At 43.9% G+C, this 121,896-nt stretch overlaps 2 protein-coding genes across 2 annotated transcripts; both read left to right on the forward strand.

Moving 5' to 3' along the window:
* Positions 1 to 53,464: 53,464 nt before the first annotated feature.
* On the forward strand, positions 53,465 to 121,255 carry GLDN (gliomedin). The gene is made up of 10 exons (XM_057722526.1): positions 53,465 to 53,827; positions 85,659 to 85,710; positions 98,580 to 98,597; positions 98,968 to 99,075; positions 110,715 to 110,852; positions 114,113 to 114,250; positions 116,841 to 116,924; positions 117,022 to 117,147; positions 118,160 to 118,310; positions 120,778 to 121,255. The coding sequence occupies exons 1-10, from the start codon at positions 53,465 to 53,467 to the stop codon at positions 121,253 to 121,255; spliced, it is 1,656 nt and encodes a 551-aa protein (XP_057578509.1).
* Positions 112,575 to 113,565, forward strand: LOC130845393 (U2 small nuclear ribonucleoprotein A'-like). Its single transcript, XM_057722527.1, has one exon. It carries the CDS (start codon positions 112,579 to 112,581, stop codon positions 113,344 to 113,346), a length of 768 nt encoding a protein of 255 aa, XP_057578510.1. The 5' UTR covers positions 112,575 to 112,578; the 3' UTR covers positions 113,347 to 113,565.
* Positions 121,256 to 121,896: the final 641 nt, after the last annotated feature.

The following is a 121,896-nucleotide window of genomic DNA, read 5'->3' on the forward strand; positions in this document are numbered from 1 at the left end:
GGGCTGGGAAGGGGAGTGGACACCAGAGTTTAATTTTAGCAGCAACCCTCTGGGCAGCAGTTATGGCAGACGAGGCCTTGAGAGAAAGAATCTGAGGAGCAGAGGAAAAGTACATTCTTCCTCTGAAATGGCTATAGATTTGATTTGCTTCTGTGAATCTCCCTCTCCTAGATCAAGATAGCATACGGGATGATGGGATGAAGTCCATCAGTCACTTCTTTGTAGTGTGGGCTGGTTGCTAAAAAGAACAAACAAGCAGTGGTGTGGATCCAGTGACCATCAAAGGATACTGTCACCTCTGAACTGGCGATCGATGGACCAGTGTCCTTCCATGGTAAACTTCTTTCTGAAAAATGGACAGTGAGGTCCTTTTTTTTCCATAGAGCTAAATTCAATGTAAAGGACTGTCCTTTATGCTGAGATTACATCCTTTTCACTTTTTTTGATATTAAAATATTCTTTGCTGAACATGAAACTATGGTAGTAGATTACAGTTTGGGTTTTTCCCTTAATATCTTTACTTAGCAAAAGAAAAAAACAATGCTGTTCCTTGTGCATCACCCCTCTGCTACCACCACCATTTATTTTTTTCATGTTCCTGTTTGTAAAATAAATTCTTGGGAACCATTGTTCTCAAACTAATGTTTATATACCTCTAAAATACAGTACAATGATTTTATATAAAGCATTTCAGAGCACCCAAGGAAAGACATTTTGGGTTTGGTCTCCCAGGTCAGGATTTACCACCTCATGCCTGTGCACCAGTTGAGCTGCAAATTGTTTCCTGTTTCACCCTGAAGATGAGTGGGAAGTCAAGTCTTTCTGACTCAGCTATTTCCAAAAGGAGCACGTGATGACTCTTGTGTACACCTCCCACCAGAGACACCAATGAACAGATATGTGGGCGAAAGAAGCTCATGCAGTCCTGGGATCCCAGCCCTTTAGACCTGGAAGGAACTTTAGAGTTTGTCTTGTCACCTAATCTGGATTATTCTATCTCAGGCCCTTTTTAAGGGAGCAGATTTGCCCAAGGCTGCACAACCAACTAGTAGCAGAGCCAATATGAGAGGCCATCTCCAAAGCCCCCACCAGCCCTCACCCATCTCCACCTGTTCCTAGCTCAGAATTATGACAACACCTTCTTATTCCCAACAGGCAAGCCTCAAGGCAAACAACGGCAGCCTTGGCCCAGCATGCTAGGCTTGCCAGGTGGTACATGGAGTAGAGTACCATTTTCCCCTTTGTAATAAGGGCTATTTGCCTCAGATGTTCAATGCCTTCCTGATTGTATGACTCAGAGCTGCTGTTGTAGCCTCAGTCCCCTCCCAGGGGGGCTTTTCTTCCAAAGACCAGGGGTCAGATCCACCTCAGCCTCCACGATTTCCACAGGGCTTTCCTGCAAACGCCTCCACTGCTCTGCTCCTTCCCCTGCCTCCCTTTTCAGCGCCCACCCCCAAGAGTGGAGTCTTGTCTCTCATGAACCAGACCTCATGGGGGTTCCAGTTCTACTGATAGGCACAGAAATTCTCATACTAGCCTGTGAGGCTGAAAGGTCAGGAATTACAAACAAGAACACCTCTAGGGCTGGTGGAGACCTAGCAGAGCCACCTCATGCTGTGGCTGTAAAGGACATGGTGGACAGGGGCACCGTGGGGCCATTAGAATAGGGGAGGATTTGGGCCACTCTGAGGAATGGGGGGGAGGACCCAGGAAAGCTTCACAGAGAAGACATTTGAGCTGGACCTGGAAGAATGAGTTAGAGGCAAGAGAGAGAACTTTCCAAATCCTGCTCCCTGGCTCTTGTCATAGAACCAACCTGCCCCGGAGAGCAAAGCAGCAGCTACAGAGGAGACTCTCGTTAAGAGCCAGGGAGGGCCTGCCAGCCGGGGTGAAGCTACCGTCTGGGGTAGTGTAGAACCAAACGGCCCTTCCTTGCTGGTTATGGTTATGCCCCACCTGATAAAATAAAATTATTGTCCACTGACGATAAACCGAGATTTAATGCCCAAATGCCATTTAACTTACTCCGTATCTTTGACTTGTTTATCTTTTTTAGAGTTTGTAGAATAATTTGAAGTTTTGTTGAGCCCATGCCATGAAAAATAGTGTAATAAATTAATGTTTTAACTATTACACTGGCAAGTTTGACACGTTATAGTGACATCTCACTACCATTCATGCCTTTGGGCAATGATGTCACCACTTCATGATGCATGTTATGATAGGTGTTCACTTGGAGGCGTGTCATGAGCAAGTGTTTCATGTGCATCATGGAAATTCACAAAGGAATCCAGAAACAGATTCTATCTTTGTGGAAAGAGTATGCACGTGGGAATCACGAAGACTTGGCTTCTTTCCCAAGCTCAGCTCCTGGCACTAAGTGTCTCATCTCTAACTACCATCCACTTCACTTTCTCATCTGTAGAAGGGAAGCAGTTGCCTAGGAAGGGGAAAAATGGAATAGATGGTTTCTAAGGACTCCTCCAGCTCTGTCATTTCTATGATGAAATTCAAGGGATTCCTGTATTGAACAGTGGTCCAGAACATTCCCTCCATGCCTATCAACCTTGTGTAGTATTTGCTTCTGAAACCCTGAATCCTTGCTTTCTCGGGAACTCTTAGCATTAAGTTTGCCTACTCAAAAATTCCTCAGCTGGTAATGCTCACAGTCCCACTTAAGCTGTTGCTGAGAAAGAGCCAGCAGGGCTGGGGGAAGTGAGAAAAAAGAGCTGGATCTGGGGCAAAGAATCACCCCTGCGATAATGGATCCCTGCTTTTCTTCAAATTAGAAAATGAGGCCTGAGCTGACTGCAAATATGAGCTTGCTCATGTGGCTAGCAGGAAGCTAAGAAGTGAGGTACCTGGAGCTAGGCCCCCATCTGCCAGCTCCAGGCAGGTTTTTGGGAACCAACAAGGGCATTTTCTGGCTCCTTCAATCCTGTGCCTCAGAAGGCACCATACACAAGCTAGGGGCCTTCTGCCAAAACAGAGAACCCTCCTCCTGAGCCCCCCCTGTTCGCCCTCCCTTTGCATTGTGGGTGGCATCTTCTGTCTGGTGGCTCCTGGCCTTCTTGCCATCACCAGGGCTTCCTTTTGATTCCTGGTTTACATGGCTTTCTGTGGAGCAAATAAATACACATTCATCCCTGCCACCAAGGAGACAAAGGCAATTCATTCACAGGAGCTGCTGCCCAGCTGACAGATGTTCTGGCCTCCTTGCCCTGCAGCAGGCAAGCTGCTGACCCCAAAGGTGAAAGGCTCTGTCACCCATTCGCAGCTCCCGGGTGGCCAGTTGCTACCCAGTATCATACAAGAATTTTGATATTTGTCTTTCCTCCCCTACTCCTGCCTCCACAGCTCTTAGTGGCTCTTAGGACAGAGCTGTTTCCAAAGCGGGCTTTGATCAGGTCAGCTGGAGCCTGGAAAAGATGGGCCACATGGTCAGGGTAGCCTTGCCACAGCTGCTCAAATCCTACATCTGCAGACCTGACTGTGCCTTTGGAAAGACAAGGCCATGAGGAGCCCTTCCAGGGTACTTCCCCACATGGAGAGGGAGAGAGAACAAGAAGCCCCTCTGTAGGAATGTAATGGCAAAGGAAACAAGCTCCACCCTTCTGGCGTATCCTGACTTTGGGGCTCAACAATCTTCCTTTCACTTTTACTTTATGGCCTATTAGGGAAGACGAGACCTTCACAAACATGCTCTCCAGCTTTTAGGGTTTAGGGGAGCGCCCCACCAAATGGTCGCTGAGCCTAGAGAAGGGAACATGGACTTCCAACAGGGCACTTATGGAAGCTTCTATGGAGGTGGTGACATTTGAGCTGGGCCAAGAGGAGAGGTAGGATCTCACTGGGCAGAAATGGAGATGGGAGGGCTCTCATTTATGCAGCTGCCTCTGTGTAAAGGCAGAATGCAGAGCCAATCTGAGCAGCAGGGAGAGTGGAGAGGCAGCCAATGAGGCAGGACAGACCATGCCACCACAAATACACTCCTCTAGTCAGCCCACCTGGGGGTCCTGAGCCCAGTCTGAGTAATACTTGTTAGACCCTTTACTTCACAGAAATTCACAAAGAGGATTTTGGGGGAGAAGTGACCCCTGAGTCCTTAAAGGGCAGCTCCATGATCTCAGCTCAACTTACTCCTTCTCTAGGCCTCTTTGGAATCATTCTAACAAATGTTTGAAATCTTCCAACATTTTTCTACGTAAGTTACTGGGTACTCTATGTTTTACCCCAAGCCACAACTGACAAGAAGGGCTACAAACAACCCAGTAACTTGTCGTTTGGAGCTAAGAGTCTCTAGAAATCACTTTGGTGCTTTTCAAAGTTATCTCCGGGGTGAAATAGAAAGAGGTCTGCGTCACTTGTGACAGCATTAAGTGAAACAGACCGCCTGCTGCCCTGCCAATAGTCAATGCAGAAAGTTTCAGGCATAAGACCCTAACGGGGCTGCTCCCACCATACCTGCTGGGCCTGCAGCTCTAGCACCTCCCGTGCCAGAGGCCTGCAGAGTCTGAGTGGGAACGTCACCAGCTCCTCCTCTAGCCCTAGCGCTACACTGGGAACCAGCTCCTGCTGCTTTTCCCTCCTACGAAGAACAGCCTTTCCCCCAAATGACATCCATCTTCTGTGCCTTTTTATAGTATTATCAAATGATCAGGGATTCCTGTTAGCACAACCATGTTTTTTGTTTAAAAAATACAATAAGGCATTCCCTTTAAGAAAATCACCACCCCTAGAAACAGAAAACAAAGGGAGGATACAAACTGAATTGAATCGCAATATGATTGAAGGCCAGCAACGTGTGATCAGAGGAATAGCAGGAAGGAGAAAGAGGCGAAGAGAAGTGAACAGAAAGCTAAGAATGGAAACCACCTCCCCAGGGAAGGTCATGCAGTCAGACCAGGGGCAGGTGGGGGTGGCTGTCAGAAATCAGATCCAAAGACACCTGCCACGTTAAGGGCTGAAGAGGCACTTGGCTTGGGCTTGGAACGGGCATAGGAAAGCTGGACTTTGGAGGCAAACTGCAAGGAAGACAGAGGCTGGAAAGACTGAGGGCTGACTTTGGAGGCTGAAAGAATACTAGTGTGGGGAAATTCCCAAAGGCAGTTTCTCACACTGGACTTGGCCGTGTCGTCCCTTGTCGTTTGCCTCCCCCTGAGGTTATCTGCACTATTCTATGGTTGCCAGCCCACAAGGACAGCCACTGAGCATGCACCTGAGAGGGCACGACGATTCCTTTCCAAATTAGGTCCGTTTAGCCTTGCTGGTCCTGAGTTGACCAGAGGCAGAATTCACCTAATTCTGGAGGCAGGGGCTACACCTCCAAGGCCAAGGCTCCTCCCGCGGAGCTACGTGTGTAAAAGGTCAAGCAGAGAATGAATGTTCCCTTCCCACTCCTGAGGGTTCTCAGGATCAGGGCCACAGGCCTGCATGCTGACCCGGCCCTGGCTAACCGACCATGCCTTCCTTCTTTTCCTCATCTGGCCACCCAAGACATGATTCTGATCTCTCAGGCCTGAGTCTTCTGCTCTTCATCCTTCAACTAGACCTAATTTGTCTTCCAGTTTCTTTTCCATAAAGTATCCTTGGGTTGTTTTGTCTTTCCAAGGCTAGGGTTACTGCTGGCTACATTCAACCAATTGGGAATGACTAGAATCCTGGGGAAATACTGGTTCTGTTTGGGCTTAAAAACAAAAGTCCAAAGGGTGTGATGCCACCAAAGATTAAGCAAAAGTGGTTCTTGAAAGTTGTATAAACTTTAAAAGAGTAAAATTTGGGTAACATTTCCCTGCGCAAGGAAAATTTTTACAAGTTCTCTTCCGTGATCTCCACAAAATGGTAGAGCTACAATTCTTTTTTTTTTTTAATTTTATTTATTTATTATTTTTTTGGGTGGTATACCAAGTTCAATCAACTGTTTTTATACACATATCCCCGTATTCCCGTATTCCTACAATTCTGAAACAGCAACAAAGAGGAAAAGGAGAATTGGATTAAATGCTTAAAGTGTAGACTTCTTAAATACATTTCCCCTTTGGTCTTTTATCATCCTGTTGCCTCTTCATGACTTTTTTTTTTTTGCATCAAGAAACTCATTGCCATCTCCTCCCCACCTTGAGTCAGCTCCAGTCCTCTCCTTTCTCACTTCTGTCTGCCTACAGACTCTTCAAAACATGTGCCCATACTGTTTCTGCTGGCAGACATGAACTAAACATGGACCTGACACTCTTTGCAAATTCAAATGAACAGTCCTGCGCATCTTCACTCTTTGGGTTCCCATCTCTCATTCTGCCGTGAAGCATCATTGCTCACTTAAGGGCATTCACTGATGGAGAGAGCTTGCTTAGGCCCAATGTCATTGGCTCCCCTTCCCAATCACAGACTCACAGGATAATAGGGCTGAGGGTCAGCGTAGCCACCCTCAGAGAGCACTTGTCACTCCAGCCCTGAGTACTCAATCTTTAACCATCGCTCCCTGTAAACAACATCCTATTTTCCTCTGGGCGATACTGGACAAAATGTTAAAGCAGGCAAAGTGTCATCTTTGGTGTCCTCTTTCTAGAGAATATGCCCAGTCTCCTTGGCTTCTTTCTCACCTTTCTCCAGGTATCCCCCCTACAGATCACAGTCTTGGACTGAAGGTGTCTGTCACCATAACTAGCACCACCTCCAATCTCTGCCTATGGAAAGTTCCCTCTCAGCCTCCTAGGTCCAGCTCAAATGCGACCTCCTCTGGCAAGCCTTCCTTGATGTCCAGCCTGCATCTTTCTCTCTTCTGAAGCCCCATGACCCTTGGAATGACCTTTGCTACGACACTTGGCATTTTCTACCACTAGACAGTAAGCTCCTCGAGGGCAGGATCCATGTCTGATTCATCTCTGGGTCCCCTGCAGGGCTGAGCCCAGTGATGCCTTTCTGAGGCGTGCAGAAATGGCTAAGGAAGGAGTGAGGCTCTAACCACGGTACAGGGTGCTCTGCCAGTAGGCTGGAAGGAACTCGGGCTTGGAGTCTACCTCTTCCTAAGGCTGGTCCTTCCCCTACCCTCCCCTTCTCACTCCCAACCATTCCTGAAGGACCTCTCTCTTTCACTGTCTTCAGTCAACTGTCACTGTGGGACAGAATCCTCTGGGAAGGCTTCAGCTGTTAACAGCTTAGAATGTTGCTGTACCCAGAAGTCTCTGCACTGAAGGCGGGGCTGGGAGAGGGGAAATGGGGGGAGGGTTGAAGGAGGTAAGGGTGTGAACCTTCACTCCACAATGACAGGTACTCCTGTTAGAATTTGGGCATAACAGGCTGGGCAAGGGAAGAATTTAGGGGGTTGCGAGAGCTGTTTATTGACACCCCTTCAGTCATAGCCCCTTAGTATTCTGAGCGGCTTTCCTTTTCTTTATGCCTATGCCTTTTGAAAAGATATATGTCCTGGCACTTAGCAGCCCTTAAATTAAGAGTAGTCATCCTTAGTATTGTCATTACCAATAGGTCAACAATATCAACAACACAGACATGTGAAAACACACATAGCCCACCCTAAACACATGAGCACGTGGAGGTGCCAAGTGGGAGTGTAGATGGATTTTGTTAGGCAGAGTTTCTGAAAAGTTTCTAAAAAGAAGGGGTTTTGAAGTGTCTGCTTCCCTGATGGTGGAAACAGTCTGAGCAAAGACAAGCAGGTGGAAACAGCAGGTTGTGTGTGCACAGGGAATGGGGCCAGTGACTGAAGAGAGGGCCCTTCTAAGAGACTGACAAGTGGAGTTGGTTAGATGTCAGGAGGCAGTGGGAGGGGAGAGAGGGGCCAAGTTGAAAGGAGACATCATGACAAATTCAACTTGGAGTTACAGTTGCATGTGCTGGTGGGTCAGTAAGAAGAAATGTCCCCTAGGAGCCTGAAGTTCCCAGGCTGAGAGTAGAGAGGCGCAGCCTAGGGCCACAGGTGTGAAGGGATCTTGCAAAGCAGCAAGTGTGAGGGAAAGGGCAGGGTACAGGATGCAGCATGGTGTCCAAATGGAAAGTATTGGAGGGTGACGGTATAGTAATAGGAGCAGAGCCTCCAGCCCTAAGTTCACCAATTAGAGCAGAAAAGTTTGGAAATATAAGGCCAGGGAGGAAAATACAGGATGGAGAAGGAGAAGGTCATTAGAAACCTGAAGTGTGCACTACAGACAAGTTTGTTTAAAACAATTGTTGATGTTGTCTTTATTTAGTTAGTGATTAACATCTTTATTGTTTTTCTAGGTTGGGAGATATATTGAGGGCTCCATAAATGTTGAGTTGAAGTTCCACTTGGCCCTCTCCCTGGTGTCAATTTTGCGTAAGTGTATCCCTTGTTTTGGGGGTGTTGTGGAAACCGTTGCTTTCTCCCTGTTCTCCCTTTAGCTGCCAGCCAGGCAGTAATTCTTGCCAAATGCAGTCATCTTTACATGACTTCTGCTTCTCCTCCCCCACTATCAGTAAGCTAACGATTGCTGCAAAGTCTTTTTTTTTTTCTCATTTTATTTATTTATTTATTTATTTATTTTTGAGGTACACCAAGTTCAATCATCTGTATGCATACACGTATCCCTGTATTCCCTCCCTCCCTCGACACTCTCCCACCCTCCCCGTCCCAGTCCTCTAAGGCATTATCTATCCTCGAGTTGAACTCCCTTTGTTATACAGCAACTTCCCACTGGCTATCTATTTTACAGTTGGTAGTATATATATGTCTGTGCTACTCTCTCGCTTCATCTCAGCTTCCCCTTCACCCCCCGCCCCCCAAACCTCAAGTTCTCCAGTCCATTCTCTGCATCTGTATTCTTGACTTGTCACTGAGTTCATCAGTACCATTTTTAGATTCCGTATATATGAGTTAGCATACAATATTTGTCTTTCTCTTTCTGACTTACTTCACTCTGTATGACAGACTCTAGGTCTATCCACCTCATTACATATAGCTCCACCTCATTCCTTTTTATAGCTGAGTAATATTCCATCAGAATGGCCATCATCACAAAATCTGGAAACAACAAATGTTGGAGAGGATGTGGAGAAAAGGGAACTCTCCTGCACTGTTGGTGGGAATGTAAGTTGGTACAGCCACTATGGAAAACAGTTTGGAGGTTTCTTCAAATACTAAAAATAGAACTACCATATGATCCAGTAATCCCACTACTGAGCATATACCCAAAGAAAACCATAATCCCAAAAGAAACATGTACCATAATGTTCATTGCAGCACTATTTACAATAGCCAGGACATGGAAGCAACCTAAATGCCCATCAACAAATGAATGGATAAAGAAGATGTGGCATATACATACAATGGAATATTACTCAGCTGCAAAGTCTTGAAGGGAGACAGCAGTCCTTTGCAGGAGTACAACTTTCTACTTTTTCCCAGCCCAAGTCATGTTAACAATGGTTTTAGGTGGATAGTAAGATTATGAAGAATGTTTATTTTCTTTACATTTTATGCATTTTCCAAATATTACTTTAATAGTTAATTTTTGTTGTTGTTTTGAAGTAAGAAAAGTAGGTTGGACATGATTGGAGTTATCACTGTTAGAAAGTCTTCCAGTGACATGATGTTTCCTTCAAGAGAAAATTCTTAGCATAATATTCAAGGTTTTAAATTTATTTTTGAAAAGATTCGTGAACATAAACTCTACTTTAGGGGTGCACTTCAAAATCGATAGTTTACTACCCCCCACATGGCTGCTTCTCTTCCTTTCAGTGTAGGACATCACCCATGAGGATCAACTCTTCAATGCATTATAGGAAAATGTGATTTTGGAATGTTCCTAAGAGTAGAACTGTGGGGCCTGACCTATGTCGTATGGCTATCAGGGAAACGCAGCTAGCAGGGAAAACAGTCAAGTGATTAGGACTGTCTCAAAACCAAACTCAGCCAATACAAACGTCACACGTGAACACAAGGTGCTGCTCGCTGGCCTCCGCTGCTACCTTCATGCCCCCGTGCTCTGGGCCACCTGAGGACTCCCTTTGTGTCCTCACATACTCTCTGCTGGCCTGCTGCTGGGCCTTCCCTTCATTGATCCAACCTTTACTGAGCATGTGGTATGTGCTTTGGCCTTGAAATGACAGAAATGGATATGACAGGTCCCTGCCATGAAGAGACATACGAGCCAAGAGGAGAGGCAGTTGTGCCAAGGTCACAGTGTAACAGATGACTGCTGTCACAGAGGTCTGTCCAGGACATCAGGGAGCACAGCTCCCAATTCTGCTTGGCTGAAGGGGACAGGGAGGAAAAAAAGGAAGGCAGTCACAAAGGAGGAGACGCTTGCATTGATTCACCAGGCACACTGTGGAGGGGGCAATGAGAGAGGAGCTAGGAGGTGATGAACCAGAGAGGAAAGCCAGGGAGCCGCACCAAAAGAAAGGCTCGGGAATGACTCATCTGGAGCCAATGCTGCCAAAATGTTAAATGGAAGACTGAGCCACATTCACCTAGGACATGAGGGAAAGAGATGTGGTAGGTAGAGTTCTAAGACTGGCCCACAGGATTCCAGCCCCTGGGTGCACATGTCTGTGTCATCGCCCATCCCTTGAGAATGAACGGGACTTACGAACATAATGTAATTTCACTCTCGTGATTGTTACCTTATATCACTAAAGGGATTGTGTAATGAAATCAATGACCCTAATCAGGTGACTTTGAGTTAATTTAATGGGAGATTACTCTAGGTGGGCCTGAACTAACCAGGTGAACCCTTAAAAAGAGTCCAGGTCTTCCGAGAAGCCGGAAATATTTCAAGCAGCAGAGATGTTCTTCTGTTGGCCTTGAAGAAGCAATCTGCCACGCTGTGGAGAGGGCCACGTAACAGGGAATGGTAGGTGGCCTCTAGGAACTGGAACTGAATTCTGCCAACAAGCAGTGAGCTTGGTAGAGAACCCTAAGCCTTGGATGAGATGGCAGCCCTGGCCAACACCTTGATTTCAGTCTGAGCAGAGGACCCAGCTAACCCATAACTGGACTCCAGACCCACATGAAATAAATGTATGTTGTTTTAAGCCACTAGTTTGTGGTAATTTGTTACATAGCAATAGAAAACTAGTACAGTCAGTAAAGGAGCAGGTAAACGTTGAGCACAGAAGAGGATGTAAGATCTGGAGTCCTTTGAGAAACTCGGAAGCATGAGAGCATCCTGCCCAGCTGGAGTCATTCAGTGAGAGGTGATGAAATATAAAATCAAGCAAAGAAACCTTGCCCTCCTAAGGATCCCCATGGTAGGGATTAAATCCATATCTTTCCTTCTCAAGAGGAATGTTCAGGTGAGTGGTGCTGGCTCCAGGTCTGTAAGTTCTCCCACTCAACAGGAGATTGGTGTAGAGAAGAGAATCTGGAGGTCAAATTTACACCTGGGGAGATGTCAACAGTGGGTTTTGGTCAAAGGTAAATCCTTCACTTTTGTCCCTTGAAAGTTGGTAAGTTTCTTCCCTGAAATTTAGTCATTTCCTAGAACTTCCTTTCATGTTGTTACTTGCTACCAAAGGCACAAAAACAAGGTCCACCATTTTGTGGTGCATTTTCAATTCTTTTAGAATATTGAAAAAAATAAAAGCACAACCAGTTTATTTTTCCCCCAGAAGAGCTAATATTTGGATTTTCTTGCTTCTTCTTTTTAAAAAAATTTGGAAGGGTCACATCAGTTTCTTTTGAACTGGCGAATCATTTCAGTGTTTGAATCATTTTAAAGGGTTCAGAGGGACTATTTAATATTGCAGATAATTAGAGGTTATATGATATGCACAGGAAGGACAAACAGCTTTAAAAAGAAAACCCTCTATCTCTTTTTCTTCTACCATCTCGAGGGCCCTAAGTCTCCACTAAAAACAATAAAACATTTAAAATGACGCAGTTATCTTTAAATGAAATTTCAAAGCTCTAGTAGATAGTGCAATAGACTATTAAGTGCCGATTTTGTGAGAAAAGTATGGCACAGTGCTGCTGTCACATCCCCATGTGGAAACAAGTTACAGACATAACGATACAGGATAATTACATGTGGCACAGGGAGTCCAGACAAAGTCATAATTGCAGAGGAGGGGGAAATTGCCTAGAGACCAGGTGACCAGTCTTGAGCCATCTTTGAAGGAAGAGTAATCTCCCATCAGTGATGAGGACTGAGAAGGCATGGGGAGGGGGTGACGGTGCTGGCATGGGGCAGGAAAAAGTTGGGAAGATTGGAGGCGTCTAGCATATCTGTTTAGCAATAAGAGAACCAGTTGTGTTGAAGGTAGAATTCACAGCAGGAAGGAGAGATGTTTGGAAAAGTAAGCAGCTGTGGAAGGTTTTGATTACTGAGTCTAGATCATGCCTGTATGCAGTGGAAAGCCATTAGAGTCGTCTGGATCCGTCAAAAGCAAATGTTTTATGAAAATCTGTGGTTGGTTGTGTTTGTCTAGATTGGTGGCAGGGAGCTTGTTGGGGGTTTACGGTGAAAGTGATAAGGACACAGCCATGGCAGTGGCAAGGAGAGAAGATAGCATTCAAAATATAATACACAAAAAAAGTCAAAAGGACATGATGCCTCTCTAGGGAATCTATTGACATTACAAGCCTTCAAATGTTTTGGCTGGGACCCTATTTGCTTGGTGCGGCCCAGTGGTCTCAGGCAAGCTTCCTTTCTCTTTGCGAGAAATATAATCATATGTGGTCTTTCTTACTCTGACATTTTTACAGAATTAGCTCATGACTAATTGAGAACTTCAGAGATTAAAAATTTAATCTGTTCCAGAACCTGGAACAGAGCATTGTAATGGTGTGAAAGGCTGCTTGCTCTGGGGCAAGTGTGAGGCAACTTTTAAAGCTGGTCTTTGGGTGCAAATTGATGCCGAGAGATGCCACTTGGGCCCTAAGTTTCCATAGGCTTCCACATATCTTCTTACTTGGCTCCCTGCTAAGCTGTCAGTTGCTGGGTTGCCTCAGTTGCTTCCTCAGAAATGTGTGTGATTAGCCCTAATGCTGTCTCATTTTCACCCCTGCCATTTTGACATTGTTCTTGCCTCCACTCTTCAGAAGTTGTGAGACTAAGCAGTCGCCCACTGCCTCGTACCTGGATGCTAGTGAAATGAAGGAGATGGAAACACTAAGGGTAAGAGCTAATTATCTATTGAGCACCTACAGTGTACCAGGTCCTCTGCTAGAAACTAACAAATATAAAGTGCTTAGCATGATGCCTGGTACAGTTGGGGCTCAATCAATGTTCATTTCTTTTCTCCTTGCTATTAAATTATAAAGAGGGCATGAGATGGCGAGAGAAAAGGAGCCAGAAGAGAGATGGGCAAGGAGAAGCCCTGTCTGGTCTGGAATGCAAAATGCAGTAGCCCCAACCCTCCTGGAGCAGAAGAAGCTGCTCCTCACTGACCAGTTAGGAAGGAGAGAAGACTTCCACCTCAAAGCTCCCAGCTCCCCTCTAAGTCAGGGCCAGCATTAAGATCTGGGGGAGAACCAGGAAGGATAACCCTGTTACTATGCTGCTTCTGAGTAATTGATGACAGTCCTCTAACCCCAGATCACCCTCCTGATCAGAGGAAAGAGTCTTGGGAAATGATCCCTCCCTTACCTTAGCTTTTCTTCTTTTCTATCATGGTTAGTTTCTGACTTTTGAAATTTTTTTAGAGGGGGATTAACACTTACTTGAATTTTGCTCCAAGGAGATCTAGGTCTGGAGAACCTGGGACCTGGCTTCTTAATGGAATTCTTCCTCTCTTGTGAGCCTCCAGATCCCATTGTCAGGGGCAGGGTCTCTTTTCCCCAAAGCCCTCCTCAAAATGATACACTTGTCACACAGAAGACTGCTATGGCTCTAGTGGTGTGAGAAGAGAACATATTCAGACCCCGAAATCTTAGATGCTGATGCACTGGAGGAAAAAGAACCCATACTCAGGAGACCTGGGCTCTAGTCTTTGTTATGCTGTTTAGACCTTGAGAAAATCATGTCGCCCTTTGAGTCTTAGGCCCCTTGTGTACCACCTAGGAACCACAAAGCTCACAAAAGCTTGCTGGATTGTGGTGATGATGGCAAGACAATGCATGCACAGAGCACCCGTGCTGACAGATGGCACCTACTCGTGCTGGTTAAATGGCTGACCCCTATTCTTCCTCCCACTTTTATCTCCTTCCCCAGATTCAACACTCCGGCCTTACTCTGATGTAGAAAGAGAAGGTAAGTGCTTTCAAAGAGAAAAGGCAGCAGATGTGGGCTGAGGGAGATAGTTCATCTTCCTGATGAAGGATTATCTCCTTGGCAGGTGGCCTCAGCGTCTCCCATTCTTATTTTTTTTAATATCAGATTCCATTATTTTTCCATTTCCAGTGCTGCTCTGGACACCCTCCAATGTCTTCACTTCCCTTTTGAGTTCTGGAACCTCAAACCAGATTGTGTTCTCTAAGTCTATATATAGTAGGCAAGAAGACTGCTACACAGAGTAATCTTGGCATTTTGAACAGTTCACAAAACTAAAAGTAGTACTTTATATACTGTTTGGTAGAAGTGCTTTGTGGTTAGTTCCTCTCAGAGGAGAGAGGCAATTATAGATGTTTTCTAGAAAGGCAAACCCCAGAACTGGGCTGGAAAATGCTCTCTGACAAAGTGTTATGGTTTGGGGGCTCACAAGAGACCTTGAGCAAGATTTCAAGCTTGGGTGCTAAATTTCCAGTCCAAATTCCTGTTATTCCACTGGACTGTGAGCTCCTTGAGGGCAGGAATCATGTTTTAGCCATTTTTATATCCCCAGGATATAGCACATAGGGGCATACAATGCATCTTTGCTGAGTGAACATCTATATCAAGTATCTACCCAAATAAGGCAGAAAACTTACAGCCATAGACTCCTGGGAGCCAGCACGACCAGACTGGGATATATAGGATCCCCAAATACAGGTTCTATCAGTGGGCTGCTGCCAGTAACACTTAGAGGAGCACCAACCCAAAAGAGAAGGATTCCAAGTGTGCTGCTAGACTTCTGGTTCCAACCAAATGGAGGAGGCACACTGCACTCTGTCTCTCCCACTGATTACAACTAAACACTGAACAAAATACAAAAAAAAAAAAAAAGGCAATTAACTGAGGACTCTGAAAAGTAAATAAAAGCAGAGGGATTGAGGAAAAAATCAAAATATGATGAATGACCAATATGGCAGCAGCAAGCTTTCTGGAATTTTTCTCCTGGATTTGATCTGTCCCTGACTGCTATACAGAGTTATGAAACTGCATAGCAGTCATGGACAGCAACAACTGCAAAAACAGCCCATTTTTCTGGCCAAATGACCTGAAAAATAGAACCCTACAAGCCAGAGAGTGTGCAGAAAACCCTGTTCTTTTTCTCATATTTTTTTATCTTTTAACTCAGCCTTAAGGCCAAATGCAGCCCCCAAACCAGACTGCCACCACCATGGTAGCAGCTCAGGTACCTAAAGTCCATGAGAGAAAACCTATACCTCTAGATAGAGGAACTCAGAAAAATTCACATAACTCTGTTATATAAAGAGTGTGAGGGTAGTCCTCGTTTTTTTCTCTTGTCACTTTGTCCTGATTTTGAGAGGACCCAGAGTCTCATTGCATACCATACAAAATGTCCAGGTTACAATCTAAAATTACCCAACATGATAGGAAGCAGAAAAATCTGACCATTTATCAAGGAAAAGACAAGATAATGTTGGAAAATACTAGAAAAAAAATTTAAAGCAGCTATTATAACCATCCTTCATGATGTAAAGGTAAACACTCTTGAAATGAATGGAAAGATAGAACTTCTCAGTAAAGAAACAAAAGCTATTAAAAAAAAAAAAAAGCAAAGAGCCAAATGAAAATTTTAGAACTGAGAAATATCCGAAATAAAAATTCACTCAGTGGGATTAATAGAAGAAAGCAAATGACAGAAGAAAGTATCAGTAGGCTGAAAGATAGATCAATAGAAATTATTCAATCTGAAGAACAGAGAGAAAATGTTTGAAAAATAACGAGTAGAGCCTCAGGGATCTGTGGGAAGATATCAGATGATCTAACATCCATGTCATTAGAGTTCTTAAAAGAGAGGAGAGAAAGATTGGTAGAGAAAAAATATTTGAAAAAAATAATAGCTGAAAATGCCCCAAATTTGGTGAAAGTATAAATTTACAGATTCTCTGCAAACAGGATAAACTTAAAGAAAACTTAAAGAAAACTGAACAGAACATTGTACCCATTCCTACCATCTTACCCACCAATGTCCTCCTTCTCACCTGCCTGGACCCTAAAGACAACTGAGTTTTTGACCTAGGGGTCAGGGAAGGAGCATGTGAATACAAGACACCTGGGGATTAATTCTGGCTCACGGACTCAAGTATCAGACCCAGGGAGACCCAGTTCCCCTGTGTAGGCCTCAGTTCCTTGTTTGGAAAATCTCAGGGTTGAGCTACATGGTCTTCTAATTTCCCTTCCAGCTCTAAGATATCCATTATCAGTTCCTATGCAGACTTTTTCTATTCAAAAATGATACCATTATTTATGAAAACCTAATGCTATGAAACAAGAAACTGTTTTCCTGCCAAGAGTTTTGCACCCTTTGTAATGGTGCAAATGACTGAAATGAAGATGCTCACAGAACAGAACCAAAAATAGAGTTTCAAAGCCACCAAAATGGAGGTCAGCTTTCCCCAGCAGTTTTCTACAGAATCTTTCAAGCACCATGGGAAGCGTGGAATTCATTGCAAAGGAAAGGAAGCTCTGTAGAAAACTTTCACTCCCAGTAAACTGATTTCAAACGTCATCATATTTTTCAGATGCTAATGGAATGCCCTCATTGCCTCGGATTCCTAGTATAATGTCATGCCTGTCAGAATACATTAATTCCTTCTGTCTGTAAACACAATGATAACTACCACTTGTGTACCATCTTACAGTTGACAGAGTAGTTCTCACTTCACGCATTTTTTCATTTCATCCTCCCAACCACCATCTTCTCAGTAGGTGAGAGCAATCACCTCCTAATTTCTCAGAGAAAACGATTTGAGAGAGGTTGAGAATTTTACCCCAGACCATCCAGCACTAAGCTGGAGAAAGCACCAACTGTTCTGGCATGCAATTCTGTCATCTTTTCCCACCACCAAGAACCAGAGGCCCTGGGCAATGCCAGAGCCATGCTGTGAACTACAGCTACTAGGCACAGGGCCAGTTACCCCACTTTAGAAGGGCAGCATGTAGTAAATTAGATCCTCTCAGCTCATTTCTCCTGAGAGGAACACTGTGTTGAGAACCAGCTCCAAGACGCACTGTCCCTTTTGCCTCTAGCCCTCATGTGCCTCTAGCCAGGCTGCTTGGCTGGAGAGGCTCTCTGGTATTAGACACAGAAAATTCTCCATCCCCACCCCCTGAATAAGAAGGCTCTTTTGAAAAGGTCTTTTCTTCCCTCCTTCCAGTGCCTGTGAATGTGCTTGACTTTAAATCAAGTAGGCTTGGGGATTGGTGATGACTTCTTCAGGTTTTACCATTGAAGGGCTTTGCTGTGTGGCCCCTACAACTGCTTCCACTCGGCTCTCTTCTCCGCCAAGGAATTCTGTCCCCTCACATTCCTGCACATTCATTCAGCCTCCGTGCTGCATTGATGTGCCCAGAGGTCATTTTTCCCTCCCTGCATGAGCTGTTTTCAGCCCATTTATTCACACATTGCCTTCGTTTTCAAGAAAAATACAAAGTACTCTCTTTGAGTGTGATAACTCTGAGTCACTGCATACTGTCATTTCAGAACAAAAAGAAGTCAAAAGGTGGGTGGGTTCATTTCATCTGGCAAGGGAATAGGCCTCCTCTTCTTTGTTTTACCCTTAATGATTCATTCAACCTGAATCAAAGCTGAGTAGTCTTGGCCTTGGAACAGGAGGCCTGGGGTAGGAGGAGCAGAGTGTAGGCATCACATAATCTGGGGTCATGGGACCAAACCCCAGGAACAATGTCCGTGAGACATAAAGAGGGCAGGAGGCACTGAGAAAATACAGTGATGTCATGCAAAGCCCTCTCTCATCTCCAATCCTGGTTCTTCCCTCTATGAAAATTTCAAAAGGCTCACATGAGTGGGTTGAGAAAGGACAGGGCACATGACTCCACTGTTACTATTTTCCTGAATCACTGAGCTGTCCTACCTGGGCATTGGAGTCTTGATTCAGGAAAAGAGGTTTGCCCCTCACCTGCTGAGGTACCTGGAGAGGTGAAGAGAGGAGGTTTTGGTGACAGACGTAGGTCTGGATCCCACCTCTGCTACTTCCTGGCTATGTGACCTTGGAATAAGTACTTAAGTTTTCTGAGTCTCAGTTTTCTCATTTGTAAAGAGGGAATAGTAGGACTTATCCTGATAAGTCCTTCTAAGGATAAAATGTAACATTTGCAAAGTGCCTAGCACAATGCTGCTGAAATTATCTCCTGGTCTTCCCTCACTCACATACAGGATGTGTAGGAGAGTGGACAGGTCCACTTGGTGGCCTCAGACAGCCATTTAATCTCCCTCCATTTCTTCTTCGGTAAAATGGGGTAACATTTTCACAAGAGGATAGTCAGCGTTAGAAATGATGGCATGAAGAGTCCAGCACAGCTCTGGGCACTGTGGCTCCTAAAGAGGTGCTGCTGGTCAGTTCGAGGTTATAATTATTATTTACCTTAGAGGTCACTGTCAGGGGCCAGTGCCCCTAGAAAGGGGTCCCTGGGATGATTGCAGCAGTCCTTAGATCAAAGCCGATGTCAGCGGACCAAGACAGGAGACACCAGCGGGTTCTGAGCCAGAGAAGGTGGCATCAGGGGGCCATCAGCTGGAGTCAGTACCCAGAGGTGTGGGGCAGGGTGCTCAGACAGGGCATGGCTCCTGGTAGGACGCTCGCCCCTAGGGCCAGAGAGGCTTGTCCGCACACCTGGTTACACAGCTGTGTCTTCCATGGTCTTGGGCTCAAGAAGTCTTTCTGCTGAGTCCGCAGGTCTCACTCACAATGCAGGCTGCCAGACAGGGTTCTGCAGGGGTCTAGAAATCATAAAGCAACACCCTGGTATAGCAGCTCTAAACATGGGGACCTGGGGCACTACAAAACACCCACAAGCATAAAAGCATTCCTTTGGGGGAAGGAGGACCTTTTGTCTTTTCCCTGGTGGAAGCTGGGATCTGTGGGCTTTTGGTCATGCTGGGCTGTCTAGTGGTCCACAGACCCCTGAGGTTCCAACATATGTGGCCTTGGGATACTTGAAGAACTCTGTAGCAGTCTGAAAGAGCAGTGAGATTCATCTCCCCAGTCCCTACCTTCAGCAAAAGTTTTAGTTGCACCCCCTGGAGAACTAGCTCTTTGTGGCTATCCCAAGAAAACCATAAGCGAACCAACTGCAAAAAAAAATCACACACCATTCTGCCTCAGTACTCCAACTTAACGTCATTGTTCAGCCTGTAATGTTCTCTCCATTCGCCAAAATCCTACCCATACACAAGGCCCAGCTCCAATCTCAAATCTTCCAGGAAGCCCTCTAATATCTTTCCAGCCCACAGCAATGATCCCTTCCTTAAAACACATGGGTCATGCCATTTTCTTTCTGGAGAGCTCTTATTCCATGGCTTTGTTAACACCTGTCTTTGTTATTTTAACTTTTTTCTCTATGAATGTTGGTTTCCTCTGTCTTTCTAGTTTCTTACGTCCAAGTAGTCACCAAAGACTGTTGGTTGTACCTTTCAGCAATATCTCAAACCCATCAACTTCTGTCTACCTCTCAGGGCCATTTTCTGGTTCAGTTCACCATCACTGCAACAGCCTCCTAAGTGGTCTTCCCGCATCTAGACCTGCCCCTCCAATACATTCTCTACCCTGAGGCTAGAAGACTCTTTCTAAAATACAAATATGCCTCAAGCACTTTATCCCACTAGCCTCAAGATAAAATATAACCTTTCCAACAGGCCTTTCAAAGTCCTGCCCACGTTTCCAGTCACATTTCTCAACGTTCCCCACCCCTTTCTTCCACCACAGTAACCTGTTCCACTCTGGTTGTCATGAAGCCCTCTCAGCTCCTCACGCACACACTCCTTTGGACATTCTATCCGGAATACTCTTCCTTTCCAGCCTCCGTGCCCCTCACACAGCACTCCCGTGGCCTACACATACCTCAGTCTTCAGGTCTCTACTTCAGTGTTATCTCATCCACTAAGCCTTGATCATCCCCCTAACACCCCGGTCCAGGTGACATAACTGGAGTAACTTGTCCCTCCCCATCAGAGCACTTTTTTTAAAAAAGATTTTTTTGAGGTGGACCATTTTTAAAGCTTTTACTGAATTTGTTACCATATTGGTTCTATTTTATGTTTTGGTTTTTTGGCAGAGAGGCATGTTGGATCTTAGCTCCCTGACTAGGGATCGAACCCGCACACCCTGCATTGGAAGGTGAAGTCTTAACCACTGGACCTCCAGGAAAGTCCCCATCAGGGCACTTTTAATTTCATTTTATAGTTGCCTGTTTACTGGTCTCTGTCCTCCACTGAACTATAAGCAATTTCAGAGCAGGAAGCACATCTGCACAGTTTACTATTGTATCCCCAGTACTGGGCCCACTGTCTACTTTTAATGAATGAAAAGAAGAATGAATCTATACATCCCCATCTTCAAGGGCAGCAACCATTTCTTATGCTTCTCTTCAGGACCTCATTCAGGATCCTGTGCATTCTAGGTACAAAGGAAAGGAGGTAATTATTTGCTGTGAGCAAAAAAGCCTCATTATTTAAATAGCATGCTCCTCTATTTCTTGATGTTTCCCTCTCTCCAGATAGAAGACTTTTTGAACTGCATGCCAGCAAGGATGCAGCTGACAACACGGTGACCTAGCTCTTCCTACAGGGGAGCTGGACAAGCAGTGTCCCCACCCAAGACTGGGAGACCCACAGAATTCAAGGCCTCCAGCACATGAATGGGCCACTCATCACAAAGGAGCAGAAAAACCCTTGATAGGGTCCAGAAACTCAAGTTCTAGTCCTGGTTCCTTCATTAGTCAGTCACGGGATGACGGACAAATTATTTAGCCTCCCTGGAGTTCAATTTCCTCATTCGTAAGATGTGGTAAGGGGGAAAGGCCAACAATGTACCTTCACTTAGAGCTCTGAATTATCATTCTATGAGAAAACATGTCACCACATTCCCATCAGAGGTGAAGAAGAATCAGGCTGTTTCCAACCTAAAGATCAGGACACCGGTACCATTTTAAACAAGGCAAGTGTTTTGTAATCATAATCTCATCCATTGTATGAGGCTTTAAACTTGGTAGTGAGTTTTCATAATTTTTATTCTTTTAATAACTGCAGGGTATGTCAGTATCTCTTCTCTCCCTCTTCCTTATCAATTTTATTAGAAATAGCAATATGCTCACTTAAAAAGTATATTCCCCAGCTTCCCTTACAGCTAGAATGACCATGTGACTAAGTTCTAACCAATAAGATGATATAAGCAGAAGTCACATGTAGCATACAGGAAGTTTCCCTAAAGGGAGCGAAGACACTTTTGTGCTCTTTTCTTCTCTCCTTTATGCTGGCTGAATGAGAATAAGATGTCTGGAATTTGGCAGCCATAGTGTATCATGAGGTGGTGTGCTAAGAATGGTGGAGGAAGACAGAGGGAGCGTTGGTCCCTGATACCTGGAGCCACCATCCCAGCCCTGGGCTACTTATGTTGGACCTCTTTTCCTTGAGAGAGAAATAATTTCTATCTTGTTTAAGCTACTATTATTTTCATTTTCCTGTCACATATAAACAAACCTAATCCTAATTGATAAAATAATCATCTATTTTATGACAGACCCTGTGCTAAATGCTGTGGGGAATGCAAAGGTATATAAGATTTAGACACACAAGACTTGGGCAAGAAGATTCTGTCCGGGTGTGAAGGAAAGTCTAAGAAATGTCTGGCTTCTCAGGTCCTTGTGGGCATGAAGAGGATTTACAGGGAGTATGATGAAAGGAGTTCGAATGCCAGACTAAAGAGGTTGGATTTGATCCTATGACAGACAAACAGAGCAGATGACCTTGCCCCCAATCTGCAAATGAAGAAATCCATGCCTAGGTTATAGGACTTGTCCAAGGTCACCCAGCCAGGCAGTGACAGAGTCAATCTCAGTTCTCTTGACACTTAGTCCAGTATCATCCACAGTTCTGTTCTGCCTTTGAAAGAATCTGGGGCAGAAACAGTGGGAATGGAGGTTTTACACTTTGGCATAGTCAGGTAACTGGACAGTGCACCCCTCCAATCACCCCCAAACCTCCAAGAGGAAGCTTTGGGAATTGCCAGAAGTGTAGAGTCCAGACCTACCTTTAAGTCAGAGGACACTTTTTGGGCCCACTGCTTAGCCACCCCCATGGGGCTGCTGTGGCCAAGGTGCTCCTTTACTGTGTAGTAAGTCCCGAAGTGTCAGGCACAGTGCTGCATGCTCTACATACATTATCTAATTTACTGCCCTCAGCAGCCTGACAAGAAAGTTGTAATGCCCATCTCTGTTTTACAGATGAAGATGAAGAAACAGAGGCTCAACGAAATGATGCCACCTATCCAGTGTTGCTCAGTTGATGGCAAAGTCGAGGTAAAAAGCCATGTTTGTTCAACTCCATAGACGTGTTTTGAACCGCACACTCTAACATCTTCCCAATCCCTGCCAAAGCATGGAATAGTCTCCTATTCCTGCTCAGACTCCAAGGACTTACCTCCTTCGAAGGGTTGACCAGTGCCAAGGATTTCCTGCCAGATTCCAGTTGTGCTCATTCCACCTGCAGTCAGGCGCCAGCATCCCATCCAGAGTCATACCACCCATGCTCTGCACGTGATCCCATGTGGGTGAGGGATCTCCTGGGGAGAGAGTGGGCCCATAGATACCCAGACCCTGTGACCTCTCACCTCCCAGGGCTCTTAATCTTGGCTGGTCATGGGGCAGGGATGTCAGAGTCCTCCTATTTTAGATTCTAGAGTTCACAGATTCCAGTGAGCTGTTTCATGGGATCAAGGAGACACTGTTCTTTGTGTCCTTCCTGTGGCTGTCATGGTTAGAATGCATTTGTTCTGATTTGCACTGACATTCATTCAATAAACAACTGGTCATTGGAACTGAATCTCCTATCATTGCCAGCATTTGGATAGCTGAGTTTCATTGTGATGGTCATCCAGTGTGTATCTTTCCAATAATGCGGTATGTCCAGTATTCCAACATGAACCACATATTCTCCTAAGATGACCACCCAGGCTTTCTGCTGGAAATTCCACAGGAAACATGCTGAGATGTAGCCTGCAAAGCTGAAGGCAGTGGATGGATCTTGATTCCCCCATATTCATTGCCCAAGAACGAGGTGCCAAGCACTTTCTAGGCTTTGCCCTCGGCCATCACCAGTCCACCCCATTCTTATCTTGCACAGCCTCCCTTCCCTTTTGACAAATAGTCGCTGTTTCTTTCAAAGTTCAGCCTAAGATTCTCACGCCTACACCCTCTCCCCTAATCAGGCTGAAGATGGAATGTGTTCACCTTATTTTGTTATAACTAGATATATCGGGCTTAGCCTAAGTCTAGCAGATTTTAATAGTTATTAATAGAGTATTCCTCCATTTAGTTATTAATAGAATATTCCTCCATTTCCTTATAAATACTATAAACAACATTCCTGTTCTCTGATGTATCATTTAAAGTATCTGAACTCAGACATGAAAGAGTAATTTAAATTTGTTCATAACAAAGTTTTCTTTTCAAATTTTTATTTTTTCAAATTTTTATTTTATATTGGAGTATAGTTGATTAACAATATTGTCTTAGTTTCAGGAGCACAGCAAAGCGATTCAGTTATACATATATATGTATCCATTCTTTTTCAAATTCTTTTCCTATTTAGGTTATTATAGAGTATTGAGCAGAGTTCCTTGTGCTATACAGTAGGTCCTTGTTAGTTAGTTATTTTATATAGCAATATGTAAAAGTCAATCCCAAACTCCCAATCTATCCCTCCCTCCCACTCCTCCCCACAGGTAACCATGGGTTCATTTTCTCAGTCTGTGAATCTGTTTCTGTTTGTAAATAAACTCATTTGTATCATGTTTTTTAGATTCCACATAAAAGTGATATCATATTTGTCTTACTCTGACTTACTTCACTTAGTATGATAATCTCTAGGTCCATCCATGTTGCTGCAAATGGCGTTATTTCATTCTATTTAATGACTGAGTAATAGTCCATCATATATATGTACCACATCTTCTTTATCCATTCATCTGTGGATGGACATTTAGGTTGCTTCCATGTCCTGGCTGTTGTAAACAGTGCTGCAGTGAACACATTGGGTGCATGTATCCTTTCAAACCATGTTTTTCTCCAGATACATGCCCAGGAGTGAGATTGCTAGCTCATATGGTTGCTCTATTTTTAGTTTCCTAAGGAACTGCCATACTGTTCTCCATAGTGGCTGCACCAATTTACGTTTTCACCAACAGTGTAGGACTATTGGCCATTCTGACTGGTATGAGGTGATATCTCATTGTAGTTTTTAGTTGCATTTCTCTAACAATTAGCGATATTCAGCATCTTTTCATGTGCTCTTGGCCATCTGTATGTCTTCTTTGGAGAAATGTCTGTTTAGGTCTTCTGCCCATTTTTTGGTTTGGGTTGTTTGCTTTTTTGATATTGAGTTGCATGAGCTGTTTGTAAATTTTGGAGGCTAATCTCTTGTCAGTCACATCATTTGCAAACATTTTCTTCCATTCTGTGGGGTTGTTTTTCATTTTGCTTATGGTTTCCTTTGCTGTGCAAAAGTTTTTGAGTTTAACTAGGTCCCATTTGTTTGTTTTTATTTCCATTACTCTAGGAGACAGATCAAAAAAGATCTTGCTGCGATTTATGTCAGAGTGTTCTGCCTATGTTTTCCAATAAGAGTTTTATAGTATCTGGTCTTACAGTTAGGTCTTTAATCCATTTTGAGTTTATTTGTGTGTGTGTGTGTGTGTGTGTGTGTGTGTTAAAGAATGTTCTAATTTCGTTCTTTCACATGTAGGTTTTCAGTTTTCCCAGCACCATTTATTGAAGAGACTGTCTTTTCTCCATTGTATAGTCTTGCCTTCTTTGTTGTAGATTAATTGACCATAGGTGCATGGCTTTATTTCTGGGCTTTCTATCCTGTTCCACTGATCTATATTTCTGTCTTGAATTTGTTTATAACAACGTTTTCTGAAGATATAAGCAGATTCTATCAGATGTGAAAGTATATACAGTTCTCACAAACACTTTCACGTGCTGTAGCGTGGTCAAAATATATCACCAGAGATAGTCATTAAACCTTGTAGACATTCTTATAAACAGTTTTTACACAATCCTCATATCCTGTCATTGTCACCAATAAGTGACAGCCAGTTAAGCAGTTGGATCCACATGATTAGCAAAGGCTCATTGCTTCATTGGCTGCGGCAATTTTATTAAAATCATGCCCTAAGTGTGTCATATACAGCAATATGTTGCATTTATACATCCCTCTAGGAAAAATAAGCAGCTGGTGGTCACAAAAAGACTTTGAAACCCTGTACCACGCTGCACATGTACTAACTGCCCTTTTAGAAAGGCAGCAACAGAAGTTGGCCAAAGCCAGGCTGGGCTCTAGGCCCAGTTTACCTCGAAATAGTGTGTGATCTCTAGTAGGTCAATACTCTCTGAACCTCAGGTTTTTCATCTGTCAAAAGTAAATGATAATAATTCCTGCCCTACTATGAGGTTGAAACGAGATCAGGGATGAGAAATCCCTCACAGGCCATGAAGCAACGATCAGACCTTAGTCATTTTTTCACACATGTTTACTTTTAATCTTCACAAGGCTAGGAGCTAGACATCATTGTCCCATTTTACAGACATGAAGACTTGAGGTAACAAGCACCGGAGGGCCTGTGGCCCAGACCCAGATCCCCCTGTCGAATGCTCGTTCCCCTCTGTGTGATGGCACCGCCCACGGCCCCATCCTTGTTCACCACTGTATCACGAGCCATTGGCCCTCGTCTGGGAGCAGGTCAGTCGTCAAGCGCTACCCTGTGGGGAGAAGGGGGCCACCGGAAGCTAGTCAGGCCTCTGAAGCCTCCACTGGCCGTGAGCCCCACCCGAGGCCCCAGCTGCCTGACGCCCCCCAGAGCAAGTGTGTTTGCCAAACACCTGTGGAGTGAGCACCTGCCTGCACCCCAGCCCTGGGCTGAGTAAGTGCTGGGGAGAGCACATGAGATTCCACAGCACCGCCCAGAAGAGGCTTGTCACCTGGCTGAGGCAAGAACCCAGAGACCCAGGTAAGCAACAGTCCAGTACAACACAGCACACAGTCAGGTGCCCAGTGAGTGGGAAGGATAGAAGGACCTTCCCAGAGGCTCTGTTTACAGACACGGACGATTCTTGAAGCTCTCCGTGGCCCCAACAAACTAAGAGATACCTCAGCTTCAGGAGACACGGAATCTGTGTCATCCCCCTCTTCCCTAACCCCACTCCTGAAGTCCCTCTCAGCCCTGTCCCTTCATGACACCATAGCTGTCTCCCTCACTGGCCTGTAGGCTCCAGGAGGTCAGACAGCAGACAGTTCCATTGCCTCACATGCCAGGCCTGACTCCAAGTCTGTCCTCAGCCCATGTCTACTGAATTGAACAGATGGGAACAGAGCAGATGGACAGCACTAGGGACTTGTCTTCTGGCCCTGGAGGCCCATGGGAGAGCAGGCAGGCAGGTGGGACCCTGTCCTGGGAAGGGGGAGGCCTAGGCCCTTGTGGAGAGGAGCTCCCCAGAAGCAGAGAAAGGGAAATCCATCAATATCCTGTGAACTACATGGAGAGAAATGCTGTTTAGAAAAGAAGCCTGATAACTGAAAGTCCTGACAGCAGCAGGGAAGCCAGGGAGCAGGCTCCTCCCCTGTGCCAGAGGTGAGAAGGTAGCGCCGCAGCTCCATTCCTACGCCCCTGTCTGCGTCGCCTTCCCATCCCTGGCTGCCAGGACTGCTTCCTAGCCTTGAGGTGGGCTGAGTGCACAGGCACAAGCACCTTCCTGCATCCTTGCTGGGCGCAGGTAGCTCATGTATGAGTTTTAAGGGCCCTGGCCTCTTCAGAGGAAGGCGGCCTGATTGCCAGGCGGTGTTCTCCCCCGATCTTCTGCTGGGCAGAGATGGAGGCTTTCTCTGAACTGTGCGGCCTCTTACCTGATTTGGAAGTGCAAAGGAAGATTAATATAGAGAGCTACTGTATGCAAATGCCTCTCTCTTTTTGCACACTGTATTTACAGAAAGGACCTACTTTGGCATTTAGAGAGAAGTATGATGTAAGAGTTTGTTGCTGCCGCTGCCGTTCACCACCCAAGCAGTAAAAACAAACTGGAAATACTCAAATGTCAATAACACTAACAGATCACTTAAAAAAATATCCTAGGCCCCCTTCAGGTGTCATGCTTTTTAAATTCCTGGAAGAATAGATAACTCTCTGAGGAGAACTTGTCATACTCTAATGCTTGACAACATGTTTTCCATCTTCCCTCCCCAAACTCCCTCATCAAGGCTTTGCAAGTACATTTGATTGCAACAGTTTGGGGTGAAACTGTTCGTTTCCAAATGTGTTAGTGTGGCCTTGGACAAGTCCCTGATGGCAGGACCTCTACGTTTCTCTTCCACTCTGGAGCCCCTTTCAGTTCCATGAGCCCTTAACCAATGATCTCGTTAGGAAACAATGCAGTTCCTAGAATTATAGGTCTGCAGGGAACACAGCCCACTTCTGGCTGAACTGTTCCTAAACTGCTGCTTACACAGAGGTTCCAAACTTTTAAGCCTCAATAATGGTTCCAAATAATTCAGTGTTTTCTGTACCAAATGACTGCTGGAACCACAGGGGCCCTGGACAGGCCTTAGCTGGCCCCGTGCAAAGAAGGAAATTGACCTTCTGCCCTCCTCCCAAGCTTACTCTTCCAGTGGCCTCCTGGGCTGCCGTTCTCTGCACCCCTCCGCGCAGCCCCACCACCCCAAGAGTCCAGGCCCTTGATTGGCCTACTGTTGCCCGCCATGCCTGGTCCCTCCAGCCCTCTCCTCCCCTGCCTGCTGGGAAACTCCTTCTATAGGGTCTGCACTCAGGTGAGGAGGAGCCAACTGACTAATGCATGCTCAGGCTTCATGTTTCTTCAAAAATTGAAGTATGGATGTCTCAAAGGAGGAGAAAAGCTATGACGTTCCCACAGGAATTAATTTTAAAGAGTTGAACTTGAGGCATCAAAGATGAACCAAGAGAAGGAGATGTTTTGCGGTGTGGGAGGCTTCCAATGCCAAATTTCTGGATTTGGGTTTGGCTCTACCCTTTCTTTAAAACTATGTGCTCTTGGGAAATTTGACGACTCTGAAATCCGATTTTTATGGCTATTAAGATGGCTCTGGAGCCTCTGACCTACTCCCATGACATCATGTGAGAGTGCTTGCAAACTGTAAAGTTCAGCACAGACCTGCATGTCCTCACCCAGCACCACCACCTCTTCCAGTGTGTCTGGAAGCAGCCCACTCCCTAAGTCAGCTCTGTCTCAGCTCCGCCACTCAGAAGCCCTGCAGAGAAGGTGCCAGAGGGAAAGAAAGATGCTGGTGCTTCCCGTTCCAGCCTGCCCCATGCTTCATCCCCTCTCCACCTCCTAATCACTGCAGGAATTCCTCCTCCCACAAGAAAACACTCCAAATTGCTGAAGCTCACAGGCTGAATTTCACCATAGGCAGGGTTTCTGAGACCAACTGTAACAGGACAGCAGGACACTGGTATGAAGGACAGAAGGGAAGGAGGTCTGTGTCATGGATAACACCAGGAGACATGGAGGACTCACTTTTTTTTTAAAAAAACAAAACCTACACAAAAATATGGCCCTTCTGGTGCTGTTCACAGCATGTCTCAGCCCCTTTGAAGACTGAAGACTGAGCTGCACAATGACAAGCTTGGTGCTATTTTAAAATCAGGCCGCCCATGGAATTGGGCTATTCCCACATTCTTCTCTCAGTCAAAGGACGGCCCTCCAATCCCTAATACAATGGACACTCTCTTTATGTAAATGTAAACATTTGTTATCATTTCCCAAGATCAATATTTTAAAATCATAAATATTGTGCTGGCAATTATTCTAGCTATTCCCAATTACCATTAGGCTCACATGATGACAATGTGCTCCCATATAAATTTGAATATTGTTCTAAAAATGCTAACAGAAACAAGGGTGAATAAAACAAAGCCCATTCATGGGACACTCAAACATTGTAAAGAGAAGGACCATCATGTTTACTAAGCCCTAGTCTGATGAAATTAAGTAATGTGTGCTGGGTGACAAGGTCACACACTGATCAGAGCTGGGTTAGAACCCAGTTTCTTCTAATCCAGCTCATGCCTGGTTCAGAAAGGAACAGAAATAAAATAATATATCTTAAAAGGTAATTGTGAGCCAAAAATATAAAAGGCAAATTCAAAGCTGTTTTAAAATTAAACATGGATTTAAATTCAACTAATAAACAAACATGGAAATTAAATTTAAATGAGAAAAAGCATAAATTGATAATGCTAGTTTCAGACAGGCAGAGTAAATGTTAACTGGAAGCCCATTTCAGCTGTCCACTGATCTGGAGTTTTTACTGTCGGCCATGCGGATCCTAGTGGGTCGTAATTCTGAGGAGGAAGTGATTATACTGAGAAAACAAAGGTCACAGGCAAAACAATAACAAAATGCTGTGGCTTGTCTTCAACACAAATTGAAGTCAGAAGTGGAGATGTAACCTCATTTTTGGTGAAAATGACCGGGAAGAGTAAACAAAGAAAACAGCTCTTTCTCTCCTACCCACAAAAGGGAATAAAATACTAGCAAACAAGAAAAACAAAGTAGGTAAGAGAATTCTGGCCTCGCAGCCCAGATAAACTGTCCCAGTTTGATCGGGGTAGATATGCAAACCAGGCTGCAAGGCCCTTTTAGTTGTTCTGAAAAGCAAGCTAAGGACAGATAGATGCCCTTTGGGTGCTTGTAAGAACTTTCAGCCTAAAGATAGTCACCTCCTTCACCATCTGTTTTCTCTGCTCTGTCTTCTTGGGTAACAGTATGACACTAAACCATAGAGCTTGTCTCTCATACTTATCCAGCAAGTAATTAAGAGATTCCTGCATCCCCCCAAATTCTCCCAGTTTGATTAAGGTAGGTGTGCAAGTCAGGTTGCTATGGAACAAGGACCTGTTTCACTGAACACTGTCAGCTCAATGCATAATTTACCTAACACCTCCCAGTCATGGCTTCCAAGAGGCCAGAGGTGAAGCTCTTCTAGGAAAATGAAGGAAAAAAGGTACATCTGTACTATTTAAGTCAGATGTCCAGAACTTTTGGATAAAGAGGCATAAGACTATAGCAAAACTAATAGAAACATGACATGGACCTTACAAGTAAAAAAAATCTTGCTGGGACAATTCTCAACTACAATAAAATGTACAACATGGCTCAAGTTTAATATTATACTAGTAAATCCCAGGGATCTAGACTTTTACTCACATTTTCTTTATCAAATTGTCTAAAGTTACGTGACGTGCCTAAAGAAAGGAACAATGTGCATATAATAGCATTCAAACTCAAAGGCGCAGAGCCTTGGGAAGGGCCAATGTAATGAGGGGCCTTAAAGCTTACGCATCTTTAGCTTCATCACATATCTACCTCTGCGAATGCATCACTGTGTAATTCCTTTAAATAGTTGTTTACTGCATTTCATTGACTCATAGACTTTTTTTAATTAATTAATTAATTTATTTATTGGCTGCACTGAGTCTTCATTGCTACACGCGGGCTTTCTCTAGTTGCAGCGAGCAGGGGCTACTCTTTGTTGTGGTGCGTGGGCTCCTCATTGCCATGGCTTCTCTTGTTGTAGAGCACGGGCTCTAGGTGCATGAGCTTCAGTAGTTGTGGCACATGGGCTCAATAGTTGTGGCGCATGGGCTTAGTTGCTCCGCGGCATGTGGGATCTTCCTGGAGCAGGAATCAAACCCGTGTCCCCTGCATTGGCAGGGGGATTCCCGACCACTGTGCCACCTAGGAAGCCCCAACTCATAGACTTTTAACCTGGAGACATGAACTGGCTTGTGTATGGCCATACAGCTCCTTGGTGGAAACATCAGGGATCAAGCCAATCCTTTGAATCCAAATCCAGAACTGTGTTCCCTACACCCACTACACCTCCAACTACTAGGAGGATGATACACTCCTAATCATACAAAAGTGGCTCAGGTTTTTTGGTTTCAGGCAGTCAATAAAAGGTCTTCATGATCTAGTAACTCAAAAGAATAAACACTTCTAACATTTAGAAGTAAAGTAACCTAAATAGAAGCTGGCAGGTGATACATGGCGCCATATGTCACACTGGTGACAGCCCAGCTCTGTCCTGCTTGAGCTCATTGCTGTTCTCCATTTCTTCCAGAATCAGGTGCCAGGGCTAATTAAATTCCTGGTTAAAGCCCAAGGCACCACCAGGGGTTTATCTGGTGAGCTGGCTGGTTAGAAAGCACAAAACAGTCCCTTCTACTTGATTTCCACAGACACTGGGATTAAATTAGTAGAGCTAGTCAATATTCTCTCCACATGATGCATCCATTCATGTATTCATTCATTTACTCATTCATTCATTCAACATTCTTAATGAGGACCTTAGGACACAGGACATATCAATCTCTCTGCTCAAGGAATTTACAATCCATTTGAGGAGATAGGAAATGAATTCATGAAAAGAAGTTAAGATGGAGCAAGCATAGGCAGATCAAGAGAGGGGAGAGAGAGGTTCCTTGAGGTGGAACTAATCCAGGCATCCTGCATGGAAGAGGCAGAGCCTATAAGCTCCTGGGAGGAACTAAGCAGGAAGCCTCTTGATCCTTCTATCCCTTGGTTAAACAAAGTAATATCTCAGTGACACTGAAGAGTAGGACACATTAGCCACTTGCTGAGGGGTTTGTTAATTTCTGAAGTTAGCCCAAAGTGGAAGATAAAGTTATTGGGGACCTGGTCTCCTCACTGTACACAGGCCCCTTGGGGCCAGACTTGGGACTGACAGACACATGAGCACTTCTTCAGAACACTGGCCCACATGGAATAGCGGCTCTCAGTCACATGAAACCCAATTCTCCTTTTATAACAAATCATTTGTAACTCTCCCTTTGTTATGCTCAAATGAAAACCATAGATAAAACAATCTGCCTATGCATAAAATTTCCCCTCTAAAATCCGTAATTTCAAAAAAATTAAAATAATACACTCATTATTTTCAAGGAAGAAAGAAAAGCAATTTTATAGTAAAAATAATAAGTATGTCAATACCTGAAAAAAAAAAGTGTACACAGCTACAACTGGAAGACCTAAAGAGTAGTTGAATGTCTGCACCTACATGCAGAATGACCATGGATGCAATAGGTATAAATGCACACAGATTCACATGAGTTTTAAGGGCCACTCAACTTCTATGATTCGCATTGCCATTCATAATATGATTTTCCAGAATGGTGAACAACCCTCAGCAAAATTCTGAACAAAGTTTACCACCTTCATTCAATCTTGCACTCCTTAGAAATTCAATGTATGTTAAAACTGCAAAAACAAAAAATCTTTTGTTTATATATAAAATGAAATTGGATGCTAGACCCAGATAATTATGAACAAGATTTTCACAGACATGAACATCCAGTGGGATGTTTGAAAGTCAAGCAAGATAGTCACTTGTGGTGTGGACTGTCCTGACCACTGTAGAACATCTGACATTTCTGCCCATGTCCACTGAGTGTGAGTGGTACCACCAGCCCTGACATTGTGGCAAATGCCTCCATATATTTCCAAAAATGCCTCTAAAGAGGTGGAACCACCCTCCCTGGGAAGTCTAAATTAGAGGGCAGAGGTGTGTGTGCCGGGGGGCAGGGGGGGCGTGTAGATCTTCCAAAAGCTAGAGTTAGGGGTTTTCTACTCACCCTATTGCCCTCCGCAGTGGTTACTTTTATGTTTCAACTTGACTGGGCCATGGGGTGCCCAAACATTCTGGGTGTTTCTATGAGTATATTTTGGGATGAGATTAACATTGAAATCAGCTGAGTAAAGCAGACTGCTCTCCCTAATGCAGGTAGGCCTCATCCAATCTGTTGAAGGCCTGAATAGAGCAAAAAGGCTGACCCTCCCTGGGGTAAGGGAGAATCCTCCTGCCTGACTGTCTTCAAACTGAAATATTGACTTTTTCCTGCCTCAGGACTTGAACTGAAACATGGACTCTTCCTGAGTCTTGACCCTGCCAGCATTCAGACTGGAACCACACCATCAGACTCCTGGGTCTTCAGCTTACCAACACCCTGCACATCTTGTCAGCCTCCATAATAACGTGAGCCAATTCCTTTTAATAAATCTGTGTGTGTATACAGGCTATCTATATATTATCTGTACTTTTCTATACACACATCCTATTGGTTCTGTTTCTCTGAAGAGCCCCAACTAATACACTCCTGCACAAGTCTGAGCCATGTCCTTGCCCTGGCCTGCCTCCTGCCTTCTGGTCCCCCATTCCAGGGTGCTGGGCTCTCACCATCATAGCCCTTAGTCTACCCTAAGATACCCTGAAGCACTGTATCAGGAGGCTCTAGCTTCAGTACACAGGACCCCACCTCAAACTCAGCATGAACCAGGCAATGGAAAACAGAAAGAGGAGGAAAAGCCAACAAGGCAGCCTTTAGAACTGACTGGCCCCTGGAGCTTTGACCCCTTTTTCAGTATCTGCTTGGACATTCAGGCTTAGAGTCTCTTTTGAAGAAGGGAGGACCTTTTGGGGAAAGACTTGGGTATTAGTAGTGCTTCCCCAGGAAGGTCAAGAAGACCAGGGCCAAAGGCAGGGAAATTTTACAAGATAGGCAGATGTAGAGAACCCCCTTCAAATACCACCTGGGATGGAGAAAGTTTCTCAAAGAAGCACCTTCTCTAACTGGGCAGAGGAGATGGCCGTGTGAAACTTTGATTACTTCCTCATCTATGAGTGAATCCTGTGGTCAGGAAAGGAGACGGCAGAAAGAAACTATAGAAAAGCTATTTCATTTTTTCAGGTACTTGCTCACTCATTCAAAAATGCATTGCATGTCTACTAGACGCCAGGCACGCAGTAAGTTCTGAGAATACAATGATGAGCAAGAGGTAGGCCTGCACTTAAGGAGCTCATGGCCTGGCAGGAGGAAAGACAGGTAAAAAAGAGCAATTATGAAATGATGGGATGTACACCAGGTTAGGTAAACACAGTTGCCATGGGAGTACACAGTTGGGGCAGCTAACCCTCCCAAGGAGGGACGTTCAGGGATGAGGAAGACTCCCCAGAGGGAACAGCAGAGGTGACATGTTTTATTTATTGGAGTATAGTTGACATACAACATTATGTTAGTTTCAGGTATAAAACATAGTGATTCAGTGTTTTAATACATTATGAAATGTTCACCGCTATCAGTCTAGTTACCATCTATTACCATACAAGTTATTACAATAGTATTGGGTATGTTCCCTATGCTGTACATTACATCCCCATGACTTATAACTGTAAGTTTGTACTTCTTAGTCCTCTTTACCTATTTTGCCCATCCTCCCTCTCCCCTCCCCACCCCCACCCTCGCACCCATTAGTTTGTTCTCTGTACCTATGAGTCTGTTTCTGTTTTGTTGTTTGTTCTTTTGTTTTCTTTTTTTAGATTCCACATATAAGTGATAGCATATGGTATTTGTCTTTCTCTGTCTGACTTATTTCACTTAGCATAATTTTGTAGAATAATAGAGAAGCGAAGAAGAACAAAACAGGCTAGAGATGAGCACTGCAATGGCAGGGGGCATGGGAGGAGCAGGTATCTCCTAGGAGCTGGAAGAAGGAATATAAGGCACAGTGTGGAACGGTGAGAGACAGGCGAGAGTGAGTAGGCAGTGGTCAGATCATGAAGGGCCCTGTGTGAACCATGCCAACAAGTTTGGTTTTCACTTTGAAGGCAATAGGAAGCAACTGAAATATTTTAAGCAAGGGAGTGATATGATCAGATTTGTGTAATAAACATACCCCGGGACTGAAGAGTCAAAGTTCGGTGAATAAACTAGCAGACTGGGAACAGGAGGAACATTAGGGAAAGTGCTGCAGTAGTCTGGGAGGCATGATGGGGACCCAAATTAAGGCACAGGCAAGGAGGAAGGAAGGGGTGTAAGGAATATAAAGTGGGGAAAGGATTCATGTACATACACACACACACATGATTAATAAAATATGAACGAAATCTTGCTGTCACTAATAAAGCAATGAAAAGAAAATGGTATGGTATTTCCTTCCATCAACTTGATGAGGGGGTTTGGTTTGGTTTGGTTTGGTTTGGTTTGGTTTGGTTTGAGGAAATAAAGGAGCAGGAGACTTGGGCAAAGTGTGGATGTGTTGAATTTGTGGTCCCTGTGGGTCTCCAGGTGGAGCCCATTGGTAGTTGGCCCTGTGGGCCTAGAGCTCAAAAGAGAAGCCTAGGCTAAGACAGAGTTTGGGAGTCCTCCATGGTAGGTTCTGGTCAGAAGCTTTGGAAGTAGATAAAGTCACCAAGAGAGAATCTATAGAGAGGCTATAAAGCCCAGGAGAATACTAGCCATTGAGGTGAACAGAGGTTGAAGAGCAGTTGAAGGAGGCTGAGAAGGAATGGTCAGAGAAGTTGGAGGAAAACTAGAAGAAAGTAATGTCATGGAAGCCAAGGGAGGAAGGAGTGACAAGAAGGAGGGAGTGATGAAGAGTGCCAAAGGTTGCAAAGAGGTCAAACAAGACTGACCTTTAGGCTGAAAAACATGTGTTGTATTTAGCAAAGTCATCAGTGACTTGTTTTTCTTCATTTCGCTTAATGTTCATTACTTATTTCATCCCATCCCCTCTCCCCACTTCCTTTGTATTAATTAGCTCAAGTGGCTATTCAGTTCTTTTATTTTCCTTGTTTATTTGGGAGCTCTACTCTTCCATTCTACCAGCTGCCTCCTCCTTTCTGTCACTCACAGTCAGACCCATCATATGAAGATATGTCCAACTATTTCCTCCAGATTCTCTATTCTCCTGCTGTTCTTCCTCCTCTGCAGGATGAAATCTTTAGAATGCTTTCACTTCCCACTCCCACACAGCAACATGAGACCTGTGGAAAACTTTTACTTCCCCTCTTTCTCCTTCAGTTCTTTTAGTTCCAGACTATTATTAACATTTCCCTTGAAATATGTCTCTTCTATTTTGAGCACTTCTATTACACATTCCTAAATGGTCTATTATGATCCATCCAAATGTAACTAATTATATACTGTACAGACCCTTGCTCAACATTATTTTTTTTCCTTTCCATCCTACCTGTATCCTGAAGCCTTTAAGCGGATTCATTCATTGTTTGGTTAGATCCTTTCTTAACATCTTTTTCTCTGATGAAAGATGTGGGTGACATGCCCTTTGAATCCTTGCATATCCTCAAATATATTTCTATTACTCTGGACAGGGGAGTAAGACCTTGCTACAGTATTCTCAGTATGCAGTATTTTTTTTTTTTTTCTGGTAATCTTCACATGATTTACTCCAGTCTTCTCTGCTTCAAGTGTTTTGGACAAAAATGTTGATGCTCCTATGATACTTCTTCCTCTGTAAGTAACTTGTACCTTCTTTCTGGAAGAGTATAAGGTTTTCTTTTTATTCTCAGGCTTCAGGAATTTACCCAGCTATGACTCATTTGTCTTGCCCGCAACTGACTGAAACCTTCCAATCAGCAGACTCAGCCTTTAATTTAGCTTGGAAATTTTACTTCCTATTACTTAAATACTACCTCTTTTCTATCTGCTTAATTTGTCTGCAGATCTTACTGTCTGGTTTCAGAAAGTCTTCTCGTGCTCTACTGAAATCTTTACATCCTAATCTTATTTTTAAAGTTATCATTGTTCTCTATTGGCTTGGTTTCATGCAAGCCTCTTATAAGAGTATTGCTGGGCCCCTTAGGTATTATGGTAGTCTTTTCTTTTGTCTGCTTCCTGGGCTCAGTGCCAGCCACTAGGGTACCTTAAGAGGGAGCAGACCCACAAGTGGTGGGTATTAGTCCCCTTATCAAGGCCACAGGAGGAAGACTGTCATTTTCCAGATTTCTCACATCTCCTACTGTCAGAAACAAAGATGAACTCAGTGTACCTGTATGAGTCCTCTCCCTCTCATCCAGCCAGCTCCCTTTGCCAGGATACCTACTGGTGCCAGATACTGGTGCCTTCTTATGAACACAGAAGAAAGGGCAGTTTAGAGATCAAGTGCTTACATGCCCAGCTTTAAGAAAGCAGCATGAGTCTATTCAAGAAGTCATCTCAGAGTAATACCTGAGATGGATACCAGAGTAGGAAGACCTGGGCCCTCCTTCCCCCTACAAACACACCAATTCAGCAACAATTCATGGACAAATTCTCTCAGTGAGAAATCCAGAAACCAACTGAAAATCTCATGCACCCCAGGCAAACATTAAGCCAGATTTGCTAAAGCTAGTAAGGAAGGTCAGGACACCCTTTCACCAGAATTGCTACCCCCAGCATAGCTCCATGTGATTAAGAAGAGAAACCCTAGCTCCCAGTTTCTCCTAGGAAGGAAAAGAGTTGCTTCACATGTCCAGTACTCCAACTTTTCCAAGAGGGCTACCCAGAGAACTGGCTTCTGTCTTGCCAGTTTTGGAGCTTTAACATATCCAGCACAGTCTAACCACACAGGTAAGAACAGAGATAGTCATGTGTCTTGGTAGACACTGTGGCTTCTCCCCTCTACTCAGCACAGAGTGAGCAGACAAAAACCATAGCTGCCTGCTTCTCCTTAGTAAGGGAAAGAGTTGGCCCAGGCTTCTAATACCACAATCTTTCTGGGGGCTTCCTACAGGACTGGCTTCTGACTTGCTTGTCTTGGATTGTTGATGGGACCTGGCAAAATTTAGCCACCTGGGGGCTAGTGAGAATAGAGTTTTGAGCTGGCAGTCACCATAGTAACCTGTCATGCTTCAGCACAGAGGAAGCAGATTTTTTTTAAAACCCCAGATTCTCCCTTGGGAGGGAAAAATTTGGACAGAGTGTCCAATGACCATAGACACCTGGGGACTGCAAAGAACAAAAGAAATGAACTAGGTTAGCATGAAGGACTGAGAGGCCCTCAGAATTGCTTGCCAGGCTGATTGGTGGGAGTCTCCTCCTGTACAAAGCCAGTCTGCTTTGTCTAGTGCATAGACACTAACACAGAAGGTCGAGGAAAATAAAAAAGATCAGGCAAAGATGTGCCAAAGGAAAAACATGAATCTCCAGAAAACTACTCTAATGAAATGGAATTATATGATCTGACAGAAAATTCAAAATAACTGTGATAAAGATGCTCACTGGGGTCAAGAGAACAATGCATGAACAAAATGATGATTTTAACAAAAAGATAGGAAATATTAAAAAGGACCAAACAGAAATCATGGAGCTGAAGAATACAATAACTGAACTGAAAAAATTTACTAAAGGAGTTCAGCCACTGCCTAGATTAAACAGAAGAAAGGATAAGTGAACTCAAAGACAAGTCATTAAAAATAATTCAGTCAGAGGAGCAAAAAGAAAAAAAGAATGAAAAAGAGCGTAGAAAGCTTTAGGGACTTATGGGACATCATAAAATAGACCAAGAGATGCATTGTGAGAATCCCAGAAGGAGATAAGAGAGAATGGGCTGGAAAGCTTATTCAAAGAAATAATGGCTGAACACTTCCAAAATATGGGGGAAGAAAATGGACATCCAGACCCAAGAAGCCCAAGGAACATCAAATAAGATGAAGGAAAAAAACCCACATTGAGATACATTATATTCAAATTGTCAAAAGTCAAAGACAAAGAGAGAATTTTAAAAGCAGCAAGAGAAAAGCAATTTGTCGCATACAAAGGAGACACCATAAAACACTGATTTCTCAGCAGAAACCTTACAGGCCAGAAGGGAATGGTATGATATATTCAAAGGAAAAAAACTGCTAACCTTGAATACTATACCTGGAAAAACTGTCCTTCAAGGAAGGAAAGATAGGGGCTTCCCTGGTGGTCCAGTGGTGAAGAATCTGTCCTGCAATGCAGGGGATGCAGGTTTGATCCCTGGTCAGGGAACTAAGATCCCATATGCTGTGGGGCAACTACGCCTGCGCACCACAACTATTGAGGCTGTGTGCCTCAACTAGAAAGCTTGTGTGTCACAAACTACAGAGCCCATGCACAATGGAGCCCATGCACCACAACTACAGAGCTCACACGTCACAGCTAGAGAAGAGAAAACCCACATGCCACAACCAGAAAGAAGCCCATGCACCACAGAGAAGAGCCTGCTCACCACGATGAAAGATCCCACATGCCACAACAAAGATCCCACATGCCACAGTGAAGACCTGACACAGCCTAAATAAATAAATAAATAAAGTAAGTAAGTAAATAAATAAATAAATAAGAAGGAAAGATAAATTTCAGACAAACAAAAGCTGAGGGAGTTCATCACCATGAGACCTCCTTACAAGACATACTAAAGGGAGTTCTTCCAATTGAAATAAAAGGGTACTAAATAACAGCCCAATAGTATAAGAAAGTATGAAAATTCTGGTAAAGGTAAATATATACACAAATGCAGAATTCTGTATTACTGTAATGGTGATAGGTAAATCATTTTTAATTCTAGTATATAAGTTAAAAAGCAAGAGTATTAAAATAACTATAACTAAAAAATATGTTAAAAGATACACAACATGAATAGATGTAAATTGTGAAAATAGTAACATAAGGGGGGTCAGGAGAAGTTAAAGGGTGGATTTTTTGTATGTGATTGAATTTAAGTTAGCTTAAAATAGACATTATAACTATGGGATATTTTATGATAGCCTCAAAGTAACCATAGATACAAAAATACCTAAAGTTACACAAAAGAAAAAGAAATCAAGTCATATCAATACAAAAAAAAATCAACAAAATACAAAGTAAGACAGCAAGAGAGGAAAAGACAGGCAAAAGAATTACAGGACTAACAGAAAACAATTAACAAAATGGCTATAGGATATCCTTCCCTATAAATAATTACTTTAAATGTAAATGGATTAAACTCCTCAGTCAAAAGACACAGAGTGACTAGATGGATAAGAAAAAAAGACCCAACTGCATGCTGTCTACAAGAAACTCAGTTTAGATTTAAGGACACACGTAAGCTGAAAAAGAAGATATTGTAAAAAGATACTGCATACAAATGGTAACCAAAAGAGAGCAGAAGTGGCTAAGCTTATATCAGACAAAATAAACTTTAAGGCAAAAACTGTTACAAGAGACAAAGAAGTATATGAAAGTGTCACTCTCCCAGGAAGATATAACAATATATATACATATATATGCACCCAACATCAGAGCACTTCAATATATAAGTAAACATCAACAGGACTGAAGAGGAAAGCAGACAGCAATAGAAAAATAGTAGAATATTTCAATACCCCACTTTCAATAATGGATAGAACATTCAGACAGAAGATTAAGAAAACATGGGACTTGAACAACACTATAGACCAAATGAATCTAACAGATATACACAGAACATTCTGCCCAACAGCAGAACACACATTCATCTCAAGTGCTCATTGAACTTTCTCCAGGATTGATCACATATTAGGTAACAAAACAAGTCTTAACAAAAGTAAGAAGATTATTATCTTTTCTGACCACAATGGAATGAAACTAGATATCAATACCAGAAGGAATACTGGAAAATTCACAAAGGCATGGAAATTAAACAACATACTCTTAAATGACAATTAGCTCAAAGAAGAGATCAAAAAGAAAATTAGAAAAATACCTGAAGACAAACAAGAACAAAATACAAAATACCAAAACATATGGGATGTAGCAAAAGCAATACTAAGAGGGAATTTTATTGAGATAAATGCCTACACTAAAAATGAAGAAAGATATCAAATAAACAAACTAACTTTACACCTCAAGAAAAAGAAAGAACAAAGTTCACAGTTAGCAAAAGAATGGAAATAACAAAGATTAGAGCAGAAATAAATAAAATATAGAAAATCAGTAGGAAAAAACAACAAAACTAAGAATTGGTTCTTTGAAAAGATAAACAAAATTGATAAACCCTTAGCTAGACTAAGAAAAAAGAGAGAAGACTCAAATAAAATCAGTAATAAAAGAGGAGACATTACCACTCCATGCCACAGAAATAAAAGGATCAAAAGAGACTACTATGAATAATCATACACCAACAAATTGGATGGCCTGGAAGAAATTTGATAAGTTTCTAGAAACATACAATCTACCAAGACTGAATCATGAAGATATAGAAAACATGAATAGACCTATAACTCATACAGAGATTGAACCAGTAATCAAAAACCTCCCAAAGAAGAAAAGCCAAGGACCAGATGCCTTCACTTGTGAATTCTACCAAACATTTAAAGTAGTATTAATGGCAATCCTTCTCAAAGTTTTCCAAAAGACTTGAAAAGAGGGAGCATTCCCACACTCATTTTATGAGGCCATCATTACCCTGATACCAAAGGCAAAGACACAATAGAAAAACAAAAACAAACAAACAAACAAAAAAACTGCAGGCCAACATCCCTGATAAATATAGATGCAAAAATCCTCAACAAAATACTAGCAAACTGAATCCAACACCACATTAAAAGAATCATACACCATAATCAAATGGAATTTATCGCTAGGTTGTAAAGAGGTAAGAAAAAGAAACAGAAGGCATCCAAACTGGAAGGAAAGAAGTAAGGTTGCCCTTATTTGCAGACAACATGATTTTATAAATAGACAACCCTAAAGACTCCATTAAAAAGCTGTTAGAATAGGGACTTCCCTGGTGGTCTGGTAAGTAAGACTCTGAGCTCCAAATGCAGGGGGCCTGAGTTAAATCCCTGGTTGGGGAATTAGATCCCACATGCATGCTGCAACTAAGAAGTCTGCATGCTGCAACTAAATATCTGACATGCTGCAACTAAGACCAAGCACAGCCAAAATAAAAAAGTAAATAAATAGTTTTTTTTAAAAAACTGTTAGAATAAATAAATTCAGTAAAGTCGCAAGATACAAAAATCAGATGTGTTTCTATATACTACCAACAAACTATCTGAAGAAGAAATTAGGAAATTAATCCCTTTATAATAACAACCAAAAGAATAAAAGACATAAATAAATTTAACTAAGAAAGTAAAAGACTTACATAATGAAAACTGCAAAACTGACACAAGAAATCAAAGAAAATTTACACAAATAGAAAGACAGTTTGTGGTCATGGATTAGAAGACTTAATATGTTAAAATGTCCATACTACGCATACTTATCTACAGATTCGATGCAATCCCTATCAAAATCCCAATGGCAGTTTTTTACAGAAATAGGATAAACAATTCTAAAATTCATATGGACCAACAAAAGACCATGAATAGCCAAATCAATCTTGAGAAAGAAGAACAAAGCTGGAGGCATCATACTTCCTGATTTCATATATTATAAAACTACAGTAATCAAAACAGTATGGTACTGGCATAAAGACAGAAATATAGACAATGGACCAGAATAGAAAACCCAGAAATAAATTCATGCATGTACATTCAATTGATCTTTGACAAGGGTGCTAAGTGTTGAGAAAATTGGATATAAATATAAAAAAGAATGAAATCAGACCCTTATCTTATATCATACACAAAAATCAAATCAAAATGGATTAAAAACTTAAATGTAAGACCTGAAACTCTATAACTTCTACAAGAAAATATAGTGGAAAATTTTCATGACATTGATCTTGGTAATGATTTCATGGATCTAACACAAAAAGCATAGGCAACAGAAGCAAAAATAGAACAAGTGAGACTACATCCAACTAAAAAGCTTCTGCGCAACAAAATAAACAGTCAACAGAGTAAAAAGGCAACATATGGAATGGGAAAAAATTTTTTGCAAACCATATATTCTGATAAGGTGTTAAGCTCCAAAATATATAAGGAACTCCTACAGCTCAATAGCACAAAAACTAATAACCCAATTAAAGAAATGGGCTAACCAATTGAATAGACATTTCTCCAAAGAATACACACAAATGCCCGACATTTGTTGTATATGGCCAACAGGTATATGAAAAACTGCTCCATATCACTAATCATCATGAAAATACAAATCTAAACCATAATGAGGTATCATTTCACACTGGCTATCATCAAAAAACCAAAAGTCAACAGTGTTGGTGAGGATGTATAGAAATTGAAACCTTCGTACACTGTTGGTAGGACTGTAAAATGGTGCAGGTACTATGGGAAACAGTATGAAGTATCCTCAAAAAATTAAAAATAGAACTATCACATGATCCAGCAACCCCACTTTTGGGTATTCATCCAAAATAATTGAAATCAGGATTTCAAGGATATTTCCAAATTTTCATGTTCATTGTAGCACTATACACAAAAGCCAAGGTGTGCAAACAACCTAAATGTCCATCAAGAGATGAATGGCTAAAGAAAATGTGGTATATACATACAGTGAAACATTATACAGCCTTAAAAGAAGAAAGAAATTCTGCAATATGAAACAACATGGATGAGCCTTGAGGACATTATACCAAAAAAGGCATGAAGAAAGGCATCAAGGAAGGTAAATACTGCATGATTTCATTTATGTAAGGTATCTAAGATAGTCAAGTTCATAGAATCAAGGAGTGGAATGGTGGTTGCCAGAGACAGTGGGGAGGGCGGGTGGGGAGGGGATGTGGTAGGAGGAAATAGAGAGCTACTAATCAAAGGACATAATATTTTAGTTAAGCAAGATGAATACATCCTAGAGATCTGCTGTACAACATTGTACCTATAGTCAACAATACTATACCATAGACTTAAAACTTTGTAAAGCAGGTAGAGCTCATGTTTAGTGTTTTTACCACAATAAAATGTTTCAAAAAGAAAGAAGGTAAAATGACACACAAGAATAATTCATTCCTAATTGTTTTGTAAGATTGTGAAAAAAAAGAATGACAGAGAGAGAAAGAGAAGGATAGGAAAGATATAGCCCACTATCATAGCTGTGCACATCTCTTCAAAAAAAAAAAGAAAAAGAAAAGTAAAGAAAGAAATGATCGCAGTCAGGGTCTGTAGTCTGACCTGCACTCCCCCTGGCTGAGGGCAGTCCTCCAATGCCTGGCTTCAGTCCCCTGGCTCTGCAGATGGAGTGCCATTTTCGCCAGTCTTGATATTGGCAGGAATCCCTTTTGGTCCCTCCCACTTAGCTTCTGGAGAGATGAGGCATATTTAATCTTGCTTTTCACTCTGGCTTCTGACCCCAGGAAGAAAAGGTCCTAGGCTCTCAGTCTCCTAGTTCACCTTTCTTTCAGGTTCGCTATTCATCTCTGAGATGCAGAGATGGTGGTTCCGCTACCTAGTCTCCAGGAAATCATATTCTGACATCATTGCTCTCCGTGAACCCTCCATAAAATGCTAGACTGGGGACTGGCTTCCTCTCCCTTGTGAAGCTCACACATTCTAGCATTCAGTGCTTACCCCGCCTTTGTTTTTAAGCCTTGGAGCCAAGTGCCGCTCTAAGCCCTTTTCCATTTCATCAAATTGAATCCTTTCCCTGCCCTATTTTCCTCTATTTCCTGTCCATCATCTTGAGCATTCCTGACTGGCAAGATATGGGCCAAGAAGGTTCCCACTTTCAATGAAGAGGGCATGGATAAATGCTGGTGAAGTTACAACAGGATGATCTTGGACAAGTCACTTACACCACCTGAGCCTTGCTTTTCCATCTGTGAAATGGTTGTAAGACTTACCCTGTTCACTTCACAGGCTTATTATGGGGCTCAAGTGACATGAGGAAGTACTTTGAAAACTGAATCGCTCTACACATATAAAGCTTTGTTTTGTCCTTTAAAAAACAGCAGTTCAAGTTTCTTAAGTGGGGCTTTTGCGGTATTAACTTACTTCCATGGATTTAGTCATTTCAAAACCACTCATAGAGCTCCTCTTCGTATTTTTCCTTCAGCTTCTGAAAACAATCATTTTTCTATTTACTGAAAGGCTGTAACTCCAGATGCAAAAGAGGACTTCTCTCTACAGTCTGACAAGGTTACAACTGAGGCTACTAATGTTGGAATTTGGGGACCTGTCTGTCTCTAATCAGGTGGAGATGTGGACATGGAGATGGGCCCATGTCCCCCTTCAAGGAAGGACTTACTGCAGGAAGTGAGGTCAAGGTGTGCCTCAGCTTGAAGAGCCACCTGGCCCAAGGTCACACCCTCCCCCGGGCAGTCCACATCTGCCCTGAGAGCCAGAGAGGTGAGGGAGAAAGCCCAGTCATTCTGGCCTGACACAGGACACTGATGCACAATACTCAGTCCAGAGCTTCTCAGTGGGCTGCCTGAGGCTTGGCAGGACTGCACTGAGTTGGACTTCTTCTGCTTCCTCTCTCTTTCCTTCATAGGTGCTGATCCCAAATAAATATCTTGTACCCCAAATTCCATCTCAGCATCTGCTCCAGGGAACCCAGTCTGTGATAGTTGGTTATCATGTGCTGAAAGGGCAGGATGGGATGGGGGGTGGGGTATGTTTACTGCAAACAAAGTAAACAAAGAAAGCACAGAAAGGGTAGAGGAGAAATTTGAAATAGCACTGCTGTACAACCTCAGACAGCTCCGTGTCTAACAATGATTGGGTTACTCAAAGGTCTAAGAAACTATAACTATGGTAGATGGAAATCTGTTACCTGATCAACTTAGACCAGAATCTCATACAGGAAGCAACATCATCTAGCCTTATTCCCAACCCTAGGCATAACTTGATTTGGTGGTCTCAGCCTGAAGCACCAAAGGCTGACTTCTCAGAAAATGCAAATATCTGCTGGGTATTATACAAAAACCCCAGCTAGTGTCAAGATTAGCCAAATTAGAAAGACACTGGAGCTCACCAAAAAAGACACCCCACATCCAGAGACAAAGGAGAAGCCACAATGAGACGGTAGGAGGGGCACAATCGCATTAAATTCAAATCCCATAAATCCTGGGTGAGTGACTCAGAAGCTGGAGAACAGTTATACTGCAAAAGCCCACCCACTAAAGTGAGGGTTCTGAGCCCCACGTTAGGCTTCCCAACCTGGGAGTCCAGCAACGGGAGGAGGAATCCCCAGAGAATCAGACTTTGAAAGCCACCGGGATTTGATTGCAGGACCTCCACAGGACTGGGGGAAACAGAAACTCCACTCTTGGAGGGCACACAAAAAAGTGTGCTCACCAGGACCCAGGGGGGAAGGAGCAGTGATCCCATAGGAGACTGAACCAGACCTACCTGCTGGGGTTGGAGGGTTGCCTGCAGAGGTGGGGGCAGCTGTGGCTCAACAAGGAGACGGGAACTCTGGTGGCAGGGGTTCTGGGAAGTGCTCATGGGTGTGAGCCCTCCCAGAGTCTGCCATTAGCCCCACCAAAGAGCCTGTAAGCTCCAGTGCTAAGTAGCCTCAGGCCAAACAACCTACAAGGTGTGAACACAGCCCCACCCATTAACAGACAAGCAGATTAAAGTTTTACTGAGCTCTGCCCACCAAATCGGATTAAAGTCTTACTGAGTTCTGCCCACCCAGCCCTACCCACCATCAGTCCCTCCCATCAGGAAGCACACACCAGCCTCCTAGATAGCTTCCTCCACAAGAGGGCAGACAGCAGTATCAAGCAGTATCAGCATTTCGTCTTATGGAACTGAAAACCACAGCCACAGAAAGGTAGAGAAAATGAAAAAGCAGAGGACTTTGTACCAGATGAAGGGACAGGATAAAACCCCAGAAAAACAACTAAATGAAGAGGAGATAGGCACCCTTCCAGAAAAAGAATTCAGAATAATGACAGTGAAGATGATCCAGGACTTTGAAAAAAGACAGGATGCAAAGATCAAAAAGTTTGCCAAAGACCTAGAAGAATTAAAGAGCAAGCAAACAGAGATATGCAACACAATAACTGAAATGAACACTACATTAGAAGGAACCAACAGCAGATTAACTGAGGCAGAAGGGCGAATAAGTGACCTGGAAGACAGAATGGTGAAAATCACTGATGCGGAAAAGAATAAAGAAAAAAGAATGAAAAGAACTGAAGACAGCCTAAGATACCTCTGGGACAATGTTAAACGCACCAACATTCGCATCATAGGGGTCCCAAAAGGAGAAGAGAGAGAGAAAGGACCCAAGAAAATATTGGAAGAGATTCTAGTTGAAAACTTCCCTAACATGGGAAAGAAAATAGCTACCCAAGTCCAGGAAGCACAGAGAGTCCCAGGCAGGATAAACCTGAGGAGAAACACACCAAGACATATAGTAGTCAAATTGACAAAAATTAAAGACAGAGAAAAGTTATTAAAAGCAACAAGGGAAAAACGACAAATAACATACAAGGGAACTCCCATAAGGTTAACAGCTGATTTCTCAGCAGAAACTCTGCAAGCCAGAAGGGAGTGGCATGATATATTTCAAGTGATGAAAGGGAAGAACGTACAATCAAGAATACTCTACCCAGCAAGGATCTCATTCAGATTCGACAGAGAAATCAAAAGCTTTACAGACCAGCAACAGCTAAGAGAATTCAGCACCACAAAACCAGCCCTACAACAAATGCTAAAGGAACTTCTCTAAGTGGGAAACATAAGAGAAGAAAAGGACCTACACAAACAAAAACAAAACAATTAAGAAAATGGTAATAGGAACATACATATCGATAATTACCTTGAATGTAAATGGACTAAATGCACCAACCAAAAGACACAGACTGGCTGAATGGATACAAAAACAAGACCCATATATATGCTGTCTACAAGAGACCCACTTCAGACCTAGGGACACATACAGACGGAAAGAGAGGGGATGGAAAAAGATATTCTATGCAAATGGAAATCAAAAGAAAGCTGGAGTAGCGTTACTCATATCAGAGAAAATAGACTTTAAAATAAAAAATGTTACAAGAGACAAGAAAGGACATTACATAAAGATCAAGGGATCCATCCAAGAAGAGGAGATAACAATTATAAATATATATGCACCCAATATAGGAGCACCTCAATACATAAGGCAAATGCTAACAACTATGAAAGAGGAAATGCAAGGCAGAAATAGAAAAAGACGGATGTAGAGAGCAAACACATGGACACCAAGTGGGGAAAGCAGGAAGGGTTGGGGGGCAATGAATTGGGAGATTGGGATACCAAATTGTACACTCTAAATATATGCTGTTTATTGTCTGTTAACTGTATCTCAATAAAAGTTCTTAAAAAAAAAAAAAAAGATTAGCCAAATTACCTAAATGTTAGTCATGGTTCTATTTTTCAACTACCTTTAAATGTGCAGTGAAAGAGAAAGTGGCATTTTCTAGAGCTCAGTGTTTTCTTATTTCATTTGGAAAAGTAGGTTTAAAGGCTGAGATTTAGCCTGGTGGAGGTCAGAGATCACACATAGTTTCTGTAGTGACAGGAGCCACTGCGAATCCTGCTATAAAAGGTAATCTTTGAAAATGAAAATCTGTCATTTGTCATCCACCAAACCAACCCCACTCCCCACCCCCACACACACTTAAAACCCCTCACCAGCTTCCCACTCCTCTTACAATAAAGACCCCGGCCCTATGAAGTCCCACCAATAGAGATTGGCTCCTAACTCTGCCTCCAGCCTCATTTCACTCCCTCCCCTCCTTGCTTCCAATGCTCTCCATGCTGCAGCCACATTGGCCTTCTTGTGGTTCCTCAAATAAGCCACGATACCTCCTGCTCCAGGGCCTCACACATGCTGTCCCCTCTGCCTGCACCTCTCCCACCCAAACTGTCACCTAGTTTATGACAACTCGCCTTTAGTTTCCAACTCAAGCATCACCAGTTCCTCTGGGAAGCCTTCCCTGGCCCCACAATCCACGTCTAGGACAAGTTCCTCAGTAATATAGTCTCACAGAATCACACTCCTTTTTTTCAGGGCATCTATCTCATCATCTCATTTAGAATTATACCCTCACTTCTGTAAGTACTTGGTTAATCTGTCTCCCCACTTAGAGTGTAGGCTTCAGGAAGGCAGGAACGGTGTCAGGGTCTGTTCTCGATCTTATTCCTAGCTCCTGGCACAGTTCCTGGCAGATAGTAAGCACTCAAGTTGTTGAATAAGTGGATAAATGAATAGTTGAGTGAATGAGTAAACAAACAAGGAAAATGAGAGAATTTCTAACTTTGGTTGGGTGGCTTGAAGCTTCTTGGGGTTAAAATGTAGAAATGGGGGCTTCCCTGGTGACATAGTGGTTAAGAATCTTCCTGCCAATGCAGGGCACATGGGTTCGATCCTTGGTCCAGGAGGATCCCACTTGTTGCGGAGCAACTAAGCCTGTGTGCCACAACTACTGAGCCTGTGCTCTAGAGCCTGCAAGCCACAACTATTGAGCCCACATGCCACAACTACTGAAGCCTGTGTGCCTAGAGCCTGTGCTCCGCAACAAGAGAAACCACCACAGTGAGAAGCCAGCACACTGCAATGAAGAGTAGCCCCCGCTCTCCACAACTAGAGAAAGCCTGTATGCAGCAATGAAGACCCAACATCGCCAATAAATAAGTAAATAAATTTATTTTTTTTTAAAATGTAGAAATGGGAAGTTAAAGCCAGAGGTGGTTGGGTGGAAGGTAGATGTGCATGCTGGCAATTATTAGAGAGACTTTTTCCCTAACCAGTGACAAAGAGGAAGGGTAGGGCTGTGGTGGCAGCAAAGCACCATCAGAAGTCACAACATAGCTGCCAACATTTGGATCAAAATACCCAAGTGCCAGGCCTTAAAGTAAATGAAAATTATTCACTTCACAATCAGGAGAAAATGCCATGGAATTAAAGTTGGAGTATATTCTTGAATTGGATTTTATTCTCCAGGGCCCTAAAATTAACGAGCTGGAATCATTTTTTAAGGACCATTCTATTTAACCTTTGGAAATGAAGCATCTGCCTTTTAATGGAAAAACTACTTCTCATTGTAAAGATAGCACATGATGTTCTTGGCTTCTTTGGTCTCCACAAAAGGAAACTTAGATATCTCCCCATGTCCTCATTGTATCTTGAACCCCCTATGTTAAGAAAACAGGCCAGATTAATAGCTATCTTTATTTTTTAATAATAAGTAGAATGTAGCAGCTCATCCAGAGAATACTAGACAGGGGCAGCCTATATAGACAAATCTCCCTCTCAAAAATTCTCAGGAGGCTTAGGAAGCCAAAGGTTGAAGGGCGCCATATAACCAACCTCAAAGTCACTGTATTCAGACAAGAGGCCAAGTTTACCACCCAAAGTTCTGTTCCTGAAAAAGCATTGACAATGAATTAATTAAACATTCCTACTTGGCACAAGTCTCTGCTGTGATGGATACAGTGAAAAGAGGTCCCTTCCTTAAGCATATTATAACCCAACTAAAGAACTAACATCTGGAAGAACTAAGAAGTTGGTCAACAGTACAAGGCACAGTACATGGGTGTCAGCAAGTTCAGACAGCCCATAGCCAACCACACTAAAGTCCATTGAATATTAACTATATGCCGAGTGCTTTACATGTATTTTCTCACTAAATCTTCACAACCTCATGAGATACCTACAATTACAGTCTCCTGAGAGAAGTTGAGTAACATACCCAAAGTCACATAGTCACATAAAAAGCAGTTTCAGGCTCAGGTCCATCTGATTCCAAAGCTCTTGCTCATAACCTCTGAGTACTTGGGGCTCACAGAGTTCAGGGAGAGGGAAAGCTTGAGGTTGGCTTGGAAGGCAAAGCTTGATGAAGGAGGCTCTGAGCTAGATCTTAAACAGGGGCAACTCTGAGATAGACCAGAGAAGGAGAAATGTGGATATGTGGTAGACAGGGCATAGGGAGAAGACAGAGGAGAAAGGGGAAAGAGAAGAGACCAAAGCCAGCTGCTTGGACACAGCTGTTTTGGGGTGAGGGAAGCATAAAGATATCTGCGTTGTAGGCCACAGCAACATGCCCCAGCCTTCTCCTTTCCTGTAATATACTGTATTCCTACACAGAAAGACTTGTAGAGGGAACGGGAAGAAGAATTGGGTGGAAGGGAATCTGGCTTTTCCTTTGTCCTCTCCCTGTCCATCTCTTGGCCACAGTGCAATATCTCAGGCACTACAACCATCCAGCCCACTGTCTATGCCACAGCCTTTGGAGTCCTATATCCCAAAAGGGGCAACATCTTGGTCTGAGGTTGTCAGATAAAGCCTGGCTGGTTCCAAGAGGAACTCCTTCTACTGGCTGTGGACTTTGCACAAGAAGGGGTGGGCTGTGTGTGTCAGGCTACATTCACTTTCCTGACCATTAGATAGGAAGCCTTCCAAGGAAGGTGGGGCCCATTCTGCAGCATAAGCAGGCTCTCATTCTTAAGCCCTACCACCGCTACACACACACCATTCAACATAGCCATGCCCTCACCATACAGCCTTTCGTTCATTCATTTGTGCATTTGCTCATTCAACAGGTCGTTAATGAATGGCCACTTTAAGCCAGGGACTGTGCTAGGTGTTGGGGGAAGACAGGGTTAAACATGATGTCGCCCCTAACCTCAGGGGCTGTATACTCTATTGTTAATGGTGGCAAGAGATTGGTGACAGATGGTCAGGCAACAGTAACTGTATGAATGTTAGGATAAAGAGGAGCTCGGGAGGCTCCATGGGACTCCTGCTGCTTACACTGCTTGTCTTGTTCATTTCTGTACCTCCAACACCCATTACTGTGCCTGACACACAGTAGGCATTCAGTAAGTTTTTAGTGAATTAAATGAAGATCTTACTGGGGCTGACCTCCAAATATGTCTCTTTGTGGCTTCTCCCCATTGGTCTTAAGACTGACAATTGGCACCCTAAGCCTAGATGAAAAAAGATGAGGGTCCATGGCAATTCTTCTAACAGGTCATAGTATGTTGGAGATGGGAGGAACTGGACAATGTTGTCTGTATCACCTCCATCCCCTCTCAGACATCATGCCCCCATAGTTGAGGTCCTTCATGAACCACTTGGGCTTTCATGCTTTCCTGATTCCTCATCCTGGATGTTCTTTTAAGAATACGCAAGTTGGTCAATGTCCAGATTAAAACTCAGGAATCCAGACCTTGACACAGAACCTTGACAGCTCCAGCTGGCTCAATGGCAGGGAGCCACCTCCTTCTCTGAGATAATGGGCTGTGGAAACAGCAATCTCAGCTTCTAGTTGAGGCGTCCCACACTACCATGGCCTCTAGCAGGCCCTGGGGCCCAGGGAGGCAAAGTCATTCTAGAGAAAGCTGAGAAAAATAGGGAGTGAAGAGGTCCTCAGAGGAGACTGAGAAGTGATTCTGCCGGGGACCGGCGGCGGGGGGGGGGGGGGGGGGGGGGTCCTTTAGACTCAACAGGATATGAGCTAACAGGAAATGGAGGGGGCTGTGAAGGGGTAGCCAGGAGGTTATGAGGCAACTGCCCCCTCAAGCAAGACAGGCTAAGTAAGGTGAGGTCCAGCAGGCACCTGGCCAGAGGCCTGACCCTTCAGCCAGAATGCAGCTCAGCATCAGTCCAGAGTGGTCTTGAAACATGCTCAAAGTGCCTCCCCACCCCACCCCCACCGCCCCCTGAGCTGGGCCACGGCAGGAAAGGGTTAGAACCAGGTCTCCTGATTTCCACTCTGGAGTTTTCTTCTCATCACTCTGCTACCCCCCAGATATGGCTCTGATGGGAGAGTGCTTGGCCTGTCACAGTCTGAAAAACCTCCCTTCATAGATGGCTCCTGCTTGTCATGCAAGGCTGGGCTTTTCTGGTTCTGATGGGTGGCCTTTTAACCCTCCAGTGCCAGCTGTTTCCCTGTCTCTATCCATTCCCTTCCTGGGAAAGATCCAGTGGGGTCTTCAGAGGCCACATGAGGCCTTGTGACCCTGAGGAGGAATGATAGGCAGCCTGGGGCCCAGCCCAGCAGCAGACCTCCCGGGAACAGTGGGCACAGGCCTTGGCATCTGGGCACGCTGATCCTTTTCTCCAGAGAGGGCAGTGTGGGGGGAGGAGGGGGTGGAATCCAGCGAGTTCTCAGGCCATAAGAATTCCTGCTCTCCCCCTCAGTCTGACCCTCGTTCTGCCTGTCTGGGCCACAGCGATGGCCACGGGCAGGGCAACGGGGAAATAGGAAGGAGAGACGGGTTCGCTGGTTTGCTTGGCCCGGCACCAGGAGCGCGAGCCCTGCCCTCCTCCGCAGACTGTCTCCACTCGCTCCTCTCCCCCTCTCCGCCTGCCTGCCCCTCCGGACAGCTCGGGCGCCACCACTACTGTCCCCAACCCGCCCCGCCAGCCAGGACAAAGGGCGGCGTGATTCGGCGCTGCCGCCAGCCCACGGCTTGCCCGCGGCGTATAAAGGCTGCCGGGGTGAGAGGCGGCAGAGCCTTGCCCGACCCGGCCCGAGGCGCGCAGGGCATGGCCGCAGGCGCGGAGCGAGGCCGCGGGGGCGCGGGCTGGGGGCTGCGCGGCGCCCTGGCCGCAGTGGCGCTGCTCTCGGCGCTCAATGCTGCGGGCACGGTGTTCGCGCTGTGCCAGTGGCGCGGGTTGAGCGCGGCGCTGCGGGCGCTGGAGGCGCAGCGGGGCCGGGAGCAGCGCGAGGACAGCGCCCTGCGCGCCTTCCTGGCGGAGCTGAGTCGTGCGCCTCGCAGGGCTCCCGCACCACCCCCAGACCCCGCGAGCGCCGCGCGCAACAAGCGCAGCCACAGCGGGGAGCCCGCGCAGCACATCCGCGCCGAGAGCCACGACATGCTGATGATGATGACCTACTCCATGGTGCCGGTAGGCGGGGGCTCAGCTCCCCTTGGCGCCCCCGCCGGGGCGGGAGGCGGACAGTGTGGGGAGAGAGCCCCAGATGCCCTCTCCTCCCCAGGCCAGGTGGCAAGGTGCCGTGGGGAGAGGTCCCGAGTGTGAGCCGGCTGGGGGAGTCACGGAGCAAGCACTTAGCCCTCTTGGGTCAGTTTCTTCAGCTGTTAAACGGGGGAGGGGGTGAAAGTGTACACCTTCCACCTCTGACGTTGTTCAGTCTGCAGATAAATGCGGGGAGTTGGCAGTCTTTAAGAGCCTACTTCCTAATTTCTGGTGTGGCTAGAGCCACAGAGGTCCCGGGCTCTGCCTGTGCAATTGGTAGGGGCCTCCCCGAGAGCACATAGGTAGTATTTCTGAAAGAGCGCAGGCTTCTTCAATAAAGGGATTCTTTCCCTGGCATCATCTAGTGGCTTTTCACCTGGCCTCAGCTCATCCCCACAAGACTGCCGACCTAATAGTCTCGGTTTAAGTGAAAACAATCAGCCCTAATTTTACCAACTCCTGGGACATTTGGCGGAGAAACTTACTCTTAGGTCTGAAGTGGTTACAAATGGAGGCAATGAACATAGAGCAATTTTCTTAAAATGCAGTGTCAAAACTGAGGTTCATCATATGGGCTCCAAAGATGTCTGTGGAACTTCAGAAACTGTCAGCGTGTGTTCTTGCAGGTGCATGCATCTAGGGAGAGTCCATAGCTTTTCATTAGATTTTCAAAGGGACTCCATTGCACTCCCAAAAAGGTTTAAGAAACACTGCTCTTAAAAAAGTTTTTAAACCAAAGCCTCAAAAATCTTTTTTCCAGTTTTAACTTTCTTTGCTTTTGCTGATTTTAGCTAGGTAATTATCTAACAATTTCATTTAGATTACATTGCAGTCCCCCATTCCATATCATTACAACCACTATGGTCTTATTTCACTTTAAAATTACAAAGATTTCAGTTCTGTCACCTCAAGTCAAGTATGAGCCATATTTTGAAATCCTAGGTATTTGAAGATAAATCCACTTAAACCTGTTATCATAGAAGCTTTTAAATATCTTACATGAGCTGAAGTGCTTTTAAAACTACATGGAAGTATTATACACTTCAAACACATCTTTTGAGAAAGATCACATTTTCCATTCCTGGATTCATTTTTTACCCACGTTATCATTTAAAAATCTGGGCCCAAGCAAAAATTTCAAAAAAAAGACCTCTGTAAAATGAAGAAATCTCCTTAGTGGAATTCACTCTTTCCCTGGGCTCTCCACCATGCATTTTGAGGGGTTTTTGAAACCATCCGAGAAGGATACATATGAACCCCAACATTTTATATTTTTAATCCTGCTTTTAAGGTAGATGCTTATGTATCCAAATTGCATCTTATTCAGTCACTAACCCAAGAAAACCCAGAGACTCATTTCTATGTCAATATGAAAGCTGATTTAACTACCACCACCTGCTCTGTTGCAAGTCAGCAGAAACATTACATTTGTCAAGCTGAGAAGCACTTGTAGATTATCCCCAACTCATCCCCACTTGCAGTGGGTTTGCTTTGACCTTTTGCAGTCACTGAGGGACTTTCCATGCAGGCCAGGAAAAAGTCACCATCATATTCTTCTTGGGATTAGTTCTCAAACCTGGGAACACATTAAAAATGCAGATTTCAGGTCCCCACCCTCAGACCTGTAGAATTTTAATCTCCAGAATCGGCTTCCTAAAGAAGTCTCCTGACCCCCATCCCCCCACCCTCCCAACCCCTCGGTGTGTTTGATACACGTGGTCTAGCTACCACACTTTGAGAAAAGCTCCTCTAGACCACAGCTTCTCTAACTTTAATGTGCATGTGAATATCTTGGGGATTTTGTTAAAATGCAGATTCTGATTCAGAAGGTCTAAATTGGGGCCTGAGATTCTGAATTTGTAGCAAGCTCCCACTGACATCAGTGCTGCTGGTCTGAGAACCACACCTTGAATAACACTGTTCTAGAGCAGTGGTTGCACATTGAAATCATATGGGGAGTTTAAACATGACCGATGCCTAGGGCCCACCTCCCAGAGATTCTGAATTAATTGTTAGGGGTGCAGCCTGGGAGTGGGTGCCCACTCCCCAACACAAAGGACTTTGGCATGCCTTCCTGATGATGGTCAGCTGTGTTAAACGTCTCACACTCACCAGGTCTCCCTTGAGGCCTCTGCTTGGGGCAGAGGAATTAACTTAATTGGTGAAAAGTCTTTTACGTACTTTATTTTAGCAACATTCTCACCGTTCACCTTTGCAGATTTTTCTCATCTTTACTCTGCTTTTCTCAGAACAGAGAATTATTTACATGAAGAAACAATTTTTAAAGAGAACTTTCTCAGGGCACCTATAGTAGGAAAGTTGCTAAGAGAACTATTTGCAGCATGACGGCACACTTCTTCTGGTTGAAGTCGACACTTTCCCTCGCCCTCTTGTATAGCACCAGTAGGTCTTGAATGAGGGTGAAATCAGAGCTCCCCCAACTGAAGTCCCATGGCCTTAGAGATCTAGGAACAAAGAAGTAAGCTGTATGCAGACCAATTTCAGCATTGCAAAAAGTCTTCCAAAATGGCTCATTTATCCAAGATGAGCCTTCTCAAGCCAACTGATACTTGTAAGTTCTGTGCTTTTGGCTGAAAGTACATCAACTCAGCATGGTAATTCTGGTTAGCACAGTCTGACCAAAAACTGATTGGCAGCTGTAAATGACTTTGTTAAAAGGGCAACATAGCTAATTATTATTTACGTTTAGTTTGGTACAGCCAAACACATTAAATCTTTAAAAGTAAGTGGGTTTGGAGAAAAGTAATAAAAGGGGTTCTGGGTACCACTGAGCTAGACCAGTAATGGGAACCCATCTGCCAGGAACTCCTGCAGGAGATACTGCTTCTGTTTAGTCTCCACTCCCTCCCCACCCCTCTTCCCACTCCTCCTCCCATCAGCTGCTCTCTCTCATCCCATTCTTCCAGTCTCACCCTTATTGATGTTCCGGTAGCTTTATCATCCTCCCTGAAATCTTGGGTCGGACACCCAGTAGGAAGAAAATTTTACTTCTCACAATGTGCACCTTAACAAGTTCTGAATGGATCAAAGACTTACATTTAAAAAATGAAACTCCAAAATTGCTAGAAGAAAGTATGAGTAAATTCATTTTTAATCTTGCAATGGGGGATACCTTTCTTTCAAACTATAACTCAAAAGCCAGAAGCAAACAATAAATAAATAAGTAAATTTAACCACATTTAAAAAGCACACACAACAACCAAACTACATGAGAAACAACAAGAACAAACACACACACCATAAATAAAGGCAAAAGATAAATGACAAACTGGAAAGAAATATTTGCAGCTCGTATCATAGGTACAGGGCTAACCTGAATATGTATAGCAGTTCTAGATGTTGATTTAAAAAGATAAGAATTTAATAGGGAAATCTGCAACAGAAATAGGAATCCAGTAGGAGTATGGAATAGATAGTTCCCAGGAAAAGAAATACTAATTTCTCTTAAAAACACAGGAAAAGAACTCTTGGTTTAAAAGTGTAAATTACAACTGCTCTGAAATATAATTTTTACCTGTCAGAATGACAACACCAAAAGTTTGACAACGTATTCTGTTGGGGAAACTGAAGGGAAACATGTGCTCTTGCATTGCTGTTTGGAGTGCAAGATGCTACAACCTATACGGAAGGCAATTTGGCAATACCTTCGGATTACAAATACATTTACCCTCCGACCCAGCAATCTTGCTTGTGGGAATTTATCCTGCAAAACAGACTTTATCACCTATGAAATAACACATGCACATAGTTATTCATTGCAGAATATTTGTAAAAGCAAAGGACTATTAACAACCTGTGTCCACTACAGGACTAGTTAAATAAACTGACCTATACATCCACTGGGATACTAAGTATCTGTAAAACAAGAATGAGTAAATTCTCTATGTTCTGCTATTGGAATAATCCCCAGGATATGTTTTAAGTGACAAAGTGTAAGGAAGAAGGGGGAAAAAATGAAATTAACGAAAGTGCTTACTTAGGGAGGGTGGGGATAAGGTGGAAATGAGCCTTTCAGTGCATAGCTTTGTACATTATTTTGACTTTTGAACCATGTGATTGCTTACTCTTTTTTTTAAATATTTATTTATATGGTTGTGTCAGGTCTTGCAGCACACAGGATCTTTCATTCCGGCATACAGGCTTCTCTCTAGTTGTGGCATGCGGGCTCCAGAGTGTGCGTGGGCTCAGTAGTTGTGGCATGTGGGCTTTCTAGTTGTGGCATGCAGCTCCAGAGCACATGGGCTCCCTAGTTGAGGTGCATGGGCTTAGTTGCCCCGTGGCATGTGGGATCTTAGTTCCCCAATCAGGGATCGAACCCCTGTCCCCTGCATTGGAAGGCAGATTCTTAACCACTGGACGACCAGGGAAGTCCCTGTGTTACTCTTATTGTGAGTGAAAAGACCGTAAGCCCAAGGTTACATGGCAGCTGCCACTGGGCTGGGGGCCCTAGGGCACAGTAGGAACTGTATCAGCCCAAGGTTCATCTGCTCTGTCTAAATGGGAGGCTTTTGCTGATGGTTGCTGTACAAGAACAAGAGCCCAGTGTGCCTGATGTTTTGATTTTGTCAAGAAAAGTAAAAAGTCTGACTTTTTATGTGAAATCTCTTGGCTTTTAAGTATTGACAAAAATCCCCTCAAAATGTTTTTTAATTGACTGACAGTGTGTTGGCCAGACAACACTCACATTGTTAGGGGCCATGTTAGGACTTCCAGGTTTAGTTTGCAGCAGGCTCATCTCATAATCATGAGTGGTTTTGAACAGAAATGGCTTTATTTAGTTCCAGCACAACCCCCACTCCCACCACTGATTTCCCAGCCTGATTCTGACAGTCGAGTGGTGTCTGTGCCATTGTTGTCATTATTGGTAAAGTGGAGATGGCTTTTTTGCGTTTGTTTTGTTTTTGCCTGTTTCTAAACATCACCTCCACCTTCGGTGGATGGAGATTTTCTGTCATTGTGACTTTTCAAAAACATGTGCTCTGAAGGTCGTTCTCAAGGAGGAGATTCCAGCTATGTTAAGCAGTAACGCAGAGCAAACAGAGCTTTTCCTCCTGACGGCTGTGAGGTACGCTTATACGGATCTATACATTACCTTGTTTACAGGGGGCAAAAATCACATTACCTGTAGTCACAGCTTCTGCTTGCATGGATGCCATATTTCCTGGAAGGCCTTAACTGGGCTGTGGCAGGGGTTACCTGCCTTTCCCACACCTTGGACTTGGTCACTTCCACGGTAAAAAAGCTGAGGATTTAGACCAAGGGTATGGCTTAAGGTCAAATCAAGCCTGCCACTTGTTTTTGTGCAGCCCGTGACTTTAAGGATAATTTTTACATTTATAAATGGATAGGGAAAAAATCCAAAGAGGAATAATATTTTGTGACACATGAACATACGAAATTCAAGTATCAGTAACCATAAATAAAGTTTTATTGGAATACATCCATACCCACTTGTTTATATGTTGTCTGTGGCTACTGTCACATGACAACCATAGAACTGAGTAGTTGCACCAGAGATCCCATGGCCCACAAAACCTAAAATATTTTCTGTCTTGTCCTTACAGAGAAGTTTGTCGACCTCTCCTTTAAACAGTGGTCCATGGGAACAGAAGGGCACTAGGGATTGGAGAGCTAAGCTACTAAATCAGGGTTGTGCTGGCATAGGGTTTACCCTGGGATTTAAGACCTCCCACAAGGAAACAGAGTCCAGGACAGAGCTGCCCTGAGAGTGTGGTTTCACTCGAGAGGGTGGCTGTGAGACTGAGCCGGCCTTCAAGTCTTGCTCTTTCTAGGCTGACTTCCCAAGTCAAAAGTGGTCAATGTTAGGACAGCTTTTAGCCACCCATTTAACCCCATATCTAGGCCTTGTTTCACACCCCATCTATTCTCTTCAGTTGAAGGGGAGAAACTTATACCCCATTAAGTCCGGTCATATGAAGTAGGCCCTGATGAGAGCTCAGAGGCCTGATAGAGCAGAACAAAAAAAGGCAGGGCAGCCAAAGTAATAACCCACAAGCAGAGCCTGGGAGGTGAGTTTCCACGGCCTTCCTCATAGCAACATGTGCACATGGGCACTTGGGATGTCACACCTGACACTGTGGGGTTACTTTGCACATCAGAAGCCATTTCCAGGTACCAATTAAGAGTAAGAGAGAACTTAAAGCTACATCTCTGCTAAGACTGTGTCTGGTGTTGGTATTGTGAACATACCCATAAACTTTGCTCACGTATCACGTTGTGATGGTCTGTGAGGAAGACAGGGAGAGTTGGCCCCTTAGCTACATCCTTCAGACACTTTCTTCATTGACACGTATTTTGCACACATGCAAATAAAGCATTCAGTGTAGATGTTCAGTTGTCATGATTCTCTAAGGACTTATGTAAGAAACAAGTGTGTCAAGACTAAGCATCTGGATCTGTGGGGACAGAGAAGTTGTGTGTTGACCACATGAAAGACATTAAACCGTTTGGACCTGCTCTCAGGTCCTGTGGCTATTCAAAAGCTCCTAGTTTCTTTCTAGCCAAGGCAGCAGGGGTGAGGGCAGCAGGAACAAGCTTGCTGAGCCTTTACAGCCTGGGCAGGATGGATCTTCCAGGGCCTGGTGAATTGTCCACTCTCATCTTTTTCTGCCGTTTCCCTGTCTTTCCTTCAACCTTCACTGCCACTGTGCCAAGGATACACTGAACTCAAAGTCATGTCCCCTGCCCCACAGAAAAGTGCCACTCCACTCTGGGGAGACAGCAGAATCCCTCAGACCTGCCTTCATTTTGCACCACTGCCCACTAGATGACAGGCTGAGAGATCCTTGGGCAGAGGGCCCTTTCTGGATGAGTTCCAGGACAACTGCTCAGATCATGGGTCATCCAATTCTAAGGGGCTTTTCATCCTCTCCAAAGCCCTTGTCTCAGGCTTCCTCTTTGGCTGGTGCAGCCTCACCTCCATGTGGTGCTGCTGCCACCTTCAGCCATTGTGTGCCTGCCCTTAACTTGAGAGATCTGGGATTCCTTCTTCACGGTCAGGTTCCCAGCCAAATTCTCTCTCGCTGATGCTTCCCTGAAGTATGTTGTGGCAGTGAGCGGTGCGGACCCGCGAGTCAGATGGATTCACATCCCAGGCCCACAGCTTGGTAGCTGGGCGACCTTGGGCAAGTCTTTTAACATTCCCAAGCCTGATACAGTCAGATTTCTAGTAAGAGTTCATTGTTGCTGTTACTGAGATTAATCACTATTACCTTATCATGTAGCCCTCCTTGCCCCATGCCCTCAGTATCTTGTTTCTGGGTTTACTCTTTATCTCCAATTTCTTTAGAATGCCAAATTGTCTGACCATATGTGCTTTTATCAGCTTCTGCTTTGGGATATTTGGCCTCTTGAAGCCTAGAGTGGCATCACACCAACCTAAATCATTATGTCATTGAAAGAAAACAAAACAGAATTAGCCTTGATATGGCAACAGGGCTTCTTCAACATTTCAGGCTTTCCTGGGGCCTCACCCCTTCTTCATGGCCACTGATGACGAGGTTTGACACCCACTAGTAGAGAGTCATCTTCACCTCCTTTCTGACTGGCATAAGTGTTGTTGACTTCTGCTGATTCCTGTTGGTGGCAGTCCTTAAAAAGTTTTGGATGCTTTCATTTGGAAAATTGACAAAATGTAAGTGAAAGGTAAAGCAAAAAACTTCTAAGAAAGGAGAAGAGTTTACTTTTGGGGGGGAGGGTCTCATGTTCTCCAGTATATGGGCACCTATGTGGGAACTATCAAAATAGTCTTTAGATCTGATAAAACATACTTATCTGGGAAGGGAAACATTTTTAAAGTCTACATTCTTCAAACGCTCCTTCCCTCCCCCCCCCCCCCCCCCCCAGAAAAAATCCTTGGCCAAATCTAGTTGACATTCAAGCTTAATTTACATGCATTTTATCTACAGACTAAAGGTCGTGTTGTGTAAAACAAGCTGAAGCTTTTAGGTTGTGATTCTGCTGCAAAGGGAGCATTTGTCAGCTCATCAGTTGCTTTTTTTATGTAGATCTTTAGGTTTTAGCAGCTCTTTATTTTAAGTAGATATAATTTACTTCTAGTTTAAAGTTCAGACACAATTTTCTTTATTGAAAGGTAGAGTTAAAACAACAAGGTCAACTAAAGATCACTTCAAATGCAATTTTTGAATTTGTTCTGAATGCGGTAGGTAGAGTAACCCCTTCATCCTGCTACTCAGAAAGTTTCTTATACTCATCAAAGTGCTGGGAACTTTGGAAACCCTGTGTAGGCTGAATGTAAAAACTGTGAAGGGCTTGGAAATATATTGTGGATAACTGTACCCAAGCTAAAATGATGAGATAGCAACTGCAGAATAATTCCCCAGGTTTTCAGTAACTTAGTATTATTGGGGTCTGGAATCCTTCCACTCAAATGTGGAAAATGCCTTCTCCCTAGAGGCAACACTTGAGGACCTTGGAATCAATCCCTCTGAACAGGAAGACCTCTAGAGAAAAATCCTTTACAGTGAGCATCAGGGCAGTGACAGAGAGAAAATCAATCCACACTAAAGTGATGAGGAATGTTTCATGGAGGAGACAGAACTTGAAATGGGCAATGAAAGGTCGGTGAGATTTGAGCAGGCATGGAGGGAAAAGTGCAGGTAATAACTTGAGCCAAGATCTAGGGACAGGAATGAACATGGTACAAAGCTGGAAGAGCAAGAAGCTTTCCTACGCTGGGGAGTTTGGGCTGTGTGAGAGGAATTAAGGTGGCTACGTGAGACAGAGCCTTGAATTTCTACTTTTGAGAAGTTAAGAATAAATCTGATGGGCAATTGGGAGAATTTTCCAGGGGGCAGTCTTGAAGAAAGCAGTTTTATAGGACTGGTCTGGCTGTACAATGCAGGAAAGACTGAACAGGGGAGAGACAAGAGGCAGGAAGAAAGTTAGGAAGTTATTGCATTAGTCCAGGCATGAAATGATTCTGTCTGGCTAAGGTGGTCGCCTCAGGAATGGAGAAGATATATATCCTAGAAATACCAAGAAATACAAATGAATTGAATTTGGGAACTAATTGGATATAAGAAAGAGAAAGGAGCCACCTGGTCCAAATCCATCCAAAGATGTGGCATGTGGCATCATGGACAGAACTGAGGAAACTGAAGTGGGTTAGTTTAGAAGTGAGGATCCTAAATTTGTTTTATTGAATATGAGATGAAAAGACAGGGAAAAAGAGGGAAGGAAAACTGAAAAATGAAAGAATATTCAAGGAAAGAAGAATACCCTTCTTCCAAGAAGAGCTCTGTCTTCTCAATGAGAGAGGTCTTTACAAGTCTAAAAAGTAGAAGGCAGACCCAAAAGCCTTTATAATGAGTGCCAGAATCGTAGTATGTGTTTACTGTTAGCTCCCCTCTTAGCTGTGTGACCTTTAACAGACACTCAACCTCTCTGAATCTCAGTTTCCTCATCCTTAAAGAGGGCAAAGACAGCAGTATCTAAGTGTTATCGTAAGGATTCAATTCAAAATCCATGTGAAGTCCTTAGCATGGTGCCTAGAGTTCTATATAGCTTGTTGTTACTGATATTTAGTATTTCTCAAATCCTTCCTTTTTGTGTTTCAGGGAATTTTGAAGCCTTGTAATGAAAACAGTGGAGATTGAATCAATAGAACTTGCCAGAGAAAGGACAGGTTCTAGAGTAACTCCAAAGTTTGGCATCTCAGAGGATAAGGGAAACACACAGACCTCTAGAAAGAATGTTATTTCCCAGATAGTCATTTTTCTGGTTCATGGTGTATATATATACCCGTATACATATGCTGGGTATTGGATTCATGGAAGTTAATTATACTAAGTATAATATGCAAGTAGTTTTATTCATGTTCAAGGTGAACTCATGAATTCATTGTTTCATTGACCAAATCTCTTTGAACCCCATAGGAACAGCATGTTTGTCAAAACAACAGTTCCATCCAGCCAATGTTCTGATGCTGACAGCATCAACAGTTATTTTGTGGGTGAGCATCTCAACCCAAGGACCTCCTCTAAATATTTTCTGAACTAACTACTTGTAGCTATTCCCTGAGCAGAGGGAGGAGGGGGCTGAGCAGGGAGTAGGTTGAGAAAACATCTTCACAAATGTTTTTGTATGTACAAAGAATGCCAGAGGGCAGAGTTTGGGATAATGGATTAATTCTTTCTCCATTCCCCCAACACTGGACAAGTTACTTAACTTGGTTTATGTATATTTTTCTGACTATAAGGTGAAGATAAGAATGCTTAGATAAAAATCAAAATTATCTGAAGATGCTTGTTGAAGGGAACAATGTGAACACAAAATATTGTTATTAACAGTTAGTGAGAGATTATTCCAGCAGTACTCCTGCTGAAGAAAACTCCATTAGAGGCCTGGGGGAGACAAGTGATTCTTAGCTCACTTCAAAACACTCATCTCTTCCACCCCTAACCTCTTCAGTACATATTGTCTGTATCACACAACTAAAACTTTGTTTGTGTACAGTTTTGGTCTCTAGTTTGTCATTTTTAGTCACCCTGTCTCTTTAAATATATCTCACCACTCTTTGCTACACCTCTAGTGAGATATTTGATGAATACCTCGTCACTGATGAATGCATCCACAGCTAACTAAGGGCAATTATAGACTAAGGTATCTGCCAGTTTCTGAGTCTAGTTTCTTTACATACTAAGAGTTTTAGAGGTGAGTCCTGGAGTATTTTTAAAGTCCTTCCAAGGAATTCATGCTACCCAACAAAATAGGATTTTGTGTCAGGTATTGGTAAGACTGATTCAATAGGCCTGCTCTACCTGTCGGAGATTCATTCATTCATTTGACGTGTAGTTACTGAGCATCTCCTATGTCACAGGCACTACTGTGGGTGCACAAGAAACAGTATGGACAAACCATATAAATCCCTGTCCTGTTAGGGCTTATGTTCTGGGAGAGGGTAGGGCAGATAAGAACCAAAGTAAATAGGTAAATTATCTACAATATTAAAAAGTGATAAATGCTATGAAGAACAATAAAGCAGCGTTGAAGATTAGGGAGCAGGAAGGGGAAGATGCAGTTAGGAGTCTTCTTGGGTGGAGGGACTTCCCTGGTGGCACAGTGGTTAAGAGTCCGCCTGCCAATGCAGGGGACACAGCCTCAAGCCCTGGCCTAGAAAGATCCCACAGGCCTCAGAGAAACTAAGCCTGTGTGCCACAACTACTGAGCTTGTGCTCTAGAGCCCGAGAGCCAACTATTGAGCCCGTGTGCCACAACTACTGAAGCCTGCATGCCTAGAGCCCGTGCTCTGCAACAAAAGAAGCCACTGCACTGAGAAGCCCACGCACTGCAGTGAAGAGTAGCCCCCACTCGCCACAATTAGAGAAATCCCACACACAGCAACAAAGACCCAATGCAGCCAAAAATTTAAAAAAAAGAAGAAGAAGAAGAAGAAGCCTTCTGGGTGGGGAAGGCCTCACTAAGAAGGTGACATTTGAGCAAAAACCTGAAGGAGGTAAGGGAGTGAGCCTTGTGGACATCTAGAGGAGGGCTGTTCAGGCAGAGGGAACAGGAAGCACAAAGGCCCTGAGATGGGAGCATGTCCAGAGAGCACAAGGAACAGCAAGGAGACTGGAGCAGAAGGAGTGTGAGGGAGTAGTAGGAAATGACGTCCGAGGATAACTGAGGGATAGAGGAATGAGAGGACCAGATCACGTAAGGCCTTGCAGGCTGCTGTAAAGGCATTGGCCTTTATGGGGAGTCTTTGGAGGATTTTAGGCAGAGGAGTGATATGATCTGACCTGCCTTTTCAAAGGATCACTGTGATGGGACTAGACTCTTTGTGTGGCGAGAGTGGGCAGTGGTAGCAGGGAGGCCATTTATTTAGCAATTGCTGTGAAAAAAGATAGTGGCTGAGGCCAGGGTGGTAGCAGTAGAATGATAAGTGGACCGTGTCTAGATATGTCTGATATCCAGCTGATGGAATTTGCTGACAGCTTGAATATGAGATGTGAGCAAGGGAAAAAGGAGTTCAATGACTTCAAGGTTAGTGGCCAAGAAGTGGAAAGATAGAATTGCCACTAATGAGATAGACGAACTGCTGATGGAACAGTTTTGAGGGGAATATCAGGAGTTCGGTTTAGGTTATGTTAGCATTGAGATTTCTGTTAGATGTTCAGTTGAAGACATTGAAGAGCCAGCTGAATACCAGAGTCTGGGAGGGAGAGACTCCCTATTGGAGGTGTACCCAGGAAATAGTGGAGATGCTGAGCATGCCAATATTCATTACCTGGACACAGGGAGGCTCTAACCAAGAGTCTATCTACCCCTTATTAAACCCAGATTATTTTACTTAAAACTCTTGTGTAAACAACCAAATTAAATTAATTAACTATATTGCAAGCTTTTTGTACCCAGAAATTGTCTTACCTTTATAAACACAGGGCCCAGCTTATCAAGTATTTGTTAATGAATAAATAGGTACTTCTAAGTCAGTCAGAAATATCTTGGAAAGAAGTTTAAAAGAAATTTTTCCGGAACTAGGTAATATGTAAGTCAATATAACAAATGCTAAGTGCCTGTTCTGGACAGTATGGGCGCAGACTATGGGTGATAGGAAAACAAGAACGGAGCCCTCAAGGAATGTATTGGCTAGTGGGAGGGAAGAAATCCTCAAGCACTTATGACACCAAGGAAAGGATAACAGCACCCTAAGAGAAGTAAGAATAAAAGCGGTGGGCAATCAGGAAAGGTTTCAAGATGAAGGTGGCCTTTAAGCTAAACCTTGGGAGATGGGCAGGCTTCAGAAAGGGAAAAAGGCTCTTAAACAGCAGGTGGTTCATTTTAGCTGGAGCATGATGGAGATGTAATAATGTCTGAAGTCTTTGCCTTCACTCTTGAAAATTCTCTTAACTATAGAATTGAAATTGTTTCCCTTTCAGTACTTGAAAGATGTCACCACACTATCTTCTTACTTGCTCTTTTGCAGTGAGAAGCCTGCTCTTCTTGCCTTTGTTCCTCTCTATAGATGATGTCTTTTCTTCCTCTGGCTGCCCCTAAGACTTCGCCTTTACTGAATGTTTTAAGAAGTTTTATTATTACATGCCTTAGTGTCATTTTCTTTATGTTTCTTTTTGCTTGTGTTTTGCTGAGCTTGTTGGAAATGTGAGTTTATAGTTCTCATTACAATTGAGAACCATTATTTCTTCAAATATTTTTCTGCCCACACTGCCAGCCAGGGACTCTAATTACATATGTATTGGACTATGTTAAGTTTTTCTACAGCTCACTGATGATCTGTTCACTTTTTAAATCTTATTTCTCCATATGTTCCCTTTTGTCTAATTTCTATTGGTATGTCTTCATTAATCTTTCTTCTGCGTCTAGTCTCATTCAGTGTACTTTTTATCTCAGACATTATAAATTTCACTTCTAGAAGTGTGCATTGAATGTTTTTTATATTTTTTTAGTTTCTATTTAGCACATTCAGTCTTGCCTCTAGCTTCTTGCATGTTCTTATTCCTGCTGAGGGATAAAGAATTCACTCATTCACAGCTTACTGTATGGAAGCTACGGGCTATGTGTTGAGGTTATAAAAGTAAACAAATATATACTTCTCCTCCCCCAATGTTTACAATGAGTGAGGAGAAAACAAGTAACCAGGCAATGATATTAGTGCTCTGATAGGAGACGTGAGGGATGCTGTGGGGCCACATAAGAAATCTCCAACCTGAGATGGGGAGGAAAGACTTTCGGGAAAATGACACCAGAACTACAACTAGGATGATATATGAAGTGTAAGAATGACTAGGAGTTTTGCAAATTTTTTCTGATTGTTAATGTTTCCACTATAGTAACTTGGAAAATACATAAAGATATAAAGACTCTAATTTTAAAATTACTTTCTTTTGCACGTTAATAAGTTAACAAAGCATGGTAACTTATGGAGAAGTTACCCTCTGATCCTTTCTGGTTTTGTTTTTTTTAATTGCTGAAGAATCATCAGGAAAAGAACAAAAAGATCCCCACATCGTTAGCCAGGGCTCTGTTCTCAAGGTCTGAGCTCATAAGGAGTTTTCTGGGAGAGGGAAAAAGAGAGAGAGAGAGAGAAATTGCAGAAACTGAAAGATGTTGGAACAGGCCCTTGTTTTTGAACTTCTTAAAGTGTGAGTGGGGGTCATCTGCAATCAAAAAAAGACCTGGGAGCATCTGTTTAAAAATGCTTATGTCTGGCCTACACTCTGGATCTTCTGAGTCAGAATCAATGGAGGTTGAGACTGGAAATCTGTATGCGAATTACTCTCTAGGTGATTCTGATACACCCTAAATTGCAGAGTCATTGGCCTGGAATTAAGCCAGATCTGGTGGGAGAAGCTATTAGAGGCTTCGTAGTTTGAAGTTTAAAAGAGGAGGGCCCAGGAGAGGGTTCAAGATGGCAGTGTAGGAAGATCCTGAACTCACCTCCACCTACAGGCACAACAACTCTGCAACTATATATGGAATAATTCCCTCTGAAAGGGACATGAAAACTGGATGAACAGAGTCTCCACAATAAAAGGTAAAAGAACAACATCAAAGTGAATAAGAGAAACAGAAATACACTCATGCCAAGGAAAAAACCATACCCTAGCCATGGAGATCCACAATTGGGAAGGACCACAAAGTAGAGTTTTGGGGGTTTCTTTCTTTCTTTCTTTTTTTTCTGCAAAGCAAGGGATTTGAGCTCCACATCAGGCACTTCTGCCCTTAGATCATACACAGGAGAGTTGCGCACCCAAAACACCTGGCTTTGAAAACCAACAGGAAAATTACAGAACTACAGGGAACAGAAAACCACCTCTTAAAGAGCTCGTACAGAGACTCAACTAAACCTGAAAATCAGTGCAAAAACACTAGATTGAAAAGTACCTGGATCATAGGTGAGGGGGACCCACTTACTAATCTTGAAGCATCTGCCAAAGAGGCAGGACCAGTTGGGACACTCCCCTGGGACAAGACACTGATGAGAGCCATTTTAGTGATCTCAGGCTATCTTGCTAATACTGGCACTGGCAAGCACCATTTTGGAAATCTCTATTTAACCTGTTAGCATCAATGGACATGCCCCACCAAGAGCCCTGCCTACCCCTGTGCCTTGGCCAGGCCTCACAGCCAGCTGTGCAATAACCATCCACCAGTTCCTGGAAGCCACAATGGCCAGGCTATATAGCTGTTTTGAGGGCTGGCTCCACCATCCAGCACTCCACAGGAGCAGCTACAACCTGGACACAACAGGATGGCACATGCAGCCCACATAGGGGACACCCCTGATTACTGGCACTGGTGGTCAGATGGAATTGCACTTCTAGGCCTCACAGACATTTCCTACATAAGGCCACTTCTTCAAGAATGGGAAAGGTAGCTGATTTATCTAATACATAGAAACAAACACAGAAAATTAGACAAACTGAGGAGACAGAAGAATATGTTCCAATTAAAAGAACAAGACAAAACCTCAAAATAGGAAATAAATGCAATGGAGATAAGCAATATACCTGATAAAATGTTCATAATAATGGTCATAAAAATGCTCACTGAACTCAGGAGAAGAATGGATGAACACAGTGAGAACTTCACAAAAAGATAGAATATATAAGAAAATAGCAAAGAGAAGTTATAAATGAATTGAAAAAATCCACTAGAGGGGTTCAGCAGCAGATTGGATGAGGTAGAAGAAGAAATCAGCAAACTGGAAAACAAAGCAATGGAACTCACCCAAACAAAGCAGCAAAATGAAAAAAATAATTTTAAAAAGTGAAGAATACCCTAAGGGAACTTTGGGACAACATCAAGTGGAAAACATTTGCATTATAGGGGTTCCAGAAGGAGAACAGGGAGAGAAAAGGCCAGAATAATTATTTGAAGAAATTGTGCCTGAAAACTTTTCTAATCTGGGAAAGGAAACAGACCTTCAAGACCAGAGAGCCTAGAGAGTTCTAAATAAGATGAACCCAAAGAGACACACACTAAGATACATTATGATTAAAATGATAAAAGTTAAGGATAAAGAGAGAATCCTAAAATCAGCAAGAAAAAAATAACGTTACATACAAGAAAAACCTCACATGAGTATCAACAGGTTTTTCAGCAGAAACCTTATGGGCTAGAAAGAAGTGGCATAACATACTCAAAGTGTTGAAAAGAAGAAACTTCCAACCAAGAATTCTCTACCAAGCAAGGTGATCATTCAGAATTGAAGGAAAAATTAAGAGTTTCCCAGATAAGCAAAAGCTGAAGACATTCACCAGCACTAAACTGGCTCTATAAGAAATATTAAAGGGATTCTTTAAGCTGAAAAAATGACATTAATTAATTATATGAAAACATATGAAAATAAAAATCTTGCTGGAAAAAGTAAATATATATATATATATAAAGGTAGTGGATAATCACCAATACAGGAACCAGGAATGTTAAAAAAAAAAAAAGTAGTAAAATTAACTAAAAATAATTAGTTAATGGATACATAGAACAAAAAGATTTAAAATGTATCATCACAAATATAAAATGTGTAGTGGCATAAAAATATAAAGTTTTGGAATGTGTTCACATTTCGGTTGCTACCAACTTGAAACAGACTACTATTTACATAGGAAGTTATATGTGAACCTCACGGTAACCACAAGGAAAAAACTTAGTAGTAAATACACAAAAGAAAATGAGAAATGAATTGAAACATAACACTAAAGAAAACCAGCAAAACACAGGAAAGAGAGAAAGAGAAGAAGAAAGGAATAGATAGGAACCACAAAAACAGCCAGAAAACAGTCAACAAAATGGCAATAAGTACATACCTATCAATAATTACTTTAAATGTATATAGAATAAATTTTCCAATCAGAAGACAAAGTAGCTGAATAGATTGAGAAACAAACAAACAAGACTAATCTATACACTGCCTACAAGAGATGGACTTCAGAAGTAAGTACACACACAGACTAAAGGTAGAAGATGGAAAAAAATATTCTATGCAAATGGAAAAGAAAAGAAAGCTAGAGTAGATATATCAGACAAAATAGGTTTTAAACAAAGACTGTAATAAAGGACAAAGAAGAGCATAGATGATGATAAAGGGGTCAATCTAGCAAGAAGATATAACATTTATAAATGTATATGCACTCAACAGAGGAGTACCAAGATACATGAAGCAAATACTAATGAGTCAAAAATTATCCACACTGCGGTTATATTAAAACTTCTGTTGGCTGCACTGTCTTATCAGTGCTTTCCATTCAAGGCTACTGTCTCCCCAGTCACTGCTGTGCAGGTGTGAATGTGTTACATCAGTTCATTTGTAACTGCAGTGCAAGCAAAAATGGATGCCCAACTTGTGATTTGCATGAAGAAGAGCACCACACAGTGATTCATTATTCGTTGTCTGAGGGTGTACACGTCCGTACACTTCTGCCCACACTGTCGACGCTCTGCAAAAACTTCTTTTTCAGGTGTTAAAGCATCCTTCCTACAGTGCTGATCTTGCTCCATTGGACTTTCACCTGTTTGGTCCCCTGAAAGCAGCCCTTTAAGGACAAAGATTCATTTCTGATGAAGAAGTGAAGACAGTAGTGCATTCGTGGCTCACAGCTCAGCCTAAAATATTTTTTAATGAGGGAATATGAAAGCTTTTTGACAGATGGACAGTTATTGAAAAGCAAAGAGATTGTCAAAAATTGATGTATTTGTCTTTTCTAAAAGTTAATTAAAATAAATTCTACAGCCAGAGACTGCCATATATATACATTACTAATAAGAAAAAAATACCAAATTGTACACTCTAAATATATGCAGTTTATTGTATTTTAACTGTATCTCAATAAAAGTTCTTTAAAAATAAATAAATAAATTCTACAGCCAGAGTGTGGATAATTTTTGACTCACCCTAATACATAAAGGGAGAAATTGAAAGCAATATAATAGTAGGGAACTATAACACCCCACTTACATCAATGGATAAACCATACAGATGGAAAAACAATAAGGAAACAGCAAACTTAAATGACACATTAGACCAGATGTATTTTAATACAATAGATGCAGAAAAAGCATTTGGCAAAATTCAACATCCATTAATGATAAAGCGCTCAACAAAGTGGGTATAGAAGGAACATACCTGAACATAATAAAGGCCATATATGACAGACCCACAACTAACATCACACTGAGCGACAAAAAGCTGAAAGCTTTTCCTCTAAGATCAGAAACAAGACAAGGATGTCCACTCTAACCAGTGTTACTCAACATAGTATTGGAAGTTCTAGCCAGGCAATTTGGCAAGAAAAATTTTAAAAAGGTATCTAAATAGGAAAGGAAGAAGTAAAACTGTCAGTATTTTCATATGACATGAAAAGCCTAGACTCTATCAAAACATTGTTGAAACTAATAAATGAATTCAGTACTATAGTAGGATACAAAGTCAATATACAGAAATCTGTGGTGGGAATTCCAGTGGTTAGGACTCTGCACTTCCACTGCAGGGAGCCCAGGTTCAATCCCTGGTTAGGGAACTAAGATCTCTCAAGCTGTGCAGCATGGCGAAAAAAAAAAAATTGTGGCATATTCATATACTAAGAACAAACTATCAGAAAGAGAAATTTAAGAAAACAAACTCATTAGCAATGCATCAAAAAGAATAAAATACCTAGGAATAAATTTAACCAAGGAGGTAGAAGACCTATATATTGAAAACTACAAGGCATTAAAGAATAGGGAGGGTGGGAGGGAGTTGCAGGAGGGAGGGGATATGGGGATATAAATACAGCTGATTCACTTTGTTGTACAGCAAAAACTGGGACAACAGTGTAAAGCAATTATATTCCAATAAAGAGCTTTTTATTTAAAAAAAAGACATTAATGAAAGAAATTGAAAGAGACACAAATAAATGGAAAGATATTCCATGCTCATGGATTGGCATAATCAATATTGTCAAAGTGTCCATACCACCCAAAACAGTCTATAGATTCAATGCAATCACTATCAAAATGTCAACGGCATTTTTCACAGTACTTGAACAAATAATTCTAAAGTTTGTACGGAAGTACAAAAGACCCTGAATACCCAAAAAATCTTGAGAACAAAGCTGGAAGTATCACACTCCCTGATTTCAAACTATGCTATGCTATACTGATACTGGCACAAAAACAGACATATAGATCGATGGAACAGAATTAATAACCCAGAAATAAACCTACACATATGGACAATTAATATATGATAAAGGAGCAGAGAGCATACAATGTAGAAAGACAAGTCTCTTTAATAAATGTTATTGTGAAAACTGGACAGCCGTATACAAGGAAAAAGGAAGGAAAGAAGGAAGGGAGGGAGGGAGGGAGGAAGGAACTAGACCACTATCTTACACCATACACAAAAAATTAACTCAAAATAAAGACTTGAAAGGAAGACCTGAAACCATAAAAGTTACTAGAAGAAAACATAGGCAGTAACCTGAATGACATCAGTCTTTGCTATGTTTTTGTGGATCTTACTCCAAAGTCAAGGGAAACAAAAGCAAAAATAAACAAATGGAACCAAATTGAACTAAAAAGCTTCTGCGCAACAAAGGAAACCATCAACAACAAAGAACAATCTACTGAATGGTAGAAGTTATTTGCAAATCATATATCTGATAAGGGGTTATTATCCAAAATATATAAAGAACTCCTACAACTCAACAACAAAAAACAACCTGATTTAAGAAATGGACAGAGGCTCTGAATAGACATTTTTCCACAGAAGACATACAGATGGGCACATGAAACAGGCACATGAAAAAATGTTCAGCATCAGGGAAATGAAAATCAAAACCACAATGGGATGTCACCTCACACCTGTAAGAATGGCTATTATTGAAAATTCTGGGAATAACAAATGTTGGAGAGGATGTGGAGGAAGGGAAATACTCATGCACTATTGGTAGGACTGTAAATTGGTGCAGCCACTATGGAAATCAGTATGGCGATTCCTCAAAAAGTTAAAAATAGAACTACCATATGACCCAGCTATTCCATTTCTGGGTATTTATCCAAAGAACACAAAAACACTAATTTGAAAAAGATATATGAACCCCATGTTCATTGCAACATTATTTACAATAGCCAAGATACAGAAACAACCTAAGTGCCCATCAATGAATGAATGGATAAAGAAGATGTGTGTGTGTGTGTGTACATATATATATATATATATACACACACAATATATACACATACACAGTGGAATACTATTCAGCCATAAGAAATAGTGAAGTCATGCCATGTGCAACAATATAGGTGGACTTTGAGAGTATTATGCTAAGTGAAATTAGTCAGACTGAGAAAGACAAATATCCTATGATTTCACCCAAGTGTGGAATCTTTTTTTTTTTTAGAACTTTTATTGAGATACAGTTAACATACAATAAACTGCATATATTTAGAGTGTACTATTTGGTATCCCAATCTCCCAATTCATTCCCCCACAACCCTCCCTGCTTTCCCCACTTGGTGTCCATATGTTTGTTCTCTACATCTGTGTCTCTATTTCCGCCTTGCAAACCAGTTGATTTGTACCATTTTTCTATAGTCTGCATATATGTGTTAATATATGGTATTTGTTTTTCTCTTTCTGACTCACTTCACTCTGTATGACAGTCTCCAAGTCCATCCATGTCTCTGGAAATGTCCCAGTTTCCTTGCTTTTTACAGCTGAGTAATATTCCATTGTATATATGTACCACATCTTTTTTATCCATTCATCTGTTGATGGACATTTAGGTTGCTTCCATGTCCTGGCTATTGTAAATAGTGCTGCAATGAACATTGGAGTGCATGTGTCTTTTTGAATTATGGTGTTCTCTGGGTATATGCCCAGCAGTGGGATTGCTGGGTCATATGGTAACTCTATTTTTAGTTTTGCAAGGAACCTCCATACTGTTCATAGTGGCTGTATCAATGTACATTCCCACCAACAGTGCAAGAGTGTTCCCTTTTCTCCACACCCTCTCCAGCATTTGCTGTTTGTAGATTTTCTGATGATGCCTATTCTAACTGGTGTGAGGTGATACCTCATTGTCGTTTTGATTTGCATTTCTCTGATAATGAGTGATATTGAGCAGCTTTGCATGTGCCTCGTGCCCATCCCTATGTCATCTTTGGAGAAATGCCTATTTAGGTCTTCTGCCCATTTTTTGATTGGGTTGCTTGTTTTTTTGATATTGAGCTGGATGAACTGTTCATATATTTTGGAGATTAATCCTTTGTCTGTTGATTCGTTTGCAAATATTTTCTCCCATTCTGAGGGTTGTCTTTTTGTCTTGCTTATAGTTTCCTTTGCTGTGCAGAAGCTTTTCAGTTTCATTAGGTCCCACTTATTTATTTTTGTTTTTATTTCCATTACTCTAGGGGGTGGATCAAAAAAGATCTTGCTGTTATTTACGTCAAAGAGTGCTCTTCCTATGTTTTCCTCTAGCAGTTTTATAGTGTCTGGCCTTACATTTAGGTCTTTAATCCATTTGGAGTTTATTTTTGTGTATGGTGTTAGGGAGTGTTCTAATTTCATTCTTTTACATGTAGCTGTCCAGTTTTCCCAGCACCACTTATTGAAGAGGCTGCCTTTTCTCCATTGTATATCCTTGCCTCCTTTGTCATAGACTAGTTGACCATAATTTAATTCTGGGCTTTCTATTCTGTTCCATTGATCTATATTTCTGTTTTTGTGCCAGTACCATACTGTCTTGATCACTGTAGCCTTGTAGTATAGCCTGAAGTCAGGAAGCCTGATTCCACCCACTCCGTCTTTCCTTCTCAAGATTGCTTTGGCTATTCGGGGTCTTTTGTGTTTCCATACAAATCGTAAAATTTCTTGTTCTAGTTCTGTGAAAAATGCTGTTGGTAATTTGATCGGGATTGCATTGAATCTGTAAATTGCTTTGGGTAGTACAGTCATTTTCACAACGTTGATTCTTCCAATCCAAGAACATGGTATATCCCTCCATCTGTTTGTATCATCCTTGATTTCTTTCATTAGTGTCTTATAGTTTTCTGAGTACAGGTCTTTTACCTCCTCAGTTAGGTTTATTCCTAGGTATTTTATTCTTTTTGTTGCAATGGTGAATGGGATTGTTTCCTTAATTTCTCTTTCTGATCTTTCATTGTTAGTGTATAGAAATGCAAGAGATTTCTGTGTGTTAATTTTGTATCCTGACAAATACCCTATGATTTCACTCGTGTGAAATTTAAAAAAAAAAAAAAAAAAAAAACCCAAGAAACCAAATAAAAACAAACTTGTAGATACAGAGAAGAAATTAGTGATTACCAGAGGCGAAGGAGATTGGAAGGTTGGGGGAGTCAACTGTATGCTGATGGATAGTAACTAGACTTGTGGTGGTGATTACTCTCTACTGTATATAGATGCTGAACTGTAATACTGTACACCTGAAACAATTTTTTAAAAGGAAGAATTGAGTTGGATTGTAGGATACTAAATAAATAAATAAGCAGGACCCAACCCTGGGACATGCTGAACCCCTAACATCAGGGAGGGTGCTGCAGGTGTTTGATTACAATGAGGATGATTATTTTTTCATGTTTATTGGTGATTTGAAATGTTTTCATTGCGTGAGATTTCATGTTTCAACTCATTTTTTAATTTATTTTTTAAAATGTTTTCTTACTAATTTACAAATAAATTTTATATAGAAAAGCTATTTGCTTGTGTATTACACATGTTGCAATATTTTCCCCTTAATAATGATTATAACATTTATTGAGAACTTGCTAGGCACTATGCTAAAAGCTTTAGGTAAATGTGTCAAAAAAAGTCCTTATCCTCATAACAGCCTTATGAGGTAGTTGCTGTTATTATCATTATTCCCATTTTTTGGACAGGTCACTGAGGCTTAGAGGGATAAAACATCCTGTTCAAGGTCACAGAGCCAGCGAGTGAAGGAACTGGCACTCAGATCACACTTAGCTATGTCTGACTCTCAAAACTCATGTTCTTTACACCACACCTTTTAGCCCTGGTTATCTTTTAATTCAATTTACAGGGTGTTTTGTTTGTTTTTTGGTGGGGGGGAGGAGTGTTTAAAATTTTCCATTTTCATGTAGTCAAATCTATAAAGCCTTTCATTTATGGATTCTTCTTTTGCTTTTTTGCTTAAAATGTTCTTCCCTACCTCAAGATCTCAAGATAGAATAGTTATCTTTATTTTCTCATAGTTACGTATAATTTCTCTTGAAAGCTATTCCATTACATTTGCATGTGTTTAAAATACACAGAGATAGAAGGATTTTTCCCCCTTTAAGAAACAATTGTCCAGAGGGGATATGGGGATATATGTATAAATACAGCTGATTCACTTTGTTGTACAGCAGAAACTGGCACAATGGTGTAAAGCAATTATACTCCAATAAAGAGCTTAAAAAAAAAAAAAAGGCTACATCCTGATGACTCAAAGGCTCATACCTGTGAACATCGAAGACTCTGTATTGAAAAGTGATTCAGAAGAGTGACACTGAATTTGAAGAAATTTTAGAAATGTCTTAGTCAATTTATTCTGCTCATAATTTTTCCTTTCATATATAGTCAATTTTTATAGTTAAAATTTTCCTTCAAGAATAGTATATGATAAAATTTATGTCTAATCTGAAAGATCTCTAAAGTAAGATTAAAATATTTTAAGTGAAAAGGAAAAAAAAAAAAAGGAAACAATTGGCCAGAATAAATTGTAAAATTGCTGGGCTTGAAAATAGGCAATTCACCACAAAACAACTTCTTAAAGTTACCTTTGAGCTTAGTAACTTGATGTTTAGTTGCTACTTTTTCTTTTATTGACTTGGGGAGAACTGTGGCAGGATGAGATGCAATGTAAGTAGATAAAACATCACATTGTCTCCATGTCTGAGTCTGTCTCCAACCTGGAGGAAGAAAGGTGCGCGCCCAGGAGATAACGGGAGGTGGCATTCTCAGCCTCCTCTGAGAGTGGCCACCACTCCTGATTCTGGAGCTGGGTCAGCCTGCTTGCGTGAGGAGTCCAGGCTGTCAGCAGCTCTCAACTAACAGGTAACTGGAGGAAATGCAAAAGGACTGGTCATTCCTGAGGGGCAGCTGCTTGAACTGCAGACAAGACAAGGCTGAGAACTGGGGCTTGCTGGCACCTGAGGGGCTCCTGGTGGGAGAAGGGAATGGTTTAGGAAGAGAGTTATAATGACCAATGGAGGCTTGTTTTTAGTGGGTTAGCACACTTAATTTATACATGGCTATTTCTATAAATCCTACTCTGTTTTACATTTTGAAGCTAGTAATTAGGCTTTGATTAAAATAGTATGAATTGAAGATCTTTTAAAAAGGAGAACCAGCTGATTTACATTCAAATCATGAGAAAATCATGTTTATGTAACACTAGTACAAACATTAAAAAGTTGTTTTTGTAATAAGGACTCTTTCATTTACTCCTCACAGCCACTCCCTGGGGTAAGTATTGACAGGAGTCCTGTTTTGTCAAGGGCTGGGAGCTAGTAGGGGGTCCTGCTCAGTCAACAAGAAACAAGCTACCCATCCAAGGCCTCCAAGCACAGCTGGGGAAGGAAGTGCTCCCTCAGGGATTTCTAGCGTGCGTTTTTAGGTGTCCCCAGTGTTAATAAATATTACAGGGCTGTTCCCCTAGGCCCTGATCCCAGCTGAAAGTAATTTTGCTGGAGACTTTGGGTGAGGGAGTTTGCTGGAACTGCCCCTTCCAACTGGGATTGCTGAGGCAGCCTGGGCCCAGCCTGAGCTGTTTCAACTTCTGTTGCCTCCCCAGCCTTCGTGCTCAAGGGGGCTGGCCAAGGGTGTGGGGGAACGCCAAACCAATACTTGTTACCTATTTGCTGAGCATTTTATTAGAGAATCCGGGCAATGACTGAGGCAGGGGGAGAAGGTGGGGGATGGGAGGCTGCACTGTCACTAGCAATTCAGTTCAGCCCATTGGAAGCCACTCAGGAAAATAAATGCCTCAGGGACAAGTAGTCTGAGACCCCTGCTCCTTGGAGGGCAGGCTGGTCTCCACCCCCATCCTAATCTACTTAGCAAAGCAGGAAGAGCTGGGCAATACCACGTTTTCCCCATAGCATTGCCTTTTCATTGATGCTTCAGACTCCTTTTCCTTAAGCACCCCAGTCTCTCCTGGCTGACCCAGCCCTAACCAGGTGTTTCTCCTCAAGACAGCATGAAAGGTTTGTGTATTTCCCTCCAAACCAGGAGCACATCCATGGTTTCTGGTTTTGCAGTGATGTTGATATGAGCAGGAGGGCGACAGCCATGTCTCATGGACCCTATAGGATAACCCGAGCATCTCCAAGCTCCTGTTTTCTAGAGATCAGTGAAATGTTTTCCAAAATAAAGTTATCTTAAGGAAATGGGCACAAAAGAGAAACAGGTAACCACATGCTAGATGTTTGGTTCCCATAAACTGCTGGTCAAAAAGGAATAATATCTTTGGTTGAAGAGCAGATTCCCCTCCCAGTTGAGTGAGTAGTCAAATAATGAAGTATTTATTGAATATCTACTGTGTGCTCAATGCCATTCTAATGCTGGCAAAGGGACCAGATGCGTGAAGGGGTCATACAGGAAGAGGAGCCACAGATAGGAGCCTATCTGATTGAGGAGCCACAGTAACGTGAAAGAGTGTGCCAACAAGCAGCTGTGTGGTGCTGCTGCTGGGCTGTAAAGGGGGCAGGCAGCTGGAATGGAGATCTTTGGGGAAGGCTGAGCAGGATTTGGCTGGGCAGGATTTAGCTGGGCTCTGAAGATACCAGGTTCATTTGACAAGAGCACTCGGCCCTTGGCCCTTAGTGTGGGATGGGCAGGGTTTGTTCACTTGTGACAAATGCCTGGACCTTTGGCTGATCTTCCTGTGGGGCTGCAGGAAGAAGGTTGTGCCTCAGTATTTCACCCCCATACAAGGCAAACCCCACCTTCCTGCTGAGGTCTGCAGATTGTCACCACCAGGTCTTGGTCCCAGTGTGAATTCCTGCCTTTCAGAGGGATGAGTCCAGGGTAGCTGACACCCCCCGCTTCAGACCCCATGAGGGATTCCTCCAACACCTGTGGTCTAATCCCCCAGCATCTGGGCCACCACATTCATAGCTCAATCATAGGCTGATTACCAGCTCCCTGGAGCTGTTTCTAAAGGATCGTTTGCACACACATAATAACAGCAATTTGCATAACTAAGGAGCACCGTAAAAGGTATTCAGTTGTCTAATAAAAATGGAATTTAAGTTACAACATAGGTCAGATCTGAAAGATGACTTGGAATTTAAACATTGTTCCCCCAGGAAACCAGAACCTGTACTTGGGGGAACTTCAGAGAAGCCATGACAGATCACATTATTTTAGCAACATGCAAATTGGTGATGCCAGGCAGGTTTGCTCTCTTATTTTTTCATGAATCAGTCCTGAGAGTAAAAGGTGAGAGGAAGGGAGTTCAAGAGGGCATCCAGCCAACCACCTGAGGTTTTTTGTTCTGATGAGCAGTGGCAGCATACCACATTTAGCTCTATTCATTCTGATGAGAAACACTTTTGATTAAACCGTTCTCTTTTGCATAGAGGAGATTTCTTGAAGTTGATGCATAATGAACTGGTAAAAATCTAATGTCTTGTTCACATTCAAAGTAAACTAAAGCAAAAATTTGCATTTCCTGTTGGATTTCAGACAATTCCTTTTGCAAAGGCTAAATGATGTGAAAAAGTAGATGTGGGGGGAAAACACGGCTCTGTTCTCAAAGCCAGCTAGGGGAGGTTGGGCCAGCTACTTCACTTGCTTTCTTTGGACCTCAGCTATCTCATCCCTCCTCCCCTGACTCTAGGTCTCTGGGTGTCCCTCCCCACTTCCTCCCGTGATTCCTCCTGGGAATCATCTCCTGATTCCTCCTGAAATCATCTGTCTAGTCCAATGCTCTCATTTTACAGATAAGTTAACCCAGAGTAACTCCATTCTGTCTGTTTTTTATTTGGGTGTTTGGCAATTTATGTGGGAAAAAGAAAAATCTTATGACTAATGAACAATTTGACCTATACAGCTGTGCTAGTTCATTCTATGTCCATTTGTCTAGAAGCAACAGAGATCTCTCCAAGTTATTCTGAGTGATGGGGGTTATTATGAAGGCATGATATGTAGATTCCCAGGGAAAGCTGGGTCATTAGACCCATCTTTTGGGTTCATACAATGCTTGCATGCTCTCTTCTCTCTCTCTCTGAATTATTAAAAACATAGCAAAGTAAAAATCACTCATAATCCCAACATATCTTTTAAAATAATATAAACTAAGAAGTGAAAATCCCCCTTTTATCTCCTAGTCTCAGTTCCCAGGAGAAAAAAAAAAAATTTCAGTTAATGGTTTGGTTCCTGGGCCTTCCAACTTTTCTCTGCACTTATCCAGACATATCTAAATATTCTTTTTCAATCAAAAAGTTGTATTGTATTATGTGGCTTGGGCTGCACCTTGCTTTTATCACTTAATAGTATGCCAAGGCTATCTTTCCAGATTAATAAACATAGATCTACCTCATTCTTTCTCATCTGTTTAACAAGTGCCTTACTGATGAACTGGTATGCTTTTGCCATCACAATGTTTCAATGAGCATTCTTGTCCAGATATCCTTGTATAATCTTCCTACAAGTGAGATTCCCAACTCATAGCATTTTCTTTCTCATAGAGGCTGCCAAATTAGTCCCATCTATTTTTAGTTTGAATTAAAGCCAGTTCAAGCCACCTGATGCCAGATTAGCAAGAAGTCCATTATTTTTCTTCAGGGGCCCCTTCTTTGCCCATTGAATTTCTTTAAGGTCCCATAAGTTCTGCTAATCCAGTGAGACCAGTTCTGTATCCAGAAAGAAAACTGGAAGGTCTGGTCAGGCCACTAATGGGACCCATTTTGGCTGTCTTTTCTCCCATTGCTGCCATATGTTGTCAAAGCTGAAAGCAAGTCACCATGCCTTATAAGGCATGATAAAGACCAGTGATGATGGCCAGTGTGACTGGAGCAGAGCAATGTGGGAGAGTAGGGGAAGATGGCCTTGAGAAGTGGCAGGGCCACGTCCTGGGTGGATCCTGCCTGACACCTCCAGGACAATGAGCTCTAAGGCCTCTTCCAGCTTCACCATTCTCAAATCCTAAATCAAGATCTAGGAAGCCTTGTATACCGAATGTGTCTCCTTAATTTGACAAGCTAGATTTTGTGACTTTCAATTTTGAATTTTCTTATTTTCATCCAAACTCTTAATCATTATTGTCAAGGAAAAAAAATGTTTCTGGTTTTCTTATGGCCATACCTTTTCATACCATGTTTTACCTTGATACAATCTTATACAGACTGTGTTTTTAAAAAGAATATTCCTGAGTGAAGATTAACACAATATACTGGTAAATGTCTAAATTAACTTTTAGCATATAAATGAAGCCAAAAGGTCAGAAAATGAAGACTGCTTCTTCACAGAAGCTGTGCCAACCCCAGACCAGTGATGGACATAAAAGAGAGAAAGGTTAATTTTCCCTATTGATGCTTCTGTTGTTTTCAACGACTACTTCTGCTGTGATCCCCCAGGCAACAAATGAAGCATTGTGAAGTCTCTAATTGTCCTCTCAATGGACAATTATACATTTTTTAAGATGACAAATTTTGTATTGCAGCTGATTGCATTAATTTATGAAAATGACTAAACTCAGTGAATCAAAATTTCTTCTGGTTACGTTAAGATACTCATCAGAGTCATAATAGAAAGTGCAATAAAGCTGGAATCAGGAAACCTGGAGTTGAGCCTGGCTTTTCCAGGAGCAAGCTGTGGGCCTTGAGTAAATGATATCACCTTGCTAAGCCTCTCTGTTCTTATCTGTACAAAAGGGAGAGTCCCGCTGCCCAATATACTTCAGCTCAGAGGGTTTTGGGGGCTGGGAGGGAAGGGTATGTTTTGGGAGGGACACCTAGGATGTTCTAAAGCATTGCTTAGCTGGAGGTGGTATATACATGTTTTTTTTATTATTCATCTTTAAACTGTTGGCACACATTTTATATTTTTGTGATATGTATGATATATTTCACAATAAATTTCTGAAGCAGTCAATAAGCACCTGCTGACACACTTCACAAAAAGTAAATACGGTACAAGCTTCCCTCTGGATCTCCTAGCAAACAAAATAAACCTAGGGAGAAGACAAAACAAATTTTCCCTTCAAATCAAAACATGTTCTTTTAAAAAAAGAGTTTAATTGAGAGAGAAATCAGGGAAATTTTTGAATAAAACAAAAAGGCAAATCATGCTTAATTTAGCTCCCTCCCACCCTGGCTCTCTACTCCTCCTTACTTGAGGAGGAGTTTTAGGCTTTAGTTCTCCTTTTTAGGTTTCTCTCCAGAAGTATTGTAGAAAGTCAAAGACAAAGAGAGAATCTGGAAAGCAGCAAGAAAGAAGCATATAGAAGCACTTTCATATGTTCTATTTTTTTATATAAATGAAAGCATTTACACATGCTGCTCTGTACCTTGTGTTTTTTCATGTATCTTGGAGATCTCTCAATATCAGCTTTATGGATTTAAATTTACTCTTTTCAACAGTATTTCACTGTATGAATGTGCTACAATTTCTCTAACCAGACCTCACTGATAAATATTTAGGTTTTTTCTAGTTTTTGCTCTTGCCCACGTTTCTGCAACAATCATCTTTGTACTTACATCTTCTCATGCATGTATGAGTGTATCTGTAGAATAAATCTCAAAGTGTAATTGATGGGGCAAAAGGTAGATCCATTTAAATTTTAGTAAATATCATCAAAATGTCCTCTAAAGAGGCAGCATCCCTTTACATTTCCATCAACACAATATTAGAGTGCTATTTTCCTGACACCCTTGTGAGAAGTGCTCTTTACCTAAGAGGTAAAAATAGTGTTTCGTAACTTGATGTATTTCTTCAACTGTAAGTGAAGATAGGCACATTTTTTTTCTTTGAACTTTCTGCCTGGGTCATTGCCCATTGTCCTTTTTTTTCCTCCCCCTTTACTTATCGCTTTGTAACAGTTCTTTATATACAAGCCCTCTGCAATTATTTTTCTAAGTTTGTATTTCTCCTTTGTTATTGCTTGTAGTATTTTACCTCATGCAGAAAGTTTTAATTGTTAGACAGTCAAATTTATCACATTCTTCTTTCCTATATATAGTATGGGGTTGTTCTTTCTTAGAAAAGTCTTTCCTACTCTAATACCATTGTAAATATTTTTCCCAAAGTTTCCTTCGGTATTTTCACTAGTTTGTTTTGAACTGTTAACTTTTTGATTAATGCTGCTCAGTGAAATAGGGATCCATCTTTTTATTTTCTCCCCACATGTCTATCCAGCTGTCTCAACTCCATTTCCCAACTGCTAATGTTTCTTCCCACAATTTTGAAATGCCACATTATTTGGGTCTAAAAATTGCTCTATGTATAAATTTGAAATTCTTGGATGGTAAATTGGTAGATTAACTAAGTCATTCCCGGCATATCCAAGGAACCATCAAAACAGTAGCATAAATAATTTGCTTATCATATGCTGGGCCCTGTTGTAAGCATGTTGCATGTGTTCACTCATTTATGTGCATAACCAGGCTTTAAGTAAGGTAGGTACTGTTAACTCCATTTACAGACAAGGACACTGCAGCACAGAGAGGTTAAGTAACTTTCCCAAAGCCACACTGCCTGTGATGGCAAAGCCATGATTTGAATACAAGCAGTTTGATTTCAGGATTCATGCTCTATCCACACTATCTGCTGCCTCCACAGAACAGAAAACACTTTTGTGTGTACTTCCTACATACCAGGCACTGTTCTAAGAATTTCACATATAACTTCACTTAAGCTTCACAACAATCCTAAGATGTAAGTACTACTAATAGCCCCATTTTACAGATGAGCAAACAGGCAGAGTGGAACTAGAGAATGGAAAGGGAAGGGGGAATGGTGTGAGATGATGCTGGAGCAGGAGGAATTTTGCTGTATCTTGACAGCAGCAAGGAGTCACAAAAGTGTTTGAATCAGGGCTCACCTGATCAGATTTGGGTTTTGTGAAGCTATTAGCAGCAGTGTGAAAAATGAATGAGGGGAGGAGTGGAAAGTGGTATGTAGGAACCAGGTGTCAGGATGGTACCACAGTGCAATGACCATGCATTCCAGGTGACCATTCAGTGGCAAGTAGGCAATGTCCACATGGCATGAGAATCACTCCTCTAGGGGCAGTTTCCACATGCTAGACATGGAGCTGCCTAACCCTCAAGGCAGCTACTCCTATAATCTACATTTTCAGAGGGAACCAAAATGGCAAGTGAAGTCCCTCACCCATACTCAGTCAGATGAGTGCTTGCTTCTGACTGCTAAGCTCACCAGCCCTCTTTATTCAGAGCCGTAGATTGATCCCTTCAGACAATGGGGGGGGGGGGGGGGGGCGGCTTGGATGTAGATTTGGCGATTCCTTCCCCATCCTCTGCCTTCTCAGAGTTTGATAGAAATCAAGGAGATTCTGTTGACAATGTTAATAAATGAGCTGCCGATGTAAAAAATCTTTAGATCTTTTAAGAGTTTCTTTTCAGTTTTAGGTTAACATTTCCTTGGATTTCTACATATTCTCCTGAAGTTATTTCGTAAATTTTTTAAATTGCTTTCTGCTTGTCTGAATAAAGGGCAAGTTCAGGGCCCACTGCCTACTGTGCTGCTATTAATGGTCCTCTCTTCCTGCAGATCCGAGTGATGGTGGACCTGTGCAACAGCACCAGGGGTATCTGCCTGACAGGTAAGCTCACCTGGCCCTGAGCAAGAGCAGCTTACGTGGGGAACACATGTACTGGCCAAAGGGCCAGGGGCAGAATGAACACCTAGGAACTCCTTAGCTTGTAAAAATGTATGTTGTTTTACTTGTATACCAGATGTTTTCAATGGGCTGAAAATCAATAGTAATATAATTTTGAAAAATAATAATATTTTTGGTGTTGCCATAGAAATACAGTTGTGGAAAATAACTAGGTCTTGGGCAATTAGAAATGCATGGTACCTTGAACTGAGGCCATTGATGTTTTCCTTATTCCCATTCGTTTTTTAAAAGGGAAAAGAAAGAAAGGAAAAAGACCTTGCTAAGTGGTAGAGAGCTCTTACCAGAAGTAATTATTTCCCTATATCGTACATGTAGCTTGAATGGGAATCTCTAGATGATAACTGCTAATTAGTCAAGAAAACACTTTTTATGAAGGATGCTTTGTGTGGTGCCTACTACATGTCGGTTGGGCCTGGAGGTTGGTCATACTCTGCCCCCCTCCACTCAGTGAATCAAGGACAAACAGAAAGGAGGGAGGGAATTAACCTCAATGCGTTTATCAAGCCTTAGGACCAGGAATGGCTGATGGATGGGGCAGGGGAACAGGGGAGTGGCCTTTGTTTTTTTTGGGGGGGGCTGCAGAGGATCTTAGTTCCCCAATCAGGAATTGAGCCTGTGCCCCCTGCAGTGGAAGCATGGAGTCTTAAAGACTGGACTACCAGGGAAGTCTCAGGGGGTGGTCTTGATTTGATTATACCAGAGTCTGACAGAGACCGGCCTCTTATCTCAAGGGAGGGACACCTGCCCCCTGCCTTCAGAAGCTCACATGGGGAACACATGTGCTGGCCAAAGGGCCAGGAAAGAGTGAATACCTAGGAACACTTTAAGTTATGAAAATACATGTTGGTTTGCTTTTATCAGATGTTTTAATGAGCTAAAACTCAATTGTAATATAATTATGAAAAACAGTAATATTTTCAGTATTGCCATAGTAATATAGTGATGGAAAATAACTAGGTCTTAGGTAATTAGAAATGCGTGGTACTTTGAACTGAGGCCAGTCACCCAATTCATCACCCTCTGCCCCAACCAAACACTAACCAGGCCTAAGGATGGGCCTAGAGTGCCTGATTTCAGACACTGCATTTCCTGCCTCTTTGGAGGGGCAGCATTCTGAGGAAACAGAGGGAAATTATTTTTGCATTAAAAATCTATTATGGAGAGGTCCAGATCCAGAGGACAGTGTATGAAGATCCTGAGCTCACTTCCTCCCATGGACATACCGAAACTACAGTTACTTACAGAACAACTCTCTCTGAGAACAACCTGAAGACTAGCAGAACAGATTTTCTAAACTAAGGACAGAAAGAAAAGAACACAGTGAGACTGGTAGAGGTAGCAGAGACACAATCTAGTCAAACCCACACCCCCACTGCAGTGACCCACAAGCAGGAGGGATGTCACAGTCACAGAGATTCCCCCTGAGGAGCAAGGGGAACAAACCCCACATCAGGCCCCACATCAGCCTGGGGGACCTGGACTGGGAAGACGAGCCCCCATAATTCCTGGCTTTGAAAACCAGTAAGGTTTATGTTCAGGAGAGCTGAATGTGCTGTGGGAAACTGAGACTCTGCTCCTGAAGGGCGTGCACATCACACACATTCACTTGCTCTGACTTCCAGCACAGAGTCAGCAGCATGGAAACGGCTTAGGTCATATGAGAAGGAGATTCACTGATCAATTTTAAGGCATGTGCTGCAGGGACAGAGATCTGGAGGAACTTTCCCTGGGGATGGAACCACTGGGAGGCACATTTCTGTCACTGTTCATCGACTTGACTAGCACTGTGTGACCCACCCTGACGTTCCCCTGAGAACCCACTTCAGCCAGTCCCTCCAAAACACTTTCTGCCCTGCCCCATCCAGGTGGGCAGCCCTGGCTGGCACCAGCACCCCTCCAAAGTGGCTCCCACTCCAGAGGGCCAGCCACGCACCACAGGGCATCCATAATAGTCCCAGCCTGGTCTTGAAGCCAGTTGCACTGAAGGCCAGCCCTGCACATCAACAAGCCTGCAGCAGTGCTCTAGTGACCAGAGGGGATTGCATCACTGAGCCCCATAGGACACCTTCTACATAAGGCCACTCTTCCAAGACTAGGAGATGTAGCTGACATTCCTAATACGTAGAAACAAACACAGAGAGTTGGGCAAAATAAATAGCTTCCAAATGAAAAAACAAGACAAAACATCAGAAAAGGAGCTAAATTAAACAGAGATAAGCAACTTATAAGATAAAGAGTTCAAAGTAACAGTCATAAAGATGCCCACTGCTTGAGAAAATAATGGATGAACTCAGTGAGAATTTAAACAAAGAGAGAGAAAAAATTTCAAAAAACCAATCAGAACTGAAGAATATAATAATTGAAATGAAAAACACACTAGAATGAATAAACAGCAGATTCGAAAATGCAGAACAGATCAGCAATCTAGAAGACAGCATAGTGAAAATCACCTATTCAAAACAGTGAAAAGAAAAAAGAATTTTAAACAATGAGATAGTTTAAGGGAGCTCTGGGTCAAACATACTAACATTCACATTACAGGGTTCCCAGAAGGAGAAGAAAGAGAGAGAGAGAGAGAGAGAGGGACGGACAGACAGAAAACCTACCTGAAGAAATAGTGTCTGAAAACTTCCCTAACTTGGCAAAGGAAACAGACATCCAAGTCCAGGAAGCATGGAGAATCCCCCAAAAGATGAACCCAAAGAGGTCCACACCAAGACACATTGTAATTAAAATGTCAAAAGTTAAAGAGAGAATCTTATAAGCAGCAAGAAAAAAAACACTAGTTACGGACTTCCTAGGTGGTGCAGTGGTAAAGAACCTGCCTGCCAATGCAGGGGACAAGGGTTCGAGCCCTGCCCTGGGAAGATTCCACATGCCACAGAGCAACTAAGCCCATGTGCCACAATTATTGAACCTGTGCTCTAGAGCCCATGAGCCACAACTACTGAGCCCATGTGCCACAACTATTGAAGCCCACGCACCTAGGGCCCGTGCTCCACAACAAGAGAGGCCACTACAATGAGGAGCCTGCGCACCACAATGAAGACTAGCCCCCTGCTCACCGCAACTAGAGAAAGCCTGTGTGCAGCAACGAAGACCCAACGCAGCCAATAAATAAATAAAATAATTAATTAAAAAACAAAAAACAAAACACTAGTTACGTGCAAGGAAACCCCTATAAGACTATCAGCTGATTTTTCAGCAGAAACTTTATAGGCCAGAAGGGAGTGGCATGATGTTGAAAGTATTGAAAGGAAAAAATTTACAACCAAGAATACTTTACCCAACAAGGTTAGCATTTAGAATTAAAGGAGACATAAAGAGAGTCTCAGATAAGCAAAAGCTGGTGAGGGAGTTCATTATCACTAAACAGGCCTTAAAAGAAATATTAAAAGGATTTCTTTAAATGGAAAAGAAAAGGCCATAATTAGAAATAAGAAAATTATGAAAGAAAAAAATTTCAATGGTAACAGCAAACATATAGTAAAAATAGTGGATCAACTACCTAGAAAGCTAATATTAAGGTTAAAAGGCAAAAGCAGTAAAATAATCTATATCTAAAATAATTAGTTAAGAGATAAACAAAAAAGATGTAAAATATGATGTCAAAAACATAAAATGAAGGGCGGGGAAGTGAAAATGTAGAATGTGCTCAAACTTAAGTGACTATCAACTTAAAATAGACTACTATAACATAAGTTGTTATATATGAATCTCTGAGGAGATAAGAGACTGGTACTCGGAAAACATAAGACACTGATGAAAGAAACTGAAGATGACACAAGCAGATGGAAAGATATATTGTATTTGCTGATTGGAAGAATTAATATGTTAAAATGACCCTAAGGCAATCTACAGAGTCAGTAGAATCCCTATCAAAATGCCAATGTTATTTTTCACAGAACTGAGACAAGTAATCCTAAGATTTGTATGAAACCACAAAAGACCCCAAATAGCCAAAGCAATCTTAAGGAAGAAGAACAAAGAACTTCAAACTTCCTGATTTCAAACATTACAAAGATAAAGTAACCAAAACTGTATGGTTCTGGCACAAAAACAGGCACATAGATCAATGGAACAGAATAGAGAGCCTGAAAATAAACCCATGCTTTATGGTCAATTAATTTATGACAAAGGAGCCAATAACAGTAAGTGGAGAAAAGACAGTCTCTTCAATAAAATGGTGTTGGGGAAACTGGACAGCCACATGCAAAAGAATGAAACTGGACTACTTTCTTATGCCATAGGCAAAAATAAACTCAGAATGGATTAATGACTTAAAATGTAAGAAGAAAACAGGCAGTACACTCTTTGACATCAGTCTTAGCAATATTTTTTTTGGCTCTGTCTCTTCAGGCAAGGGCAACAAATACAAAAACTAAACAAATGGGACTACATAAAACTAAAAATCTTTTGCACAGCAAAGGAAACCATCAACAAAATGAAAAGGCAACCAAAGAAATGGGAAAAGATATTTGCAACTGATGTATCTGTTAAGAGGTGAATATCCAAAATATATAAAGAACTCAAGCAACTCAATATAAAAAAACCCAAAACAATTCAATTAAAAACTGGGTAGAGGACATGAATAAACATTTTTCTAAGGAAGACATACAGATGACCAACAGACACATGAAGAGATGCTCAACATCACTAATCAAGGAAACACAATTCAAAACCACAATGAGCTATCACATCACTCCTGTTAAAATGACTATTATCAAAAAGACAACTAAAAACAAATGTCAAGGAGGTGGGAAAAGGGGGACTCTCATGCACTGCTGGTGGGATTGTAAGCTGGTGCAGCCACTATGGAAAACAGCATGGAGGTTCCTCAAAAAATTAAAAGTAAAACTACCATATTATCCAGCAATTCCACTACTTAGTATCTGAAGAAAACAAAACTGATTAGAAAAGATATATGCACCTCTATGTTCACTGCAGTATTATTTACAATAGCCAAAATATGAAAGCATCCTAAGTGCCCACTGATAGATGAATGGATAAAGAAGATGTGGTACATATATACAACGGAATACTACTCAGCCATTAAAAAAGAATGAAATTTTGCCATTGCAGCAAAACGGATGGACCTAGAGGGTAATAAGCCAAATGAAATAAGTCTGATGGAGAAAGACAAACATTGTATGATTTCACTCATATGTGGAATCTAGAAAACAAATGAACAAACATAGTAAAACAGAAACAGACTCACTGATACAGAGAACAAACAGATGGTTGCCGAGGAGAGGGGATTGGGAGAAAAGTGAAATGAGTGAGGTACAAACTTCCAGTTGTAAAATAAACGAGTCATGGGGATGTAGTGTCCAGCATAGGGAATATAGTCAGTATTATTGCAGTTACTTTGTATTGTGACAAATTACTAGACTTATGGTGGTCAATCTGTAATGTACATAAATGTTGAATCACTATGTAGTACACCTAAAACTAACATATGTCAATTCTACTTCAATTAAAAAAGAAAAAAGAAAAAATTCTATTATGGTGTAAATGCACAGCTCTCGTGGACTTTGAAGATCACCACAACACTTTGGAGCCATCTGAAGCTTGTGTTGGGTCTCCTCCGTCTATAACCCCAGGTTCTGGGGAGGTCCTGGTCACTTCACAGGGCTGCACTGGTGGAGGCTGAGAAACTCTGCACAGTGTGCATGGAGCTGTAAGAAACCTCTTCTGCAATATTCTTCCCAGGACCTCTCGTTACCTGCCACGTATTAGGAGCTCTGGTTGAGTCTGTTAAGTGACTGAACCTGTGATTTATGTAAGTGCTTAATGGGGGTGGTGGGCTGCTAAGAAAGATGCTTCCCTGAGGAACCCTGAGTCCAAGGCTGATTCTTGTTTGCTTAGTTTAGCTTCAGAGAAAAAAGCTATAATCCTGTGGCTTCTTAGATAATGCTAATTGAAAAAGGGAGGGGATATATGTATACGTATGGCTGATTCATTTTGCTGTGCAGTAGAAGCTAACACAACGTTGTAAAGCAACTATACTCCAAAAAAATTAATTAAAAAAAAAAAGAAAATGCTAATTGAATTACTCAAGTCACATTTCAGCCCTCACAGAAAATTAAATATCTTCAGAACAGCTTGATCCTTTATTCTGAAACCCTTGTGGCTTAAGTACCTTTCTTCCATCCCTGGGAGTCCCTTTTCAGCGTTTCTGCGTGTGACAGTAATGAGCGCTAGAGAAATGCTCAAATGGATGGAATTACAGGCACAAAAGCCCTGTTGAGAGGCACAGGGAAAGCCTCTTCCTTTTTGATTTTTATAGTGATAGAATGAGAGCCAGGCTGTTCAGTGAATGTGGGCTGGAGCTATTGAGACCACTTAGGAGAGATGGGCGGGATCGCATCTGTGCTGGAAATGGGTTGAGGAGGTTATTCTTTGGCACCTAAAAATGCTTTTCAAAAGCCAGCCCCTTCTTTTTTCGTGACAGGTTGAAACTGGGCTTCCTTTTACACAGAAAGCTCTTCAATTAAAACTTCGGTATGAAAAGTACACGTTGCAAGGCAGGGAGATACCTAGGGATAGGCCCAGCTGCCTGGATTGGGGGCAGGGAGGTGACAGGACCCATGACTGAACTGGGGAACTTCAGAGAGCCTTGGCCCAGAGCTCCCAGAAGATGCCTTCAGGAAAGATTGCCAGGGCAGATCATGGGCTTGGAGCCTGAGAACAAGATCTAGCTCTCCACTGGATTCATCTTTAAAAAAGCAGGTGCTTCTGACTTGAGGCTAGTCCCGCGGTGCCCATGAAACCCCATTCCTGTCCCTTTCCCAGGACTCAGCTGTTGTTGCTCTGGGAACAAGGACAGATGTTGTATAGTTTTGCGCAGCCAGTGACATCTCAGGTGAATGGTGAAAGCAGTTCACTAGCTAGAGTAGCCAGGGGGGTTTGCTAGTGCAGAGTTTGTCAAATGACATATGGTTTTCTGGATGCATCTTAACCCTGAGCCCAAGTTTCCTTGGGAGCCCGGAAGCATATCTTCTGGAAGAGCAGGTATCTTGAAGAAGACACGTCTTAGGTAATTCTTCACTTCCAGTGACCTCCACATGTAGGCTTGTTGGAAAATCTCTAAACCATCTTATTGCTGAACTGTTTGTTGCGACAAAGGCACTTTGAATCCACAGTGCCCATCCTCCTTGCAGCCATGTGACTCCAACCCAGTGATAATACTTCTTATCCTATATCCAGGCAGACATCAATAGTGGATCACAGTTGCTGCTGAGCATGGCCTCAGGTCTCAGGTCATTATTTCTGGGGTCGCAAAAAGTTGTGCTAATTGATTAGAACGGGCACTTGGAATAAAACCTATTTGCCATCCTTACTCTATTCATTTTTAAGGTTGCCATGGCCATAACCCAAAGTCAAAATGCACCAAACCAGTGAGATTGGACCAAAGCTTCAGTCTAATGGGGTCATGTGAGGAAAGATACATACTTTTCCATGTCAGGTGCCCTGGGACTGGCAGAGGAGCTGGCAGCAGGGGCGGTTGCAGAGGATGGCCCAACACACAGAGGGTGGGAACTGAGGCCTCAAAGCTCCAGCCAGGCCAGCCTTTCGTGAACAAATGCATATGCCGTTCTCAGAACAGCCAGTGCAGCTGATGATGTTTTCACTCAGCTGGCCTCACTGAGCAAACTAGCCAGTTGTTTCAGTGTTGGTGGATTCAGGCTGCAGTCAGGCTGCAAAGGTGTATTCCGGCTTGACCCTCTCAGGCAGTCCCTTAAGGAAAGCCAAGCATGCCTGCCTCCCAAGGGGAAAAAGGAGACCACACCCACTCTGGCCAGAGCTCCTGTCTGGCCCTGAAGCTGTGGCTGGCATGAATCCCCACCCCCAGCGAGTCCTTGCTGGGATTAGGAGTAGGAGGGAATGAAGACTACCTACCTTGGAAGTTTTCCAGGCCAGGAAGTATCAGGTTTATGAAGTCATATTTACACTAGGTCTTTCTATGGCAGCAGAACCAGGCCTTACTTTCTATTTGGATTTTTTGGCTTCTTTTTTTCCCCCTCTACCAGCAAGGCTTTGGGAAATGTGTAGCCACTTCCTCTGTGGTCACTGCTGTGCTAAGCCCGTCCCTTGGGTCAGACAACATCAGTTCTGACACCACCCCGAAGTGAAAAGGGAGGCTACTAAAAGGAAATTAGAGATAAGCATCTTCTCCTATGACTTGGAATGGCTGTGGTGGGAGGAATCAGGGAGTCAGGCTTTCCAGAGCCCGTAGGGTTAGCCACTGACCAGCACCTGCGCTTGAAGGCAGGAAGTGAGACTTACACTTTTTTATTACTCATTCCACGTAACTTTGGTGCCTAAATTTCCTGTCTCTGATTAAGATTCTACTATTTGCTGGTAACAGGAACCCACTAGAGCTTAAATGAGGAAAAGGGGGTGAGAGGTTATAAGGGATAAAGACAGAGGGATGTATTTGTCAAGCTAGGTTTGGCCACGCTCTGGTAACAATTAAACCTTAAAATCTCAGTGGCTTAACACAGCAAAGGCTTATTTCTCACTCCACAAAGTCCAGCGAAGTTTGGGTGACTGTCCAAGACAGTTCCGGGGACTCAAGGATCCAAGTGCTACCATCTTGTGGCTCCATCATCTCAGCAGCAGGCACCAAGGTCACGCCCAAGGGAAGAGAGAGGAACAAAGGATGACATCCACTGGGTACTTTAAAAGGTCAGGCCTGGAAGCATCTCCCTTCCCCATTCCCATCATGGAAGGAAGGCTGGGAAACACAATCTCTCTGTGGGTCCAGGAAGATGACAATGAAACTGAGTTTGGTGAACACAAGGCTTGCCTCATGAGACACAAGGGTATGTCACAGAGAGGCCAGCAGGGCAGGGGAGGCAGCCAGGCCCAGGGGCCTGGAGCCAGGAACTGGAAAGCCACCAGGAACCCACACAGCTCCTCTCTCAGCCTTTCTGACTCTCATCTCTGCTTCTCTCTCCTTCATTTTCTTCTCTCTGCAGACTGACATTTTTCACTGTGCATGGCCATCCACAGACCTCTAGCTTACATAAGTAGGGGCATTGTGGCTCAACTTTAGATTGTAAGGATAAAAAGTCTAAGGGGTTCAGCTCCTATCAAGCATCTACCCAATTCTAATCATCCCCAGCTAGGAGTTGGGGTGGGGTAATCAGAGCCATTTGCAGGGCCCAGTACAAAATGAAAATGCAGGGTCCCTTGTTCAAGAAGCAGGAAAAAGGCTTTTTTCCTTTCTTCCACAGTCTCTCTTGACTTGCCATGGTGGGGCTTTTTATTTGCTGCTTAAGGTCGTACTCCCTGAGGCATGGGATACTCACCGAGTATCAGGCAGACTGATACTCGCTGACTCACAGGCACGGGGCTCCCTGTGACTCAGGCATGCAGGGCACACACCAACCCTAGCCTCCCCTGTACTCGAGCCTGGGCCCCCACTGGGGTGGCGGGTGGCAGCAGTCGTTGATGGGACGGGGAGTAGGGAGGACACATCAAGCAGCACAGGAGCAGGCAGGGGAAATCTGTCCTGGGGAGGCAGGGAGGTGGTAGGAGGCAGGGCCACATACAAATCAAGGCTCAAAGCCCCTGGGACATGCTCACCGTCCCATTGCACATCACTTCAAAACACACATTCAAAGAAAAAATGGTTAAGAACTTCCAAACAGCCACCACAGAGCGTTTAAACCCAAGCAGGGAGCTCCGTTCTTAGTGTGGAGCCCTGTGTAACTGCACTGGTGTCAGGCCCAGGAGACAGCCCTGTGTACAGTGTCAATATGCAGATGGCTGCCCACGCATGTTCCTAGAGGGTCTGTTATTTCAGAAGGGGAGAAGGGTCAGGAGCTAAAAGCACATCCTGAAATATGGTTTTCTACATGACTAGTAGGCACACATTTGACATTTGACATTATTATAATGACTAATATTTGGGGCTTCTTCTGGGTATAAGGGGCCACTGGCCGCTCCGTTGGCATCCCGGGGACATTGGGACAGTCATCGTCACTGTATCACTCTGCTCCTGAGTTCTTAGGAGCTGTTTGTCATCCTTTCTCTTCTGAAATTCTCTAGCTTCAAGGCATGAGACCTGCTGGCTTCCCTCCGCCATCTTCTGATCACTCTCTCTTTCCTGGTGCTTCTTCTATCACCTGCCTCCCTCCAGATGGGGTGTGTCCACCTCTCTACATCCCCAAATTTGGCTCAAACATTTCACTTTTACCTTAAGGCTAGTAGTTCCCAATCTTTCTAGGGTCAGGAACCCCTTTAAGGATAATGACTGATTCTTTTCCCAGAAAATGTTCACATCATGTCAAGGGGACCCAGGACTACCTGCATCCCAATCACCTAAATGCAGGTTCCTGGGCTTCACTCTAAATCCAAACCAAATCAGAATCTCCAGATGGGTATCTGCATTTTCACAAGCATTCTAGTTGATTCTGTGGCCTCAAATGAGTAAGAACTGTAGCCACAGGGTGTCAAGGACCTTAGGTCAGGGTCAGGAAACCCTAATCTAAACACTTCATCATAGTGACACCCTTGGCCATAACTAATGTGTCCTAAGTATACAGCTCCAGCCAAGACCTCTCTCCAGTACCCCACTGCATGGAAATGGTTATTGAACTGTCCCTTTTTTTTTTAATTAATTTTTTTGGAGTATAATTGATTTATAATGTGTTAATTTCTGCTGTACAGCAAAGCGAATCAGTTATACACATACATATATCCACTCTTTTTTAGATTCCATTCCCATTTAGGTCATTACAGAGTATTAAGTAGAGTTCCCTGTGCTATATAGTAGGTTCTTATTAGTTTTCTATTGTATATATGGTAATGTGTATACCTCAATCCCAATCTCTCCCTCCTTGAGAACTCTTGAAACCTACTATATATAGTTGATTCTTGCTTGTTTGCCTTTTTCTACCAATCTGCACACCTGAATTTGGCTCCATCTGCAGTCGGGACTGACGATTGATTGTTTTCTTCTGACAGCTGTCAAAGGGCCACACCACCTCCTTACCAGGGCGTGTGTGCGCCACCTGGCGATAAACTGAACACACTGACTACAGGCTACACTGACCCTACTAAATGCCGTGCCGTTTTCAGCAAATCATTTTTGCCCAACATAGGACTGAATGTATTGAAAGTGTACCTTCAAACACTTATCCTTCCAAAAGTTTTCATGTCTGTCAAATAGGCTTATCAGTATCCAGGCCCCGAGACATCTGAGAGACCTCCTCTGTGGTCTCCTCCCTAATCAGACATGGAGTCCTGCCCACTCTTCTGCTGAAATACTTCTGGAATATTTATCTCCCTCCAGAGCTCTACAGTCACCAACCAAATTCATCCACAGCCTTGTCCCAGATGTTAACTACAAAGATCCTCTGGATATTTTCTCCCTGCCCCACCCCCTTCCTTCTCTTTCTCATCTCATTTCCTAGTTCTATTCCATTTCCATCTACAGAGAGGATCTCAAACGCACGCTAACTTCAGTGTCATTCCCCTCCCCACCTCCCACTTAAAAATCTGCTATAGCTCTGCACTGCCATGCGCATACTGTCTACACCTCCCCCACTTGGCTTTCAAGTGCTGTTGCCCCACATCCCTCTGCCAAGTATATACGCAGCCGCATCTCTACACACTCCAGCTGAGCCCGTCTTCCTCCTTTCTCTCACCCTGAATCATGGAAGCTTCCACCCCTGTACCTTTGCTCCAGCCCATCTCCAGCATGGGATGCTCAGCCCTCACCCCTGCAGCCATTTCAGGCCACTGTGTCTTCAGAGCCACAGATCAAGACTCACTCTCTCTGAGGGCCTTCTCAGACTGCCTTGTGCCCAGAATTCCCTGGCACCTCTGTTGGGGTTTCCTTCTCTGTAGCTCCCTCATATCTCATCAAAGTATTCACCTTCCTCAGATAGGTCGTAAACACAACAGACACAAGAACCAAGCCTTCTACTTACGGGTAGATTTTGGTGCACATAGAAGTGCTTAGTAAATGGAGATTTTCTGAAAAGTAACAGGCTTGCATCTTCAGAAAGACCTACCCACTCCAATGTCGGTGATTGTTATATGTGGTCCAGAAAAACAAAAGACCCTCAACTGTTCATGTTACAACCTCATTGGCTTGTTTGGGGCTTAAATGGAATAATTGACACTAAGACTATTTGTGGAAGCAAAATTATTATGTTAGATTATGTGTAAATGATTCACCTGAACCCCTTAGATCCTCGGATAATTACACACTAAGAAAGGTATTTGTTACCTGATCTGGACCCTCAAGTTTTCTCAGGCTATTTTTTACAACAAAATAGAGACCCAGCAAACCAGCTTCTCCTCTCAATTCCCCTTGGTGGCCTAGAGGAGACAGGCTGGCTGGATGAGAGCATTTGGGGCTTCTCCCAGGACAGCCGGATCTCAGCTATGCAAAAGCAGCACTTCCTGACACCTACCTGTGCCAGGGCTGCACTAGTGCCCACCTGCATTGACACTAAACCTCGTTTAATTAAGTTGGTTGCTTGAGAGAAGACTGATTTATGAGTCTATAGCGAAGCCACTTAGAAATTATTCTTAGTCCACTGGAACTTAAAAGTGGTTTTGATTGGCAAATGGGTCTTTGTTGAGTTGTTTTTAAGGATCTTTGGGCAAATATACTGAGTTCTAAATAAAAGGCACGGGGCAGTTCCTTAGGGCCCATAGATGATTAGTGTTTTAAAAGGGGGAAGGTGCTCTTTGTTTTTTGGATTGTGGTGTTGGTTCACTTACTTCCATCTGTGGTTTATCTTCTAAAATTTTTTTTTCTGTTGTAGGACCGCCTGGCCCAGCAGGTAAGAGCCCATGGATTTTCCGAGTTCACGGGGAGGATGTGGGTGGCTGGCTCCCCAGGATCGCTCAGAGGGGACTGAGGCAGGGAAGGGGGAAGAGTCTGAAGTCAGCCTTGACTATCACTGTGTCCCCTCCTTCTCTCTATCCCAATCACCAGCTCTTCTGTTCCCTCCCACTAGAGAACCTGCTATCAGCGTTCCCCACCTGTCACTGCTTCAGGCGGGGGCAGGGAAGGTGGAGAAGGAAAGGAAAAAGCAAGAGAAGATCTAGAAAAGGCATCGATGCCTGCCCAGTTTCACTGGCTAAAAGAGATCACGTTAACTTCAGTGAAGATTTTTTTTAAGTGTTCCCATTTCCCGTGTTTTGATGCAGGACCTCCAGGAATTGATGGGTTACCAGGACACAACGGATCAGATGGACAGCCTGGTCCCCAGGGCCCAAGAGGCGAAAAAGGAGCAAATGGAAAAAGAGGAAAAATGGGTATTTTGGCTCTCTTCTAATTAATTCGCTCGTTTTTTGTCTCCATTATTGCATTTTGGATGAACCAAAGCTGGTGCAGTCGGGGAAAAGTGCTGCATCTCTGAATGCAAGGCTGGTTTACTCTTGCCTGGAAGCAGCTGTGTTCTGGGGCAGCAAGGGCCTTCTCTTTGGTCCAACCCTGAGGAAGGTTTATATCCAGTCTGTCTGGGAAAAGCAGTATACCTGAGAACTGATGTCACTCCTCTGCTTGCTCTGATGCAGACAGACAGATGGAAGGGGCAGGAGTGAGCAGCCCTGGGAAGGGGCACTCCATGGGCTATGAAAGCTATCTGTGCTGGTGCCCCAAGTTCTTTTAAGGGTCAATTCCTGCCTGACCCTCTCACTGCCTCCTCCTGCTCAGCAAATGTTTGCGTTTGATTGAAAATCAATTGACTAAAGTTGACCCTTAGGTTTTCCTGGCTGGATGAATAGCTAGAATGATTTGAGTAGAAAGGCAGCATCTAGGCTGACTCTCAGGTTATGTGGTCCCAGCTGTCAGGGTCTCCTGTCCAAGGGTCATAGGACAATTATGAAGATGTGGCTGGCATCTCTGAGCTACTATCTCTGTCCTGCTGTGAGCAGTGGCATTGCCACCACCCAAGCAAAGACCTGGAAACACCAAGGTGTCAGATATGTCAGGGAGCAGTGACCATCAGGGACTCAGCCAGGGCCTGGCAGGAGGCTGGGCGCTGGAGCCTGGGACAGGGTGAGTTCTAAGGGGCTCTGAGCACCAGTCCTGGGAAGCCCGTGAGCAGAGTCACCTGAAGAGAGCTGGCACAAGGCACGGTGGAGGCTTGTGGGCAGGAGGTACAGACTCCTCGGGATGCTTCGAAGGAAGTCTGGTTTATTTTCAGCCTCTTGGTCATGCTGCCCTACTCACCTGGAAAGACCCCAGGCTAGAAGAGCTGCTAGAAAACCCTTCCAGACAACACAGTAACCCCTTCCAGCATTTCTGCTCTTAAACAATTTGAGTGAGAACCAGTGGAAAGGGAGAAAATTGTGGAGGGGCTCTACCACTTGCCAAAAGCTTGCATGCCTGTATTCCCAGGGGCAGCCTCTGTGAAAATGGGCCCACACAGCCCACGTCAGTTCAGTCCCCAGAAGGCCAGCAATTACAGCCGGGACTGCAGAGCGGCATGGACCCTAACATGTCGGATAATAACTGTAATTATAAATGAACATCAGTGTGGTCAGCTTAAAGAAATGCACAACAGGAGAGTTGCGACTTCAGTTTTATTTGGGGCAAAATGAGGACTGCAGCCTGGGAGACAGCGTTTCAGAGAGCTCTGAGAAACTGCTCCCAAGGGGAAGGTCAGCACACATGTGATTTTGGTGAAGGGGGAGTGCATGCAGTCGAGCACACATTTTTTTGCGGAAGGTTTCTTCTAATCTCAAGGAACAGTTGTCACCATGAAGGATTTTAGCGTTTTTGTAGATATGAGGAGGTACAAAATTTGGGCTCATAAAATAAGCTCCTGAAAATATCTAACTATCTAAAAACCTGTCCAGCCAGTTTCTCCCAGAGCACAGAGTGCCTCATTTCTGCTCTCCACCCTGAACTGCTTTCAGGGGGTGTTGAAAATCCGCAGCTGCAGCAGCACACGATTTAATCCTTGTAGAAGTAGATGGCGAGTGCTGATGGCAAGTGCCAGTTTGTAGTTGACGACATCAATTAATGATGACCGTCAGTGTTCAGGCACTTGGTTTATCCAAGGAAGACCCTGAAATGTGATCCAGTCCTGAGGATTCAGTAATGAGTATTATGAGAGCCAGCTATGATGGGGAGGGACCACCAAGAAGCACTGAATATGGGGCAGGTGAGAAAGGAGTCGTTTCCAAAAAGATCTGAGACAGAGCTCTGGCTTCGAAGAGATATGCTTCGCATGCAGCCCATAACCCAGTGAGGGCAGAAAAGAAAAAGTCTGTTTATTTCTGTAAGACATATTTATGTGGCAGGTATTATTCTAGATGCCAGAGATCCAGAAATGAAAAAGCTAACAAAATCTCTGCCCTCCTGAGGCTGACATTCTAGTCTGGGCAGATTGACAGTGAACAAGATAAGCAAGTAGAATGTATTGTCTGTTACACAGTGCTAAGTGCTGAAGAGGAAAAATAGAGCAAGGCGAGGGGATAGGAAGTGTGTGGAGTGGGGTGTGACTGTGGCCTGGCAAGGCCCCTTGAGAAGGGACCTTCGAGCAAACACCTGAAGGAGAGGAGAGCGCAGGTGGCAGGCTGTCTGGGGGAGAAGGTTCCAGCAGAGCGTGTTAAGTCCAGTGCACCTGCCGCTGCTGAGAAGCTGCAGGAAAGCCAGGTAGCTGGACAGAGAGGATGAGAGGTAAGCATGGTCAGGCTGAATCCAGAGAGGTAACAAGGCCAAATCAGCTTAGCCCTGGGCATTTTAAGAACTGGGGTTTGTACTCAGACACCTGCCCTGCACGCCTCCCTGGCAGCCACACAAGGGAGGCTGCAGGAGGGAAAGGATGAGACTTTGAAAAGCCTAGCTCTGTGGATAGGTTATCGGAAGCATTGCTCAGCCCTCGGCCAGCTCAGACTCTAGCCTGGACCGTCTGACTCCAAAGCAAGGGCTGTGCTGTCCCCGTTACCCTGTCAAAGCCCCAGGGCTGTGCTTTCCCTCCCCTGCCCCCTTCCTGAGCCCAGGATAGATTCCCATCCCACCCAGCAATCAACGTAGCTGCAGGGAGTGGGAGGAGGGACCAGAGCTGGCAGGGCCACAGAGGGGAATTGGCTTTATTCTGGGAGCAGTGAGAAGCCACGGAGGGGTTTCAAGTAGGAAGGTGACATGATCAGATTTGCCTTTCTGTGATACCCCCGCCACTGCTGGTGGAGGACACGCTGGAGTGGGCACTCGAGCCGAGACAGGGAGACAGAGATGCTGTAGAAGCGCCTCAGTGTGAGGGCGGAAGGGATGCAGGTGGGGGTGTGCCAAGGCCGATGAGCTGAGTGATGTTTGGGGGTGAAATCATCAGTACTTTGGGGAAGGTGGGTCTAAGAAGGATGGGGAAGGGGATCACGGAGACTGACTGTGAGATTTTCATCCTGCCTGACTGCTCTTCCCTGAGATGGGGGGCCCACGGACCGACGCGGGTCCAGGGAGATAGCCATGGCTCAGCCTGGGATGTGCTGAGGGTGAAATGCCTTGACATGTCCAGGAGGAGGTATCAGGGGGCCTTGAAGATGCAGGTCTGCAGTCAGAGAAGACCCTGGGGCTAGAGGTATACATTAAGGAGCCACCCAAGGCAATGGGCTTGTGGGCCAGGGCGCACGTGGTCCCTTAGGGAGGGGGCCACCAGGAGAGGAGAGCCTGGGTCCAGCTTGGGTCGAGAGAAGTCACAGCATCTGGTGACCAAGTAGAAGGGGAGGAGCCAGCAAAGGAGGCCTAGGACAGACTGAGCAGGAGGAAGAGCACCAGGAGGGATGGGAGCGTTCAGCAGCAAACATCTACTGAGAGGCTGCCGAGCGCCAGACAGAATAGATGCAGCCCCTGTTGTGGAACTTTCCACCCTCGGTGGGGAGGCAGACATAAATAGTCAACAAGCAAATACATCTGTAATCACAGTGCGAGTGCGCCTCTGAAGGAAAAAACACGGTGTTGTGAGCGACAGCGCAGAGAGGGAGGGTTGGGAGGTAACATCTGAGTTCAGGCCTGAGGGCCAAGGCGGAGGCAGAGGGTGGCCCAGGTGGAGTGCATACACCTTGCCAAGGCTCTGCTGGGGCAGCTGGGGGAGGCGCGTGCAGCAAGGTGAGGCCGGAGGCAGGGGCCAGGCCCTTGCAGAGCCTTCAGCTTAACAGTCTGGGTCTCTGTCAGCCACAGGGTGTCGTGCAGGGCATGACCTGCCGGGCCAGGGTCATGGCTGTGGAGAAGGTGGGGCCGTCATCTCAGCCGGGAGTTCCAGGATCGTTCGTGGTTTGCCAGGCAGGGGTGGGAGAGGGGAGGCGTGGGCACGCATCCCACAACGAGGGAACAACCAGTGCTGTTTCCAAAAACAGGAACAATAGGCCGTGTTCCACAGAGATAGGACTGGGTTAGGCTGCACTGTGCCCTCTAGCAGTGATCCTCCACAGTAGTAAACAGCTGACATTTCCTGTCAGGCACGCCACCAAATCCTCTCTACACTCACCTCGCTTCTCCTTCACAGCAGCCCCAAGGAGGTGGGTATTTTTGCCAGCCATATTTTTCCCAGATAAAGAAGCCTTATCTTTCTGATTTCCAAACAGGCCAGGCCCACCCTTGTCTCAGGGCCTTTGCACCACTGTGGCCCAGCCCTTCCTGGGGCCCATCCTTCCCACAGAGCTGATCTCAGCTTTATGTCACCTCCTCTTCAAGATCATCCCTGACCTCTGTGTCTGGCCCTGGCCTCACCAACTCAGTCACATTTCCTGGTGTCTTCCAAAATACACACCCTCCCTGAAATTCTCTCTTAATGTTGCTGGTTGATGTGCTGATGGTTTGACTCCCTAGGGAGAACGTGAGGGCCATGAGAACCAGGCCTTGTCGGTCTTGCTTAGACTCAACCTCCAGAGCCTGGGACCCCCAGTGAAGGAGGGTAATCAGGTCGTTGTTGAACTAATGGACATAACTTGTCCAATGTCCAGAAGCTAATCAGTGGGGGGGGCAGGACTTGAATCCAGGTCCCTCTGACTCCCAGGCCCCGGCTCTTAAACACGACCGCACTGCACTTCCAGGCTCGAGGGGTCGGGCCTGAGCTGTGAGAGTGGCGTTACCGGAGGTGCCACAGAGCAGCAGACGGAAGGCATCCTGGGCCTCGGGAGCTAGTGCTGTTCATTGTCAAAGGATGATGCTGAGTCTTACCTGGAGGGTGGGAGGGTGCCAGCCCTTCAGAGAGGCCCACAGAACATGTGCAGGAACACACAGTTCAACAAGGACTGACCTGTCAGGCAGACAGAATTGTCCCTGCTCTCCAGGCAGAGGGGAGCCAGGAAAGGAATTCTGGGAGCACCTGCCTCAAACCCCGACTGGCTCTGAGGCCTTCGGCAAGTCAGCCCATCATCGGGCCTTGGTCTCCTTATCTATACGCTAAAGAGGTTGTCTTCCAGCAACTCTAACATGGCTTCCAGTGTTTAAATAATCTGCTCTAGTGTCTGCCTGTGAAGGAGAGGCTATGTCTTGTATATCCTACTATTGGGCCTAGCTCTCAGCCAGCCCCAGCTGAGGCTCAGTAGATAACTGATGAGTGAAAAATGAAGGAAGGAAGGAATGAGAAGAATAGAACATAGTTTCTGTCCATAAGTGCTTACAGTCCTGTTGAAAGAGAAGATACAGTTCATATACAGGATGAATTCAATAACTGGTTATTCTGATATGAAGCTGCTTTAATACTACACAGCAGGGAATACTGCCAGAAGAAAAATCTGAGCTTTCCTGTGCAGATAGTGAACAGATAGGATCCTGTGTGGAGCTAGGTGTATTGTATGGACGGATTGTATAGCAGAGCTAAGTGTAAAGGACAAGAGAAAGAAGTGTGATCAGCATCTTGGAAATACATAGAGGGGAGGTGGGGAGGGCATTGCAGGGGGAGAAGAGAAAGGCCACGCTTGGAGGAGCTGCTAGGGAGGCTGCCCCTGCGTATTAGGGGGGACCAGGCCGAGGCTGGGGTGAGGCCAGGGGCTTCAGCTCTGTTTCTGTGGGAGGCAGCCGGGAGCCACTGCAGGCTCTTGAGAAGAAGACTGACCTGATGAAACCAGAGTTTAGAGCTTTAGACCAACAGTTGTTTCCAGGACACTGAGATATGAAGATGACCCTGAGTTTCTGACCTTAGGAATGCTAAGAACAAGGGAGCAATAGGCCAGAGCCAGAGCTTGAAGGCTTGGTTTGGGTCCCTGCTCTTCCGCTTACTAGCTGTGTGCACTTGGTCAAGTTACTTAATCGCTCTGTTTCCTTATCTGTAAAATGAGAACAGTAATAGTACCACCTCAAAGTGTTGTTAGGAAGATTAAATTAATTAACAGATATATAAAGCACTTAGAATAGGGCCTGACACATAGCAAGTGCTGTATTAGTATTAGATATTACTGTTGTTGTTACTGTTTCCAAGGATGGAGAAGGAAATCCGAGTGGAAACGCCTATGTTTATTTGAAAACACCGACTTAGATTTAGAGAGAAGAATTAGACTTAAACGTTGTCAATTTTGCAACTAGCGTCTTTTTTGAGTTTGACGTGCTATGCCTCAAAACCAAGTATTTTCTTTCTCTCCATCTGCCTCTCACTTTCTCCCTCAAGAGTTAATGCTTCAGTGTCTTCTCTAAAACTCAAATCTCCATCAAAACAGAAATGAAAGCCCTCCTCCTTATTCATCCCAGTCTTCAGTCTGGGTTTTGCACAACACCCTCGGCTCCCTTCCCTCTGCCTCAGTGGGTGACAGATGGTCCTGCCAAAAATAAGATATCCTCCCTCACCCCCTGCAGTGAAGATGATGGCGTTGACCCCAGCTGATCACACAACCCCACAAACGCTAAAGCTGGGAAAACAGCTTGTTTTGAGTGGGCACCACTGGGGAAGGAAGATAGCAGAAAGCCACATCCAGCACCCGAGCAAGGCAAGCAGAATCTGGCCTTTCTTCTCAGGCAGAATGTGCTGACGCGAAGCCTGCCGGGAATCACGGGACACACTATGCCAGGGTCCAGGCCACACGGTGTTTAACAGTGTCCCTGTGCACGGCTGAGTCAGGGAAAGGTAGAAAGTGCCACATTCTACTCCTCTGATGGTGACTGCAATGAGGTGGCGGTGCACTTCTGACACAGCATGGCCAGGGCATGGCCAAGGCGGTTTCACCAACCAAGACGAAAGAAAACTTTGTGGAGGCAGCAGAGACGGTACGCAGACAAAACGTCCCCTACCCTTTTTTAATGAAAGCTTAAAAATGATCATATACACATAGCTGAGAGTCAAAATACATCCATAAGGAAAGGTCCTTCATATCCTGAGCTTTAAATACCTGCCCCTGTGCGGGTTGCTTTATAATAGTCACATTACATTATGAACACTTTCCTATTTCACACTTGGCCTTTTTTGGGGGGGGTGGGGGTGGGGCGGGGGCAGGGTGCATAAGAGGAAGGAATAAAAGAAAAGAAGGGGAAATCATATGATGATGCAGAAAGATTCCTTGTGACTAGAATAAATGCCTGAAAAAGAAAACCCTGAAGTAACTATAAGATACCATTTCCCTGAGCTTTGCTGAATGTGGGTCATGCGACACCTTTAGAAGGTATCAGTTATATTTGGTGCATTGTGCTGGCTGGACTCTATGGCAACGGTCTCTTTTGTGTCCTTCAGATAATGTACCAAATTGCCTATTTAAAATACTGACAAAAGAACATCCACTCATGCAGAGGTCCCTGATTAAGGGCTCTTCTTAAGTGAGTGAACCACTTTCCAGCAAGATGTCCTGATGACTGTGGGCAGGGATGACCCACAGTGATGGGATTTCAGTGCTGTTGTCAGCAGTGCATTGTGAGCCTTGCCCCATCCCAGAGGCATGATGTGACCCCCATGTGACTGGGTCAACGGCAGAGCCAGTGCCCACAGTAGAGGGGCTTCCCCTGCTCTTCTTCACATCCTCTTCCACTGTGTTCCCAGCAACTCCATCCGTGCAAGACGCCGCCCAAGATCACTCCCGGCAGAAGCAGGGAACCCGGGGCCTCTGACCCTCAATTACAGCTGAATTGCATGGTTTTCACTGAGATTTTTTTTTCAGTAGTTGGCTGAAATCTAGCAAATGTTTCTTTGTTCACTGCATTTTTAAACAGTGATCAACACTTTAAAGTTCTTTCATACACAGCTGACTTCCTTGGGATGGTCTGTGTAGGGTCCCTTGAATCTGGAAGAGTTTATCGGTCCCTTGAATCTGGAAGAGTTTATCACTCCCTTGGCAAAAAGGAAAGGTGCTAAGAGCTCCAGATGTACGTTTTAGGGAATAATGGCCTCCAATGGCAGTGCAGAGTATTCCAGAGTGATCTGTGTTGTGATGTGATATAGTCTCCCCCATTGATGCAAGGGCTGGAGAAGAGAGCCAGTCGGGCGCTAAAGAGAGGCTTTCAGGGTTGGATGGGAGGTTAATCTAAATGACCTCTAAGGTACCTTCCAATCTGGAATTCTACTATTTTCTTTGGACGGTTATACAGGAATCCTATGGGGCTGGTAGAAAGTTGGGGAAATGGGGTCCAGAATTGGTTTTAAATCTGGAGGAAGGACAATTGCAGTGCTGTAGAATGACAGTCGGAGAATGGGGATTGGCCAAGTTGATGGGGCATAGGAGAGGGGTGATTGGGCAGTCACTCAGCCAAAACCCATAAGAAGGGGCTTGGGACTGTCACGGTAATTAGCAATGAAAAAGCAATGAATTCTAAGCCCTCTTGGTTATAGAGGTTGAGAGAAACTGAAGTTTTGCACTAAAACATGTCTCTGGCTCTTCCCTGTTGCCTGAAATCTCTGCCACTTTGAGAAACATCTCTATTGAGCACTATCTCCAGGAGGCTCTTGTCAAAAAGAGCAAATGATCCCTGCAACAGGGTATCGTATTAACTGATCCATATCTGGCAATACCTTTGCACAATGGTAAGTAACCACTTTCCCTTGCAGTGTCCCTAGGTGCTCATGAGTTCTAGCAGCTTTTTTTTTTTTTGGGGGGGGGGGGGTACACCAAGTTCAATCATCTGTTTTTATACACATATCCCCGTATTCCCTCCCTTCCTTGACTCCCCCACCTCGAGTCCCCCCCACCCTCCCCACCCCAGTCCTCTAAGGCATCTTCCATCCTCGAGTTGAACTCCCTTTGTTATACAACAACTTCCCACTGACTATCTATTTTACAGTTGGTAGTATGTATATGTCTGTGCTACTCTCTCGCTTCGTCTCAGCTTCCCCTTCACCCCCCGCCCCCTCCCATACCTCGAGTTTTCCAGTCCATTCTCTGTATCTGCGTCCTTGTTCTTGTCACTGAGTTCATCAGTACCATTTTTAGATTCCGTATATGTGAGTTAGCATACAATATTTGTCCTTCTCTTCCTGACCTACCTCACTCTGTATGACAGATTGTAGTTCTATCCACCTCATTACATATAGCTCCATCTCATCCCTTTTTATAGCTGAGTAATATTCCATTGTGTATATATGCCACATCTTCTTTATCTATTCATTTGTTGATGGGCATTTCGGTTGCTTCCATGTCCTGGCTATTGTAAATAGTGTAGCAGCTTTTTTATAGATTTTCTACATAATCAAAAGTCAATTTTAATTCATCCTTTCCAAACTTTTTACCTTTATTTCTTTTTCTTTGCTTTAGTACACTGGCTAGGACCTCCAATACAGTGTGAAATAAAAGTGATGAGAATAGATACCAATGTCTTTTTTCTGATCTTAGGGAGAAAGCATTTAATCTTTCATCATTAGGGATGATGTTAGCCGTAGGTTTTTTCATAGATGCCCTTTTTCAGATTGAGGACATTTCCTTCTATTCCTCATTTGATGAGAATTTTTATTAAGAATGGGTGTTGAATTTTATCAAATGTCTTTTCTGCATCCCTGAAGGTGATCATATTTTTTCTTGCTTAAATTATTAATGTGCTATAATACATTGACTACCTGATTCAAACTTTGGACTCTATTCTGGCAGACGGTTAAACTACTTCTCAGTTTAATCCTTTTGAGGCTTGTTTTTAAGCCTTGTTATGATAGATCCACAGCAGCCTTGACTCTTGGGCTAATTTAACCTCACTGCTAAGATAAGACTTTCCAAGGACTCTAACAGCCCATCATTCTCTGAGATCTCTCTGCTTTGACTGGTGAAAACGAGAACCTTTCCCTGTGCAAGCTCTTAGAGTTGTATAGTGAATGGCTTTCTGTTCATTCTTTTCCTCGCCTTGTAGACTTTCACCCTGCAAAGTGTGACTTGTAGACTATTACTCTGCCAAAGACTTGAGGAAACCCCTCTGAAGTTCTCCAGACCTCTTTCTATACAACCACCCCATCTCTTGTATTCTTGTCTGATGAATCCTAGCCACCTTTATCTCCCCAAACTCTACTTTTTGTCTCCTCACCTCAGCGAAATTGCTGGGCTTTGTTTGGGTTCCCCCTCCCTGAGCTGCGGTGTGGAAACTGCTATGAGCTGGGACAGTCATATCAAGCACGCAGTTTGCTTCCTTCCTCCCAGGCATTAGAATATTTTGCTGCCCAATGTTCACTGCAGCCCTATTTACAATAGCCAGGACATGGAAGCAACCTAAGTGCCCATCAACAGAGGAATGGATAAAGAAGATGTGGCACATATATACAATGGAATATTACTCAGCCATAAAAAGGAATGAAATTGAGTTATTTGTAGTGAGGTGGATAGACCCAGAGTCTGTCATACAGAGTGAAGTAAGCCAAAAAGAGAAAAACAAATACCATATGCTAACGCATATATATGGAATCTAAAAAAATGGTACTGAAGAACCCAGCAGCAGGGCAAGAATAAAGATGCAGATGTAGAGAATGGACCTGAGGACACGGGAGGGGGATGGAGGGGAAGCTGGGACGAAGTGAGAGAGTAGCATTAACATGTATATACTACGAAATGTAGAATAGATAGCTAGTGGGAAGCTGCTGCATAACACGGAGATCAACTTGATGATGGGAGAAGACCTAGAGAGGTGGGATAGGGAGGGTGGGAGGGAGTTGCGGGAGGGGATATGAGGATATATGTATACATACAGCTGATTCACTTTGTTGTACAGCAGAAACTGGCACAACAGTGTAAAGCAATTATACTCCAATAAACAGCTTAAAAAAAAAAAAAGAATACTGTGCTGCCCGTAGTCTAATGCTGAGATGAGTCACTGCATAGATCTTAACTATTCCTAGCTGTGGGTGGTAGGACTGTAGTTCCTATAGGGATGCCTCCCTGTGAGCAGAGACAGGGATTTCATCCATTACATTTTGTTCACACTATCACCATCCCTCATAATGCTTGTCCTAAAGCAGCTTTATCTGTTTTGCTACTTTGATTAAAAATCTTTTGCATTGGAATGTCACAGAAAAAGGCACTGGAGATGGAATCAAGATTTTTGCTGCTCACTTAGCATCAGTCGTAACCCCTGTAGGCCTTAGATCTGACTTCTATAAAATGGGAATAAGGATAACTGACCAGCCTACCACTCCAGTGTTGTGAGGAATACACCGGATAGTGCAGAGGACAACACCCACTGTTATAGTGCCAGACACACCCCTCTGAGTGTTCATTCCTTCCTGCTGGGGGGGGGAAGGCACAGGGATGGGGGAGGGCAGGCTCCCAATTAGGCTTTACCTTCTTTCTGCTCTTGCTGAACTGTGACTGTCCCTCTTGGGGTTCACTCCCCTCTCCAACCTATTGGCCCAGCCAAATGTCTCTAAAAAAAATTAAACAGAACCACCTGGAAATTCTATTCTTTCTGGAATTTAGGCCATGCGGCTGTCCTAAAATGGTTATGAAGTGTTATATATTTGGTTTCTGAAGCTCCTTTACCTTAAAAATACAAAGTACAATGTTACAAAGTAGTGTACCAGAATTTTCTGCACAACAGGCTAATAAATCATTTTTTTCAGGGCCACCTGGAACCACAGGAACTCCAGGGGCAAAGGGAGACCCTGGTGAACTGGGCTTGACTGGAAATGAGGGCCCAGCAGGGCAGAAGGGTGACAAGGGAGACAAAGGGGACGTATCCAACGACGTGCTCCCTGCAGGTAAGGGGCTAGCACTCACACGCGCTCCCGGGGTGAGTGGGCCCGGAAATTGGCCTGGTTGCCAGGACCAAGGCTGCTCTGGGTCTTCTCTCCTTGGCTGCCTTATGTGCCCATCTGTTTCACAGCATGTTTTAGAGTTCTGTGCTTTCAACAAGGGGAAAACCATGCATGTAAGCCCAATGTTGGCGAGACCAAATCAGATACCTAAGCATAAGTAGTTGAGATAATGCAGGTCTAAAGGTCATGACTGGATGGATTTAGGATGAAGGAAGCTTCCTTTTTCCAAATAGCTATTAAATCCAGCACAATCCAGAACAAGAGAAATAAGCAAGCAATTTCAGATACCTGAGGACAACAGACAGAAAGCACAAGCTTCAGAGTTGAGCTAGGGCCATCCTCAGGCCCTTATCCTAAGACTCTTGACATAGAATTGGGGCAGACATGGTTGCTGATCTTCTTTTTCTGTTTTCCAGCCCAGGTTAAAAGCAGATAATTGGTGTCTATGGGGGAGGAGGTGGAGGCACAGCAAGTCTCACAAAAGACAATTACGTGGTGGAAAGAGTAGATGACAGCTGGTGGTCATGGAGGAGGAAGAGGCAGAAGAATTTTAAAAGCACACTACTTTAGAGACCACTTATATCATAAAAACATAACTATCCTATTAATGTGTTCAATAAGCATTGACTATCAGAGAACACCATTTATGAATTAGAGACTTTGCTAGTAGCTGGAAATAGAAATATGAAAATGAGTAAGACATAATATCTGTCCTCAAGAAGCTAAGATTATAGATCTTCAAAACAATGAATCAGTTGCTCTTCCATCCATTCAAAATTTACTGAGCACCTACTATTTGCCAGGTACTGTGCTAAGACCAACTCTTCAAGGAGCGATCAAATTAGATTTAGTATGCTTTGTTGGTATGCAAAACACATAAAATTTAAGAAATGTTTTGACAGGATTATGTATATGTAAATGTACTTTGAAGATATAAGATCATGTTATATTCAGTTATATGGGACATCTACACATCCAGAATACCACACTCCCCTATACTACCAAACAAGTGAGGGTGACCACAAACCATTCAGGAAGGCAACGTCTCTTGAGTGTACCCCAGTTTCAGAGACCAGGTCAGAGCTGAGTGTGTTCCCTGGTCAGAGAGCAGAGAAGGGCTGGGAGGGTTGGATCGTGTTTATACTGCCTACAGATCTCTGCTCCTTCCTCTGTGGGCTTAGACCCACCCTTAGCCACTCTGACCCCTGCTTACCCACTGTAAAGTGACTGAAAGACTTATTTGGTGGCCCTGAGAAGAGGCAGCTAAAGAGATCTTAGATCACCAGTCAGCCCAGGAAAGGTGGGTAGAACAAAAGGGTCGAATATCCCAGCCTAGCGGCATATTTATGAAAAATTCCAGAACCAATGGCCCCTGCAAAGGGCTGTACCACACTCGACACCTGAAGCTAGAGGTGTGTAGGGATTCTACCCGCTGATGTGTAGAGAATCCAGCTGTCAGAGCACTCACCCCAGTGACCTTAGTGGATCCTCACAGGGCAGGACAGGGAGTATGAGACAATCTGGAAATGAAGAATCAGTCTCAGAGGGCTAAGCTGCCTGCCAAAGGTCACAAATCTGGACAGGAGCCCCTGATTTCTTCTACCACATACAGCAGTGTTTCTCATACCTAGAAGCATTTTTGGAGGCTTTAAAAAATACAGATGACAGGATGGTGAAGCTGACGGCGGAGCTGATAGAGCAGGCGGCGCAGTACACCAACGCCGTGAGGGACCGCAAGCTGGACCTGCGGGGGTATAAAATTCCTGTCATTGAAAATCTAGGTGCTACCTTAGACCAGTTTGATGCCATTGACTTTTCTGACAACGAAATCAGGAAACTGGATGGTTTTCCTTTGTTGAGAAGACTGAAAACCTTATTAGTGAATAACAACAGAATATGCCGTATAGGTGAGGGACTTGATCAGGCTCTGCCCTGTCTGACGGAACTCATTCTCACCAACAACAGTCTTGTGGAATTGGGTGATCTGGACCCTTTGGCATCTCTTAAATCACTGACTTATCTAAGTATTCTAAGAAATCCTGTAACAAATAAGAAGCATTACAGACTATATGTGATTTATAAAGTTCCACAAGTCAGAGTACTGGATTTCCAGAAGGTGAAACTAAAAGAGCGTCAGGAAGCAGAGAAAATGTTCAAGGGCAAACGGGGTGCACAACTTGCAAAGGATATTGCCAGGAGAAGCAAAACTTTCAATCCAGGTGCTGGTTTGCCAACTGACAAAAAGAAAGGTGGGCCATCTCCAGGGGATGTGGAAGCAATTAAGAATGCTATAGCAAATGCGTCAACTTTGGCTGAAGTGGAGAGGCTGAAGGGCTTGCTGCAATCCGGTCAGATACCTGGCAGAGAACGCAGATCAGGCCCCACCGATGATGGTGAAGAGGAGATGGAAGAAGACACAGTCACAAATGGGTCCTGAGCGTAGTGGCCTCTGAGGATCTCAGGACGTGTAACAGTCCACTTCGGACAGGTCCTGGTTTTTGAATAGCCTTGTTCGTGTCGGCAAAGTAGAGTTCATAAGCATTGTTGAAATGCTTAAAACTGCTGCTGGTATTTTGTAATACAAATTTTGAAATCTAAATGCCAGTTTTCTACCAATACTGCAAATAAAGGACACTCGCTGTGTGGCGGGTTGTGCATCATTAAAAAAAAAAAAAAAAAAAATACAGATGACCAGCTTCCCCACCATTTTGATCTAATCTATCTGGGATGGGGTCCAGGCATTAGAATTGTATGTGAGCTCCTTGGGTGATCCTAATAAGGAGTCAGGGTTGAGATCTCCCAGCATCAGCCAATGAGAAGAAGGATGGGCTTAGGAGCGAGACGCCCCTGGCTGTGAGTCCCAGCGCTGTTCCAGCTGTGACCCAGGGCAAAGCACTGAACTGCCCTGAGGCTCGGGTCATGAGGAGCTGCTGAGACTGTCTCACAGAGTGGGTGCAAGGACGAAGGGTAGGAGATCTGTGAAATCCCTAGCGCAGTTCCAGGGACATAGTTGTGACTCGGTGCCTGCTATGGGTGCGGCCTCGACTCTGTGTGAACGAGTGCCGGAGGACCACTGTGTCTGTGTAGGGGGACTCAGCAGGCCTCCCTGGAGCTGCACGGTCTCCTTTCCCTTGTGTGAAACCCATCTCTGCTAATGGCTCTTTGCTCAACCCCCACCCCTGCTTCTCTCTCTCTTTATCCAGGTGCCAAAGGTGACCAAGGCCCACCTGGCCCACCGGGCCCACCTGGGCCCCCGGGCCCTCCAGGTCCACCAGGTCCGCCTGGAAGCAGAAGATCCAAAGGCCCGCGGAAGCCAAACATGTTCAACGGCCAGTGCCCAGGTCACCCACCCCTGCCCCAGGGAACCACCTCTTCAGTTAATGATCCCAAACTCTCAGGCTTCACCCAGGCTTTGTGATCAGATTTTTTTAAATAGAGGGAGATTTTGCCCAAGTGAGAGTTCTCCCCTTGCGACGTGTTCCTGGGAGGCCTGAGCCATCTGCCCGGGGTGAGGACCGGTGGCAGGTTTAGAATTGGGCCTCCCACCCCCTGCCCCCATCCCTCTCCCTTCGCTTATCACCAGACTATTCCTCCTCCTTGCCAGATCCACCATCCCTGGAGCATGAAGGGCTTGACTGATGCTGGGGAGATGGAGACGACGGGGAAATTCAGATTGGCTAACTCCCCGCAAGCACCCCAGCACTACCATCACCACCACTAAGCTTTGCCTGCAAATAATGTCCCAGGTGCAGGGCTGAGCGCTCAGCTTAATTAATTCTACAACAGTCCTACGATACAGGAGTCGTACTCTTACCAATTTACAGATACGAAGCTGAAACCCCAAGGAACTACACAGCCTGTCCATGGTCACTCAGTTAGTGAGAGAGCTAGGATTCAAACCCAGAGGTGCCTGCCTGTAAAGCCCCTGCTTAGAGAATCTTCCTATCGGAGACGGAAATCCACACTTTGAGAATAAGCCAGTCGAGGGCAAGGGACGCCTGATCCCTGACAAGTCTGGATGGCTTCTTCTTTGGCCAGTTGTAACAGGGGTGGCCAACTTGATGCCTCGCTTCCTGACAGACGGAGAGGAGGGTCCTGACGGGAGTTTCTCTTTCACTTGCTGTGGATTTCACTGCCGCTTTCCTAAGTAGTCTTTCGTTCTGTCTGGTGCACTGTTCTTTCTGGAAGACATTTGGGGGGCCACACTCAGCTGTCAGAGTGGGTGAATCTGAGCCTCCAAAGATGTCACCACCACCCCTACCACCCCCAGTAAATGGCACCTGACTGTGACCCTGCCCAGCAGCTAGCAGGCTGTGGGATCACCGCAGAGCTGCTCTCTCCCTGAGTTCAGCACCACTCCCTCCATTAGTAGCAGCCCTTTGTTCAGCGTCCCTTGGAGAGTGAGCTCAGGGGAACCTTCCCCTGAGAGGAGGGGAGGTCTGAACCTGCTTTTGTGGAATTCCAATTTGCCAGAGTCTCTGTCAGCAGTGAGATGGGTGCTGAAGAGGCACTCTCTTGGCCTAGCCTGTCTACTGAGAGGCTGGTCAGCAGGGGTTGGGTTTCAGGGTTTCGAAAATTGCTTTAGACGAGAGGCTATTATCTTCCACTCTGCCTCCTAGAAATGATTCCTCGTTGCCAGGCATCCAGCATCTGAACGTGACCCTCCTGCTCCAATTCCATTTCTTTAACCCCCATGCTGCCCCCGCAGCTTTAGAAGCAGGTGGGTTCTACACAAATTAATGAGGGCCTTTTCTTCAGACCAAGAACGAGAGGGACTCTCTGTCCCTCTCTTGTGCGAAGCCAAGCCCCTAAGTGGAAACTCCAGACAAAACTCAGGGCAGCAGGACTGCGTGTAGGGGAGAGACTGCTCTCATCGGGTGACAGAAGGGCTTCCGAGAGACACAGGCTCATCCAGCTAAAGGAAGATTAGAGACCACAGAGGGTCCTGCCCTGTTCGTTTACTGATAAAGAAAGCTCTCTAGTTTATTCTGTGCGTTTCCCTAGTAACAGTGAAGGTGCTCCTTTCTATCTAGCAACCACAAGGTGATTGGAAACCCTCCGAATTTGTCTGGAAGTGGGCCTGGCCTTTCCCAGAAAGCCTGATTTTCCCTGACCTGCCCCCAGTTGGGGGGATCCTTACCCCTAGCCTGTCCACTCCCCCTCATCTTCACACTGGCCACGTGCCTCCCTGCCTTCTGTCCTGCTGCTGCCCTCCCGAGTCACCTCTCCACCAAAGGTCTGAATTAAGCCCCTTTGCTAAGGGCAACAATGACAAGCCAAGGAGGATGAATTTGAGCTCAGTTGTAGCCTCAAACCAACTGTGAATCAGGTGCCCCTCAAGGACCTGGGTCCCACAGGCCTTCAAGCAAAGACACGTGAGAATGTGGTAGGGGAAGGGGCTCAAAACTCTCTGGGCCAGGCTGCCTCTAGGCTCCTTTTTCCTCTGTGATTCTGCTCCCTGGCAGTTCAGGAAGTCACAGTGAAGTGGGCCACCCCATCATGAGGCTGCGCCCGCATCCCCATCAGCTTCCCTGAAAGAGAAAATCCCTCCAGAAAAATGCAAACTATGATAGTGATTCCCACCTGCCCAGAGGGGCCAGGAACACATCAGTAAGCCTTTCTTTGCCCCAGGTTTCTGAGGGCTTGGACAGCTGACTCAGGTGACATTTTCCTTTTACTGACATCCTCTTGGGATTGTACTATCTTAGCAGCTTTGGTCATGGAATGCTTGTTGGGAACTCATCAGGCAGGGGAAAAGATTTGGAAGTGTATGATTGGTGCTTAAAAGCAAGCAAGCAAAAACCTTGGTGAGCCTATTGTAAAGGATGCTTATGGAACTAGAGTCTGGAATTAGGTTGTATAACCAGTTATAAATTTATACAAATCTCACGGTGCCACCTGCGTTTGCTCTGATTATCACTGTTGTTACAGGTGAGACGTGTGCTATACCAAATGATGATACCTTGGTTGGAAAAGCTGATGAGAAAGTCAGTGAACACCATTCCCCACAAGCAGGTACAGAAACAAAGCATCCTGTTTTGAAATTCAGAGATCAGATGCCTTAAAATCATAATTAGTAAGTGAGTAAATTTCCTTTCTCTTCTGTTGGTAGAATCCCTGATCACGTCAATTGGAAATCCAACACAAGTGTTGAAAGTTAAAGAGACATTTGGGACTTGGATAAGAGAGTCTGCTAACAAGAGTGATGAACGGATCTGGGTGACTGAGCATTTTTCAGGTGCTTTCACTTGGCGGATGATCTGTATCTGTGTTGTAATTGTATCTTGCATCTGTTGCCTCCCTTCAGGCTTATCCTATTTCTGTGGCTGAAATCCCTGCTAATTGATGTAACAGAATTGCTCTTTATTTTAGAAAGCCCAAACGAGGAGGCAGAATACTTTTCTCAGTCTAGCACACTGGTGACAAGACTTGCAGTTCAGGTCACAGGGACATGACCAGGGCACCCCCAGACTAGCTCATTCCAGTTTTCGGCAAAGCGTCCAGAAGGAAACAAATAGCGTTATGACCGATGGCTTTATAAACCTCCAAAACCATAATGTGGAAGAAATGTCAGAGGCAAATTCTTTTGCACAGGCTGTCTTTCTTTAGGGAGAGTGCTTTTGGCCACTTTTCTCAGCTATCTGTGGGCAGAGCGCCCAGGGGAGAGGGTGAGGTGCCACCCCGCAGGTCTGCTGCATCTGAGCGTGACCCTAGTCACGCTGCCCCAAAGAACTGTGGTCAGGAATTGCCAGTGGTGGTAGCAGAAGAGGCCTGGCCATACCTCCTAGTCAGAGCAATAGCGGAGATATGCTGCTCCACTTCATCAAGCCTCACTCATCAGCTTGCGGTAACTGCCCAGATGACCAGCTGAGAAGGGTTCTGTGGCTCAAAAGGAAGGAGCAAGGCCATGAGTCAGCATGGCAGCTGTGGAGCGCAGGAGGCAGGAGGGGCTGCACATGTGCTCTTCTCCACATAGGCTAGGTCAGTCTGATAAAAACTTTTATAAAATGGTAGGGGAGGGGATGGTACTGTTTTCCTGAAAGGAGCAAAGCCAACTCTGTGGTTACTATGTTCAAAAGATGGTTTGGGAATCCAAAGAAGAGAATTGGCCTTTGAGTTGGGGAGCCTGAGGCTCTTGAAACTGGACAGGGACCCTTACAGACATCTCACTCTCACCTTCCATCCTTTTAACTTCCTCCCCCAACTCACTCCCAAGCTGTGATTGCCTTTCGCTGGCTTCCTTCCTGCAGGCATCAGGGTGAAGGAATTCGAAGACCAGCCCTCACTGCTGAATGGCAGTTACACGCTCATCCACCTCCCGTATTATTTCCATGGCTGCGGGCACACCGTTCACAGCAACTCTCTCTACTACCACAAAGGAGGTTCCAACACCATAGTGAGGTGAGTCCCTGGGGGCCCCGGGCACCCTCCTGTCTGCCTTCGCAGCCTCTCCTCATGCATCCCAGATGGCACCTACTGTGTGGCACTTTAGTCATCCCTCAGCTACTTAGGGAAGGGACTGCGGTTCTATCACCTTTGTGTCCCCAGGGCTGGTACACAGCCAGAGGTCAGTGAGAGTCTGCTGACCAAATGAACCACAGGACACGGTGAGTGAGCCCTGTATCTGCATGTTTTGCTGGTCTGGACACTAAGAGTAAGGTCAGGGCCAGAGAGAAGGAGGCCTGGGGTAATAAGGGCAGCAGCTTTCTCATACTTTGGGAAAGGAAGCAGCACAACCCAGAGCTCCCTCTAGCAGGAAGGTGTCACCCTCTGAAATCAGTTTCATTCTGAAAAATGTTGGGTATGGAGAATTTCACGTCACAGCTGAGATCACCGAGGACCAGAGACTGCAATGCAGAGTCAGGGTCTCCACCTTCAGATCACTCCGTCATCCTGACGGACCCCTTGGACCCCTCGCCAGGCCGCCTCCCCTGCTCCCTCCTCTTTCCCACAGGGAGGGGAGGTGGCCACCCAAGTAGTTGGTGCCCAGGGCAAGCCCAAGCTGCCTGGCTCCACACAAGAAATGCTGAAGGTTGCCGGCATGGCTCAAGAGGAAATCAGGTTCTGGGCTTTTGAGGCAGAAGCGGGTCATCTTGGGCAAATCAAGAGAGCAGTGAACTCAGGTTCCAACTCTCCTGCCTACTTACTCATGGCCTCAGAGGAGAGGCTCCACCTCCTGTGACCTCCGTGTCCTCATTAAAAATGCAAAGCTGGGTGAGAGCCTCTGCAGCCCTGCACTGTACCCCCATCTGAAATGACAATCCCAGTGTTACAAAAGCCATGGTCCTCATCATTCCAAACAAGAGACAAGGATCTTGAGGGAGGACTGAGTCCCTTCCCTCTCTCCCTCTGTGAGGTCCAGCCTCCACAACCTTGTTGGCACTGCAGTACTAGGTGAGGATGGAGGCACGTCTCTTAGTGCATGGTGCAGTTAAACCAGCCACATTAGACGCACATGTCGGCCGTGGCTGGCAGCCTCCCCTCCTGTGCCTCTCGCCCCCCTCTGCTGGGCTCCCCCGCCTCCTCATCACATGGACAGAATCTTGCACTAACAGAACAAGATAACTGAGCCACCTCCCGTGCAGAAGCCCTCTCTCCGCAGACACACTCCTTTTTGTGACGTTTGTTCTCATTCAGTCCTGTGGCTCCCAGCTGCCATTTTCATAGGACCGCTGTTACATGGAGTGGTAGGGGGGCAGTTCTGGGGTAAATGAGCCCAAAGGAGGGTTAGCCACCCCAAGAAAGAGTGTCTTCCAATGACACGAAGCTTGTGTGAGGCACTGGTATAGGAGGGCTCCTGTATAGCAGACCTGGACGGGGGCCCTGCTCCGGCGCCAGGCCACAGGCTGGGAGAAGGAAAGACAGACTGGAATTAAACACTTTTTTGCTGGGAGAGACAAGCCTTATCCAGGAATGCAGCTACAGGTACCAGTACCTGACAGGGACCCAACGGAAGTCCTGAATCCCAGGCATTCCGAGGAAGGAGAGCCCCAAGAGCTGAGAAGGGCAAGCAGGGCCTTCTCATGCCCTCACTCTTGTCTGGCTTCGTTTCAAACTTACTTCAGGGTTTCTTAATTGGTTTCGAGCTCCCTATGCTCCAGTGAACACGGGCAGCTTCACACTTATCACAGTTCGTCTGCTGCTCAATGGCGCCCTCTAGTGTTTGTCTTTTCTTCTGGCCTAAAGTTCCTGAATTTTCATTCCTGCAGTTGAATCATAATCCACTTTTGATATGATCTAGATGTGGAGTCTGCCAAATCAGACAGCCTCTGGGAGCTGAGGGGCATGGGATTTCATGCCATCACTTCATTGATGCAGTCACTTATCAGACAAGAAAAATGACTTCACAGCCATGACTTTGCTACTTCACTTCTCAGCTGCTGACTTCCTTCGTTAAGCCTGCTGTGTAATTTTTGTCTTAAAACTCCAGCATGGAGTAGGAGAAGAACCCCCAAACTTGGAGGTCAAAAGCCTGAGTTTAAACTCAGGCTCTGATACTTACCTGTATTCCTGGGCCAGTCACTTCTCCGTTTCTCATTAGTAAAATGAAATGACTGAACTAGATTATCTTTCAAGTCCCCTTGCAACTTTGAGAGGGTATTTCAGGAGGTCAGCAAACACCTGAGAATTCAGGAGGTTAAGGAATTTTACCTGGGTCACGTGGCGAGTAGGTGGACACCGCAGTGTAGTCACCATCCTCTACACCCTTGCTAATCACAGCATTGCAGACGGAACAGTAAAATGAGCACAACCTGGGAACTTGCTAGAAATGCAGAATCCCAGGCCTTACCCCAGTTTAACAGAGGAGCCTAAAAAATCACCCTATCCACAAAAATGGTGGCTCATATCTACTTTTTACACATTTCAGATTTGAATTTGGCAAAGAGACATCCCAAACTCTGAAGCTTGAAAATGCCTTATATTTTGATCGAAAATACCTCTTTGCAAATTCCAAGACTTACTTCAATTTAGCTGTAGATGAAAAGGGCCTTTGGATTATCTATGCTTCCAGTGTGGATGGCTCGAGCATCCTTGTCGCACAGCTGGACGAGAGGACCTTCTCTGTGGTGCAGCACATCAACACCACGTACCCCAAATCCAAGGCCGGCAACGCCTTCATTGCCCGAGGGATCCTCTATGTCACGGACACCAAAGATATGAGGATAACATTTGCCTTTGATTTGTTAGGAGGGAAACAGATCAATGCAAACTTCAATTTAAGAACTTCCCAGTCTGTTCTTGCCATGTTATCATACAATATGAGAGACCAGCATTTATATTCGTGGGAAGATGGGCATTTAATGCTTTATCCTGTACAGTTTTTGCCAGCTATGTTAAACCAGTGATGGGATGCATTCTGTTCCCCTCAGTAAATTTCAGCTGTTCTCTGGTACCATTTGTATCCCAATAGAAAACTTCTCTTTAAGAGTGGTCAGGTACTTACTGTCATAATCTCGTGACATGGGTGTTTATATGGTTGGTGGCCCCCCTTTAATTCAGATTTTGTAGGGGAAAAAAAAACAGATTGGAACTCAAAAATGGCTGATATTTGGTGATTCCGTCACAAACTGGGCAAGTTACCTCTCCCTCTTTAGGTCTTGTTTTCCCCACTGGTAGTATGAAAGGGCTGACTAAGATGATTGGTGAGATTTCCTCTACCGGTAGGGAATTCTGTAATTCTTAGCTGTTTCTGCTCTCACAACTTATACATATTTGATTTTGTTGGTTTTGGGTTTGGGGGGGATTTTTTTGTTTTTTTGTTTTTCTTTTGTTTGGTTTTTGGCTTTTAGCCACATGCTGAGCAATTTTACCACTGAGTTGATCAGCCTGATTGTTTGAGCAATGAATTCCTTAGCGATGACTTATATTTGGTGCCTTGGAAGCTGCACTGACCCCTTAAGGCTGCAGAGGTACCTTACTACCCCTAATTCATTACCTTTCTCTATATCTGCTCCTGCTACCAGAGCGCCAGAGTGGCCATTATCCT

This window comes from Hippopotamus amphibius, chromosome 2 (assembly GCF_030028045.1).
Source record: "Hippopotamus amphibius kiboko isolate mHipAmp2 chromosome 2, mHipAmp2.hap2, whole genome shotgun sequence".
Lineage (NCBI taxonomy): Eukaryota > Metazoa > Chordata > Mammalia > Artiodactyla > Hippopotamidae > Hippopotamus > Hippopotamus amphibius.

What these genes read in the sequence shown, in the direction of transcription:
- LOC130845393 (XM_057722527.1), top strand. Translation starts at nt 112,579, where the DNA reads ATGGTGAAGCTGACGGCGGAGCTGATAGAGCAGGCGGCGCAGTACACC.
- GLDN (XM_057722526.1), top strand. Translation starts at nt 53,465, where the DNA reads ATGGCCGCAGGCGCGGAGCGAGGCCGCGGGGGCGCGGGCTGGGGGCTG. An exon ending in CAACGACGTGCTCCCTGCAG is followed by an intron (nt 110,853 to 114,112) that starts GTAAGGGGCTAG and finishes CTCTTTATCCAG; the next exon opens with GTGCCAAAGGTGACCAAGGC. An exon ending in ACACCATTCCCCACAAGCAG is followed by an intron (nt 116,925 to 117,021) that starts GTACAGAAACAA and finishes TTCTGTTGGTAG; the next exon opens with AATCCCTGATCACGTCAATT.